The sequence below is a fragment of the Argopecten irradians genome, chromosome 12 (genome assembly GCF_041381155.1).
Source record: "Argopecten irradians isolate NY chromosome 12, Ai_NY, whole genome shotgun sequence".
NCBI lineage: Eukaryota > Metazoa > Mollusca > Bivalvia > Pectinida > Pectinidae > Argopecten > Argopecten irradians.
In genome coordinates this window covers 42,648,808-42,763,337 of record NC_091145.1, presented here as the reverse complement: position 1 = coordinate 42,763,337, position 114,530 = coordinate 42,648,808, and the positions used below count along the sequence as shown (strand labels likewise).

Below are 114,530 nucleotides of genomic sequence, written 5' to 3'. Positions count from 1 at the left end.
TTTACTTTGAATTGATTGTGGCCTTTTATTTCGGATTATTAATATGCTAGTTTTATACCATTTTTATCTCATTATGAGGAGATCTCTGTAATACAGTAGAGCATGTCATACTTGACCCCATTAAATCACAGGAATCTGAGAATTAGTTTATATGATCATGGACCCACCAAAGTGCCCAAAGACCATTTTTAGACGTTTTAGAGGTTTAGATCAAAAATCGGTAAATTCATACTCTACATACTTGTAGTTACCTAAACGTAGGCCTCCTTTGTCTAAAAAAAATCCTGTAGGTATGATCAGGGATATTTTATTTCCATTTGCTTTTTCATCTTCATTTTAAAAATGGAGGTGACAATAAAAAAACATAGAGCATAGATGTACGGGGTACATTTTTTGTGTGTTTGTCCAACATATAGTGACTTGCGAATGAATCTGCTTCTTTCAATGAGTAACTGTGATAATTTTAAAAACTGTGAGAATGATGCCAAATTTAATCTATTAATGGAAAATCCTGATATCAGTTTTTATTAGCCAACACGGTGTTTTTAATGTAACGCAGACGAAGATTACTTATTAGCTAATTTTACTGATATTGTCTTAACACTACGTAATGTATTTGTATTTTATGAAATAAATTTATGAAGTTTATAATTATAACTGTAACCTTATATCTTAAACTTACGTATGACACATAATATTACGAATATTTTTATAGTGCTTCAATTATTATTTTAATGTAATAACCAACTTTCGTATATTTTTTTTATTCCAGGACTAGGGATGGTGTGAATTGTCGGTATAGGGATCGTCCCAACCACATTTATTCTTTTCCCGCCAATCTATTACGACTATTTTATGTTAAATAATTTTTATCTTGATAAAATGTAAATATTTATATTTTTGATAGAATCAGTGTTATGCTTAATAATGTCTCGTAAGTCTTTTAAGGCTGGATGTTGATATTAGTTTTATTATGCATTTGTATATTATATGCTTGATCGTTTTATGTACATATTAACATGTGACACTTAAATAAAATATTATTGATTGATTGATTGATTGGTTTTCATAATTCAAATCACAATCCAATTAACGGATGTCCTAACCTGATTGACAGTAAGACAATAGCAAATTCCAGATATAGTCCACCGAATATAGCAAACTGCCCGCGGCCAGGTAATTACAAGTGGGTTCGATGAATGGCGTTGTGTACAGGTAAACAACATCCTGGTCCAGGTATTACATAACCATCAAATCAAAGGCATGGGTAATTATATATCTATATCGGAGTATCTATTCGTATGAAAGCGACCGCACGGTCTGATAAAATAGTTTGTTTTGCTTAATATCTCAATATTTAGATCTTTTATAATATCAAAAATAAATACTTTCTACCATATGTTGAAACGTTTTACGGTATTGTAATAAATGTATCTCAATTTATTCGGTTAGCAACACACAACACAATGTTTGTAATGATCAATTATCGGTGTGTACGTACGTCAATACTTTAATCGAGGTTTTCTTAAATTGTTACGTAAATTTTCATTTTATAGTCACAAACTTTGTAAATCACAATGTATCAAAGAGCTTATTCGTTGCTGAACTCCTCGACAAAAAATCCGAAACTTTTATTTCGGTGTGGATTAATTCTTTCATAATTACACAAAGATAATAGTATTTGAAACATCGAATTTCACTCTTTTAGTTATTTACATTCGAGCCAAAGTTATTGTACGATTAACTTCACTCAAAAGTAATCATAAAAAATCATTGATCGGCTTTTCCTGTGACCGTCGATGCAAGTGATAGCACATCAGTTATAGTACAGCTATAAGCCACGAACTATCATGACGTCACACGGTTTAGAGCTAGAAAATATGCATAATCAGGCGGTCAGAATGTTGCATGGACATCGATATCGACGGCTCACAGCTGCAGGTTATTCCGGTCGCGCGCGGCATGAAGGGGTTTCTACACGTGAACTGAAATTATCATTTTTGACTGCACAAATCCTTTACAAAATTTTGAAATTAGCTACTTGTTCTTACAAAAGTTGAAAATGTAAGATCAAATTTAAAAAATACATTTCTAAAGTTAAAATGTAAGGTGATCACTTTAATTTAAAAAAAACAAACAACTACACGTAATCGTGCATCAACAAACAGACAAAAAAAAAAAAAAAAAAAAACAAATATCGCCATATAAATTTCTAAAGAAAAAAAAATCCGACTACCAGCACGCGTCAATCAGGGATAAACTACAGGGTAAGACGCTCTTTTATAAAGCGTTTTTTTTATGGGGAACCTTTAAACTAGAGCTCTAAAATCAAGTGGTGAGGGTTGGGTCCGTGATTCATTGCGTTGCGGTGCACTTTATTGTTATTTTTGTCTCAGTTAAAAAAACAACAACTACACGAAAACAAACAAACAAACAAACTAACAACAAACAGACAAAAAAAAAAAAAAAAAAAAAAACAAATATCGGCCATATAAATTGTGAAACTACTGTATAGAAAAAAAATCAATTGTTGGATTGGTCCTGACACCAGCCGTACGCGTCACAGGGATCTGACAACTACAGGGTACTATATAATATGACATTTATCGTTTTTTTTTATCTAGAGCTCTAAAAATGGTCTTAGGACACTCTGGTGGGTCCGTGATTATATAATCTGTAACTAATTCTCAGATCATCGATTAAAATTTGTACAAGTCGTTACTGCATTAGACCAGGCCTAAAGAGACAGTTTTAAGTAATGCAGTCTACATGTAACTTAGGTCGAGAAACCTATCTTTTTTTTATCATAATCTATAATGTTATAACATGTTATCATCTACAGTACTGGTTGGCGACATATTATCGTGAAGAACATATTATCGTGATTTTGATTGGCGGGTTGCACTGAATGCGATTTTTAAACGGTTTTGTGTTTAGAAAGATGACACCTACAAAATTACCAACAATATTTTCAAATTTAGTAGAAAATTTAATTTTTTAACATAAAAATACCAAATTTCAGTAAATCTTACCTTACAAGTACAACATAAGCCCAGGGGAATGCATGATATCGGCTTTATTCTAAGATAATAGTCCCGATTTATATATCATCTGCTTCCTCTGATGACAGACAACAGCGTTCAAAAAACTAATGTTATAAGGGAGGTAATTCAATCTTAGAAAAGAAACGCTTATCTGGGTCACTCAAGCGCTTTTGACCAGACGACAAAATACAAGTAGTAAACAATGCCGATTTGATTTGCTATTTTATTGTTTAAAGAATTAATCACCATCAGAAATCATTCAAATATCTTTTATATTTATTCAGAATGCTAATAATTTATACAGACATGTGAGAAATATTTGTCATTTTGCCAGAAATAGATTGGTAAATGGCGACCTCTTCATTTCCCCTGTCAGCGTAATCTAACGATTTGACATGTTATAAACAAATACACGTTTTCTCTCGTTTGAAACGCAGTTTTTACATCAATTATTTTTTTTAAAAATAGTTCAAATGTTTATCTTTTATGTTGATACCAAATTTAATTTATTCCATCACACGTAACTATTTTTAATATTTTTTTGAAAAAAATCACGATAATATGTTCAGTAAAATGACACGAAAACCTATTTGACCGACTTTTTTCAAAGGGCTGTGTTTTATTGTAAAATATCATATAAATTCACTTAAAGCTTATTTATTTAAAGTGTTGTGGACTAAAGCTTATTCACAACTCTAAAAAATCTAAATTTAAATACAACGTTTAGAAAAAAATCGAGAAAAATCGCTATTTTTTCACGATAATATGTCGCCAGCCAGTATCTGTTTGAAAATGAAATGACGAGCGGACTGTGTCTGGCTGACAGGGAGATAACTGTGATAGTTCACCGGAAGTTTAGGCTCCTCGAGAAGAAACATAAACAGGAAGTGGGCAAATTTTAACGCAAATCTTGGATAACATTTTAAGCTTTTAAAGCTGCCATGGCGGGTTATCCAGGTGCACAGGGGAATTTCCAGGCCGGGACAGCTGCAGTACCGGCATCTCAAGTAGAAATTACTGTGTCATGCAGGTAATTATATATATAAATACTGTGTCTGTCCAGGTGACAGGTCGAACTAACTGACTAACAGACTAAACCCGTTCGCCCTGATTTGTTTGCCCAAGGCTACTATCAGCATCCCATCTAAACGAAACAAAATACACACTAACTACACACTGTTAAACCATACACTAGAACGAGTACAGTCGTAAATACTTAGGCATAACACTACAACACAACCTTTGCTGGGACAAATAATGGGACCAGGTCCGGTAGCACCGCTAAATCCACAGGGACTTGTAACGTAGGTTGTGAGAAAGTCTGCTGTGTATACATGTTTACTAGGCCTATATACTATATAAAAGGACAGGGGAACCAACGGCTCGCTTGGAAGAGGTACACCTGCCTTTACATAAGTCGCCCGTATTTCGTCAAACATGGATAAATATGTACATATTTAATAGGGAATCATAAATTCAAACACGAAATAATATATTAACATACCTTTATTTCACTATGAACTTGGAAAATGCAGTCAGATTGCCTCGCTGTCGTTTTGCTTGTCCACTGATATCTAGGTTAAAAACGTTTGAGTGGATACTGTGTACCCCATACATTGTATATATCGACATTGACAATATTTTTATGAATTTTTAAAATAAAAATAATTATATTACATATTTACCATAGAAGACACAAGTCATATACTCTGCCATTCCATCAAAATAAGTAAATGAAGAACTCTCAAAAATCCGAATACATGATATTATAAATGTAGATAAAGCTGAGGTGAAAAAATACTCGTGCAGCTGAAATCAACTAAAGCTCAAGGGCCTGACAAAGTCCATCTTAAGTTAATAAAAGAAACTGCTGGAATTATCACTGAACCCCTATATATAGATCTTCCAACAATCCACTGATGAGCACAAAGTCCTAACCATATGGAAGACAGCAAATGTCACAGTTATCCATCCAGCAATCGGTGAACAAGATGGCTGACAGGACGCCATCTCGGATTTTGATACTTGAAGTTTGTTACTGCTATTATTCAGAAATTACTGAAGGGATCTGTCTCAAATTTCATGTGCAGGTTCCCCAGGGTCCCTAGTTGTGCATATTGCATATTGGAAACGATCATTGAGCAAGATGGCCGACAGGACGCCATCTTGGATATTGATATTTGTTTGTTACTGCTATATATCTCAGAAAGTACGTACTAAAAGGGTCATTTTCAAATTTCACATGTACAATGAAGAAAAAGTTTGAAAAGTATGCAGAGGAAAGATCCCTTTTTCCATTGTCAAACATTGATCATTCTTCAGTGGGTGCCAAGATCATGGTTTATTATTGTTATTTAAAAAAAAAACCCAAATCTGTTTCATTTTACAGAATCTTGGGTAACACAATGAATTGCTTAAATGCAAAACTGTTACTCAAATACAGGAGTGTCATGCTGGAGTGTCACACTTGCTACCATATCGTTCTTGCTCTAGGCACCCTTGTAAGAAATTCAGCTCAAACTTGCCATTGTTGATTCCAGCTACAATCTAATTGCTATTTGAAATTTCTCAAAATGTGTTTATTGGAATCCTTATTACCATATTCAACCCAATAAGTGCCCAGGGCATTTAAAAAATTGAAAAAAATGGAAAGGTGCTAAATAAGACGAATTTAATGCAAAGCTTATACAGTTTTGATAGTTTTGTCTTTATTTATGGCTGGGCAATTGAAATTGAGGCCCCAAAAGGGGAAGGGCGCTTATAGGGCCTGAGACATGGGTCCTTATAATTATTGGGTTGAATACAGTATTTCTAATATCCCTTCATATGAGTTGGTTTGTGATTTACTGGATTTGATTCCTGTAGGATATGTGGTCCAGACAGTCAAATGGCTTATATATATTGAATAACATTAAATTCTCAGTGTCCGGTAAACATATAGAAATAAAAAATTGAAACACGTTGTTAGTTTAGCATTAGTGCTTTCATCATGTTCTTCAGATGCTTAACAACATTAGATGACGTCATGACAGTATAGTCATTGTGTATTGTGACGCCATTTTATAGAATGGAAATATAGTAAACCTTTTCTTTCCGCAAATGTCAAAATGTTTACCTAAATTTATTTTCCTGTACTCCGGTACATTAATATGTCGTTTGTGTATACGGACACGGGCTCTCAGTGTATTACTGGTCTCTCCAATGTAAAATTCCTTACATCCGGGGCATGTTATTACATAAATAAGGTCTTTCGAATCACAACACATAGTTGCATTCACTACGAATGTTTTTTATTTCTATATATATATAATTCAGGATATATTTTAGTACTGATGACTGAGAAATACTTTGTTCACTGTATTACTTATCGTTTCAGGGGATTGAAGGATGCTGATTTGTTTTCTAAATCAGATCCAATGTGTGTCATGTACACTAAGGATAGGAAAACAGGCTCATTCTATGAGGTGAGTTTTTAGGTCATTTGGTCATGATTACCCAAATATACTACACAAAAAATAGTGTAACAGACTTGCAATATACAGTTGTATTAAATACATATGAGTGAGTTTTGAAGTGAAATAGTAGAAGCTTCTTGTATACCAAAGATTTAGGAGAACTGGCATATGACATGTGTGAATTTACTTCTACAAAACTGTACCAGTAACAATTGTTTTTACAGTAGCATGCAAACAGTCAAATAGACAAGTGGGTTTGCTTGATTTTGCTCAGACAAAGTTATTAAAATGATACAAAAATGATGAATTTTAAGGAAATGGAAAAGTTTTTGTATGTAAATTGATGTACATGTATTTAAAAGTCTTGATACCATACATTTCAATAGCCAGTCATCTGTTTGCTGTATGTTGTTGTATATATATATATGTTGATGTTTTTATGCCCATGAATTGCACAAGTACTGTAGCTATATACTCAATGAAAATCATGCAACTTTTTAGGTCGGACGAACAGAGATGATAAAAGATACACTGGACCCAGACTTTGTGAAGAAATTTACAATGCAGTACTATTTCGAAGAATCTCAGAAATTAAGATTTGACATGTAAGTATTTTCCTTACATTTGACTTTATGTAGAATAATATATGTTTGAGGGGTGGAGGGTAAAATTTGGCCTCCTGGACAACACATCTAGTTTATTTCCACTATATTATAAGCTTGTACAGATTTATTATTATCCCCCCCGAAACACGTTTGCGGGGGATATTGTTTTGTGCTCTGTCTGTTCTATATAATAGATATGATGTAGACTCCAATGTACATGTAATGTTCTATATAACAGATATGATGTAGACTCCAATATACATGTAATGTTCTATATAACAGATATGATGTAGACTCCAATATACATGTAATGTTCTATATAACAGATATGATGTAGCCTCCAATGTACATGTAATGTTCTATATAACAGATATGATGTAGACTCCAATATACATGTATTGTTCTGATATTACAGATATGATGTAGACTCCAATACTGCCAGTCTTGATGCTCACGTAAGTTGTTTTGTTGTTTGGATATCTTAGTTTCTTTTATACCAGTACTGTAGTACTCAGTATTAAAATGAAGAACTCCACATGACTCTTTCTGATGAATTATGACTGAAGTTCTTTGATTTGTACAAGTGCTCCATAATGAAAACTGCACATCATATTTTTATTTTGTGACTTTATGAATTAATTATGTTCTCCATTATGACAGTGTACTTTACCTCTCTTTATGTTTTATTCTTTTATCGAGCTCAAGAAGCCAACATGCATGTTAAACTTTTCAATTTTAACACAGTTATATATATACAGATTGTTGTGTACAGCAGGTTTGAATGATCAGAAATTTAGAATAGTGATGATAATTTCAGGATTTTTTAGGAAGTTATGAGGGAACATTGGGAGAAATAGTTGGATCTCCAGGAGGAAAAATAGAAAAACCTTTAACGTGAGTAACATTGATTACCATTTATTAAAGCCTATTTTTGAAAACCTTGTTTAGTTCCTTGGGCATCTGAAAAACTGCTTCTCATTGCCTTTCACTCTGTACCTAAACAATATTTGTTTTTCTGTAATGGTACTGTACTGTGAGAGCCCTGGTGTATAGAACACCATGTATACTCCGTAGTGCCAATATCAGGCGTACCTAGTACTTCTTGCCAGTTAAACCTAGCTATAGTACCACCTGATTTGGGCTAAATTACATTATATAGCATACAGATAGTATAGAAAATACCCCCTTAAATTGTAATTGTGCCATTTCTCCTGAAAGACCATGAAACCCCTGTATACTCACGTAACAGTAGAGACACTATAGATATTGGTGGATCCTGAAATAGAAAGAAGTCATCTCCTAAAGCTCTCACAAATCATATTGATGATGATCCACATGTTATTGTTTGTTTTAAACAGGCTACAGAATTATCAGAAGGGGAGAATCATAGGTAAGTCGCTTATATTGTTATACTCCTATAAAATAGTCTCTATATAAATTATATCGACAAAAATTCCAATAAATGAACTGTTCCGTCCAGCGGTCCAAAGAACTGTTAAAATCCACCGTTAAAATGTGCTGTTGGACTGGAGTGACGTCACAATGGGATATAACAAAACAGTTATCGAATGAGCTTTCGGGCAACAGATGATTTGTTGGACCCGCACACAAACGGTTCCTCTCGGCCTTTGGCCTTCAGCAACAGTTGCCTTTGGCCTTCAGCAACAGTTTGTCTTCGGGTCCAACAAATCATCTGTTTCCCTCAACCCCAGTCAACAACTGTATATTGATATATACCAAGAATTATACCAATGGAATTCTTACTTTTAGGATCACTCCTTATATACAATGTCCATATGATATATACACCAACAAGTTATACCAATGGTCTAATATCAGCATTGTATCCCATATAACATGAACTTGTGAATCTTTTACATGTGAATCACAACATGATAATGTGTTTCAAAGGATAAAAGGCATGAACATGTTTACTGTAACAGATCAGTGTACCATGAGTACAAGAGTACTTTTTTCCTCCACAATTTACAGTTTGGTTCATTAATAAGCTCCCGCTTTTGTTACAATTATTTAAGCACCCTTGGCTCTTATTACCGCAAATATGTTTGTATGTATTTGAATCCATGTCAGCATTTAAATGTCATTAATTGATTTTTTTTACAGTTAGAGCTGAAGAAATGAGTAGTTGTAAGGTGAGTTGTACAGTCTATTGACAAAGAGAGAGGGAATAATATACTTGTTTGTATGGAACATACAGATGGCTTCATTCTGTGTGACCAAAGTCAATGAGGCCAAACCTAGTAATAGACAAATTAATGTAGGTGGTAAACACTAAGTAGTATTATAAAAGTCTGTACTGGGTTTAAAATCCTAGTAATAGACAAAGTAATGTAGGTGGTAAACACTAATTAATATTATAAAAGTCTGTACTGGTTATTAAATCCTAGTAATAGACAAAGTAATGTAGGTGGTAAACACTAAGTAATATTATAAAAGTCTGTATAAAATCCTAGTAATAGACAAATAATGTAGGTGGTAAACACTAAGTAGTATTATAAAAGTCTGTACTGGGTTTAAAATCCTAGTAATAGACAAAGTAATGTAGGTGGTAACACTAAGTAATATTATAAAAGTCTGTACTGGTTAAAATCCTAGTAATAGACAAAGTAATGTAGGTGGTAAACACTAAGTAATATTATAAAAGTCTGTACTGGTATTAAATCCTAGTAATAGACAAAGTAATGTAGGTGGTAAACACTAAGTAATATTATAAAAGTCTGTATTAATCCTAGTAATAGACAAAGTATGTAGGTGTAAACACTAAGTAATATTATAAAAGTCTGTATTAAAATCCTAGTAATAGACAAAGTAATGTAGGTGGTAACACTAAGTATATATAAAAGTCGTATTAAATCCTAGTAATAGACAAAGTATGATGGTAAACCTAAGTAATATTATAAAAGTCTGTATTAAATCCTAGTAATAGACAAAGTAATGTAGGTGGTAAACACTAAGTAATATTATAAAAGTCTGTATTAAATCCTAGTAATAGACAAAGTAATGTAGGTGGTAAACACTAAGTAATATTATAAAAGTCTGTATTAAATCCTAGTAATAGACAAAGTAATGTAGGTGGTAAACACTAAGTAATATTATAAAAGTCTGTACTGAGTATTAAATCCTAGTAATAGACAAAGTAATGTAGGTGGTAAACACTAAGTAATATTATAAAAGTCTGTATTAAATCCTAGTAATAGACAAAGTAATGTAGGTGGTAAACACTAAGTAATATTATAAAAGTCTGTATTAAATCCTAGTAATAGACAAAGTAATGTAGGTGGTAAACACTAAGTAATATTATAAAAGTCTGTATTAAATCCTAGTAATAGACAAAGTAATGTAGGTGGTAAACACTAAGTAATATTATAAAAGTCTGTATTAAATCCTAGTAATAGACAAAGTAATGTAGGTGGTAAACACTAAGTAATATTATAAAAGTCTGTATTAAATCCTAGTAATAGACAAAGTAATGTAGGTGGTAAACACTAAGTAATATTATAAAAGTCTGTATTAAATCCTAGTAATAGACAAAGTAATGTAGGTGGTAAACACTAAGTAATATTATAAAAGTCTGTATTAAATCCTAGTAATAGACAAAGTAATGTAGGTGGTAAACACTAAGTAATATTATAAAAGTCTGTATTAAATCCTAGTAATAGACAAAGTAATGTAGGTGGTAAACACTAAGTAATATTATAAAAGTCTGTATTAAATCCTAGTAATAGACAAAGTAATGTAGGTGGTAAACACTAAGTAATATTATAAAAGTCTGTATTAAATCCTAGTAATAGACAAAGTAATGTAGGTGGTAAACACTAAGTAATATTATAAAAGTCTGTATTAAATCCTAGTAATAGACAAAGTAATGTAGGTGGTAAACACTAAGTAATATTATAAAAGTCTGTATTAAATCCTAGTAATAGACAAAGTAATGTAGGTGGTAAACACTAATAATATTATAAAAGTCTGTATTAAATCCTAGTAATAGACAAAGTAATGTAGGTGGTAAACACTAAGTAATATTATAAAAGTCTGTATTAAATCCTAGTAATAGACAAAGTAATGTAGGTGGTAAACACTAAGTAATATTATAAAAGTCTGTATGGTAAAATCCTAGTAATAGACAAAGTAATGTAGGTGGTAAACACTAAGTAATATTATAAAAGTCTGTATTAAATCCTAGTAATAGACAAAGTAATGTAGGTGGTAAACACTAAGTAATATTATAAAAGTCTGTATTAAATCCTAAATCCTAGTAATAGACAATAGACAAAGTAATGAAGGTGGTAAACACTAAGTAATATTATAAAAGTCTGTATTAAATCCTAGTAATAGACAAAGTAATGTAGGTGGTAAACACTAAGTAATATTATAAAAGTCTGTATTAAATCCTAGTAATAGACAAAGTAATGTAGGTGGTAAACACTAAGTAATATTCATATTATAAAAGTCTGTATTAAATCCTAGTAATAGACAAAGTAATGTAGGTGGTAAACACTAAGTAATATTATAAAAGTCTGTACTGGGTATTAAATCCTAGTAATAGACAAAGTAATGTAGGTGGTAAACACTAAGTAATATTATAAAAGTCTGTATTAAATCCTAGTAATAGACAAAGTAATGTAGGTGGTAAACACTAAGTAATATTATAAAAGTCTGTATTAAATCCTAGTAATAGACAAAGTAATGTAGGTGGTAAACACTAAGTAATATTATAAAAGTCTGTATTATAAATCCTAGTAATAGACAAAGTAATGTAGGTGGTAAACACTAAGTAATATTATAAAAGTCTGTATTAAATCCTAGTAATAGACAAAGTAATGTAGGTGGTAAACACTAAGTAATATTATAAAAGTCTGTATTATTAATCCTAGTAATAGACAAAGTAATGTAGGTGGTAAACACTAAGTAATATTATAAAAGTCTGTATTAAATCCTAGTAATAGACAAAGTAATGTAGGTGGTAAACACTAAGTAATATTATAAAAGTCTGTATTAAATCCTAGTAATAGACAAAGTAATGTAGGTGGTAAACACTAAGTAATATTATAAAAGTCTGTATTAAATCCTAGTAATAGACAAAGTAATGTAGGTGGTAAACACTAAGTAATATTATAAAAGTCTGTATTAAAATCCTAGTAATAGACAAAGTAATGTAGGTGGTAAACACTAAGTAATATTATAAAAGTCTGTATTAAATCCTAGTAATAGACAAAGTAATGTAGGTGGTAAACACTAAGTAATATTATAAAAGTCTGTACTGAGTATTAAATCCTAGTAATAGACAAAGTAATGTAGGTGGTAAACACTAAGTAATATTATAAAAGTCTGTATTAAATCCTAGTAATAGACAAAGTAATGTAGGTGGTAAACACTAAGTAATATTATAAAAGTCTGTATTAAATCCTAGTAATAGACAAAGTAATGTAGGTGGTAAACACTAAGTAATATTATAAAAGTCTGTATTAAATCCTAGTAATAGACAAAGTAATGTAGGTGGTAAACACTAAGTAATATTATAAAAGTCTGTATTAAATCCTAGTAATAGACAAAGTTATGTAGGTGGTAAACACTAAGTAATATTATAAAAGTCTGTACTGAGTATTAAATCCTAGTAATAGACAAAGTAATGTAGGTGGTAAACACTAAGTAATATTATAAAAGTCTGTATTAAATCCTAGTAATAGACAAAGTAATGTAGGTGGTAAACACTAAGTAATATTATAAAAGTCTGTATTAAATCCTAGTAATAGACAAAGTAATGTAGGTGGTAAACACTAAGTAATATTATAAAAGTCTGTATTAAATCCTAGTAATAGACAAAGTAATGTAGGTGGTAAACACTAAGTAGTATTATAAAAGTCTGTACTGGGTATTAAATCCTAGTAATAGACAAAGTAATGTAGGTGGTAAACACTAAGTAATATTATAAAAGTCTGTACTGGGTATTAAATCCTAGTAATAGACAAAGTAATGTAGGTGGTAAACACTAAGTAATATTATAAAAGTCTGTACTGGGTATTAAATCCTAGTAATAGACAAAGTAATGTAGGTGGTAAACACTAAGTAATATTATAAAAGTCTGTATTAAATCCTAGTAATAGACAAAGTAATGTAGGTGGTAAACACTAAGTAATATTATAAAAGTCTGTACTCTGTATTAAATCCTAGTAATAGACAAAGTAATGTAGGTGGTAAACACTAAGTAATATTATAAAAGTCTGTATTAAATCCTAGTAATAGACAAAGTAATGTAGGTGGTAAACACTAAGTCATATTATAAAAGTCTGTATTAAATCCTAGTAATAGACAAAGTAATGTAGGTGGTAAACACTAAGTCATATTATAAAAGTCTGTATTAAATCCTAGTAATAGACAAAGTAATGTAGGTGGTAAACACTAAGTCATATTATAAAAGTCTGTATTAAATCCTAGTAATAGACAAAGTAATGTAGGTGGTAAACACTAAGTATATTATAAAAGTCTGTATTAAATCCTAGTAATAGACAAAGTAATGTAGGTGGTAAACACTAAGTAATATTATAAAAGTCTGTATTAAATCCTAGTAATAGACAAAGTAATGTAGGTGGTAAACACTAAGTAGTATTATAAAAGTCTGTACTGGGTATTAAATCCTAGTAATAGACAAAGTAATGTAGGTGGTAAACACTAATTAATATTATAAAAGTCTGTACTGGGTATTAAATCCTAGTAATAGACAAAGTAATGTAGGTGGTAAACACTAAGTAATATTATAAAAGTCTGTACTGGGTATTAAATCCTAGTAATAGACAAAGTAATGTAGGTGGTAAACACTAAGTAATATTATAAAAGTCTGTATTAAATCCTAGTAATAGACAAAGTAATGTAGGTGGTAAACACTAAGTAATATTATAAAAGTCTGTATGTTAAATCCTAGTAATAGACAAAGTAATGTAGGTGGTAAACACTAAGTAATATTATAAAAGTCTGTATTAAATCCTAGTAATAGACAAAGTAATGTAGGTGGTAAACACTAAGTAATATTATAAAAGTCTGTACTGGGTATTAAATCCTAGTAATAGACAAAGTAATGTAGGTGGTAAACACTAAGTAATATTATAAAAGTCTGTATTAAATCCTAGTAATAGACAAAGTAATGTAGGTGGTAAACACTAAGTAATATTATAAAAGTCTGTATTAAATCCTAGTAATAGACAAAGTAATGTAGGTGGTAAACACTAAGTAATATTATAAAAGTCTGTACTGGTTTTAAAATCCTAGTAATAGACAAAGTAATGTAGGTGGTAAACACTAAGTAATATTATAAAAGTCTGTATTAAATCCTAGTAATAGACAAAGTAATGTAGGTGGTAAACACTAAGTAATATTATAAAAGTCTGTATTAAATCCTAGTAATAGACAAAGTAATGTAGGTGGTAAACACTAAGTAATATTATAAAAGTCTGTACTGGGTATTAAATCCTAGTAATAGACAAAGTAATGTAGGTGGTAAACACTAAGTAATATTATAAAAGTCTGTACTGGGTATTAAATCCTAGTAATAGACAAAGTAATGTAGGTGGTAAACACTAAGTAATATTATAAAAGTCTGTATTAAATCCTAGTAATAGACAAAGTAATGTAGGTGGTAAACACTAAGTAATATTATAAAAGTCTGTATGGTTTAAATCCTAGTAATAGACAAAGTAATGTAGGTGGTAAACACTAAGTAATATTATAAAAGTCTGTATTAAATCCTAGTAATAGACAAAGTAATGTAGGTGGTAAACACTAAGTAATATTATAAAAGTCTGTATGGTAAATCCTAGTAATAGACAAAGTAATGTAGGTGGTAAACACTAAGTAATATTATAAAAGTCTGTATTAAATCCTAGTAATAGACAAAGTAATGTAGGGTGGTAAACACTAAGTAATATTATAAAAGTCTGTATTAAATCCTAGTAATAGACAAAGTAATGTAGGTGGTAAACACTAAGTAATATTATAAAAGTCTGTATTAAATCCTAGTAATAGACAAAGTAATGTAGGTGGTAAACACTAAGTAATATTATAAAAGTCTGTACTGGTATTAAATCCTAGTAATAGACAAAGTAATGTAGGTGGTAAACACTAAGTAATATTATAAAAGTCTGTATTAAATCCTAGTAATAGACAAAGTAATGTAGGTGGTAAACACTAAGTAATATTATAAAAGTCTGTATTATTAAATCCTAGTAATAGACAAAGTAATGTAGGTGGTAAACACTAAGTAATATTATAAAAGTCTGTATTAAATCCTAGTAATAGACAAAGTAATGTAGGTGGTAAACACTAAGTAATATTATAAAAGTCTGTATTAAATCCTAGTAATAGACAAAGTTATGTAGGTGGTAAACACTAAGTAATATTATAAAAGTCTGTATTAAATCCTAGTAATAGACAAAGTAATGTAGGTGGTAAACACTAAGTAATATTATAAAAGTCTGTATTAAATCCTAGTAATAGACAAAGTAATGTAGGTGGTAAACACTAAGTAATATTATAAAAGTCTGTATTAAATCCTAGTAATAGACAAAGTAATGTAGGTGGTAAACACTAAGTAATATTATAAAAGTCTGTATTAAATCCTAGTAATAGACAAAGTTATGTAGGTGGTAAACACTAAGTAATATTATAAAAGTCTGTATTAAATCCTAGTAATAGACAAAGTAATGTAGGTGGTAAACACTAAGTAATATTATAAAAGTCTGTATTAAATCCTAGTAATAGACAAAGTAATGTAGGTGGTAAACACTAAGTAATATTATAAAAGTCTGTATTAAATCCTAGTAATAGACAAAGTAATGAAGGTGGTAAACACTAAGTAATATTATAAAAGTCTGTATTAAATCCTAGTAATAGACAAAGTAATGTAGGTGGTAAACACTAATAATATTATAAAAGTCTGTATTAAATCCTAGTAATAGACAAAGTTATGTAGGTGGTAAACACTAAGTAATATTATAAAAGTCTGTACTGGTTATTAAATCCTAGTAATAGACAAAGTTATGAAGGTGGTAAAAACACTAAGTAATATTATAAAAGTCTGTATTAAATCCTAGTAATAGACAAAGTAATGTAGGTGGTAAACACTAAGTAATATTATAAAAGTCTGTACTGGTTATTAAATCCTAGTAATAGACAAAGTAATGAAGGTGGTAAACACTAAGTCATATTATAAAAGTCTGTATTAAATCCTAGTAATAGACAAAGTTATGTAGGTGGTAAACACACTAATAATATTATAAAAGTCTGTATTAAATCCTAGTAATAGACAAAGTAATGTAGGTGGTAAACACTAAGTAATATTATAAAAGTCTGTATTAAATCCTAGTAATAGACAAAGTAATGTAGGTGGTAAACACTAAGTAATATTATAAAAGTCTGTATTAAATCCCTAGACAAAGTAATGTAGGTGGTAAACAAAGTAATATTATAAAAGTCTGTATTAAAATCCTAGTAATAGACAAAGTGGTAAAACACTAAGTAATATTATAAAAGTCTGTATTAAAAATAGACAAAGTCCTAGTAATAGACAAAGTAATGTTGGTGGTAAACACTATAATGTTACTACTAAATTTTGGTTCTTTCCAGGAAGTTGTTATCTTCAGTTTAAAGCTTCAAATTGGAGTAAAACACTATGCTGTAATATTAAGAGTTTTTGGTCGGTAGTAAAGGTCAAGAGTAAAGTCTGTCTAACTCCATGCTGTAAACACAAAGTTAACTTAAAATTCTGTATTTTTGGTAAATATGAGAGAGTGAGTGTTAAGTGGTAAACACTGTAAATTATAGTTTTTGGTAAAGGTAAGTCTGTTTAAATTGTAAGGTAAATATCAGTTTCAAGTAAGCTGAGTCAAACTCCATTAGTTTTTCAAAGGTAAAATAATGAAAGTAAGATGCTGTAACAAGTAAGTTTTGTAAATATGAATAACAGATGTCATTGTGGTCTAACTTATGCTGGGTAAATAAATGTTGTTTAAAGGTTTATTAATGTAAATTTTATTGGCTGAGTCTAACTCCATGCTGTGTGTAACTTATTAGTTTTTTTTTAAATCAAGTTTTCTGGTAGGTAAAAATACATAGCTGTTTATGACATGGGTAGCTGAAGTAAGATTTTTTGGTCCATAACGGTCAAGTGTTATGACTGGGATAGTGGGTTGGAAGGTTTAAAACATTTCAGTTCGCTCAGCGTCATAACGTGTTATGACTTGGAGAGAGCTGAGTCTTACTCCACATGCTGGTAACTAGGAGTTTTTGGTAAATATGAGAGAGCTGAGTCTAACTCCATGCTGTAAACTAGGTTTTTGGTAAATATGAGAGAGCTGAGTCTAACTCCAGTTGCTGTAACTAGGTCGAGTTTTTTGGTAAATATGAGATAAGCTGAGTCTAAACTTCATGCTGTAACTAATAGTTTTTGGTAAATATGAGAGAGCTGAGTCTAAACTCCATGCTGTAACTAATAGGTTTTTGGTAAATATGAGAGAGCTGAGTCTAACTCCATGCTGTAATCTAATAGAAGTTTTGGTAAATATGAGAGAAACTGCGTTTAGCTGAGGTCTAACACCATGCCATGTAGGACGTATTGAGTATAGTTTTTGGTTTTGGGTAATATGAGAGAGAGCTGAGTCTAAATCCATGCTGTAACTATAGTTTTTGGTATATGAGGAAGAGCTGAGTCAACGGGTCTCATGCTGTAACTTATAGTAAAAAATTAGGTAAATATGAGAGAGCTGAGTCTTATGCTGTAACTATTGCGATGGTAAATTTAGATTAAGTCAGTTTTTGGTAAAGTATTATGGTAATGGGATTAGTGAGAGTCTAACTCCATGCTGTAACATTAGTTTTTTGGTAAGTATGAAGTAGAGCTGAGGTCAGAGGCCATGGTCTAATAACCAGTTTTTTCTTCGTAAATACATAAGAGCTAAGCTCTCTATACTGTAACTTATATAGTTTTGGTAAATATGAGAGAGATGAGTCTAACTCCATGCTGTAACTAATAGTTTTTGGTAAATATGAGAGAGCTGAGTCTAACTCCATGCTGTAACTTATAGTTTTTGGTAAATATGAGAGAGCTGAGTCTAACTCCATGCCTGTAAACTTATAGTTTTGGTAAATATGGAGAGGCCCAGCTACTTAACCAGTCAAACTCCAGTGCTGTAACTGTAAACTATAGTTTTTGGTAAATATGAGAGAGCTGAGTCTAACTCCATGCTCTTGGCTAACTAAGTTTTTGAGTAAATTATGAGACGTGCTGGTCTAACTCCATGCTGTAACTTATTAGTTTTTGGTCTAGGTGAGGAGAGCTGAGTCAAATAACTATATAGAATTATGAGAGTGCTGTGTCTTTCTGGTAAATTATTTCAGGAGCTGAGTCTAAAAAAACACGATGAGCTCTATAACTGCTGTAACTAATAGTTTTTGGTAAATATGAGAGAGCTGAGTCTAACTCCATGCTGTAACTTATTAGTTTTTGGTAAATATGAGAGAGCTGAGTCTAACTCCATGCTGTAACTAGGAGTTTTTGGCTACAATGAGAGAGCTCTGAGTCTAACTCCATGCTGTAACTTCTAAGTTTTTGGTAAATACTGAGTCTAACTCCATGCTGTAACTTATTAGTTTTTTTGTAAATATGAGGAGAGCTGAGTCTAACTCCATGCTGTAACTAATTAATAGTTTTTGGTAGAGAGAGCTGAGTCTAACTCCATGCTGTAAATAGATTTTTGGTAAATATGAGAGAGCTAGTCCTAACTCCATGAGAGGCTTGAGTGTACCATTGTAAAGTTTTTTAACTGGGCGTTTGTAATGGAGAGAGCTTGAGTCTAACTCCATGCTGTAATGTAGGAGTTTTTGTAAATAATGAGAGAGCAGAGTCTGTCCTTTGGTTAACTCTCATGCTGTAACTAATAGTTTTTGGTAAATATGAGAGAGCTGAGTCTAACTCCATGCTGTAACTAATAGTTTTTGGTAAATATGAGAGAGCTGAGTCTAACTCCATGCTGTAACTAGCAGTTTTTGGTAAATATGAGAGAGCTGAGTCTAACTCCATGCTGTAACTTATAGTTTTTGGTAAATATGAGAGAGCTGAGTCTAACTCCATGCTGTAACTAATAGTTTTTGGTAAATATGAGAGAGCTGAGTCTAACTCCATGCTGTAACTAATAGTTTTTGGTAAATATGAGAGAGCTGAGTCTAACTCCATGCTGTAACTTATAGTTTTTGGTAAATATGAGAGAGCTGAGTCTAACTCCATGCTGTAACTTATAGTTTTTGGTAAATATGAGAGAAGCTGAGTCAAATTCCATGCTGTAACTAATAGTTTTTGGTAAATATGAGAGAACTGAGTCCTAACCCCACTGTAACTAATAGTTTTGGTAAATATGAGAGAATGAGTATTCTCCATGCTGTAACTAATAGTTTTTGGTAAATATGAGAGAGCTGAGTCTAAATCCATGCTGTAACTTATAGTTTTTGGTAAATATGAGAGAGCTGAGTCTAACTCCATTGCTGTAACTTAAAGTTTTTAGTAAATATGAGAGAGCTGAGTCTAACTCCATGCTGTACCTTATAGTTTTTGGTAAATATGAGAGAGCTGAGTCTAACTCCATGCTGTAACTAATAGTTTTTGGTAAATATGAGAGAGCTGAGTCTAACTCCATGCTGTAACTTATAGTTTTGGTAAATATGAGAGAGCTGAGTCTTCATAACTCCATGCTGTAACTTATAGTTTTTGGTAATATGAGAGAGCTGAGTCTAAATGCTGTAACTTATAGTTTTTGGTAACTCCATTTGCTGTCTAACATAGGAGTTTTTGCTAGTAACTGGATTTTGTAAATATGAGAGAGCTGAGTCTAACTCCATGCTTAACTTATAGTTTTTGGTAAATATGAGAGAGTTGAGTCTAATTCCATGCTGTAACTAATAGTTTTTGGTAAATATGAGAGAGCTGAGTCTAAACTCCATGCTGTAACTAATAGTGTTTGGTAAATATGAGAGAGCTGAGTCTAACTCCATGCTGTAACTTATATAGTTTTTGGTAAATATGAGAGAGCTGAGTCTATCTCCATGCTCATTCTGTTAAAAACACACTGCATCCTGTAATGCTGCAAATTGCTGTAAGGTCAGCAGTCTAACACAGAGAATGGGAATATGGAGTTTTTACTTCATTTAGACTTTCCATAGATGTGGCTATGTAATTTTCACAATATATTCGTCATTCAGATTCTTGTCCTTTTGAAAGGAAAAAGTCACCAGATAGATGACAATAGAGTTAGATTGTGTGATCGTAATGCTGTATTTATTCTACAGCGGTAGTAGACTGTGAGATGTTTGGTGTTTAACATAATAACCATGGTGGTGTACCACGGCCGTAGTAGACTGTGAGATGTTTGGTGTTAACATAATAACCATGGTGGTGTACCACAGCCGTAGTAGACTGTGAAATGTTTGGTGTTAACATAATAACCATGGTGGTGTACCACAGCGGTAGTAGACTGTGAGATGTTTGGTGTTAACATAATAACCATGGTGGTGTACCACAGCGGTAGTAGACTGTGAGATGTTTGGTGTTAACATAATAACCATGGTGGTGTACCACACGCCGGTAGTAGACTGTGAGATGTTTGGTGTTAACATAATAACCATGGTGGTGTACCACAGCCGTAGTAGACTGTGAAATGTTTGGTGTTAACATAATAACCATGGTGGTGTACCACGGCGGTAGTAGACTGTGAGATGTTTGGTGTTAACATAATAACCATGGTGGTGTACCACAGCCGTAGTAGACTGTGAGATGTTTGGTGTTAACATAATAACCATGGTGGTGTACCACAGCCGTAGTAGACTGTGAGATGTTTGGTGTTAACATAATAACCATGGTGGTGTAGCACGGCCGTAGTAGACTGTGAGATGTTTGGTGTTAACATAATAACCATGGTGGTGTACCACGGCCGTAGTAGACTGTGAGATGTTTGGTGTTAACATAATAACCATGGTGGTGTACCACGGCGGTAGTAGACTGTGAGATGTTTGGTGTTAACATAATAACCATGGTGGTGTACCACAGCGGTAGTAGACTGTGAGATGTTTGGTGTTAACATAATAACCATGGTGGTGTACCACGGCCGTAGTAGACTGTGAGATGTTTGGTGTTAACATAATAACCATGGTGGTGTACCACGGCGGTAGTAGACTGTGAGATGTTTGGTGTTAACATAATAACCATGGTGGTGTACCACAGCGGTAGTAGACTGTGAGATGTTTGGTGTTAACATAATAACCATGGTGGTGTACCACAGCGGTAGTAGACTGTGAGATGTTTGGTGTTAACATAATAACCATGGTGGTGTACCACGGCCGTAGTAGACTGTGAGATGTTTGGTGTTAACATAATAACCATGGTGGTGTACCACAGCCGTAGTAGACTGTGAGATGTTTGGTGTTAACATAATAACCATGGTGGTGTACCACAGCCGTAGTAGACTGTGAGATGTTTGGTGTTAACATAATAACCATGGTGGTGTACCACAGCCGTAGTAGACTGTGAGATGTTTGGTGTTAACATAATAACCATGGTGGTGTACCACGGCCGTAGTAGACTGTGAGATGTTTGGTGTTAACATAATAACCATGGTGGTGTACCACAGCGGTAGTAGACTGTGAGATGTTTGGTGTTAACATAATAACCATGGTGGTGTACCACAGCCGTAGTAGACTGTGAGATGTTTGGTGTTAACATAATAACCATGGTGGTGTACCACAGCCGTAGTAGACTGTGAGATGTTTGGTGTTAACATAATAACCATGGTGGTGTACCACAGCCGTAGTAGACTGTGAGATGTTTGGTGTTAACATAATAACCATGGTGGTGTACCACAGCCGTAGTAGGACTGTGAGATGTTTGGTGTTAACATAATAACCATGGTGGTGTACCACAGCCGTAGTAGACTGTGAGATGTTTGGTGTTAACATAATAACCATGGTGGTGTACCACAGCGGTAGTAGACTGTGAGATGTTTGGTGTTAACATAATAACCATGGTGGTGTACCACGGCGGTAGTAGACTGTGAGATGTTTGGTGTTAACATAATAACCATGGTGGTGTACCACAGCGGTAGTAGACTGTGAGATGTTTGGTGTTAACATAATAACCATGGTGGTGTACCACAGCGGTAGTAGACTGTGAGATGTTTGGTGTTAACATAATAACCATGGTGGTGTACCACAGCCGTAGTAGACTGTGAGATGTTTGGTGTTAACATAATAACCATGGTGGTGTACCACAGCCGTAGTAGACTGTGAGATGTTTGGTGTTAACATAATAACATGGTGGTGTAACAGCCGTAGTAGACTGTGAGATGTTTGGTGTTAACATAATAACCATGGTGGTGTACCACAGCGGTAGTAGACTGTGAGATGTTTGGTGTTAACATAATAACCATGGTGGTGTACCACAGCCGTAGTAGACTGTGAGATGTTTGGTGTTAACATAATAACCATGGTGGTGTACCACAGCGGTAGTAGACTGTGAGATGTTTGGTGTTAACATAATAACCATGGTGGTGTACCACGGCCGTAGTACCACAGCGGTAGTAGACTGTGAGATGTTTGGTGTTAACATAATAACCATGGTGGTGTACCACAGCCGTAGTAGACTGTGAGAATGTTTGGTGTTAACATAATAACCATGGTGGTGTACCACGGCCGTAGTAGACTGTGAGATGTTTGGTGTTAACATAATAACCATGGTGGTGTACCACAGCGGTAGTAGACTGTGAGATGTTTGGTGTTAACATAATAACCATGGTGGTGTACCACGGCCGTAGTAGACTGTGAGATGTTTGGTGTTAACATAATAACCATGGTGGTGTACCACGGCCGTAGTAGACTGTGAGATGTTTGGTGTTAACATAATAACCATGGTGGTGTACCACAGCCGTAGTAGACTGACTGTGAGATGTTTGGTAATAACCATAATAACCATGGTGGTGTACCACAGCGGTAGTAGACTGTGAGATGTTTGGTGTTAACATAATAACCATGGTGGTGTACCACGGCCGTAGTAGACTGTGAGATGTTTGGTGTTAACATAATAACCATGGTGGTGTACCACAGCCGTAGTAGACTGTGAGATGTTTGGTGTTAACATAATAACCATGGTGGTGTACCACGGCGGTAGTAGACTGTGAGATGTTTGGTGTTAACATAATAACCATGGTGGTGTACCACAGCCGTAGTAGACTGTGAGATGTTTGGTGTTAACATAATAACCATGGTGGTGTACCACAGCCGTAGTAGACTGTGAGATGTTTGGTGTTAACATAATAACCATGGTGGTGTACCACAGCCGTAGTAGACTGTGAGATGTTTGGTGTTAACATAATAACCATGGTGGTGTACCACGGCGGTAGTAGACTGTGAGATGTTTGGTGTTAACATAATAACCATGGTGGTGTACCACAGCCGTAGTAGACTGTGAGATGTTTGGTGTTAACATAATAACCATGGTGGTGTAGCAATGGAGTACTGACACATTGGTTATCATTACCACGGCCGTAGTACCACAGCAGCGGTAGTAGACTGTGAGATGTTTGGTGTTAACATAATAACCATGGTGGTGTACCACAGCCGTAGTAGACTGTGAGATGTTTGGTGTTAACATAATAACCATGGTGGTGTACCACAGCCGTAGTAGACTGTGAGATGTTTGGTGTTAACATAATAACCATGGTGGTGTACCACAGCCGTAGTAGACTGTGAGATGTTTGGTGTTAACATAATAACCATGGTGGTGTACCACAGCCGTAGTAGACTGTGAGATGTTTGGTGTTAACATAATAACCATGGTGGTGTACCACAGCCGGTAGTAGACTGTGAGATGTTTGGTGTTAACATAATAACCATGGTGGTGTACCACGGCGGTAGTAGACTGTGAGATGTTTGGTGTTAACATAATAACCATGGTGGTGTACCACAGCCGTAGTAGACTGTGAGATGTTTGGTGTTAACATAATAACCATGGTGGTGTACCACGGCGGTAGTAGACTGTGAGATGTTTGGTGTTAACATAATAACCATGGTGGTGTACCACAGCCGTAGTAGACTGTGAGATGTTTGGTGTTAACATAATAACCATGGTGGTGTACCACAGCGGTAGTAGACTGTGAGATGTTTGGTGTTAACATAATAACCATGGTGGTGTACCACAGCCGTAGTAGACTGTGAGATGTTTGGTGTTAACATAATAACCATGGTGGTGTACCACAGCCGTAGTAGACTGTGAGATGTTTGGTGTTAACATAATAACCATGGTGGTGTAGCACGGCCGTAGTAGACTGTGAGATGTTTGGTGTTAACATAATAACCATGGTGGTGTACCACAGCCGTAGTAGACTGTGAGATGTTTGGTGTTAACATAATAACCATGGTGGTGTACCACGGCCGTAGTAGACTGTGAGATGTTTGGTGTTAACATAATAACCATGGTGGTGTACCACAGCCGTAGTAGACTGTGAGATGTTTGGTGTTAACATAATAACCATGGTGGTGTACCACGGCGGTAGTAGACTGTGAGATGTTTGGTGTTAACATAATAACCATGGTGGTGTACCACGGCCGTAGTAGACTGTGAGATGTTTGGTGTTAACATAATAACCATGGTGGTGTACCACGGCCGTAGTAGACTGTGAGATGTTTGGTGTTAACATAATAACCATGGTGGTGTACCACAGCGGTAGTAGACTGTGAGATGTTTGGTGTTAACATAATAACCATGGTGGTGTACCACAGCCGTAGTAGACTGTGAGATGTTTGGTGTTAACATAATAACCATGGTGGTGTACCAATGGAGTAGACTGACACATTGTTAACATAATAACCATGGTGGTGTACCACGGCCGTAGTAGACTGTGAGATGTTTGGTGTTAACATAATAACCATGGTGGTGTACCACGGCCGTAGTAGACTGTGAGATGTTTGGTGTTAACATAATAACCATGGTGGTGTACCACAGCCGTAGTAGACTGTGAGATGTTTGGTGTTAACATAATAACCATGGTGGTGTACCACAGCCGTAGTAGACTGTGAGATGTTTGGTGTTAACATAATAACCATGGTGGTGTACCACAGCCGTAGTAGACTGTGAGATGTTTGGTGTTAACATAATAACCATGGTGGTGTACCACAGCAGAGACTGTGTGATCGTAATGCTGTATTTATTCTACAGTGGTAGTAGACTGTGAGATGTTTGGTGTTAACATAATAACCATGGTGGTGTACCACAGCCGTAGTAGACTGTGAGATGTTTGGTGTTAACATAATAACCATGGTGGTGTACCACAGCCGTAGTAGACTGTGAGATGTTTGGTGTTAACATAATAACCATGGTGGTGTACCACAGCCGTGTACTAGTACTGTGAGATGTTTGGTGTTAACATAATAACCATGGTGGTGTACCACAGCCGTAGTAGACTGTGAGATGTTTGGTGTTAACATAATAACCATGGTGGTGTACCACAGCCGTAGTAGACTGTGAAATGTTTGGTGTTAACATAATAACCATGGTGGTGTGTACACAGCCGTAGTAGACTGTGAGATGTTTGGTGTTAACATAATAACCATGGTGGTGTACCACAGCCGTAGTAGACTGTGAAATGTTTGGTGTTAACATAATAACCATGGTGGTGTACCACAGCCGTAGTAGACTGTGAGATGTTTGGTGTTAACATAATAACCATGGTGGTGTACCACAGCCGTAGTAGACTGTGAGATGTTTGGTGTTAACATAATAACCATGGTGGTGTACCACAGCCGTAGTAGACTGTGAGATGTTTGGTGTTAACATAATAACCATGGTGGTGTACCACAGCCGTAGTAGACTGTGAGATGTTTGGTGTTAACATAATAACCATGGTGGTGTACCACAGCCGTAGTAGACTGTGAGATGTTTGGTGTTAACATAATAACCATGGTGGTGTACCACAGCCGTAGTAGACTGTGAGATGTTTGGTGTTAACATAATAACCATGGTGGTGTACCACAGCCGTAGTAGACTGTGAGATGTTTTGGTGTTAACATAATAACCATGGTGGTGTACCACAGCCGTAGTAGACTGTGAGATGTTTGGTGTTAACATAATAACCATGGTGGTGTACCACAGCCGTAAGTAGACTGTGAGATGTTTGGTGTTAACATAATAACCATGGTGGTGTACCACAGCCGTAGTAGACTGTGAGATGTTTGGTGTTAACATAATAACCATGGTGGTGTACCACAGCCGTAGTAGACTGTGAGATGTTTGGTGTTAACATAATAACCATGGTGGTGTACCACAGCCGTAGTAGACTGTGAGATGTTTGGTGTTAACATAATAACCATGGTGGTGTACCACAGCCGTAGTAGACTGTGAGATGTTTGGTGTTAACATAATAACCATGGTGGTGTACCACAGCCGTAGTAGACTGTGAGATGTTTGGTGTTAACATAATAACCATGGTGGTGTACCACAGCCGTAGTAGTAGACTGTGAGATGTTTGGTGTTAACATAATAACCATGGTGGTTTGTACCACGGCCGTAGTAGACTGTGAGATGTTTGGTGTTAACATAATAACCATGGTGGTGTACCACAGCCGTAGTAGACTGTGACGTAAGTAAACATATACTGACACCATTGTAGTATAGGGAATGTAGATATCAAAGTTACCATTAATATAAGGTATATTGCATGTAAATATAGGCTTCATAGGATAATGACCATCGTAATATAAGGTATATTGCATGTAAATATAGGCTTCATAGGATAATGACCATCGTAATATAAGGTATACTGCATGTAAATATAGGCTTCATAGGATAATGACCATCATAATATAAGGTATATGGCATGTAAATATAGGCTTCATAGGATAATGACCATCGTAATATAAGGTATATGGCATGTAAATATAGGCTTCATAGGATAATGACCATCATAATATAAGGTAATATGGCATGTAAATATATAGGCTTCAATAGGATAATGACCATCGTAATATAAGGTATATGGCATGTAAATATAGGCTTCATAGGATAATGCCCATCGTAATATAAGGTATAAATGGCATGTAAATATAGGCTTTATAGGATAATGACCATCATAAAATAAGGTATATGGCATGTAAATATAGGCTTTCATAGGATAATGACCATCGTAATATAGGGTATATGGCATGTAAATATAGGCTTCATAGGATAATGACCATCGTAATATAAGGTATATGGCATGTAAATATAGGCTTCATAGGATAATGACCATCATAATATAAGGTATATGGCATGTAAATATAGGCTTCATAGGATAATGACCATCGTAATATAAGGTACAAATGTATATGGCATGTAAATATAGGCTTCATAGGATAATGACCATCATAATATAAGGTACAAATGTATATGGCATGTAAATATAGGCTTCATAGGATAATGACCATCATAATATAAGGTATATGGCATGTAAATATAGGCTTCATAGGATAATGACCATCATAATATAAGGTATATGGCATGTAAATATAGGCTTCATAGGATAATGACCATCATATCGTAATATAAGGTATATGGCATGTAAATATAGGCTTCATAGGATAATGACCATCATAATATAAGGTATATATGGCATGTAAATATAGGCTTCATAGGATAATGACCATCGTAATATAAGGTATATGGCATGTAAATATAGGCTTCATAGGATAATGACCATCGTAATATAAGGTATATGGCATGTAAATATAGGCTTCATAGGATAATGACCATCGTAATATAATATAAGGTATATGGCATGTAAATATAGGCTTCATAGGATAATGACCATCATAATATAAGGTATATGGCATGTAAATATAGGCTTCATAGGATAATGACCATCGTAATATAAGGTATATGGCATGTAAATATAGGCTTCATAGGATAATGACCATCGTAATATAAGGTATATGGCATGTAAATATAGGCTTCATAGGATAATGACCATCGTAATATAAGGTATATGGCATGTAAATATAGGCTTCATAGGATAATGACCATCATAATATAAGGTATATGGCATGTAAATATAGGCTTCATAGGATAATGACCATCGTAATATAAGGTATATGGCATGTAAATATAGGCTTCATAGGATAATGACCATCGTAATATAAGGTATATGGCATGTAAATATAGGCTTCAGTTAGGATATAGGATCATGACCATCGTAATAATAAAGGTATATGGCATGTAAATATAGGCTTCATAGGATAATGACCATCGTTAATATAAGGTATATGGCATGTAAATATAGGCTTCATAGGATAATGACCATCGTAATATAAGGTATATGGCATGTAAATATAGGCTTCATAGGATAATGACCATCGTAATATAAGGTATAAGGTATATGGCATGTAAATATAGGCTTCATAGGATAATGACCATCGTAATATAAGGTATATGGCATGTAAATATAGGCTTCATAGGATAATGACCATCGTAATATAAGGTATATGGCATGTAAATATAGGCTTCATAGGATAATGACCATCGTAATATAAGGTATATGGCATGTAAATATAGGCTTCATAGGATAATGACCATCGTAATATAAGGTATATATGGCATGTAAATATAGGCTTCATAGGATAATGACCATCGTAATATAAGGTATATGGCATGTAAATATAGGCTTCATAGGATAATGACCATCATAATATAAGGTATATGGCATGTAAATATAGGCTTCATAGGATAATGACCATCGTAATATAAGGTATATGGCATGTAAATATAGGCTTCATAGGATAATGACCATGATCGTAATATAAGGTATATGGCATGTAAATATAGGCTTCATAGGATAATGACCATCGTAATATAAGGTATATGGCATGTAAATATAGGCTTCATAGGATAATGACCATCGTAATATAAGGTATATGGCATGTAAATATAGGCTTCATAGGATAATGACCATCGTAATATAAGGTATATGGCATGTAAATATAGGCTTCATAGGATAATGACCATCGTAATATAAGGTATATGGCATGTAAATATAGGCTTCATAGGATAATGACCATCGTAATATAAGGTATATGGCATGTAAATATAGGCTTCATAGGATAATGACCATCGTAATATAAGGTATATGGCATGTAAATATAGGCTTCATAGGATAATGACCATCGTAATATAAGGTATATGGCATGTAAATATAGGCTTCATAGGATAATGACCATCGTAATATAAGGTATATGGCATGTAAATATAGGCTTCATAGGATAATGACCATCGTAATATAAGGTATATGGCATGTAAATATAGGCTTCATAGGATAATGACCATCGTAATATAAGGTATATGGCATGTAAATATAGGCTTCATAGGATAATGACCATCGTAATATAAGGTATATGGCATGTAAATATAGGCTTCATAGGATAATGACCATCATAATATAAGGTATATGGCATGTAAATATAGGCTTCATAGGATAATGACCATCGTAATATAAGGTATATGGCATGTAAATATAGGCTTCATAGGATAATGACCATCGTAATATAAGGTATATGGCATGTAAATATAGGCTTCATAGGATAATGACCATCGTAATATAAGGTATATGGCATGTAAATATAGGCTTCATAGGATAATGACCATCGTAATATAAGGTATATGGCATGTAAATATAGGCTTCATAGGATAATGACCATCGTAATATAAGGTATATGGCATGTAAATATAGGCTTCATAGGATAATGACCATCGTAATATAAGGTATATGGCATGTAAATATAGGCTTCATAGGATAATGACCATCGTAATATAAGGTATATGGCATGTAAATATAGGCTTCATAGGATAATGACCATCGTAATATAAGGTATATGGCATGTAAATATAGGCTTCATAGGATAATGACCATCGTAATATAAGGTATATGGCATGTAAATATAGGCTTCATAGGATAATGACCATCGTAATATAAGGTATATGGCATGTAAATATAGGCTTCATAGGATAATGACCATAGTAATATAAGGTATATGGCATGTAAATATAGGCTTCATAGGATTCATAGGATAATGACCATCGTAATATAAGGTATATGGCATGTAAATATAGGCTTCATAGGATAATGACCATCGTAATATAAGGTATATGGCATGTAAATATAGGCTTCATAGGATAATGACCATCGTAATATAAGGTATATGGCATGTAAATATAGGCTTCATAGGATAATGACCATCGTAATATAAGGTATATGGCATGTAAATATAGAATATATATTTGATATATATATAAATATATATCCAAGTTCACATTACAATACCATTTATCCTAGTATGCACTGAAAGTTGTAAGCTTCCCCTGGCCTGAAGGAGCTTATGTCATGGTGCAGCGACTGTCAACTGTCAACTTTTCACAAAAATCCTTACTAGTCATGAATGGCTTAATGGATTTGACCAAATTTGGTGAGAGCTACCGTGGGTGAAGGGGAACCAAATTTGTGTTAATGGTGGGTCTGTCCTCCCAAGGCTTGAGGGGCAGGGCCAAATGTAGCAAATTCTTTAGATTTAAATTAGTCTTCTGTAGGAATGAAGTGATTAAATTCAAATCAAAAATCTTGCTAGCTTGTGTTCTTGGCTTGTACGCAACAGATGAGCAATACAGGCCCAATAAACCTCTTGTTTTTTAACCCACCATCATCAGATGGTGAGCTATAAAAATCGCCTTTCGTCCGTGGTCCGTCGTCCGTCCGTCCTTCCCTCCGTTTGTTAACAATTCTTGTTACCGCTATTTCTCAGAAAGTCCTGAAGGGTTCTTTCTCAAATTTCATATGTAGGTTCCCATAGTACCCTTGTTGTGCATATTGCATTTTGGGACCGATCGGTCAACAAGATGGCCGAAAGGCAGCCATCTTAGATTTTGATAGTTTAAGTTTGTTACCGCTATTTCTCAGAGAGTACTGAAGGGATCTTTCTCAAACTTCATATGTAGGTTCCCCTAGGGCCCTAGTTTTGCATATTGCATTTTGGGACTGATCTGTCAACAAGATGGCCACCAGGCGGCCATTTTGGATTTTGATAAATAAAGATTCTTACCGATATTTCTCAGAAAGTACTGAAGGGATCTTTTCCAAGTTCCTCTAGAAACCTAGTTGTACATGTTACATTTTGGGACTGATCGGTCAACAAGATGGCCTCCAGGAAGCCATCTTGGATTTTGATAGTTAAAGTTTGTTACCACTATTTCTCAGAAAGTACTCAAGGGATCTTTCTCAAATTTCATATATAGGTTCCCCGAGGGCCCTTGTTGTGCATGTTGCATTTTGGGACCGATTGGTCAACAAGATAGCCGACCGGCGGCCATCTTGGATTTTGATAGTTAAAGTTTGTTACCGCTATTTCTCAGGAAGTACCAAGGGGATCTGTCTCAAATTTCATATGTAGGTTCCCCTAGGGCCCTAGTTGTTCATGTTGCATTTTGTAACTGATCAGTTAACAAGATGGCTGAATGGCCGCCATCTTGAATTTTGATAGTAACTGCTATTTATCAGAAATTATTGAAGGGATCTCTCTCAAATTCCATACGTAGGTTCCCCTTGTGCCATAGTTGTACATAATGCCTTTTGGGACTGATCGGTCAACAAGATGGCCAAACCGCCGCCATCTTGGATTTCATTATTGAAGTTTGTTACCACTATTTCTCAGAAAGCACTATAGAGATCTGTCTCAAATTTTATATGTAGTGTATTTGAAAAAGTTTGAAAAGCAGGGAAAAGATCCCTCTTTCCATTGTCAGACATAGATCATTCTTTGGTGGGCGCCAAGATCCCTCTGGGATATCTTGTATATAGATCCAAACTTACACCTAGCTGCTAAATGCTATATACACCCCCTCCCCTGGAATGAAAGAGAGACATACTGTAATCAGCTAGTCTGTCTGCCTATAGAAAAATGATTTCTGAAATACGCCTCCTAATATACTGGGACAATTTCAATGACATTATACAGCAATGTTAGGGACCATGTGTAGATGTGCATACATGTTTACAGCAATGTTACGGACCATGTGTAGATGTGCATACATGTTTACAGCAATGTTACGGACCATGTGTAGATGTGCATACATGTTTACAGCAATGTTACGGACCATGTGTAGATGTGCATACATGTTTACAGCAATGTTACGGACCATGTGTAGATGTGCATACATGTTTACAGCAATGTTACGGACCATGTGTAGATGTGCATACATGTTTACAGTAATGTTATGGACCATGTGTAGATGTGCATACATGTTTACAGCAATGTTACGGACCATGTGTAGATGTGCATACATGTTTACAGCAATGTTAGGGACTATGTGTAGATGTGCATACATGTTTACAGCAATGTTACGGACCATGTGTAGATGTACATACATGTTTACAGCAATGTTACGGACCATGTGTAGATGTACATACATGTTTACAGTAATGTTAGGGACCATGTGTAGATGTGCATACATGTTTACAGCAATGTTAGGGACCATGTGTAGATGTGCATACATGTTTACAGTAATGTTACGGACCATGTGTAGATGTACATACATGTTTACAGTAATGTTAGGGACCATGTGTAGATGTGCATACATGTTTACAGTAATGTTACGGACCATGTGTAGATGTACATACATGTTTACAGTAATGTTAGGGACCATGTGTACATGTACATACATGTTTACAGTAATGTTACGGACCATGTGTAGATGTGCATACATGTTTACAGCAAAGTTACGGACCATGTGTAGATGTACATACATGTTTACAGCAATGTTACGGACCATGTGTAGATGTGCATACATGTTTACAGTAATGTTAGGGACCATGTGTACATGTACATACATGTTTACAGTAATGTTACGGACCATGTGTAGATGTGCATACATGTTTACAGCAATGTTAGGGACCATGTGTAGATGTGCATACATGTTTACAGCAATGTTAGGGACCATGTGTAGATGTGCATACATGTTTACAGCAATGTTAGGGACCATGTGTAGATGTACATACATGTTTACAGTAATGTTACGGACCATGTGTAGATGTGCATACATGTTTACAGCAATGTTAGGGACCATGTGTAGATGTGCATACATGTTTACAGCAATGTTAGGGACCATGTGTAGATGTGCATACATGTTTACAGCAATGTTACGGACCATGTGTAGATGTACATACATGTTTACAGCAATGTTACGGACCATGTGTAGATGTGCATACATGTTTACAGCAATGTTAGGGACCATGTGTAGATGTGCATACATGTTTACAGCAATGTTAGGGACCATGTGTAGATGTGCATACATGTTTACAGCAATGTTACGGACCATGTGTAGATGTGCATACATGTTTACAGCAATGTTAGGGACCATGTGTAGATGTAGATGTACATACATGTTTACAGCAATGTTACGGACCATGTGTAGATGTACATACATGTTTACAGTAATGTTACGGACCATGTGTAGATGTGCATACATGTTTACAGTAATGTTACGGACCATGTGTAGATGTACATACATGTTTAGGGACCATGTGTAGATGTACATACATGTTTACAGCAATGTTACGGACCATGTGTAGATGTACATACATGTTTACAGTAATGTTACGGACCATGTGTAGATGTGCATGCAGGTTTTCTTTTGCCCATGTCATGTTCCGTGTTCAAGCTTTGTCCTCTTTTGAAGTCCCTATTTATTAGACCCTACTGCTGTGACTAAGAAAGCAAATAAGAAATCATTAAAGGTCTTTATGCATGCTGCTGAAACTTGTGGTTTATTATTGCATGCATGTTATAGTTCTAGATTGAATTGAAGTATATTTTTGTTTAATTTGAGCATTATGATATAATTCTGATGTGTTACCATTGTACTTATCTAAAGAAAAACAAAATTTTAGTTTAGAAAGACACACAACTGTGATAAACAGGATCACTTATTATTATAAATCAGATGTAGATTCAGTGCTGTCACAATTACTTTTTAATCCTAACAATTACTAATGCTAGGTTTACACTATGTCCCCGGCGACCACGGTAGTCCTGTTTGCCCGAAACGAGGTGCACCGTGGAATTTTGGCTATTTTTGTATCTGCATTCAAGTTGAGCTAGGTCTTGTGAAGTGTTGCCACGGTCCTTTACGGATTACGTGGTGGACCGTGGATAAAGGGGAAAGGGCTGTTCACGGAGGTTAAAGGAACACTACGGCTTTAGCACGGTCTATCAAGGATACTACTACGTTCTCTCCTGGCTTGTTACGATCTGATGAGATCTGCTACGTTTTACACGTTTTGATCGAACTGCAATACGTTTTTCACGGTCCGCCAAGGCTTACTAGGATGAAAGTCTGATGCCAGGCTTTTTGGAACAACTGAAACAATATTTATTGCCGCAAATATCATTTCAAACAAGTTTTAATTACAAAATTTGTTAAAAGCATATTTGGTATAAATATATAATTATTATAGCCAAGTATTTCTACGCAAATATTTTTTTCTGTACTCATTTAATCTGCCTTTTGTAATGATAGCTTTGGTATAATTTGAGGGTTTAAATGTGTTTGATAATGACTATTTCTATTTAAAATATTACAAATAATTCAATGAAGTATCAAATATGTACCAGGCCAGGCAATGATACTCCATCATATTTTGCTTGCAGCGTAAGACCGTCATAAGATGTAACAAGCCGTATCACGTCGGATTTTCAACCGCTACAAGCTGTGAGATGCCTTGACAGAACGCACCAAAACGGTTTTCATTCACTTCGGCTTGCTGTAAAAACCTTGACAAAACGGCACAAAACGTGAAGCCAATCTGCATCAACCGTGATAAAACGTGAAAAAACGCAACAGAAGGTCACAAAACTTGAAATCACCGTGAGATTCCGGGGAACGTGCTTGCTGCCCATTCCAAAAACTGACCGTCTTGAAGTTCTGTTACGGCCTCGTACGCACTGTTACGTTTTGTTACGTCAATCACGTTTTATAACGTCCTGTGGCGTTCACCATCTGTACCGTGACTGCCGTGGCAAATTTTTTGACAGTTTAAAAATCTGGCACGGCATCCACGGTAATCACGGCCGCTCACGTTTGTCTATCACGTCCTTCTGCGTTGTCTCACGTTGTCTCGCGGTCACCACGTTTTGTCCACGGTGGCCTGAAACGGGGCTGCCGTGGCCGCCGGGAACATAGTGTAAACCTAGCATAAGTTGTACATTTGAGTCTGGTGTAGAGAATCTTATGATCCTGTATTGATGATAAACTGAACTTGATAACTCTTCGTATCTTGATTGTGAGTACTACTTCATTAAAATCTTGATTGTGAGGACTGCCTCATTAAAATCTTGATTGTGAGTACTGCCTCATTAAAATCTTGATTGTGAGGACTGCCTCATTAAAATCTTGATTGTGAGGACTGCCTCATTAAAATCTTGATTGTGAGGACTGCCTCATTAAAATCTTGATTGTGAGACTGCCTCATTAAAAATCTTGATTGTGAGTGATTGTGAATGCCCATTAAAATCTTGATTGTGAGACTGCCTCATTAAAATCTTGATTGTGAGGACTGCCTCATTAAAATCTTGACTGTGAGGACTGTCTCATTAAAATCTTGACTGTGAGGACTGCCTCATTAAAATCTTGATTGTGAGGACTGTCTCATTAAAATCTTGACTGTGAGGACTGCCTCATTAAAATCTTGACTGTGAGGACTGCCTCATTAAAATCTTGACTGTGAGGACTGTCTCATTAAAATCTTGACTGTGAGGACTGCCTTAAAATCTTGACGTACTGTGAGGACTGCTCATTAAAATCTTGATTGTGAGAGGACTGTCTCATTAAAATCTGATTGTGAGACTGCCCATTAAAATCTTGATTGTGAGTACTGCCTCATTAAAATCTTGATTGTGAGTACTGCCTCATTAAAATCTTGATTGTGAGGACTGCCTCATTAAAATCTTGATTGTGAGGACTGCCTCATTAAAATCTTGATTGTGAGGACTGCCTCATTAAAATCTTGATTGTGAGGACTGCCTCATTAAAATCTTGATTGTGAGGACTGCCTCATTAAAATCTTGATTGTGAGTACTGCCTCATTAAAATCTTGATTGTGAGGACTGCCTCATTAAAATCTTGATTGTGAGTACTGTCTCATTAAAATCTTGACTGTGAGGACTGTCTCATTAAAATCTTGATTTTCTGCCAATACTGCTATGGTGGTCAGAAGAAAAATATCATTCTTAAACCAAATGGATATGTTTGGATCAGTGTCACCATTAATTCTTCTCTAATTCAACCATTATTATTGATCAATACTGAAGAATCCTGATATGAAGACATTTTAATTTTGATTTTACAGGTGATCAATCCAAAGAAAAAGGCAAAGAAGAAGAAATATACCAATTCAGGGGAGGTAAATCAATATATTAAGTGATAATTGTGACAAGATACAAAAAACTTTATTTATCGTCAAATGTGTTAAAAATAAACATAAGCTCAGAGAAGCTTGTATTTCAACATAACCTGGATAAATCAGGGTGCAGAATGGACGCTAGGAAGTATTCGTTTACCCAGCGAATTGTTGACAACTAGAACTCTTTACCTGAGAGTGAAATACAGTCACCTAATCTAAAATCTTTTGAAAAACGTTAGGACAAATTTTGGGATAGCGAAGAAATGAAATTCAAAACAACACTGGTGTAACGTCACAAGAAAAACTTTATTACGTCATTTGTATAAATGAGTATAGACTACGATCTGAATATAGAGGCAAGCCATAGTGCATGCATTCAGAATAAACTAAGTTAAACTAAGTTAAATAACATAAGGAAAGTGGTCATATATGTAGCTTCTATGGAGTAGATTTAACATAGATTTAACAGATCAGTTTCTTATAGCAAAAATTATACGATTAGTCTAATACACCACAGGACAGTAAGTTAAGAACAAATATTGCAGTCACAGTTTGTGTTATCCTCCAGGCAAACAGTACTGGTGTTTGTAAGATGGAGATTCAGTAATTGGATGTTACTATTTCTCTAACATGACATTCTATATTCCACATCCAGGCGGTACTGATGTTATCTAAGATGGAGATTCAGTAATTGGATGTTACTATTTCTCTAACATGACATTCTATATTCCACATCCAGGCAGTACTGATGTTATATAAGATGAAAATTCAGTAATTGGATGTTACTATTTCTCTAACATGACATTCTATATTCCACATCCAGGCGGTACTGATGTTATCTAAGATGGAGATTCAGTAATTGGATGTTACTATTTCTCTAACATGACATTCTATATTCCACATCCAGGCGGTACTGATGTTATCTAAGATGGAGATTCAGTAATTGGATGTTACTATTTCTCTAACATGACATTCTATATTCCACATCCAGGCAGTACTGATGTTATATAAGATGAAAATTCAGTAATTGGATGTTACTATTTCTCTAACATGACATTCTATATTCCACATCCAGGCGGTACTGATGTTATCTAAGATGGAGATTCAGTAATTGGATGTTACTATTTCTCTAACATGACATTCTATATTCCACATCCAGGCGGTACTGATGTTATCTAAGATGGAGATTCAGTAATTGGATGTTACTATTTCTCTAACATGACATTCTATATTCCACATCCAGGCGGTACTGATGTTATCTAAGATGGAGATTCAGTAATTTTAAGTTAATATTTCTCTAACATGACATTCTATATTCCACATCCAGGCGGTACTGATGTTATCTAAGATGGAGATTCAGTAATTGGATGTTACTATTTCTCTAACATGACATTCTATATTCCACATCCAGGCGGTACTGATGTTATCTAAGATGGAGATTCAGTAATTGGATGTTACTATTTCTCTAACATGACATTCTATATTCCACATCCAGGCGGTACTGATGTTATCTAAGATGGAGATTCAGTAATTGGATGTTACTATTTCTCTAACATGACATTCTATATTCCACATCCAGGCAGTACTGATGTTATATAAGATGGAGATTCAGTAATTGGATGTTACTATTTCTCTAACATGACATTCTATATTCCACATCCAGGCAGTACTGATGTTATCTAAGATGGAGATTCAGTAATTGGATGTTACTATTTCTCTAACATGACATTCTATATTCCACATCCAGGCAGTACTGATGTTATATAAGATGAAAATTCAGTAATTGGATGTTACTATTTCTCTAACATGACATTCTATATTCCACATCCAGGCGGTACTGATGTTATCTAAGATGGAGATTCAGTAATTGGATGTTACTATTTCTCTAACATGACATTCTATATTCCACATCCAGGCGGTACTGATGTTATCTAAGATGGAGATTCAGTAATTGGATGTTACTATTTCTCTAACATGACATTCTATATTCCACATCCAGGCAGTACTGATGTTATATAAGATGGAGATTCAGTAATTGGATGTTACTATTTCTTTAACATGACATTCTATATTCCACATCCAGGCGGTACTGATGTTATCTAAGATGGAGATTCAGTAATTGGATGTTACTATTTCTCTAACATGACATTCTATATTCCACATCCAGGCGGTACTGATGTTATATAAGATGGAGATTCAGTAATTTTAAGTTAATATTTCTCTAACATGACATTCTATATTCCACATCCAGGCGGTACTGATGTTATCTAAGATGGAGATTCAGTAATTTTAAGTTAATATTTCTCTAACATGACATTCTATATTCCACATCCAGGCAGTACTGATGTTATCTAAGATGGAGATTCAGTAATTGGATGTTACTATTTCTCTAACATGACATTCTATATTCCACATCCAGGCGGTACTGATGTTATCTAAGATGGAGATTCAGTAATTGGATGTTACTATTTCTCTAACATGACATTCTATATTCCACATCCAGGCAGTACTGATGTTATATAAGATGGAGATTCAGTAATTGGATGTTACTATTTCTCTAACATGACATTCTATATTCCACATCCAGGCGGTACTGATGTTATATAAGATGGAGATTCAGCATTCGTTCCTGGACTTTATACAGAACGGGTGAGTATTTTACCAACTTCACATTTTATTGTGATACTCAAAATTACTTAGTTACCGATAATATTACACACGAACATTTTAAGAGCCATTGTGATATAATGTTAGGCAGTTTTATGCATATGATGAAAATCTGACAATGTTAGGATTTTAGTGGGGGACATTAATTTGTTTTAGAAAAGTTGATTGATTGGCAGTGGAATAATGATCAAAGTTTGCTTCAGAACCATATCGGACATATTGTATGTCCATCACAGACAACAATAACCCATTGTCTAGCAATCCTTTGTATCAGTGTACTGTAGATACAAATTCTCAGCACTGCCCTAACCTAGTATGGACACACATATTAACACACTTATCATTAATGTCCTATTTTCTGGCCACTGTAGCCTAGGACAACCAATACTGGTATACCTGTGGAGTTGTTCCATTACTTAATTAATTTTCTTTGGAAAATATTTATTAATGTTGACCAAATCTTTTCTTAAATCATGACACCAGTCTTTGAATGTTGTACTCTCCAGTTATTTTATGCTATACTTTGTTTGTTCTAAATAAATGAATTGAAATCATTGTATGATTACAAACATCTAAATGAAAAAGAAGTCCAAATTGTATGAGACGGGTGTAAATCTGGTAATGGTCTCCCACTCTATCACTTAAGTTGAAATATTTAATAGCCAGGTTTTTGGTTGCTTTGATAATAATTCTCTCTTTTTTTTTCTTTCACATTTTTGTGGACTCATTCCATGGACATACAGTGGGTATGTATTATTTACCTGTGTAACCCTTATAACATGTAAAGAAGCTTAAACAAACACAAGGAAATGTGGTGGAGCAAACTTTGATACTTATTCCAGTGGATAATTTGATATAATGTAACCCTTATCAATAGAATTAACATATGGAAAGTCTTATTAGCCCACCATCATCAGATGGTGGGCTATTCAAATCGCCTTTCGTCCGTGGTCCGTCCGTCCTTCCGTCCGTCCGTTAACAATTCTTGTTCCGTCCTTCCGTCCGTCCGTTAACAATTCTTGTTACCGCTACTTCTCAGAAAGTACTAAAGGGATCTTTTTCAAATTTGATATGTAGGTTCCCCTAGGGCCCTAGTTGTGCATATTGCATTTTTGGACCAATCGGTCAACAAGATGGCCGCCAGGCAGCCATCTTGAATTTTGATAGTTAAAGTTTGTTACCGCTATTTCTCAAAAAGTAATGAAGGGATCTTTCTCAAATTTCATATGTAGGTGGCCCTGGAGCCCTAGTTGTGCATATTGCATTTTTGGACCGATCGGTCAACAAGATGGCCGCCAGGCAGCCATCTTGGATTTTGATAGTTAAAGTTTGTTACCGCTATTTCTCAGAAAGTAATGAAGGGATATGTCTCAAATTTCATGTGCAGGTTCCCCTAGGGCCCTAGTTGTGCATATTGCATTTTGGGACTGATCGGTTAACAAAATGGCTGCCAGGCAGCCATCTTGGATTTTGACAATTGAAGTTTGTTACCACTATTTCTCCGAAAGTTATGAAGGGATCTGTCTCAAATTTCGTGTGCAGGTTCTCCTAGGTCCCTAGTTGTGCACATTGCATTTTGGGACCGATCGGCCAACAAGATGGCCGCCAGGCAGCCATCTTGGATTTTGATAGTTAAAGTTTGTTACCGCTATTTCTCAGAAAGTAATGAAGGGATATGTCTCAAATTTCATGTGCATGTTCCCCTAGAGGTTTTGTTGTGCATACAGCATTTTGGGACTGATCGGTGAACAAGATGGCTGACAGGCTGCCATCTTGGATTTTGATAGTTGAAATTTGTTACCGCTATTTCTTAGAAAGTACAGAAAGGATCTGTCTCAAATTGTATTTGTAGGTTGCTCTAGGTCCCTAGTTGTGCATATTGCATATTGGGACCGATCAGTGGACAAGATGGCCGACAGGAAGCCATCTTAGATTTTGGTAATTGAAGTTTTATTACCACCATTTCTCACAAAGTACTGAAATAATCTGTCTCAAATTTTATGTGCAGGTTCCCCTAGGTCCCTAGTTGTGCATATTGCATTTTCAGACCATTCGGTGAAAAAGATGGCCGATAGGCCGCCATCTTGGAATTTGATTATTGAAGTTTGTTACTGCTATTTCTCTGAAAGAACTGAAACGATCTGACTCAAATTTCCCCTAGGACCTTAGTTGTGCATATATAATGCATTTTGGGGCCAATTGCTGAACAAGATGGCCAACAGGTAGCCATCTTGGATTTTGATAATTGAAGTTTGTTACTGCCATATATCTCATTAAGTAATGAAAGGATCTTTCTCAAATTTTATATGAAGTTTGTAGTAAAAGTTTGAAAAGCAGAGAAAAGATCCATCTTTCCATTGTCAGACGTAGATCATTCTTTGGTGGGCGCCAAGATCCCGCTGGGATCTCTTGTATTTTAGTGATATGATCAACATGTTTCATGGTATAATCATAATGCTTAATTGTTGTAAAGTTCCATTATTTTGAATTTCCTTTTAAGTGAAATGTTTTTTTTCCTAACACTACTGATTTCAGTGTATCTTATGGAACATCACACAAATACTTTATTGTAAAGTAAAGATAGTAAGTCAAACCTCAAAACAAAAATACACACATGTGAACATGTTTTGTATTTGTAACTTTACCATTCACTTTAAGCAGTGAAGTGTTATTTTTTTGTTTGTGGTATAACCCATTTCCATTCATTTCTTCAGTCATATTTTTTCAGTGAAATAAAGACAGTATTGAATACAAAGTTTTTAGGTCACCTGAGACGAAGTCTCAAGTGACCTATTCTAATCGCTTTTTGTCCGTCGTCGTGCGTCGTGCGTCGTCCGTCGTGCGTCGTATGGTGATAAACAATTTACTTTTTTGACTTCTTCTCCAAAACTACTGAACCAAATTTGTTGAAATTTTGCAGAAACCTTCCATAGCCAAAGGTCAAAATTGTGAATTATATGGTCCCAGCCCTACAGGGGCCTGAGGGGTGGGGCCAAAAGGGGTTAAATAGGCTAAAACTTCAAAAATCTTCTTCTGAAATTCCAGAAATGGTAGAATCAAATACTCTTCATAGATTAAAAGGTCTTGAGGTCCTTTACAAAAATTGTGAATTATATGACCCTGGGGTCTCACGTTCCCCCCTAGGGAGGGGATCAAGTTTGCTATAGTTTATATAGGGAAAACACATTTTTGAGCATTATTTGGTCATTTGTAATAGGAAATGAGTCAAATGTTGTCAGAATTATCAGTATGAGAAGGCCATTGAATCCTATTAACAATTTTTCCACGACTGACCCCCAGGGGCCTGAGGGGTGGGGCCAAAAGGGGTCAAATAGGCTAAAACTTCAAAAATCTTCTTCTGAAATTCCAGAAATGGTAGAATCAAATACTCTTCATAGATTATAAGGTCTTGAGGTCCTTTACAAAATTGTGAATTATATGACCCTGGGGTCTCACGTTCACCCCTGGGGAGGGGGTCAAGTTCACTATAGTTTATACAGGGAAAAGACATTTTTGAGCATTATTTGGTCATTTGTAATAGGAAATAAGTCAAATGTTGTCATAATTATCAGTATGAGAAGGCCATTGAATCCTATTAACAATTTTTCCACGACTGACTCCCAAGGGCCTGAGAGGTGGGGTCAAAAGGGGTCAAATAGGCTAAAACTTCAAAAATCTTCTTCTGAAATTCCAGAAATGGTAGAATCAAATACTCTTCATAGATCAAAAGGTCTTGAGGTCCTTTACAAAATTTGTGAATTATATGACCCTAGGGTCTCACCTTTCCCCGTGGGGAGGGGGGTCAAATTTACTATAGTTTATACAGGGAAAAGACATTTTTGAGCATTATTTGGTCATTTGTAATAGGAAATAAGTCAAATGTTGTCATAATTATCAGTATGAGAAGGCCATTGAATCCTATTAACAATTTTTCCACGACTGACCCCCAGGGGCCTGAGAGGTGGGGCCAAAAGGGGTAAATAGGCTAAAACTTCAAAAATCTTCTTCTGAAATTCCAGAAATGGCAGAATCAAATACCCTTCATAGATTGAAAGGTCTTGAGGTCCTTTACAAAAATTGTGAATTATATGACCCTTGGGTCTCACGTTCCCCCGTGGGGAGGGGGGTCAAATTTACTATAGTTTATACAGGGAAAAGACATTTTTGAGCATTATTTGGTCATTTGTAATAGGAAATAAGTCAAATGTTGTCATAATTATCAGTATGAGAAGGCCATTGAATCCTATTAACAATTTTTCCACGACTGACTCCCAGGGGCCTGAGGGGTGGGGCCAAAAGAGGTCAAATAGGCTAAAACTTCAAAAATCTTCTTCTGAAATTCCAGAAATGGTAGAATCAAATACTCTTCATAGATTATAAGGTCTTGAGGTCCTTTACAAAATTGTGAATTATATGACCCTGGGGTCTCACATTCCCCCCTGGGGAGGGGGTCAAGTTTACTATAGTTTATACAGGGAAAAGACATTTTTGAGCATTATTTGGTCATGTGTAATAGGAAATGAGTCAAACTTTGTTAGAATTATTAGCCTGAGATAGTATTTTAACATCATATCCATATTGGTCCTGGCCGACCCCCAGGGATCAGAGGGTGGGGCCAAAATCAGTCAAAATGGCTAAAAATTCAAAAGTCTCCTTCTGAATTTGGAAATTTGATGGAACCAAATACATACTCCTAATAGATTGGAAAGTCTTTTTAAGGCCCTTTACAAAAATTGTGAATTTCATGGCCCTGGCATCTCAGACTCACCCCTGATTAGGGGTCAAATCTATTAATTGATATTGGAAAAACACATTTATGAGCATTATTTTCTTAATTTTCAATAGGTCAAACTTGGTTAGAATTATTACCCTGTGATAGCATCATCATATCCATATTGGTCCTGGTCAACCTCCAGGGGTAGATGGGCGGGGCCAAAAGGGGTCAAAATGACTAAAATAAGAAAAATAAATCTTCTGAATTCACAGATTTGATGGAACCAGATACTCCTCATAGATTGAAAAGTCAGTTATAAAATCACTGACTGGTTTCAAGGGCCTGATGGGCCAATATATAGTGTTTTTGTGTCTTTGTTTCATTCTGTATCCGAATTCAGGTGACCGCTAAGGCCCATGGGCCTCTTGTTTATTTTCTTATCAGTACTGAGATGAGCTTCACTGTTGCTGTGGATTTTACTGCTTCTAATGGAAATCCATCATCTCCAACTTCATTACATTATCTCAACCCATATGGGGCACCAAACCAGTATGCTGCTGCCATACAGGCTGTAGGGGAGATAATCCAGGACTACGACAGGTAAGGGACATAATCCAGGACAATTACTGGTAGGGGAGATAATCCAGGACTACGACAGGTAAGGGACATAATCCAGGACAATTACTGGTAGGGGAGATAATCCAGGACTACGACAGGTAAGGGACATAATCCAGGACAATTACTGGTAGGGGAGATAATCCAGGACTACGACAGGTAAGGGACATAATCCAGGACAATTACTGGTAGGGGAGATAATCCAGAACTATGACAGGTAAGGGAAATTACTGATAGGGGAGATAATCCAGGACTACGACAGGTAAGGGACATAATCCAGGACTATTACTGGTAGGGGAGATAATCCAGGACTACGACAGGTAAGGGACATAATCCAGGACAATTACTGGAAGGGGAGATAATCCAGAACTATGACAGGTAAGGGACATAATCCAGGACTACTACTGGTAGGGGAGATAATCCAGTACTATGGCAGGTAAAGGACATAATCCAGCACTATTAATGGTAGGGGAGATAATCGAGCACTACGACAGGTAAGGGACATAATCCAGGACAATTACTGGTAGGGGAGATAATCCAGGACTATGACAGGTAAGGGACATAATCCAGGACTATTACTGGTAGGGGAGATAATCCAGGACTACCACAGGTAAGGGACATTACTGGTAGGGAAGATAATCAAGGACTATGACAGGTAAGAGACATTACTGGTAGGGGAGAAAATAAAGGACTACGACAGGTAAGATACGTTTACTGGTAGGGGAGATAATACAGGACTATGACGGATAAGGGACATTACTGGAAGGGGAGATAATCAAGGACTATGACGGGTAAGGGACATAATCCAGGACTATTACTGGTAGGGGAGATAATCCAGGACTACGACAGGTAAGGGACATAATCCAGGACAATAACTGGAAGGGGAGATAATCCAGAACTATGACGGGTAAGGGACATAATCGAGGACTACTACTGGTAGGGAAGATAATCCAGTACTATGGCAGGTAAAGGACATAATCCAGGACTATTACTGGTAGGGGAGATAATCCAGCACTACGACAGGTAAGGGACATAATCCAGGACAATTACTGGTAGGGGAGATAATCCAGGACTATGACAGGTTAGGGACATAATCCAGGACTATTACTGGTAGGGGAGATAATCCAGGACTACCACAGGTAAGGGACATTACTGGTAGGGGAGAAAATAAAGGACTACGACAGGTAAGATACGTTTACTGGTAGGGGAGATAATACAGGACTATGACGGATAAGGGACATTACTGGAAGGGGAGATAATCAAGGACTATGACAGGTAAGGGACATTACTGGTAGGGAGATAATCAAGGACTATGACGGGTAAGGGACATTGCTGGTAGGGGAGATAATCAAGGACTATGATGGGTAAGGGACATTGCTGGTAGGGGAGATAATCAAGGACTTTGACAGGTAAGGGAGATTATCCAGAAATATGACAGGTAGGGGAGATAACCCAGGACTATGACAGGGAAGGGACATAGTCCAGGACTATTACTGGTAGGGAAAATAATCTAGTACTATTACAGTTAGGGGAGATAATCCAGGACTCTTACAACAGGTAAGGGAAATAATCCAGGACTATGACTGGTAAGGGACATAATCCAGGACTATTACTGGTAGGGGAGATAATTCAGAAATCTGACAGATAGGGTAGATAATCCAGTACTATGACAGGTAGGGGAGATAATCCAAAAATATGACAGGTAGGGGAGAGAATCCAGGACTATGGCTGGTAAGGGACATAATCCAGGACTATTATGACTGATAGGGGAGATAATTCAGGACTAGACAGGTAAGGGAGATAATCCAGAAATATGACAGGTAGGAGAGATAACCGTAGACTATTGCTGGTAAGGGGCATTATCCAGAACTATGACTTGTAAAGGACATACTCCAGAACTATTACTGGTAGAGGAGATAATCAACACTTGCAATGTTATCTTTTATTTAGCCGAGTTCATATTTCAAGAGTTCATTCATGTAAGATATTATCAATATTGAGGAAATAAAGAATCAATATGTCTGTGTATAATTGCTTGTTATGTAAAGTTTGTAATTCTATATTGCCTTTGTATATTTTATAATTCTTGAGGTATAATTCAATGTATGTTTATAATTGTGATATTTACCTGACGCCATTGTGTATCGACCAGAAATATTTATTACCTTTTTTTTGTTATAAATATAATAAATGGTATTTAAAAACTACATTGTATTTCTACTCCATAGTGACAAACTGTTCCCTGCCCTTGGTTTTGGTGCTAGAATGAGTGATGGAAGTGTACACCATGAATTTGCCCTGGTAAGTGTACACCATGAATTTGCCCTGGTAAGTGTACACCATGAATTTGCCCTGGTAAGTGTACACCATGAATTTGCCCTGGTAAGTGTACACCATGAATTTGCCCTGGTAAGTGTACACCATGAATTTGCCCTGGTAAGTGTACACCATGAATTTGCCCTGGTAAGCGTACACCATGAATTTGCCCTGGTAAGTGTACACCATGAATTTGCCCTGGTAAGTGTACACCATGAATTTGCCCTGGTAAGTGTACACCATGAATTTGCCCTGGTAGTGTACACCATGAATTTGCTCTGGTAGGTGTACACCATGAATTTGCCCTGGTAAGCGTACACCATGAATTTGCCCTGGTAAGTGTACACCATGAATTTGCCCTGGTAAGTGTACACCATGAATTTGCCCTGGTAAGTGTACACCATGAATTTGCCCTGGTAAGTGTACACCATGAATTTGCCCTGGTAAGTGTACACCATGAATTTGCCCTGGTAAGTGTACACCATGAATTTGCCCTGGTAAGTGTACACCATGAATTTGCCCTGGTAAGTGTACACCATGAATTTGCCCTGGTAAGTGTACACCATGAATTTGCCCTGGTAAGTGTACACCATGAATTTGCCCTGGTAAGTGTACACCATGAATTTGCCCTGGTAAGTGTACACCATGAATTTGCCCTGGTAAGCGTACACCATGAATTTGTCCTGGTAAGTGTACACCATGAATTTGCCCTGGTAAGGTTTACACCATGAATTTGTCCTGGTAAGTGTACACCATGAATTTGCCCTGGTAAGCGTACACCCATGAATTTGCTCTGGTAGGTGTACACCATGAATTTGCCCTGAAAATACATGTACAACATGAATTCGCCGTGTTAAGTGTGCATGAATTTGCCCTGGTAATAAGTGTACATCATGATTTTTTCCATATAATTGTACATAATTCATTAAGTGCCATCTTTGTTGAGAAAATGAACTGTTTTCAATGGCATGTTGTATGTTTAGTTCACCCGGCCTGAAGGGCTGGTGAGCTGGTATGTCATGGTACGGCACCTGCCATCTGTCAGTCAGTGTTTCCTTTAAATTGCTACTAGTCATAATGTTCTGCACGGATTATAAACAAATTTGGCCAGAAATATCTAACAGGATTTGTATAAATCTTGTCTCTGATCCCCCTAGGACAGGAGGCATGGCCCAATAGTGCTAAACAGTGTGATCCTTCTAGGGCAGGAGGCATGGCCCAATAGTGCTAAACAGTGTGATCCCCCTAGGGCAGGAGGCATGGCCCAATAGTGGTAAACAGTGGTAAATTCTTTAATCACTACTAGTCATAGAGTTCTGCATGATTGTAACGAAGGTCAGAAACATCCTTTGGGAAAGGGTAACAGATTTTAAACATTATATGTATAAATCTTGGCTCTGTTCCCTTGGGATAGGATGGGCCTAACAGGGAAATTAGAAAAATAGTCAGAACATTTTCAGCTATTCCAAAAAAATGGTCCTGCTTTAGTTTAAAAACAATGAAAAAATAAAGTCGTTCAAAATATCAATGGTATAGATTTTTTTTCGAGGAAGAACATGTAAAGAAAAATCTCTGAAATTTTCACACACACATCTCTATCAAAATTTGAATACCAATATGTGATTCTTTGGTATCTCTTATTTTCGTTACGGATGTTAGGAAATATATTCGCTATAAGCATAAGAAAAATCCCTTTACGTAAATTTATTTATACATGTTATGGAGGTCTAATCATCTGATGATGCATTGGGTTATTTGATAGAAACTGGAATTTCACTTTGGTAGCAGCTACAAGTGTTATATATCATGTGATATTACAAATTTTTCATATTTTATAAGTATCAAGCAAAACAACGGCAACAAAACTCTATCAAGCATATCAATTTGAATTGAAAAGTAGCCTTGACTATATCTAGAAAGTATCTTCAAACTTAAAAACGATTTGATGATTAAGTTTGGATTTGATGCATCACTCAAACCAGCTTATGCTTTATTATATTTTTTTTATAAATCACTAATTACACATTCAAAATTTAGAGAAAATAACATCATTGTCGGGGGATTTATTCATATTTTGCAATTAGAGTATTTGGACAAACAAAGAGATGGTCTGGCATATTATCCGAGTTATAGAAAGATCAATGGGAACAATGAATTGAACGACGTGTGATCCTATTTACAAAGAACAGTAAGCTTCTGTGTTTAAAACGTTGGAAATGTGAAATCAATGGTCAATAGAAGAACATATACATTCCAAATCTTTGCAAGAAAATGTTTTTTGAAAGAATTTCTGATGAAAACTCATTCAAGCTATTTTTACCGCAATTGCAATGTTTCTAACATCCGTAACACTATTCATAAATAACCTACATAATGACTAAACTAATCGAACTACGTTATATTGTATAGAGATTGATGGTGTCACTATAACATACTCGTATTATTCAATAAAAATACAATTTAGTGATGGCTTGTCTAAATTTTGATCGTTGTGAAGTATTATTTCAAAATATTTACACCAAATTATTTCTCTCTAACATCCGTAACTAAGCTGATAGTGAGAAATAACATCAATCACAGTTAAATTATTTTTATTATGGAAGCTATCATTACAGGTACTTTTTAATTTTGAAGAGACATTATGCGTACAAAAAATAAGTCGTTATAGAATATACTGTACTAACATCCGTAACATTTGGGACGACTATTTCTAACGTGTATAATTCCTCTGAGCTCTGTAATATTGAAGTTAATGATGTTTCAATTCGTTTTTATGGACTGTATAGATTATGTATATTTGTTCACAAATATAGATATGCAGCGAAGCATTTGTGTATATTCACATAGTCAAATCTAGAATTATATATTCACATAGTCAAATCTAGAATTATATGTCAATACCTAAAACACCTAGTTTTCCTTTCCATCCATCATATTTTACTAACTCGCTACTTCATTCTAACAAAAATCATCTACTAAATTTATTGGTGTTGTTCAAAACCAATGATTGGACAGGAAAAACGATTCTGTAGGTTGTTCATCTTTGCCAATAATACTTTGTTACGGATGTAAGACGTTATGGAGGTTAGAAAACACATGCTCCTTTGAGAATCATTCGAGATAATTCTGATCAAGAGTCATGTTTTTGTTATGATTTTGTTCCTTTACCATAACATGATTCGAAAATGTGAGCAACTGATACATACCCGTTTTAATTTTATCAAAAAACATGTTATGGAGGTTAGCGTCTTAAATACGACCCTCAACATTGAAAAGATTTGGACAAATATTTTTTAAATATAGTCATTCTGACTCTAAATTTGGGATTGGGTCATATTATTTAACTACTAGTTAAAGAGAAAAGTACATATAACCATAATATTTTTGCGGTTATGTTTTATATTTTGTTATCCTTAATTTTAGTTACGGATGTTATGTGGAGTTCGGCGACATTTTGAAATATGCAATACAAAAAAAGTGTATCTGACAATCCTTTTTAAACAAAAAGTATCAGATTCTATACACATGTCAAAGTCTTGCTACCACCAAAAATCAATATTTTACCAAAAAGAATATTGAAAGGTACTAACTCTTAACTTATATAATAAGACCATTTTCAAGCTTATTCTAAGCAACAGAGACAAGAGATGGGTGGTGGAAATAACCCCATTCCTATTTTGTCATATACCCTAAGACTGTCGTCTTACATTTGCAACAACAAATTACATACAATTGACAACATAATTGTGAAATCCGTAAGCGACAACTACTAAAATTTCTGAAAAAAAGTGGGACCATTTTTCTGGAATGGCTGTTTTATGGTATAACAAACCAGGTGAGCAATGCAGGTCCTCTCTGCCTCTTTGTTTTGTCTAAACATTATTAATACACACTTAAAAAGTTATCTGATCTGATAATCATCCAGACTGTTATTATCTCCATTGTTTCATAACACTCTGTGTTTCAGAACTTCAACCCAAGTAATCCATTCTGTCAGGGTGTACAGGGGATACTACAGGCATATTATAACTCGCTCAAGAACGTACAACTTTATGGACCAACAAACTTTGCACCTGTAATCAACCATGTCGCCAGGTAAGTCATAATTGTCATGTGAAACTTAATGCCTTAACAAAATCCTTATCTGTGATGCAGCCACCATGTTGTTAAGCAGGTCATATTTTAATGTAAAACTTGATGGACCAGGCGGATCATATTTTAAGTGTAAAACTTTATGGACGAGGCAGGTCATATTTTAAAGTTAAAGTTTATGAACTCCTTATCACTTGTCAATTATGTTGCTAGGCATAAAGATATTACCCATATTGGAAGGTAAATATTTCTGGAGAAAATTCAGAGGTTATTTTTTCAATCAAGAGATTTCGATGTTTATCACGGTAGTGACCAAATGATTTTACTATGTTGATACATGTTACAGGTTCGCAACAGCAGTAACAGATGGATCTAATTATTTTGTGTTACTTATCATTACCGATGGAGTTATCACGGACATGCCACAGACCATGCAAGCCATAGTCAATGTAAGTAACAACTGTTGATGAAGGTACAATGTGTTTAGATATTAGCTCCCCTACCTGAAGGTCATGTGAGGATATGTACTAGAGCATTTTGTTTTTAAAGAAAAACTGATATGATCTTAGACCTGATATATTGGACATAGTTTGAATTTTATCTAAGATCACAGGAGTCAAGATTTCTTAACTCCTGTAAAGGCTTCTATTGAATAGAGATGCTTACTGGCCTTTGCAGCTTTCTTATAATGGCGGTTATTTTAACCCTAACCTTGACTATAGTTAAGCTATTCCATCTGATGTATTTTTAATATGCAGTAAAACAACTACCAGTTACTGCCATACTGTGATGCATGCACTTCTAGCGATGGACCAGTGGTTGTGTCAGCTGGACATGTGTATTATTACAGCTTCTTTCTCTACAGAGCAAAATATCAGTCAATATTAATCTCTGTAGCTAGTACCCAAAGTTGGTCAATATTAGTCTTTGTAACTAGTACCCGAAGTCGTTCAATATTAGTCTTTGTAACTAGTACCCGAAGTCGTTCAATATTAGTCTTTGTAACTAGTACCCAAAGTCGGCCAATATAAGTATCTGTAACTAGTACCCAAAGTGGGTCAATATTAGTCTCTGTAACTAGTACCAAAAGTTGTTCAATATTAGTCTTTGTAACTAGTACCCAAAGTCGGCCAATACAAGTATCTGTAACTAGTACCCAAAGTCGGCCAATATTAGTCTCTGTAGCTAGTACCCAAAGTCGTTCAATATTAGTCTCTGTAACTAGTACCCAAAGTCGTTCAATATAAGTATCTGTAACTAGTACCCAAAGTCGGCCAATATTAGTCTCTGTAACTAGTACCCAAAGTCGGCCAATATAAGTATCTGTAACTAGTACCCAAAGTGGGTCAATATTAGTCTCTGTAACTAGTACCCAAAGTCGGTCAATATTAGTCTCTGTAACTAGTACCCAAAGTCGTTCAATATAAGTATCTGTAACTAGTACCCAAAGTGGGTCAATATTAGTCTCTGTAACTAGTACCCAAAGTCGTTCAATATAAGTATCTGTAACTAGTACCCAAAGTGGGTCAATATTAGTCTCTGTAACTAGTACCCAAAGTGGGCCAATATTAGTCTCTGTAACTAGTACCCAAAGTCGGCCAATACAAGTATCTGTAACTAGTACCCAAAGTGGGCCAATATAAGTATATGTAACTAGTACCCAAAGTGGGTCAATATTAGTCTCTGTAACTAGTACCCAAAGTCGGCCAATACAAGTATCTGTAACTAGTACCGAAAGTGGGTCAATATTAGTCTCTGTAACTAGTACCAAAAGTTGTTCAATATTAGTCTTTGTAACTAGTACCCAAAGTCAGCCAATATAAGTCTCTGTAACTAGTACCCAAAGTGGGTCAATATTAGTCTCTGTAACTAGTACCAAAAGTTGTTCAATATTAGTCTTTGTAACTAGTACCCAAAGTCGGCCAATACAAGTATCTGTAACTAGTACCCAAAGTCGGCCAATATTAGTCTCTGTAGCTAGTACCCAAAGTCGTTCAATATTAGTCTCTGTAACTAGTACCCAAAGTCGTTCAATATAAGTATCTGTAACTAGTACCCAAAGTCGGCCAATATAAGTTCTGTAATAGTACCCAAAGTCAGCCAATCTGTAACTAGTACCCAAAGTGGGTCAATATAAGTCTCTGTAACTAGTACCCAAAGTCGGTCAATATTAGTCTCTGTAACTAGTACCCAAAGTCGTTCAATATAAGTATCTGTAACTAGTACCCAAAGTGGGTCAATATTAGTCTCTGTAACTAGTACCCAAAGTCGTTCAATATAAGTATCTGTAACTAGTACCCAAAGTGGGTCAATATTAGTCTCTGTAAATAGTACCCAAAGTGGGCCAATATTAGTCTCTGTAACTAGTACCCAAAGTCGGCCAATACAAGTATCTGTAACTAGTACCCAAAGTGGGCCAATATAAGTATATGTAACTAGTACCCAAAGTGGGTCAATATTAGTCTCTGTAACTAGTACCCAAAGTAGGTCAATATTAGTCTCTATAATAGTACCCAAAGTGGGCCAATATTAGTCTCTGTAACTAGTACCCAAAGTCGTTCAATATTAGTCGTTGTAACTATTACCCAAAGTCGGCCAATATAAGTCTCTGTAACTAGTACCCAAAGTCGGCCAATATAAGTCTCTGTAACTAGTACCCAAAGTGGGTTAATATAAGTATCTGTAACTAGTACCCAAAGTGGGTCAATATTAGTCTCTGTAACTAGTACCCAAAGTCGTTCAATATAAGTATCTGTAACTAGTACCCAAAGTGGGTCAATATTAGTCTCTGTAACTAGTACCCAAAGTGGGTCAATATTAGTCTCTGTAACTAGTAACCAAAGTGGATCAATATTAGTCTCTGTAACTAGTACCCAAAGTCGTTCAATGTAAGTATCTGTAACTAGTACCCAAAGTCGGCCAATATAAGTCTGTGTAACTAGTACCAAAGTGGATCAATATAAGTATCTGTAACTAGTACCCAAAGTGGGTCGATATTAGTCTCTGTAACTAGTACCCAAAGTGGATCAATATTAGTCTCTGTAACTAGTACCCAAAGTCGTTCAATGTAAGTATTTGTAACTAGTACCCAAAGTCGGCCAATATAAGTCTCTGTAACTAGTACCCAAAGTGGGTCAATATTAGTCTTTGTAGCTAGTACCCAAAGTGGATCATTATTAGTCTCTGTAACTAGTACCCAAAGTCGGCCAATATAAGTCTCTGTAACTAGTACCCAAAGTGGGTCAATATTAATCTTTGTAGCTAGTACCCAAAATGGGTCAATATTAGTCTCTGTAACTAGTACCCAAAGTGGGTCAATATTAGTCTCTGTAACTAGTACCCAAAGTGGATCAATATTAGTCTCTGTTACTAGTACCCAAAGTCGGTCAATATTAGTCTCTGTAGTTTTACCCAAAGTGGATCATTATTAGTCTCTGTAACTAGTACCCAAAGTCGGTCAACATTAGTCTGTGTAGGTTTACCGAAAGTGGATCATTATTAGTCTCTGTAACTAGTACCCAAAGTCGGTCAACATTAGTCTTTGTAGGTTTACCCAAAGTGGGTCAATATTAGTCTCTGTAACTAGTACCCAAAGTGAGTCAATATTAGTCAGTGTAACTAGTACCCAAAGTCGCTCAACATTAGTCTTTGTAGTTCGTACCCAAAGTCGGCCAATATTAATCTCTGTAACAAGTACCAAAAGTGGGTCAATATTAGTCTCTGTAACTAGTACCCAAAGTCGTTCAATATTAGTCTCTGTAACTAGTACCTAAAGTCGGCCAATATAAGTATCTGTAACTAGTACCCAAAGTGGGTCAATATTAGTCTCTGTAACTAGTACCCAAAGTCGGCCAATACAAGTATCTGTAACTAGTACCCAAAGTGGGTCAATATTAGTCTGTGTAACTAGTACCCAAAGTGGATCAATATTAGTCTCTGTAACTAGTACCCAAAGTAGGTCAATATTAGTCTCTGTTACTAGTACTCAAAGTCGTTCAATATAAGTATCTGTAACTAGTACCCAAAGTCGGCCAATATAAGTCTCTGTAACTAGTACCAAAAGTGGGTCAATATTAGTCTTTGTAGCTAGTACCCAAAGTGGATCATTATTAGTCTCTGTAACTAGTACCCAAAGTCGGCCAATATTAGTCTCTGTAACTAGTACCCAAAGTGGGTCAATATTAGTCTCTGTAACTAGTACCCAAAGTGGGTCAATATTAGTCTCTGTAACTAGTACCCAAAGTGGATCAATATAAGTCTCTGTAACTAGTACCCAAAGTCGGTCAATATTAGTCTCTGTAGCTAGTACCCAAAGTGGATCATTATATTAGTCTCTGTAACTAGTACCCGAAGTCGGTCAACATCAGTCTTTGTAGGTTTAACCCAAAGTGGATCATTATTAGTCTCTGTAACTAGTACCCAAAGTCGGTCAACATTAGTCTTTGTAGGTTTACCCAAAGTGGGTCAATATTAGTCTCTGTAACTAGTACCCAAAGTGGGTCAATATTAGTCTCTGTAACTAGTACCCAAAGTCGGTCAATATTAGTCTCTGTAACTAGTACCCAAAGTCGGCCAATATTAGTCTCTGTAACTAGTACCCAAAGTGGGTCAATATTAGTCTCTGTAACTAGTACCCAAAGTGGGTCAATATTAGTCTCTGTAACTAGTACCCAAAGTCGGCCAATATAAGTATCTGTAACTAGTACCCAAAGTGGGTCAATATTAGTCTCTGTAACTAGTACCCAAAGTCGGCCAATATAAGTATCTGTAACTAGTACCCAAAGTGGGTCAATATTAGTCTGTGTAACTAGTACCCAAAGTGGATCAATATTAGTCTCTGTAACTAGTACCCAAAGTAGGTCAATATTAGTCTCTGTTACTAGTACTCAAAGTCGTTCAATATAAGTATCTGTAACTAGTACCCAAAGTCGGCCAATATAAGTCTCTGTAACTAGTACCCAAAGTCGGGTCAATATTAGTCTCTGTAGCTAGTACCCAAAGTCGGATCAATATTAGTCTCTGTAACTAGTACCCAAAGTCGGTCAATATTAGTCTCTGTAACTAGTACCCAAAGTCGGCCAATATAAGTCTCTGTAACTAGTACCCAAAGTGGGTCAATATTAGTCTCTGTAACTAGTACCCAAAGTGGATCAATATAAGTCTCTGTAACTAGTACCCAAACTCGTTCAATATAAGTATCTGTGACTAGTACCCAAAGTGGGTCAATATTAGTCTCTGTAACTAGTACCCAAAGTGGGTCAATATTAGTCTCTGTAACTAGTACCCAAAGTCGTTCAATATAAGTATTTGTAACTAGTACCCAAAGTGGGTCAATATTAGTCTCTGTAACTAGTACCCAAAGTCGTTCAATATAAGTATCTGTAACTAGTACCCAAAGTGGGTCAATATTAGTCTCTGTAAATAGTACCCAAAGTGGGCCAATATTAGTCTCTGTAACTAGTACCCAAAGTCGGCCAATACAAGTATCTGTAACTAGTACCCAAAGTGGGCCAATATAAGTATATGTAACTAGTACCCAAAGTGGTCAATATTAGTCTCTGTAACTAGTACCCAAAGTAGGTCAATATTAGTCTCTATAATAGTACCCAAAGTGGGCCAATATTAGTCTCTGTAACTAGTACCCAAAGTCGTTCAATATTAGTCGTTGTAACTAGTACCCAAAGTCTGTCAATATTAGTCTCTGTAACTAGTACCCAAAGTCGGTCAATATTAGTCTCTGTAACTAGTACCCAAAGTGGGTCAATATAAGTATCTGTAACTAGTACCCAAAGTGGGTCAATATTAGTCTCTGTAACTAGTACCCAAAGTCGTTCAATATAAGTATCTGTAACTAGTACCCAAAGTGGGTCAATATTAGTCTCTGTAACTAGTACCCAAAGTGGGTCAATATTAGTCTCTGTAACTAGTAACCAAAGTGGATCAATATTAGTCTCTGTAACTAGTACCCAAAGTCGTTCAATGTAAGTATCTGTAACTAGTACCCAAAGTCGGCCAATATAAGTCTGTGTAACTAGTACCAAAGTGGATCAATATAAGTATCTGTAACTAGTACCCAAAGTGGGTCGATATTAGTCTCTGTAACTAGTACCCAAAGTGGATCAATATTAGTCTCTGTAACTAGTACCCAAAGTCGTTCAATATAAGTATCTGTAACTAGTACCCAAAGTCGGCCAATATAAGTCTCTGTAACTAGTACCCAAAGTGGGTCAATATTAGTCTTTGTAGCTAGTACCCAAAGTGGATCATTATTAGTCTCTGTAACTAGTACCCAAAGTCGGCCAATATAAGTCTCTGTAACTAGTACCCAAAGTGGGTCAATATTAGTCTCTGTAACTAGTACCCAAAGTCGGTCAATATAAGTCTCTGTAACTAGTACCCAAAGTGGGTCAATATTAGTCTCTGTAACTAGTACCCAAAGTGGATCAATATAAGTCTCTGTAACTAGTACCCAAACTCGTTCAATATAAGTATCTGTAACTAGTACCCAAAGTGGGTCAATATTAGTCTCTGTAACTAGTACCCAAAGTCGGTCAATATTAGTCTCTGTAGGTTTACCGAAAGTGGATCATTATTAGTCTCTGTAACTAGTACCCAAAGTCGGTCCAACATTAGTCTTTGTAGGTTTACCCAAAGTGGGTCAATATTAGTCTCTGTAACTAGTACCCAAAGTGGGTCAATATTAGTCTCTGTAACTAGTACCCAAAGTGGGTCAATATTAGTCTCTGTAACTAGTACCCAAAGTAGGTCAATATTAGTCTCTGTAACTAGTACCCAAAGTCGGCCAATATTAGTCTCTGTAACTAGTACCCAAAGTCGTTCAATATTAGTCGTTGTAACTATTACCCAAAGTCGGCCAATATAAGTCTCTGTAACTAGTACCCAAAGTCGGCCAATATAAGTCTCTGTAACTAGTACCCAAAGTCGGCCAATATAAGTCTCTGTAACTAGTACCCAAAGTGGGTTAATATTAGTATCTGTAACTAGTACCCAAAGTGGGACAATATTAGTCTCTGTAACTAGTACCCAAAGTCGTTCAATATAAGTATCTGTAACTAGTACCCAAAGTGGGTCAATATTAGTCTCTGTAACTAGTAACCAAAGTGGATCAATATTAGTCTCTGTAACTAGTACCCAAAAGTCGTTCAATGTAAGTATCTGTAACTAGTAACCAAAGTGGATCAATATTAGTCTCTGTAACTAGTACCCAAAGTCGTTCAATGTAAGTATCTGTAACTAGTACCCAAAGTCGGCCAATATAAGTCTGTGTAACTAGTACCCAAAGTGGATCAATATAAGTATCTGTAACTAGTACCCAAAGTGGGTCGATATTAGTCTCTGTAACTAGTACCCAAAGTGGATCAATATTAGTCTCTGTAACTAGTACCCAAAGTCGTTCAATGTAAGTATTTGTAACTAGTACCCAAAGTCGGCCAATATAAGTCTCTGTAACTAGTACCCAAAGTGGGTCAATATTAGTCTTTGTAGCTAGTACCCAAAGTGGATCATTATTAGTCTCTGTAACTAGTACCCAAAGTCGGCCAATATAAGTCTCTGTAACTAGTACCCAAAGTGGGTCAATATTAATCTTTGTAGCTAGTACCCAAAATGGGTCAATATTAGTCTCTGTAACTAGTACCCAAAGTGGGTCAATATTAGTCTCTGTAACTAGTACCCAAAGTGGATCAATATTAGTCTCTGTTACTAGTACCCAAAGTCGGTCAATATTAGTCTCTGTAGTTTTACCCAAAGTGGATAATTATTAGTCTCTGTAACTAGTACCCGAAGTCGGTCAACATCAGTCTTTGTAGGTTTACCCAAAGTGGATCATTATTAGTCTCTGTAACTAGTACCCAAAGTCGGTCAACATTAGTCTTTGTAGGTTTACCCAAAGTGGGTCAATATTAGTCTCTGTAACTAGTACCCAAAGTGAGTCAATATTAGTCAGTGTAACTAGTACTCAAAGTCGGTCAACATTAGTCTTTGTAGTTCGTACCCAAAGTCGGCCAATATTAATCTCTGTAACAAGTACCAAAAGTGGGTCAATATTAGTCTCTGTAACTAGTACCCAAAGTCGTTCAATATTAGTCTCTGTAACTAGTACCTAAAGTCGGCCAATATAAGTATCTGTAACTAGTACCCAAAGTGGGTCAATATTAGTCTCTGTAACTAGTACCCAAAGTCGGCCAATACAAGTATCTGTAACTAGTACCCAAAGTGGGTCAATATTAGTCTGTGTAACTAGTACCCAAAGTGGATCAATATTAGTCTCTGTAACTAGTACCCAAAGTAGGTCAATATTAGTCTCTGTTACTAGTACTCAAAGTCGTTCAATATAAGTATCTGTAACTAGTACCCAAAGTCGGCCAATATAAGTCTCTGTAACTAGTACCAAAAGTGGGTCAATATTAGTCTTTGTAGCTAGTACCCAAAGTGGATCATTATTAGTCTCTGTAACTAGTACCCAAAGTCGGCCAATATAAGTCTCTGTAACTAAGTACCCAAAGTCGGCCAATATAAGTCTCTGTAACTAGTACCCAAAGTGGATCAATATAAGTCTCTGTAACTAGTACCCAAACTCGTTCAATATAAGTATCTGTGACTAGTACCCAAAGTGGGTTAATATTAGTCTCTGTAACTAGTACCCAAAGTGGGTCAATATTAGTCTCTGTAACTAGTACCCAAAGTCGGTTCAATATAAGTATTTGTAACTAGTACCCAAAGTGGGTCAATATTAGTCTCTGTAACTAGTACCCAAAGTGTCGTTCAATATAAGTATCTGTAAACTAGTACCCAAAGTGGGTCAATATTAGTCTCTGTAAATAGTACCAAAGTGGGCCAATATTAGTCTCTGTAACTAGTACCCAAAGTCGGCCAATACAAGTATCTGTAACTAGTACCCAAAGTGGGCCAATATAAGTATATGTAACTAGTACCCAAAGTGGGTCAATATTAGTCTCTGTAACTAGTACCCAAAGTAGGTCAATATTAGTCTCTATAACTAGTACCCAAAGTGGGCCAATATTAGTCTCTGTAACTAGTACCCAAAGTCGTTCAATATTAGTCGTTGTAACTATTACCCAAAGTCGGCCAATATAAGTCTCTGTAACTAGTACCCAAAGTCGGCCAATATAAAGTCTCTGTAACTACTACCAAAGTCGGTTAATATAAGTCTCTGTAACTAGTACCCAAAAGTGGGCCAATATTAGTCTCTGTAACTAGTACCCAAAGTCGTTCAATATAAGTATCTGTAACTAGTACCCAAAGTGGTCAATATTAAGTCTCTGTAACTAGTACCCAAAGTGGGTCAATATTAGTCTCTGTAACTAGTACCCAAAGTGAATCAATATTAGTCTCTGTTAAAGTACCCAAAAGTCGTCTGTTAGTTCTGTAACTAGTACCCAAAGTCGGCCAATATAAGTCTCTGTAACTAGTACCCAAAGTGGATCAATATAAGTATCTGTAACTAGTACCCAAAGTGGTTCAATATAAGTATCTGTAACTAGTACCCAAAGTGGGTCAATAATTAGTCTCTGTAACTAGTACCCAAAGTGGTCAATATAAGTCTCTGTAACTCTATAGGTACAGGTATGTCATTTATAGGTACAGGTATGTCATTTATAGGTACAGGTATGTCATTTATAGGTACAGGTATGTCATTTATAGGTACAGGTATGTCATTTATAGGTACAGGTATGTCATTTATAGGTACAGGTATGTCATTTATAGGTACAGGTATGTCATTTATAGGTACAGGTATGTCATTTATAGGTACAGGTATGTCATTTATAGGTACAGGTATGTCATTTATAGGTACAGGTATGTCATTTATAGGTACAGGTATGTCATTTATAGGTACAGGTATGTCATTTATAGGTACAGGTATGTCATGTCATATAGGTACAGGTATGTCATTTATATAGGTACAGGTATGTCATATATAGGTACAGGTATGTCATTTATAGGTACAGGTATGTCATTTATAGGTACAGGTATACAGGTATAGGTACATTTATAGGTACAGGTATGTCATTTATAGGTACAGGTATGTCATTTATAGGTACAGGTATGTCATTTATAGGTACAGGTATGTCATTTATAGGTACAGGTATGTCATTTATAGGTACAGGTATGTCATTTATAGGTACAGGTATGTCATTTATAGGTACAGGTATGTCATTTATAGGTACAGGTATGTCATTTATAGGTACAGGTATGTCATTTATAGGTACAGGTATGTCATTTATAGGTACAGGTATGTCATTTATAGGTACAGGTATGTCATTTATAGGTACAGGTATGTCATTTATAGGTACAGGTATGTCATTTATAGGTACAGGTATGTCATTTATAGGTACAGGTATGTCATTTATAGGTACAGGTATGTCATTTATAGGTACAGGTATGTCATTTATAGGTACAGGTATGTCATTTATAGGTACAGGTATGTATTTAGGTACAGGTATGTCATTTATAGGTACAGGTATGTCATTTATAGGTACAGGTATGTCATTTATAGGTACAGGTATGTCATTTATAGGTACAGGTATGTCATTTATAGGTACAGGTATGTCATTTATAGGTACAGGTATGTCATTTATAGGTACAGGTATGTCATTTATAGGTACAGGTATGTCATTTATAGGTACAGGTATGTCATTTATAGGTACAGGTATGTCATTTATAGGTACAGGTATGTCATTTATAGGTACAGGTATGTCATTTATAGGTACAGGTATGTCATTTATAGGTACAGGTATGTCATTTATAGGTACAGGTATGTCATTTATAGGTACAGGTATGTCATTTATAGGTACAGGTATGTCATTTATAGGTACAGGTATGTCATTTATAGGTACAGGTATGTCATTTATAGGTACAGGTATGTCATTTATAGGTACAGGTATGTCATTTATAGGTACAGGTATGTCATTTTATACAGGTACATTAGGTACGGTATGTCATTTATAGGTACAGGTATGTCATTTATAGGTACAGGTATGTCATTTATAGGTACAGGTATGTCATTTATAGGTACAGGTATGTCATTTATAGGTACAGGTATGTCATTTATAGGTACAGGTATGTCATTTATAGGTACAGGTATGTCATTTATAGGTACAGGTATGTCATTTATAGGTACAGGTATGTCATTTATAGGTACAGGTATGTCATTTATAGTACAGTATTATTATAGGTACAGGTATGTCATTTATAGGTACAGGTATGTCATTTATAGGTACAGGTATGTCATTTATAGGTACAGGTATGTCATTTATAGGTACAGGTATGTCATTTATAGGTACAGGTATGTCATTTATAGGTACAGGTATGTCATTTATAGGTACAGGTATGTCATTTATAGGTACAGGTATGTCATTTTATAGGTACAGGTATGTCATTTTATAGGTACAGGTATGTCATTTATAGGTACAGGTATGTCATTTATAGGTACAGGTATGTCATTTATAGGTACAGGTATGTCATTTATAGGTACAGGTATGTCATTTATAGGTACAGGTATGTCATTTATAGGTACAGGTATGTCATTTATAGGTACAGGTATGTCATTTATATGGTACAGTATGTCATTATAGGTACAGGTATGTCATTTATAGGTACAGGTATGTCATTTATAGGTACAGGTATGTCATTTATAGGTACAGGTATGTCATTTATAGGTACAGGTATGTCATTTATAGGTACAGGTATGTCATTTATAGGTACAGGTATGTCATTTATAGGTACAGGTATGTCATTTATAGGTACAGGTATGTCATTTATAGGTACAGGTATGTCATTTATAGGTACAGGTATGTCATTTATAGGTACAGGTATGTCATTTATAGGTACAGGTATGTCATTTATAGGTACAGGTATGTCATTTATAGGTACAGGTATGTCATTTATAGGTACAGGTATGTCATTTATAGGTACAGGTATGTCATTTATAGGTACAGGTATGTCATTTATAGGTACAGGTATGTCATTTATAGGTACAGGTATGTCATTTATAGGTACAGGTATGTCATTTATAGGTACAGGTATGTCATTTATAGGTACAGGTATGTCATTTATAGGTACAGGTATGTCATTTTATAGGTACAGGTATGTCATTTATAGGTACAGGTATGTCATTTATAGGTACAGGTATGTCATTTATAGGTACAGGTATGTCATTTATAGGTACAGGTATGTCATTTATAGGTACAGGTATGTCATTTATAGGTACAGGTATGTCATTTATAGGTACAGGTATGTCATTTATAGGTACAGGTATGTCATTTATATAGGTACAGGTATGTCATTTATAGGTACAGGTATGTCATTTATAGGTACAGGTATGTCATTTATAGGTACAGGTATGTCATTTATAGGTACAGGTATGTCATTTATAGGTACAGGTATGTCATTTATAGGTACAGGTATGTCATTTATAGGTACAGGTATGTCATTTATAGGTACAGGTATGTCATTTATAGGTACAGGTATGTCATTTATAGGTACAGGTATGTCATTTATAGGTACAGGTATGTCATTTATAGGTACAGGTATGTCATTTATAGGTACAGGTATGTCATTTATAGGTACAGGTATGTCATTTATAGGTACAGGTATGTCATTTATAGGTACAGGTATGTCATTTATAGGTACAGGTATGTCATTTATAGGTACAGGTATGTCATTTATAGGTACAGGTATGTCATTTATAGGTACAGGTATGTCATTTATAGGTACAGGTATGTCATTTATAGGTACAGGTATGTCATTTATAGGTACAGGTATGTCATTTATAGGTACAGGTATGTCATTTATAGGTACAGGTATGTCATTTATAGGTACAGGTATGTCATTTATAGGTACAGGTATGTCATTTATAGGTACAGGTATGTCATTTATAGGTACAGGTATGTCATTTATAGGTACAGGTATGTCATTTATAGGTACAGGTATGTCATTTATAGGTACAGGTATGTCATTTATAGGTACAGGTATGTCATTTATAGGTACAGGTATGTCATTTATAGGTACAGGTATGTCATTTATAGGTACAGGTATGTCATTTATAGGTACAGGTATGTCATTTATAGGTACAGGTATGTCATTTATAGGTACAGGTATGTCATTTATAGGTACAGGTATGTCATTTATAGGTACAGGTATGTCATTTATAGGTACAGGTATGTCATTTATAGGTACAGGTATGTCATTTATAGGTACAGGTATGTCATTTATAGGTACAGGTATGTCATTTATAGGTACAGGTATGTCATTTTATAGGTACAGGTATGTCATTTATAGGTACAGGTATGTCATTTATAGGTACAGGTATGTCATTTATAGGTACAGGTATGTCATTTATAGGTACAGGTATGTCATTTATAGGTACAGGTATGTCATTTATAGGTACAGGTATGTCATTTATAGGTACAGGTATGTCATTTATAGGTACAGGTATGTCATTTTTATAGGTACAGGTATGTCATTTATAGGTACAGGTATGTCATTTATAGGTACAGGTATGTCATTTATAGGTACAGGTATGTCATTTATAGGTACAGGTATGTCATTTATAGGTACAGGTATGTCATTTATAGGTACAGGTATGTCATTTATAGGTACAGGTATGTCATTTATAGGTACAGGTATGTCATTTATAGGTACAGGTATGTCATTTATAGGTACAGGTATGTCATTTATAGGTACAGGTATGTCATTTATAGGTACAGGTATGTCATTTATAGGTACAGGTATGTCATTTATAGGTACAGGTATGTCATTTATAGGTACAGGTATGTCATTTATAGGTACAGGTATGTCATTTATAGGTACAGGTATGTCATTTATAGGTACAGGTATGTCATTTATAGGTACAGGTATGTCATTTATAGGTACAGGTATGTCATTTATAGGTACAGGTATGTCATTTATAGGTACAGGTATGTCATTTATAGGTACAGGTATGTCATTTATAGGTACAGGTATGTCATTTATAGGTACAGGTATGTCATTTATAGGTACAGGTATGTCATTTATAGGTACAGGTATGTCATTTATAGGTACAGGTATGTCATTTATAGGTACAGGTATGTCATTTATAGGTACAGGTATGTCATTTATAGGTACAGGTATGTCATTTATAGGTACAGGTATGTCATTTATAGGTACAGGTATGTCATTTATAGGTACAGGTATGTCATTTATAGGTACAGGTATGTCATTTATAGGTACAGGTATGTCATTTATAGGTACAGGTATGTCATTTATAGGTACAGGTATGTCATTTATAGGTACAGGTATGTCATTTATAGGTACAGGTATGTCATTTATAGGTACAGGTATGTCATTTTATAGGTACAGGTATGTCATTTATAGGTACAGGTATGTCATTTATAGGTACAGGTATGTCATTTATAGGTACAGGTATGTCATTTATAGGTACAGGTATGTCATTTATAGGTACAGGTATGTCATTTATAGGTACAGGTATGTCATTTATAGGTACAGGTATGTATTTATAGGTACAGGTATGTCATTTATAGGTACAGGTATGTCATTTATAGGTACAGGTATGTCATTTATAGGTACAGGTATGTCATTTATAGGTACAGGTATGTCATTTATAGGTACAGGTATGTCATTTATAGGTACAGGTATGTCATTTATAGGTACAGGTATGTCATTTATAGGTACAGGTATGTCATTTATAGGTACAGGTATGTCATTTATAGGTACAGGTATGTCATTTATAGGTACAGGTATGTCATTTATAGGTACAGGTATGTCATTTATAGGTACAGGTATGTCATTTATAGGTACAGGTATGTCATTTATAGGTACAGGTATGTCATTTATAGGTACAGGTATGTCATTTATAGGTACAGGTATGTCATTTATAGGTACAGGTATGTCATTTATAGGTACAGGTATGTCATTTATAGGTACAGGTATGTCATTTATAGGTACAGGTATGTCATTTATAGGTACAGGTATGTCATTTATAGGTACAGGTATGTCATTTATAGGTACAGGTATGTCATTTATAGGTACAGGTATGTCATTTATAGGTACAGGTATGTCATTTATAGGTACAGGTATGTCATTTATAGGTACAGGTATGTCATTTATAGGTACAGGTATGTCATTTATAGGTACAGGTATGTCATTTATAGGTACAGGTATGTCATTTATAGGTACAGGTATGTCATTTATAGGTACAGGTATGTCATTTATAGGTACAGGTATGTCATTTATAGGTACAGGTATGTCATATATAGGTACAGGTATGTCATTTATAGGTACAGGTATGTCATTGCTAGGTACAGGTATGTCATTTATAAGTAAAGGTATGCCATAGGTACAGGTATGTCATTTATAGGTACAGGTATGTCATTTATAGGTACAGGTATGTCATTTATAGGTACAGGTATGTCATTTATAGGTACAGGTATGTCATTTATAGGTACAGGTATGTCATTTATAGGTACAGGTATGTCATTTATAAGTAAAGGTATGCCATAGGTACAGGTATGTCATTTATAGGTACAGGTATGTCATTTATAGGTACAGGTATGTCATTTATAGGTACAGGTATGTCATTTATAGGTACAGGTATGTCATTTATAGGTACAGGTATGTCATTTATAGGTACAGGTATGTCATTTATAGGTACAGGTATGTCATTTATAGGTACAGGTATGTCATTTATAGGTACAGGTATGTCATTTATAGGTACAGGTATGTCATTTATAGGTACAGGTATGTCATTTATAGGTACAGGTATGTCATTTATAGGTACAGGTATGTCATTTATAGGTACAGGTATGTCATTTATAGGTACAGGTATGTCATTTATAGGTACAGGTATGTCATTTATAGGTACAGGTATGTCATTTATAGGTACAGGTATGTCATTTATAGGTACAGGTATGTCATTTATAGGTACAGGTATGTCATTTATAGGTACAGGTATGTCATTTATAGGTACAGGTATGTCATTTATAGGTACAGGTATGTCATTTATAGGTACAGGTATGTCATTTATAGGTACAGGTATGTCATTTATAGGTACAGGTATGTCATTTATAGGTACAGGTATGTCATTTATAGGTACAGGTATGTCATTTATAGGTACAGGTATGTCATTTATAGGTACAGGTATGTCATTTATAGGTACAGGTATGTCATTTATAGGTACAGGTATGTCATTTATAGGTACAGGTATGTCATTTATAGGTACAGGTATGTCATTTATAGGTACAGGTATGTCATTTATAGGTACAGGTATGTCATTTATAGGTACAGGTATGTCATTTATAGGTACAGGTATGTCATTTATAGGTACAGGTATGTCATTTATAGGTACAGGTATGTCATTTATAGGTACAGGTATGTCATTTATAGGTACAGGTATGTCATTTATAGGTACAGGTATGTCATTTATAGGTACAGGTATGTCATTTATAGGTACAGGTATGTCATTTATAGGTACAGGTATGTCATTTATAGGTACAGGTATGTCATTTATAGGTACAGGTATGTCATTTATAGGTACAGGTATGTCATTTATAGGTACAGGTATGTCATTTATAGGTACAGGTATGTCATTTATAGGTACAGGTATGTCATTTATAGGTACAGGTATATCATTTATAGGTACAGGTATGTCATTTATAGGTACAGGTATGTCATTTATAGGTACAGGTATGTCATTTATAGGTACAGGTATGTCATTTATAGGTACAGGTATGTCATTTATAGGTACAGGTATGTCATTTATAGGTACAGGTATGTCATTTATAGGTACAGGTATGTCATTTATAGGTACAGGTATGTCATTTATAGGTACAGGTATATCATTTATAGGTACAGGTATGTCATTTATAGGTACAGGTATGTCATTTATAGGTACAGGTATGTCATTTATAGGTACAGGTATGTCATTTATAGGTACAGGTATGTCATTTATAGGTACAGGTATGTCATTTATAGGTACAGGTATGTCATTTATAGGTACAGGTATGTCATTTATAGGTACAGGTATGTCATTTATAGGTACAGGTATGTCATTTATAGGTACAGGTATGTCATTTATAGGTACAGGTATGTCATTTATAGCTACAGGTATGTCATTTATAGGTACAGGTATGTCATTTATAGGTACAGGTATGTCATTTATAGGTACAGGTATGTCATTTATAGGTACAGGTATGTCATTTATAGGTACAGGTATGTCATTTATAGGTACAGGTATGTCATTTATAGGTACAGGTATGTCATTTATAGGTACAGGTATGTCATTTATAGGTACAGGTATGTCATTTATAGGTACAGGTATGTCATTTATAGGTACAGGTATGTCATTTATAGGTACAGGTATGTCATTTATAGGTACAGGTATGTCATTTATAGGTACAGGTATGTCATTTATAGGTACAGGTATGTCATTTATAGGTACAGGTATGTCATTTATAGGTACAGGTATGTCATTTATAGGTACAGGTATGTCATTTATAGGTACAGGTATGTCATTTATAGGTACAGGTATGTCATTTATAGGTACAGGTATGTCATTTATAGGTACAGGTATGTCATTTATAGGTACAGGTATGTCATTTATAGGTACAGGTATGTCATTTATAGGTACAGGTATGTCATTTATAGGTACAGGTATGTCATTTATAGGTACAGGTATGTCATTTATAGGTACAGGTATGTCATTTATAGGTACAGGTATGTCATTTATAGGTACAGGTATATCATTTATAGGTACAGGTATGTCATGTACGTATATATAGGTACAGGTATGTCATTTATAGGTACAGGTATGTCATTTATAGGTACAGGTATGTCATTTATAGGTACAGGTATGTCATTTATAGGTACAGGTATGTCATTTATAGGTACAGGTATGTCATTTATAGGTACAGGTATGTCATTTATAGGTACAGGTATGTCATTTATAGGTACAGGTATGTCATTTATAGGTACAGGTATGTCATTTATAGGTACAGGTATGTCATTTATAGGTACAGGTATGTCATTTATAGGTACAGGTATGTCATTTATTATAGGTACAGGTATGTCATTTATAGGTACAGGTATGTCATTTATAGGTACAGGTATGTCATTTATAGGTACAGGTATGTCATTTATAGGTACAGGTATGTCATTTATAGGTACAGGTATGTCATTTATAGGTACAGGTATGTCATTTATAGGTACAGGTATGTCATTTATAGGTACAGGTATGTCATTTATAGGTACAGGTATGTCATTTATAGGTACAGGTATGTCATTTATAGGTACAGGTATGTCATATATAGGTACAGGTATGTCATTTATAGGTACAGGTATGTCATTTATAGGTACAGGTATGTCATTTATAGGTACAGGTATGTCATTTATAGGTACAGGTATGTCATTTATAGGTACAGGTATGTCATTTATAGGTACAGGTATGTCATTTATAGGTACAGGTATGTCATTTTAGGTACAGGTATGTCATTTATAGGTACAGGTATGTCATTTATAGGTACAGGTATGTCATTTATAGGTACAGGTATGTCATTTATAGGTACAGGTATGTCATTTATAGGTACAGGTATGTCATTTATAGGTACAGGTATGTCATTTATAGGTACAGGTATGTCATTTATAGGTACAGGTATGTCATTTATAGGTACAGGTATGTCATTTATAGGTACAGGTATGTCATTTATAGGTACAGGTATGTCATTTATAGGTACAGGTATGTCATTTATAGGTACAGGTATGTCATTTATAGGTACAGGTATGTCATTTATAGGTACAGGTATGTCATTTATAGGTACAGGTATGTCATTTATAGGTACAGGTATGTCATTTATAGGTACAGGTATGTCATTTATAGGTACAGGTATGTCATTTATAGGTACAGGTATGTCATTTATAGGTACAGGTATGTCATTTATAGGTACAGGTATGTCATTTATAGGTACAGGTATGTCATTTATAGGTACAGGTATGTCATTTATAGGTACAGGTATGTCATTTATAGGTACAGGTATGTCATTTATAGGTACAGGTATGTCATTTATAGGTACAGGTATGTCATTTATAGGTACAGGTATGTCATTTATAGGTACAGGTATGTCATTTTATTAGGTACAGGTATGTCATTTATAGGTACAGGTATGTCATTTATAGGTACAGGTATGTCATTTATAGGTACAGGTATGTCATTTATAGGTACAGGTATGTCATTTATAGGTACAGGTATGTCATTTATAGGTACAGGTATGTCATTTATAGGTACAGGTATGTCATTTATAGGTACAGGTATGTCATTTATAGGTACAGGTATGTCATTTATAGGTACAGGTATGTCATTTATAGGTACAGGTATGTCATTTATAGGTACAGGTATGTCATTTATAGGTACAGGTATGTCATATATAGGTACAGGTATGTCATTTATAGGTACAGGTATGTCATATATAGGTACAGGTATGTCATTTATAGGTACAGGTATGTCATTTATAGGTACAGGTATGTCATTTATAGGTACAGGTATGTCATTTATAGGTACAGGTATGTCATTTATAGGTACAGGTATGTCATTTATAGGTACAGGTATGTCATTTATAGGTACAGGTATGTCATTTATAGGTACAGGTATGTCATTTATAGGTACAGGTATGTCATTTATAGGTACAGGTATGTCATTTATAGGTACAGGTATGTCATTTATAGGTACAGGTATGTCATATATAGGTACAGGTATGTCATTTATAGGTACAGGTATGTCATTTATAGGTACAGGTATGTCATTTATAGGTACAGGTATGTCATTTATAGGTACAGGTATGTCATTTATAGGTACAGGTATGTCATTTATAGGTACAGGTATGTCATTTATAGGTACAGGTATGTCATTTATAGGTACAGGTATGTCATTTATAGGTACAGGTATGTCATTTATAGGTACAGGTATGTCATATATAGGTACAGGTATGTCATTTATAGGTACAGGTATGTCATATATAGGTACAGGTATGTCATTTATAGGTACAGGTATGTCATTTATAGGTACAGGTATGTCATTTATAGGTTCAGGTATGTCGTTTATAGGTACAGGTATGTCATTTGTGTTACTATCATTATAGATAGGTATGTCATTTATAGGTACAGGTATGTCATTTATAGGTACAGGTATGTCATTTATAGGTACAGGTATGTCATTTATAGGTACAGGTATGTCATTTATAGGTACAGGTATGTCATTTATAGGTACAGGTATGTCATTATAGTACAGGTATGTCATTTATAGGTACAGGTATGTCATTTATAGGTACAGGTATGTCATTTATAGGTACAGGTATGTCATTTATAGGTACAGGTATGTCATTTATAGGTACAGGTATGTCATTTATAGGTACAGGTATGTCATTTATAGGTACAGGTATGTCATTTATAGGTACAGGTATGTCATTTATAGGTACAGGTATGTCATTTATAGGTACAGGTATTCATTTATAGGTACAGGTATGTCATTTATAGGTACAGGTATGTCATTTATAGGTACAGGTATGTCATTTATAGGTACAGGTATGTCATTTATAGGTACAGGTATGTCATTTATACAGGTATGTCTATATATTAGGTTGTCATTGTTTTATATTTATAGGTACAGGTATGTCATTTATAGGTACATCATTATAGGTATGTCTTTATAGGTACAGGTATATCATTTATAGGTACAGGTATATCATTTATATGTACATATATCATTATATAGGTTGGTGCCTCTGATTGGAGTTTGTGTTACTATCATTATAGAGTACAGTGTATGTCATTTATGTCATTACTCTATCATTATAGAGTTGTGCCTCTGATTGGAGTTTGTGTTACTATCATTATAGAGTTGTGTCTCTGATTGTAGTTTGTGTTACTATCATTATAGAGTTGTGTCTCTGATTGTAGTTTGTGTTACTATCATTATAGAGTTGTGTCTCTGATTGTAGTTTGTATTACTATCATTATAGAGTTGTGCCTCTGATTGGAGTTTGTGTTACTATCATTATAGATTTGTGTCTGCTGATTGTAGTTTGTGTTACTATCATTATAGAGTTGTGTCTCTGATTGTAGTTTGTGTTACTATCATTATAGAGTTGTGTCTCTGATTGTAGTTTGTGTTACTATCATTATAGAGTTGTGTCTCTGATTGTAGTTTGTGTTACTATCATTATAGAGTTGTGTCTCTGATTGTAGTTTGTGTTACTATCATTATAGAGTTGTGTCTCTGATTGTAGTTTGTGTTACTATCATTATAGAGTTGTGTCTCTGATTGTAGTTTGTGTTACTATCATTATAGAGTTGTGTCTCTGATTGTAGTTTGTGTTACTATCATTATAGAGTTGTGTCTCTGATTGTAGTTTGTTACTATCATTATAGAGTTGTGCCTCTGATTGTAGTTTGTGTTGTTGCATTACTATCATTATAGAGTTGTGTCTCTGATTGTAGTTTGTGTTACTATCATTATAGAGTTGTGTCTCTGATTGTAGTTTGTGTTACTATCATTATAGAGTTGTGTCTCTGATTGTAGTTTGTGTTACTATCATTATAGAGTTGTGTCTCTGATTGTAGTTTGTGTTACTATCATTATAGAGTTGTGTCTCTGATTGTAGTTTGTGTTACTATCATTATAGAGTTGTGTCTCTGATTGTAGTTTGTGTTACTATCATTATAGAGTTGTGTCTCTGATTGTAGTTTGTGTTACTATCATTATAGAGTTGTGTCTCTGATTGTAGTTTGTGTTACTATCATTATAGAGTTGTGTCTCTGATTGTAGTTTGTGTTACTATCATTATAGAGTTGTGTCTCTGATTGTAGTTTGTGTTACTATCATTATAGAGTTGTGTCTCTGATTGTAGTTTGTGTTACTATCATTATAGAGTTGTGTCTCTGATTGTAGTTTGTGTTACTATCATTATAGAGTTGTGTCTCTGATTGTAGTTTGTGTTACTATCATTATAGAGTTGTGTCTCTGATTGTAGTTTGTGTTACTATCATTATAGAGTTGTGTCTCTGATTGTAGTTTGTGTTACTATCATTATAGAGTTGTGTCTCTGATTGTAGTTTGTGTTACTATCATTATAGAGTTGTGTCTCTGATTGTAGTTTGTGTTACTATCATTATAGAGTTGTGTCTCTGATGTTGTAGTTTGTTGTTACTATCATTATAGAGTTGTGTCTCTGATTATCCCCCGCCCAACGAAGTTGGCGGGGGATATACAAATGGGTTCCGTCCATCCGTCCGTCCGTCCGCCTGTCCGTCCGTCTGTACGAATGGTTTCCGGAGCATAACTCTAAAACCAGTAGAGATATTTCACGAAACTTCATACACACATTGGTCTTATGGTCTAGTAGTGCCTTTTGCTATTTTTAGGTTTTCATATTTTGCATTTTTTCCGTAACCATGGAAACATTGCTGAAGATATCATATTTTTGTACCAGGTTCGTTTCCGGAGCATAACTCAAAAACCAGAAGAGATATTTCCATGAAACTTCATAGACACATTGGTCTTATGGTCTAGTAGTGCCTTTTGCTATTTTAAGGTTTTCACTTTTTGTGCTTTATTCTGTAACCATGGAAACATTGCTGAAAATGGCAGATTTTTGTGTAAGAATCGTTTCAAGAGCACAACTCTAAAACCAGCAGAGATATTTCCATGAAACCTCATACACACATTGTTCTATGGTCTAGTAGTGCCTTTTGCTATTTTTAGGTTTTCATTTTTTGCTCTTTTTCCGTAACCGTGGAAACATTGCTGAAAATATCATATTTTTGCACCAGGTTCGTTTCCGCCGCATAACTGGAAAACCGGTTGATATATATGCACAAAACTCCATAGACACATTAGTCTTATGGTCTAGTAGTGCCTTTTGCTATTTTAAGGTTTTCACTTTTTGTACTTTTTTCTGTAAACATGGGAACATAGCTGTAAATGGCAGATTTTTGTGTAAGAATCGTTTCCGGAGCACAACTCTAAAACCAGCAGAGATATTTCCATGAAACTTTATAGACACATTGTTCTTTTGGTCTAGTAGTGCCTTTTGCTACTTTTAGGTTTTCACTTTTTGTGCTTTTTCTGTAACCATAGAAACATTGCTGAAAATATCATATTTTTGTAGCAGGTTCATTTCCGGAGCATAACTCTAAAACCAGCAGAGATATTTCCACGAAACTTCATAGACACATTCTTTTTAGGCCCTTTATGACACTGTCATTGTACTAGTTATAAACAGGTTAATAGTTTTTCACCTATATGCTTCACATTCATAAAACTATTCACCTTGCTGTATCTGCCCTTACCAGAAAAGAAAGAAAAACATTTGGATTATATTCGTGGCAGTGTTATTTGGTGGATGAAAGAAAATACAAATTTAAAACTGTGGTCAAATTTGAATGATATATGTATCTTAAGACATTAGACAACACAGACCTTGAATTTAATACTGCGTGGAGTAAAATATTAAAAAAAAAAAAAACGGGAAAATTATCGCCAACAAATGTCAAGGCTGTATACCTGATTCAACAATTGCAGCCCCGCTCTACTTGATTTATACTCCATGTTTCTTTAGCTCAACTTCCTCTTTCCTTTTTTTTTTCATACACTTAAGTCTCCACAATCAAACTTACTTCAGCTTTGATATCTCCATTGGCGGGGGATCTGAATGACTATGTCCTTGTTGTAGTTTGTGTTATTATCAATATAGAGTTGTGTCTCTGATTGTGTTACTATCATTATAGAGTTTTGCCTCTGATTGGTGTTCTGTTTGTGTTACTATCATTATAGAGTTGTGTCTCTGATTGTAGTTTGTGTTACTATCATTATAGAGTTGTGTCTCTGATTGTAGTTTGTGTTACTATCATTATAGAGTTGTGTCTCTGATTGTAGTTTGTGTTACTATCATTATAGAGTTGTGTCTCTGATTGTAGTTTGTGTTACTATCATTATAGAGTTGTGTCTCTGATTGTAGTTTGTGTTACTATCATTATAGAGTTGTGTCTCTGATTGTAGTTTGTGTTACTATCATTATAGATTGTGATTGTAGTTTGTGTTACTATCATTATAGAGTTGTGTCTCTGATTGTAGTTTGTGTTACTATCATTATAGAGTTGTGTCTCTGATTGTAGTTTGTGTTACTATCATTATAGAGTTGTGTCTCTGATTGTAGTTTGTGTTACTATCATTATAGAGTTGTGTCTCTGATTGTAGTTTGTGTTACTATCATTATAGAGTTGTGTCTCTGATTGTAGTTTGTGTTACTATCATTATAGAGTTGTGTCTCTGATTGTAGTTTGTGTTACTATCATTATAGAGTTGTGTCTCTGATTTTAGTTTGTGTTACTATCATTATAGAGTTGTGTCTCTGATTGTAGTTAGTTTTTATATCATTATATAATTGTGCCTCTGATTGCAGTTTGTGCCATTCAGAGATTTTCTCCGTGGTGCTAATGGCAGTAACATGCAGATGTGTCAGGCCGCTCTAGCTAAGGAGGTGTTGGCAGAAATACCAGAGCAATTCCTGTCTTACATGAAGGCCCACAACTTCAAACCTCGACCACCAGCAAACCCTTCTCAGTGATACAATTCATCTGTTGCTTTATTTGTGGACTTTTATGGTGTTGTGACCATTGATCTTGATCATTTTAGAGCTCTATGAATATTTCCTACATATACTGCTATAACTTGTATTGGGACTTGAGACACCTTTTTTTAATTGCTCAATGATATATTTGAATATATTTGTATATGACTATAATGAGTTACTCATACTCTAAACTCAATATAACCGGGTCCTTAAGAAGCTTGAAACATTTCCATTCTAGTCTAGTTGGCCAGAATGGCTGTCAATAGTCAGGGTATTGAAATATGTAGCTACTAGAATTGTAATATTACAAGCAGATTTTTTAATGAACTACAACAATTGTGCTTTATTTCATAAAGAAGCCATTTACTCTTCATTGATTAACACATCTTTACATATGTCTTACTAAGAGGGGAATGACCTATTAATCAGTTTTAGACTTACAAGTTTTTTATCCAAATAAGAAGCTGACCCAAGGTCTTATATTTGACCAACCTCTGATGTGGGAGTCCTTTTGTCTACATCAACCTCTGATGTGGGAGTCCTTTTGTCTACATCAACCCCTGATGTGGGAGTCCTTATATCTACATCAACCTCTGATGTGGGAGTCCTTTTGTCTACATCAACCTCTGATGTGGGAGTCCTTTTGTCTACATCAACCTCTGATGTGGGAGTCCTTATGTCTACATCAACCCCTGATGTGGGAGTCCTTATGTCTACATCAACCTCTGATGTGGGAGTCCTTATGTCTACATCAACCTCTGATGTGGGAGTCCTTATGTCTACATCAACCTCTGATGTGGGAGTCCTTTTGTCTACATCAACCTCTGATGTGGGAGTCCTTTTGTCTACATCAACCTCTGATGTGGGACTCCTTATGTCTACATCAACCTCTGATGTGGAACTCCTTATATCTACATCAACCTCTGTCCTTATTATCTACATCAACCTCTGATGTGGGACTCCTTATGTCTACATCAACCTCTGATGTGGGAGTCCTTATGTCTACATCAACCTCTGATGTGGGAGTCCTTATGTCTACATCAACCTCTGATGTGGGAGTCCTTATGTCTACATCAACCACTGATGTGGGAGTCCTTATGTCTACATCAACCCCTGATGTGGGAGTCCTTATGTCTACATCAACCTCTGATGTGGGAGTCCTTATGTCTACATCAACCTCTGATGTGGGAGTCCTTTTGTCTACATCAACCTCTGATGTGGGAGTCCTTATGTCTACATCAACCTCTGATGTGGGAGTCCTTTTGTCTACATCAACTCCTCCTTATGTCTACATCAACCCTGATGTGGGAGTCCTTATGTCTACATCAACCACTGATGTGGGAGTCCTTATATCTACATCAACCACTGATGTGGGAGTCCTTATATCTACATCAACCACTGATGTGGGAGTCCTTATGTCTACATCAACCTCTGATGTGGGAGTCCTTATGTCTACATCAACCTCTGATGTGGGAGTCCTTATGTCTACATCAACCTCTGATGTGGGAGTCCTTATATCTACATCAACCACTGATGTGGGAGTCCTTATATCTACATCAACCTCTGATGTGGGAGTCCTTATGTCTACATCAACCTCTGATGTGGGAGTCCTTATGTCTACATCAACCTCTGATGTGGGAGTCCTTTTGTCTACATCAACCTCTGATGTGGGAGTCCTTATGTCTACATCAACCCCTGATGTGGGAGTCCTTATGTCTACATCAACCCCTGATGTGGGAGTCCTTATGTCTACATCAACCTCTGATGTGGGAGTCCTTATGTCTACATCAACCCCTGATGTGGGAGTCCTTATGTCTACATCAACCCCCTGATGTGGGAGTCCTTATGTCTACATCAACCCCTGATGTGGGAGTCCTTATGTCTACATCAACCTCTGATGTGGGAGTCCTTTTGTCTACATCAACCTCTGATGTGGGAGTCCTTATGTCTACATCAACCTCTGATGTGGGAGTCCTTATGTCTACATCAACCCTGATGTGGGATCCTTATGTCTACATCAACCTCTGATGTGGGACTCCTTATGTCTACATCAACCTCTGATGTGGGAGTCCTTATGTCTACATCAACCCCTGATGTGGGACTCCTTATGTCTACATCAACCCCTGATGTGGGAGTCCTTATGTCTACATCAACCCCTGATGTGGGACTCCTTATGTTATGTCTACATCAACACCTCTGATGTGGGATCCTTATGTCTACATCAACCTCTGATGTGGGATTCCTTATGTCTACATCAACCTCTGATGTGGGAGTCCTTATGTCTACATCAACCCCTGATGTGGGAGTCCTTTTGTCTACATCAACCTCTGATGTGGGACTCCTTATGTCTACATCAACCTCTGATGTGGGACTCCTTATGTCTACATCAACCTATGATGTGGGATTCCTTATGTCTACATCAACCTCTGATGTGGGAGTCCTTATATCTACATCAACCTATGATGTGGGATTCCTTATGTCTACATCAACCCCTGATGTGGGAGTCCTTATGTCTACATCAACCTCTGATGTGGGAGTCCTTATGTCTACATCAACCCCTGATGTGGGAGTCCTTATGTCTACATCAACCACTGATGTGGGAGTCCTTATATCTATATCAACCACTGATGTGGGAGTCCCCTTATATCTACATCAACCACTGAGTCCTTTATTACATCAACCTCTGATGTGGGAGTCCTTATGTCTACATCAACCTCTGATGTGGGAGTCCTTATGTCTACATCAACCTCTGATGTGGGAGTCCTTATATCTACATCAACCTCTGATGTGGGAGTCCTTATATCTACATCAACCTCTGATGTGGGAGTCCTTATATCTACATCAACCTCTGATGTGGGAGTCCTTATATCTACATCAACCACTGATGTGGGAGTCCTTATGTCTACATCAACCTCTGATGTGGGAGTCCTTATATCTACATCAACCTCTGATGTGGGAGTCCTTATATCTACATCAACCACTGATGTGGGAGTCCTTATATCTACATATCTACATCAACCCCTGATGTGGGAGTCCTTATATCTACATCAACCTCTGAGTCCTTATATCTACTAGCATTATTGTAGGTTGTTAGATTCTGTATGGAGCAATTATGGTTTCTAATGATCGATTATAGGGCTCTATTTTCGATGGAATTATTTCAAACTTTACCAAATTCCCCACACAACAAGGCCCCCTCATATAGAGAAAGATTGCATGTAGCTTGTTTATGTTAGAAATTGACATTTGCAAATAGTTCTCCCTGCGAATTAAAATCAAAGAGGAGATTGTAAATTGTTCTCCAAAAGGAACTATACAGTATTATTATTGACTTTACACAAAGTACTTGAATTAACCAAAGGTGTTAAATTTATTCACAGAAGAATAACGAAATTAATTTATTATAATATTTACGCCTTGTTATGTAACATTGTTTTGTATTATTGATGTACATATGTATATACCATTGTGAACAATGTACAATTATTTGTGTTTTAGTAACAAATCCCAACTCTGGTTAGTGGTTCTATCATTGTCATAATATTCCACACGATCAGCATGCTATTTTAATCCCATATCTCTATGTGATACAACATGTAATCTTGTTTTCATATTGAAATGTCTTTTATCCTATGTCCAATTTCCTTTATCACTATACTTGATTTTGGGGCATTCCTTATTTATGAACACTGTTTTTATGATTTTATTTTTCACCAGACAATTAAAGTTCAATGAATATTCCTTATAATGGAAACCTGTTTTTACAATTTCTAGACCTTGCCTACTTAAAATGAGGTATCATTCATGACCATTGTTTGAGTACAGGCATACGGTATAGCAGTTAGACCATTTATTGTCTTGATCACTGACTGTTTAAGTGTTTGTAAGGAAGTATGGCCATTTATTTACTTGACCACTGACTGTTTTAATGTTTGTAAGGAAGTATGACCATTTATTGTCTTGATCACTGACTGTTTAAGTGTTTGTAAGGAAGTATGGCCATTTATTTACTTGACCATTGACTGTTTAAATGTTTGTAAGGAAGTATGGCCATTTATTTACTTGACCACTGACTGTTTAAATGTTTGTAAGGAAGTATGGCCATTTATTTACTTGACCACTGACTGTTTAAATGTTTGTAAGGAAGTATGGCTATTTATTTACTTGACCACTGACTGTTGAAATGTTTGTAAGGAAGTATGGCCATTTATTTACTTGACCACTAACTGTTTAAATGTTTGTAAGGAAGTATTGCCATTTATTTACTTGACCCCTGACTGTTGAAATGTTTATTAGGAAATATGACCATTTATTTACTTGACCACTGACTGTTTAAATGTTTGTAAGGAAGTATGGCCATTTACAATGTATTTACTTGATCACTGACTGTTTAAATGTTTGTAAGGAAGTATGACCATTTATTTACTTGATCACTGACTGTTTAAATGTTTGTAAGGAAGTATGGCCATTTATTTACTTGACCACTGACTGTTTAAATGTTTGTTAGGAAGTATGACCATTTATTTACTTGACCACTAATTGTTTAAATGTTTGTAAGGAAGTATGACCATTTATTTACTTGACCACTGACTGTTTAAATGTTTGTTAGGAAGTATGACCATTTATTTACTTGACCACTAATTGTTTAAATGTTTGTAAGGAAGTATGACCATTTATTTACTTGACCACTGACTGTTTAAATGTTTGTAAGGAAGTATGACCATTTATTTACTTGACCACTGACTGTTTAAATGTTTGTAAGGAAGTATGGCCATTTATTTACTTGACCACTGACTGTTTAAATGTTTGTTAGGAAGTATGACCATTTATTTACTTGACCACTAATTGTTTAAATGTTTGTAAGGAAGTATGGCCATTTATTTACTTGACCACTGACTGTTTTAAATGTTTGTAAGGAAGTATGGCCATTTATTTACTTGACCACTGACTGTTTAAATGTTTGTAAGGAAGTATGGCCATTTATTTACTTGACCACTGACTGTTTAAATGTTTGTAAGGAAGTATGGCCATTTATTTACTTGACCACTGACTGTTTAAATGTTTGTAAGGAAGTATGGCCATTTATTTACTTGACCACTGACTGTTTAAATGTTTGTAAGGAAGTATGGCCATTTACAATGTATTTACTTGACCACTGACTGTTTAAATGTTTGTAAGGAAGTATGACCATTTATTTACTTGACCACTGACTGTTTAAATGTTTGTAAGGAAGTATGGCCATTTATTTACTTGACCACTGACTGTTTAAATGTTTGTAAGGAAGTATGGCCATTTATTTACTTGACCACTGACTGTTAAATGTTTGTAAGGAAGTATGACCATTTATTTACTTGACCACTTGACTGTTTAAATGTTTTTTGTAAGGAAGTATGGCCATTTATTTACTTGACCACTGACTTGTTTAAATGTTTGTAAGGAAGTATGGCCATTTATTTACTTGACCACTGACTGTTTAAATGTTTGTAAGGAAGTATGACCATTTATTTACAGTTGACCACTGACTGTTTAAAATGTTTGTTAGGAAGTATGACCATTTATTTAGTACTTGACCACTAATTGTTTAAATGTTTTGTAAGGAAGTATGGCCATTTATTTACTTGACCACTGACTGTTTTAATGTTTGTAAGGAAGTATGGCCGTTTATTTACTTGACCACTGACTGTTTTAAATGTTTATAAGGAAGTATGGCCATTTATTTACTTGACCACTGACTGTTTAAATGTTTGTAAGGAAGTATGGCCGTTTATTTACTTGACCACTGACTGTTTAAATGTTTGTAAGGAAGTATGACCATTTATTTACTTGACCACTGACTGTTTAAATGTTTGTAAGGAAGAATGGCCGTTTATTTACTTGACCACTGACTGTTTAAATGTTTGTAAGGAAGTATGGCCATTTATTTACTTGACCACTGACTTTAAAAGTGTTTGTAAGGAAGTATGGACCATTTTATTTACTTGACCACTGACTGTTTAAATGTTTGTAAGGAAGTATGGCCGTTTATTTACTTGACCACTGACTGTTTAAATGTTTGTAAGGAAGTATGGCCATTTATTTACTTGACCACTGACTTTTAAATGTTTGTAAGGAAGTATGACCATTTATTTACTTGACCACTGACTGTTTAAATGTTTGTAAGGAAGTATGGCCATTTATTTACTTGATCACTGACTGTTTAAATGTTTGTAAGGAAGTATGGCCATTTATTTACTTGACCACTGACTTTTAAATGTTTGTAAGGAAGTATGACCATTTATTTACTTGACCACTGACTGTTTAAATGTTTGTAAGGAAGTATGGCCGTTTATTTACTTGACCACTGACTGTTTAAATGTTTGTAAGGAAGTATGGCCATTTATTTACTTGACCACTGACTTTTAAATGTTTGTAAGGAAGTATGACCATTTATTTACTTGACCACTGACTGTTTAAATGTTTGTAAGGAAGTATGGCCATTTATTTACTTGACCACTGACTGTTTAAATGTTTGTAAGGAAGTATGACCATTTATTTACTAAATCACCAAGCAACTTCGATATTGGACTGTTTAGTGTTTGAATCAAACGCATTCCTTCGTTTACTTTATACTGGACTTCAGTTTAACTTCCATTGTCTATTGCCTTTTAAATTAAGCAGAGTTTTAACATATCAGCACATCTCTTACTATTCTCTTTTGTCATGGACATAAGTCATATGTGATAAGTAAAATGGATGTTGTTTTCACCATGTAAGCCTCACTCACCTACATGTATACCCAGAGCACCTACTATAGAAAGATGTGTAATGTAGGTACTTAGTAAAACATATTTTCCATTGGACACCAGATTTTCTACAAAAGTTTCACTTCATCGCCAAAATGGAATGTGCTGCAGTTATGTTTATCTCAGAATTGGGTTTCCATAGATTACCACCTGTAGTGTTGAGTATTAGTTATTTAACACAAAACATATAATGTCTTTCTTTGATATATCATTACACGACATAATTATTCAAATAAAAGGTGATGATTTCATCATCTTTAAAAATAATTTTTATCCATGCAAACGTATTTTGTGATAAATTCTTTGAATTAATATTATCTTACTGTTTTTATGTGTTTTATACTAAATGTCATAAATACTTATCTGAAAGTAATTATAATTAGGTCATCTGATCAGTAGTGTCGTACAAAGCTCATCTCAGTAGTAGTGTCGTACAGACCTTATCTCAGTAGTAGGGTAGTCCATACCTCATCTCAGTAGTAGGGTCGTTACAGACCTCATCTCAGTAGTAGGGTCGCACATGACCACATTTCAGTAGTAGGGTCGCATATGATCTCATCTCAGTAGTAGGGTATACAGACCTCATCTCAGTAGTAGGTTCATACAGACCCTCATCTCAGTAGTAGGGTCGTACAGACCTTATCTCAGTAGTAGGGTCGCACAGACCACATTTCAGTAGTAGGGTCGCACTAGACCACATTTCAGTAGTAGGGTCGCACAGACCACATTTCAGTAGTAGGGTCGCAGACTCACATAGATCTACGCCCAGACTCATCTCAGTAGTAGGGTCATACAGACCTCATCTCAGTAGTAGGGTCATACAGACCTCATCTCAGTAGTTCGGGTCGTATAGACCTCATTTCAGTAGTAGGTTCGTACAGACCTCATCTCAGTAGTAAGGGTCGTACAAACCTCATCTCAGTTGTAGGGTCGTACAGACCTTATCTCAGTAGTAGGGTCGTACAGACCTCATTTCAGTAGTAGGGTCGTACAGATCTCATCTCAGTAGTAGGGGTCGTACAGACCTCATCTCAGTTGTAGGGTTGTGTACAGACCTTATCTCAGTAGTAGGGTCGTACAGACCTCGTCTCAGTCGTAGGGTCGTACAGACCTCATCTCAGTAGTAGGGTCGTATAGACCTTATCTCAGTAGTAGGGTCGTAACAGACCTCATCTCACTAGTAGGGTTCGTACGAACCTCTCTCAGTCTGTAGGGTCGTACAGACCTCATCTCAGTAGTAGGGGTCGTACAGCGACCTCATCATTCAGTTGTAGGGTTGTACAGACCTTATCTCAGTAGTAGGGTCGTACAGACCCTCGTCTCAGTCGGTAGGGTCGTACAGACCTTCATCTCAGTAGTAAAGTCGTATAGACCTTATCTCAGTAGTAGGGTCGTACAGACCTCATCTCAGTAGTAGGGTTGCACAGACCCTCATCTCAGTAGTAGGGTCATCTCAGGGGGTTCGTACAGACCTCATCTCAGTAGTAGGGTCGTACAGACCTCATCTCAGTAGTAGGGTAGAACAGACCTCATCTCAGTAGTAGGGCCGTACAGTAGGACCTCATCTCAGTAGTAGGGCCGTACAGACCTCATCTCAGTAGTAGGGCCGTACAGACCTCATCTCAGTAGTAGGGTCGTACAGACCTCATCTCAGTAGTAGGGTCGTACAGACCTCATCTCAGTAGTAGGGCTTCGTACAGACCTCATATCAGTAGTAGAGTCGTACAGACCTTATATCTCAAGTAGTAGGGTCGTACAGACCTCATCTCAGTAGTAGGGGTCGTACAGACCTCATCTCAGTAGTAGTGTCCTTACAGACCTCATATCTCAGTAGTAGGGTAGTACCCCTCATCTCAGTAGTAGGGCCGTACAGACTTCATCTCAGTAGTAGGGTAGAACAGACTCATCTCAGTAGTAGGGCCTCGTACAGACCTCATCTCAGTAGTAGGTCGTAGGGTACGTCGGACCTACAGAACCTCATCTCTCAGTAGTAGGGCCGTACAGACCTCATCTCAGTAGTTAGGGTCGTACAGACCTCATCTCAGTAGTAGGGCCGTCGTACAGACCTCATCTCAGTAGTAGGTCGTACAGACCTCATCTCAGTAGTAGGGCCGTACAGACCTCATCTCAGTAGTAGGGTCGTACAGACCTCATCTCAGTTGTAGGGCCGTACAGACCACATCTCAGTAGTAGGGTCGAAACAGACCTCATTCTCAGTAGTAGGGCACGTTACAGACCTCATCTCAGTAGTAGGGTCCGATCAGAATTTTTCTCAGTATGTACTCGGACCAGACCTCATCTCAGTAGTAGGGTCGTACATACCTCATCTCAGTAGTAGGATGTACAGACCTCATCTCAGTAGTAGGGTCGTACAGACCTCATCTCAGTAGTAGGGTCGTAGATAGACATTATCTCAGTAGTAGGGTCGTACAGACCTCATCTCAGTGTAGTAGGGTCGTATAGACCTCATCTCAGTAGTAGGGTCGTACAGACCTCATCTCAGTAGTAGGGTCGTACAGACCTTATCTCAGTAGTAAGGGTCGTACAGACCTCATCTCAGTAGTAGGGTCGTACAGACCTTATATCTCAGTAGTAGGGTCCCCGTACAAGAACCACATCTCAGTAGTAGGGGTCGTACAGACCTTTCTCAGTAAGTAGGGTCGTACAGACCAAACATCTCAGTAGTAAGGGTCGTATAGACCTCATCTCAGTAGTAGGGTCGTACAGACCACATCTCAGTAGTAGGGTCGTACAGACCTTATCTCAATAGTAGGTTCGTACAGACCTCATCTCAAGTAGTAGGGTCGTACAGACCTCCATCTCATCAGTCAGTAGTAGGGTCGTACAGACCTCATCTCAGTAGTAGGGGTCGTATAGACAACTTCATCTCAGTAGTAGGGTCGTACAGACCTTCATCTCAGTAGTAGGGTCGTATAGACTTCATCTCAGTAGTAGGGGTCGTACAGACCTCATCTCAGTAGTAGGGGTCGTATAGACTTCATCTCAGTAGTAGGGTCGTACAGACACTCATCTCAGTAGTAGGGTCGTATAGACGTACAGACCCTCATCTCAGTAGTAGGGTCGTTCAGACCTCATCAGTAGTAGGGGTCGTATAGACCTTATCTCAGTAGTAGGGTCTACAGACCTCATCTCGGTAGTAGGGTCGTATAGACCTCATCTCCGTATAGGGAGTCGTACAGACCTCTCATCTCAGTAGTAGGGTCGTACATTTCAGTAGTCAGGGTAGTACCCTTATCTCAGTAGCAGGTCGTACAGACCTCATCTCAGTAGTAGGGTCGTATAGTACCATACAGACCTTATCTCAGTAGTAGGGTCGTACAGACCTCATCTACAGTAGTAGGGTCGTACCAGTCACCACTCAGTCTCAGTAGTCTTGGGGTCGTACAGACCTCATCTCAGTAGTAGTGTCATACAGACTTCATCTCAGTAGTAGAGTCCGTACAGACCTTATCTCAGTAGTAGGGTCGTACAGACCCCATCTCAGTAGTAGAGTCGTACAGACCTTATCTCAGTAGTAGGGTCGTACAGACCTCATCTCAGTTAGTAGGGTCGGTACAGACCTCATCTCAGTAGTAGTAGGTCGTACAGACCTCATCATCAGTAGTAGGGTCGTACAGACCTCATCTCAGTAGTAGGCGGGCATCTACAGACCTCATATCTCAGTAGTAGGGTCGTACAGACCTATCTCCAGTAGTAGGGTCGCATAGTATCTCATCTCAGTAGTAGGGTCGTACAGACCTCATCTCAGTAGTAGGTTCATACAGACCTCATCTCAGTAGTAGGGTCGTACAGACCTCAATCTCAGTAGGTAGGTTCATACAGACCTCATCTCAGTAGTAGGGTCGTACCAGTCCATCATTCAGTCAGTCGTACAGACCCTATTATCATTAGTAGGGTCGTACAGAACTCATCTCAGTAGTAGGGTCGTACAGACCTCATCTCAGTTAGTAGGGTCGTACAGACCTCATCTCAGTAGTAGGGTCGATAGACCTCATCTCAGTAGTAGGTTCGTACAGACCTCATTCTCAGTAGTAAGGGTCGTACAAACCTCATCTCAGTTGTAGGGTCGTACAGACCTTATCTCAGTTAAGTAGGTCGTTTACAGACCTCATTTCAGTAGTAGGGTCGTACAGACCCTCATCTCAGTAGTAGGGTCGTACAGACCTCATCTCAGTTGTAGGGTTGTACAGACCTTATCTCAGTAGTAGGGTCGTACAGACCTCGTCTCAGTAGTAGGGTCGTTACAGACCTCATCTCAGTCTAGTAGGGTCGTTCAGACCTTATCTCAGTAGTAGGGTCGTACAGACCTTATCATTATCTCAGTAGTAGGGTCGTACAGACCTCATCTCAGTAGTAGGGTCGTACAGACCTCATCTCAGTTGTAGGGTCGTACAGACCTCATCTCGTACAGTAGTAGGGGTCGTACAGACATCATCTCAGTAGTTAGGGTCGTACAGACCTCATCTCAGTAGTAGGGGTCAGACCTCTCCAGTCCTACAGACCTCATCTCAGTAGTAGGGTCGTACAGACCTCATCTCCAGTAGTAGGGTCGTACAGACCTCATCTCAGTAGTAGGGTCGTACAGACCTCATCTCAGTAGTAGGGTCGTACAGACCCTCATCTCAGTAGTAGGGTCGTACAGACCTTATCTCAGTAGTAGGGTCCGTACAGACCTCTCATCTCAGTAGTCAGGGGTCGTACAGACCTCATCTCAGTAGTAGGGTCGTACAGACCTCATCTCAGTAGTAGGGTTGAACAGACCTCATCTCAGTAGTAGGGTCGTACAGACCTCATCTCAGTAGTAGGGTCGTACAGACCTCATCTCAGTAGTAGGGTCGTACAGACCTCATCTCAGTAGTAGGGTCGTACAGACCTCATCTCAGTAGTAGGGTCGTACAGACCTCATCTCAGTAGTAGGGTCGTACAGACCTCATCTCAGTAGTAGGGTCGTACAGACCTCATCTCAGTAGTAGGGTCGTACAGACCTCATCTCAGTAGTAGGGTCGTACAGACCTCATCTCAGTAGTAGGGTTCGTACAGACCTCATCTCAGTAGTAGGGTCGTACAGACCTCATCTCAGTAGTAGGGTCGTACAGACCTCATCTCAGTAGTAGGGTCGTACAGACCTCATCTCAGTAGTAGGGGTCGTACAGACCTCATCTCAGTAGTAGGGTCGTACAGACCTCATCTCAGTAGTAGGGTATCCGTACAGACCTCATCTCAGTAGTAGGGTCCGTCACAGACCTCATCTCAGTAGTAGGGTCGCACAGACCTCATCTCAGTAGTAGGGTCGTACAGACCTCATCTCAGTAGTAGGGTCGTACAGACCTCATCTCAGTAGTAGGGTCGTACAGACCTCATCTCAGTAGTAGGGTCGCACAAGACCTCATCTCAGTAGTAGGGTCGTACAGACCTCATCTCAGTAGTAGGGTCGTACAGACCTCATCTCAGTAGTAGGGTCGTACAGACCTCATCTCAGTAGTAGGTCGTATAGACCTCATCTCAGTAGTAGGGTCCGTACAGACCTCATCTCAGTAGTAGGGTCGTACAGACCTCTCTCAGTAGTAGGGTCGTACAGACCTCATCTCAGTAGTAGGGTCGTACAGACCTCATCTCAGTAGTAGGGTCGTACAGACCTCATCTCAGTAGTAGGGTCGTACAGATCTCATCTCAGTAGTAGGGTCGTACAGACCTCATCTCAGTAGTAGGGTCGTACAGACCATCTCATGTCAGTAGTAGGGTCGTACAGACCTCATCTCAGTAGTAGGGTCGTACAGACCTCATCTCAGTAGTAGGGTCGTACAGACCTCATCTCAGTAGTAGGGTCGTACAGACCTCATCTCAGTAGTAGGGTCGTACAGACCTCATCTCAGTAGTAGGGTCGTACAGACCTCATCTCAGTAGTAGGGTCGTACAGACCTTATCTCATCTCAGTAGTAGGGTCGTACAGACCTCATCTCAGTAGTAGGGTCGTACAGACCTCATCTCAGTAGTAGGGTCGTACAGACCTCATCTCAGTAGTAGGGTCGTACAGACCTCATTCAGTAGTAGGGTCGTACAGACCTCATCTCAGTAGTAGGGTCGTACAGACCTCATCTCAGTAGTAGGGTCGTACAGACCTCATCTCAGTAGTAGGGTCGTACAGACCTCATCTCAGTAGTAGGGTCGTACAGACCTCATCTCAGTAGTAGGGTCGTACAGACCTCATCTCAGTAGTAGGGTCGTACAGACCTTATCTCAGTAGTAGGGTCGTACAGACCTCATTTCAGTAGTAGGGTCGTACAGACCTCATCTCAGTAGTAGGGGTCGTACAGACCTCATCTCAGTTGTAGGGTTGTACAGACCTTATCTCAGTAGTAGGGTCGTACAGACCTCATCTCAGTAGTAGGGTCGTACAGACCTCATCTCAGTAGTAGGGTCGTATAGACCTTATCTCAGTAGTAGGGTCGTACAGACCTCATCTCAGTAGTAGGGTTGTACAGACCTCATCTCAGTAGTAGGGTCGTACAGACCTCATCTCAGTAGTAGGGTCGTACAGACCTCATCTCAGTAGTAGGGTAGTACAGACCTCATCTCAGTAGTAGGGTCGTACAGACCTCATCTCAGTAGTAGGGCCGTACAGACCTCATCTCAGTAGTAGGGTTGTACAGACCTCATCTCAGTAGTAGGGTCGTACAGACCTCATCTCAGTAGTAGGGTCGTACAGACCTCATCTCAGTAGTAGGGTCGTACAGTAGTAGGAGTCGTACAGACCTCATCTCAGTAGTAGGGTCGTACAGACCTTATCTCAGTAGTAGGGTAGTACAGACCTCATCTCAGTAGTAGGGTCGTACAGACCTCATCTCAGTAGTAGGGTGAACAGACCTCATCTCAGTAGTAGGGTCCGTACAGACCTCATCTCAGTAGTAGGGTCGTACAGACCTCATCTCAGTAGTAGGGCCGTACAGACCTCATCTCAGTAGTAGGGTCGTACAGACCTCATCTCAGTAGTAGGGTCGTACAGACCTCATCTCAGTAGTAGGGTCGTACAGACCTCATCTCAGTAGTAGGGCCGTACAGACCTCATCTCAGTAGTAGGGTCGTACAGACCTCATCTCAGTAGTAGGGTCGTACAGACCTCATCTCAGTAGTAGGGTCGTACAGACCTCATCTCAGTAGTAGGGTCGTACAGACCTCATCTCAGTAGTAGGGTCGTACAGACCTCATCTCAGTAGTAGGGTCGTACAGACCTCATCTCAGTAGTAGGGTCGTACAGACCTCATCTCAGTAGTAGGGTCGTATAGACCTTATCTCAGTAGTAGGGTCGTACAGACCTCATCTCAGTAGTAGGGTCGTACAGACCTTATCTCAGTAGTAGGGTCGTACAGACCTCATCTCAGTAGTAGGGTCGTACAGACCTCATCTCAGTAGTAGGGTCGTACAGACCTCATCTCAGTAGTAGGGTCGTACAGACCTCATCTCAGTAGTAGGGTCGTACAGACCTCATCTCAGTAGTAGGGTCGTACAGACCTCATCTCAGTAGTAGGGTCGTACAGACCTCATCTCAGTAGTAGGGTCGCATAGACCACATCTCAGTAGTAGGGTCGTACAGACCTCATCTCAGTAGTAGGGTCGTACAGACCTCATCTCAGTAGTAGGGTCGTACAGACCTCATCTCAGTAGTAGGGTCGTACAGACCTCATCTCAGTAGTAGGGGTCGTACAGACCTCATCTCACAGTAGTAGGGTCGTACAGACCTCATTTCAGTAGTAGGGTCGTATAGACTTCATCTCAGTCGTAGGGTCGTACAGACCTCATCTCAGTAGTAGGGTCGTATAGACTTCATCTCAGTAGTAGGGTCGTATAGACTTCATCTCAGTAGTAGGGTCGTACAGACCTCATCTCAGTAGTAGGGTCGTACAGACCTCATCTCAGTAGTAGGGTCGTATAGACCTTATCTCAGTAGTAGGGTCGTACAGACCTCATCTCAGTAGTAGGGTCGTATAGACCTCATCTCCGTAGTAGGGTCGTACAGACCTCATCTCAGTAGTAGAGTCGTACAGACCTTATCTCAGTAGTAGGGTCGTACAGACCTCATCTCAGTAGTAGGGTCGTATAGACCTTATCTCAGTAGTAGGGTCGTACAGACCTCATCTCAGTAGTAGGGTCGTATAGACCTCATCTCAGTAGTAGGGTCGTACAGACCTCATCTCAGTAGTAGAGTCATACAGACCTTATCTCAGTAGTAGGGTCGTACAGACCCCATCTCAGTAGTAGGTCGTACAGACCTTATCTCAGTAGTAGGGTCGTACAGACCTCATCTCAGTAGTGGTCGTACAGACCTCATCTCAGTAGTAGGGTCGTACAGACCTCATCTCAGTAGTAGGGTCGTACAGACCTCATCTCAGTAGTAGGGTCGTACAGACCTCATCTCAGTAGTAGGGTCGTGTAGACCTTATCTCAGTAGTAGGGTCGTACAGACCTTATCTCAGTAGTAGGGTCGTACAGACCTTATCTCAATAGTAGGGTCGTACAGACCACATCTCAGTAGTAGGGTTGTACAGACCCACTTTATATATTTCTGCTATAACACTATAACCCCAATTTGTGTAGAACAGCAATGGGGAGTGCAATCATTGTAAATTTTAGGACCTACTCCTGACCCCCTTTACACTTGCAGTAAATCCTGAAGAAAAAGTAATTATTGCATATCTGATCCAACCTCTCAGGACATGAAAGAGAACTTTTAACAGTAAATTTGTAATGTCATTGAGTAGATTGTAAACAAATTAACAACAAGAAGAAAAGTTGTCTTCATGCTTCAGTTTATCTTCTAGTATTACTAATGCCTATCTACACTATACGTTTCTTGTCTATGGGTGGTGTGAGATGTGGGTCAAATATATACATTACAATATACTATTGTTTAATTATTTTAATCAATTATTATTACAATGTATTACAATATTACAAAATGTCGATTCTTATAATAAAAAACCCTTATAGCACACTACAAAAAACATGGTTTTTGAATATTAAAAGATGTTGAAACGTAATTGAATGCTACCAGTTATTTCATGATAAAAGTATAATCTGAGTAAAATTAATTTTGTTTACCTTGTGTCTGCTGAATTACATGGTCCTATCCTAAATGTAGTCTCTATAAACACTGCTTACATGTAATCTTGAGATGAAAACTGAGTGGTTCTCTTTGTCAAATGTTCAGGACTGATTGAAACATTTTAAATGGAAAAGTTTTACGATTTTCTAGCTATCTATTATATGTCTATGTTAACAGTGAATATTTTTGTATATTGAAAACTTGTAATATTTTTGTATATTGAAAACTTGTAATATTTTATGTTTAACAGTAATAAATGATAAACCTTGCTATATTTGTTTTGTTTATTTTACTTCATTAGCCCACCATCATCAGATGGTGGACAATGCAAATCGCCTTTCGTCCGTGGTCCGTGGTCCGTCCAATAACAAAACTTGTTACCGCTATTTCTCAGAAAGTGCTGAAGGGATCCTTCTTAAATTTCATATGTATGTTCTCCTAGGGTCCTAGTTGTGCATATTGTATTTTGGGACTGATCGGTCTACAAAATGGCCGCCAGGCAGCCATCTTGGATTTTGATTGTGAAAGTTTATTACTGCTATTTCTTAGAAAGTACTGAAGAGATCTGTCTCCAATTTTACATTTAGGTTTCCCTATGGCCCTAGTTGTGCAAATTGCATTTTGGGACCGATCGGTTAACAAGATGGCCGACTAGCCTCCATCTTGGATTTTGGCAGTTCAAGTTTGTTACCGCTATTTCTCAGAAAGTAGTGAAGGGATCTCTCCTAAATTTTATATGTAGGTTCCCAAAGGGTCTTGGTTTTGTATTTTGAATTTTGGGACCGATCGGTGAATAAGATGGCCTCCGGGTAGCCATTTATGATTTTGATTGTGAAAGTTTATTACCGCTATTTCTTAGAAAGAACTGAAGAGATCTGTCTCCAATTTTACATGTAAGTTTCCCTAGGGCCGTAGTTGTGCAAATTGCAGTTTGGGACCGATCGGTTAACAAGATGGCCGACTAGCCACCATCTTGGATTTTGGCAGTTCAAGTTTGTTACCGCTATTTTCTCAGAAAGTACTGAAGGGATCTCTCTAAAATTTATTTTGTAGGTTCCCCTGGGTTAATAAGATGGCCGACTAGCCACAATCTTGGATTTTGGTAGTTCAAGTTTGTTACCGCTATTTCTCAGAAAGTAATGAAAGGATCTCTCTCAAATTTAATATGTAGGTTCGCAAAGGGTCCTGGTTGTGCATATTGCGTTTTGGGACCGATCGGTGAACAAGATGGCCTCCGGGCAGCCATCTTCGATTTTGACAATTGAAGTTTGTTACCACTATTTCTCAGAAAGTACTGAAGGGATCTCTCTCAAATTTCACATGTAGGTTCCCTAGGGCCCTAGTTTTGCATATTGCATTTTTGGACCGAAGGGTCAACGAAATGGCCGACAGACCGCCATCTTGGATTTTGACAATTGAAGTCTGTTACCGCTATTTCTCATAAAGTACCGAAGGGATCTGTCTGAAATTCCATGTGCAGGTTCCTCTAGCTCCATAGTTATGCATACTGCATTTTGGTACCGATCGGTGAACAAAATGGCTGACAGGACACCATCTTGGTTTTTTGACAATTGAAGTTTGTTACCGCTATTTCTCAGAACGTACTGAAGGGAGCAGTCTGAAATTTTTAGTGTTTTATATATAGAAAATCTTAAGTTTAACTCTTTTTATTAAAAGTTATGTGATAAATAGAATCTTACACTTGTGACCACGTGGTATGAAATTTAACAAACTCGTTTAATAATCTGATATGCCACTCGCCTAAAGGTTCGTGGCATATCAAATTATGGAACTCGTTTGAAAAACAGGAGTGTCAATTTGTGCCCTCTGGTGGCCATAACCGATAAGCATTGCTTTTTGTTTACAGATACTCGCGGTTTAGGACATCATGATATGGCATACGATTAAGGTCTGGTCGGAACCAAATTATATTTTTGAATGATCTTTTATGAATTATAAAGCATTTATATGTTAAAAATAAAACATTTTGGAAAATATAACTTAGTGTCAAAAAATAGGTCACAGTGAATCAATGTTTTTGCTTATGTTCAGAGGGTCATATACTTGCTCAAATATTTTGTTATAAAATTTTGAAATGCAATAATGCTTTTTGTAAATGTTTTAAATATGCATTGTGTTATATAAAATCAAATTCTCTAAAATGCGATTTATTACAGAAAAATATGATATACAACATTTTTAGGTCATCTGACCCGAAGGGTCAGGATGACCTATTGTCATCATGCACCGTCCACCGTCCGTCGTCGTGCGCCGTGCGCCGTGCGCCGTGCGTAAACTTTTCATTCAAACGACTTCTTCCCAGTAAGCAAAAGGCCCAGGGTACTTATATTTGGCATGTAGCATGCTAGGATAAAGGGCTACCAAGTTTGTTCAAGTGAATAACCTTGACCTTCATTTAAGGTCACAGGGGTCAAACAGGCTAAAAATCCTTTAAACAACTTCTTGTGAATAACTAAGAGGCCTAGAGACCTGATATTGGGCTCGTAACATACTTGGATGATGGGCTATCAAGTTTGTTCAAATTAATGACCTACTTTCAAGGTCACAGGGGTCAAAAAGGCTAAAACCTTTTAACAACTTCTTCTCAAGAACCGAATTGCCCGGGATACTCATATTGGGCCTGCAGCATGCTGAGATGAAGGGCTACCAAGTTTGTTCAAATAAATGACCTTGATCTTCACTCAAGGTCACAGAGGTCAAATAGGTTAAAATCTTTAAAACGACTACGTTGTATCGTGCTAATAGTCAGATGACCGTTAAGGCCCATGGGCCTCTTATTTTCTGGTATATTATGGCACCAGATAAACATTTTTTCTTTTGTTTTTTTTTATAATTGTTTTATTTTTCAAAAGTTTTTTTACATGTATATTAAGTGAACACACATACACACACTCAGCCTGCACACTCATACACCTTAAGAAACAGCCAGTTCAATTTAGTTTTCTTCTTAATTATCATTAACACACGAAATGTTTGCGTCTGGGTCATAATCACACCCGCCATTATTGACTTACATGGAATTACACACCAACACATGCTATTCTTGTCAAAAGATAAATACATGTGCATGTTCCCATTTGTTATAATCAGTACACATATATGCACATACATCGGTTTATAAACACACTATTTTTAGACGGTAGACAAGTATGCACACCTTAATACTAAAATACATTTTGGATCATATATACATGAAGGATAAATTAAGACATAGATTAATGGTAGGTAACAATACAAACAAAAACAAAACAAAAAGAAAAAAATTGAAGACCAAAGACAGATAAACAAAACAAAACTATACAACATGTAATGACAGCATCACAATGAGATGAACAGGAAGAGTAAACAAAACAGAAAACATGGACAGACAGACATTGAAACTTGTAGACAGACAGGTTTGACAGACTTACATTGTACGTGTAGTATCAGAATGACAACTGATAACTTTGATGGATATAATGACAAAACATGGACTGACAAAAGAAAGGGGGGAGACTACATACTGTGATATATAAACACCTCATTTCACAACGATTAGCCATAGCAAAGCTATACAATTTTAAGAAAAAAGAAATCTCACAAGTAATGGGAAAACATAAATTAATAAATAACATGTGATCAGGGACCTCCCAAAATATTTGGTGCTTTGCCAGAGTATGGACAGACATATTAAAAAAAACCTTGTATGATATAATAATATGGACATGAAGGACATATGAACAATTATAAATAAAGTCATATTCCTAACAATGGCAACCATTTGTTTTATCATTTTCAAATTCCATTTTAAAGGAATCGCTTTTATTAAAAACTCTTTATTTCTGGATACTGTAGTGATCTTTCATAACATTTACAAGTGCATTGATGTTAAGTATTTTATGGAGACATTTTGTTTTTTAAAAATAGTGCTTAATGATTAATAAGATTTCATTATCAGCCACATTAGCATGTGGTGAAATTACTCCAAAGAGCAGAGTGTCTTTATTAATTAAGAATGGGATAAACAGGATTTCAAGTAAATAGTCAAAATTCTCAAAAAGTGCTTGGACTTCAGTACATTCCCAAAGACAATGTACTATTGTTTCTCTTTCCCTGTTACAAAATGTACAAATTGGACTAGGGTGCAAATTAATCTTATATAGAAAGGTATTTGTCACTAGAATATTATGTATAATTCTTACTTGCAACCACTGAAGTTTCGAACTTTTTGTCACGGTGAAAGGGAGTTTATATATATTTTCCCGTTTGTGTTTATCATAGGCAAATTCAAGGTTCCACTTCCATGTACCTGTTGGTGTAACAGCAGGAGTAATCAAACAGTTATAAAAATCTTAAGACACCTTTTGACTCCTAAAGAAAATCTGAAATTCAAGTAGTATAATGGGTAGAGGGAGTATCTCCAAATACAATTGTACATCAATTTTTCGAAGGAAATTCTTGGCTGCAGAAACAAGACCTTGAATCTGTAGAAAATTAGTATGAATGTTAAAAATATTTGAAAACTCATTGAAATTGAAAAAAGTTAAGTTGTCAGGATTCTTAATAAGGTCATTGAGGGTAATTACACTAGCATTGAACAAGTTTTGATAAAATATGCATTTATTTCCAACTTTAATATCTGCATTAAACCATATTTTTTTCTTCTTACATATTTGACATTTTACAAAATTAGGTCACTGCGACCTATTCTTAGACAATACGTTATATTTAAAAAAAAATTCATTTTTAACATATAAATGCTTATAATTCATAAAAAATCATTCAAAATTATAATTTGGTTCCAACAAAATTTGACAAAACAGAAAATTGCCCCTCCTGTTTAACCACCCATAACTCACAAGGGACTCTGACCTGACCTTAATAATATGTCATATCGTAATGTCCTAATCCCAGGGTATCTGTAAAAAAAATGCTTATCGGTCATGGTCACCAGAGGGTCCAAATTGACACTCCTCCTTTCATATCACAAAGCCACTTATGTGTGATAATTTCTCCGTCGAAAGTGAAATCTCTCGGGCACCTGTTACAGTTGATGTTAGCAGAATTCTTCGTCAAAAGTGACATGTCTCAAACACCCAGTCATACAGGTAACCTCTGTGAAACATATGGGTCTGTATAAGCATTTCTTAAACACTGTTAGGCGATCACTTCTGTAGTTTCAAACTCTAAAAACTGAAATAAAAAAATGTATGTTCTGGGGATAAGCCGAAAACTGTACAATACTTGGGAGAAAAAACTGTATCGAGGTACGTCAGGACCGAGATCTGCTCTCTCCCACAAATTGTACAGTTTGAGGCTTATCTCAAACTTAAAACATAGCAAGTCTTTGTGTTAATAAAGTTCATTTTTATTTCTAATTTAAGCTATCTAATAATAGCATTCATGGACGGAATGCGTGAAGCATGCTTTTGGGATGAACAACTATCTTTAAATTCATTTTCTCCATGTCCGCCAACAGTGATGGAGGGATATTACTTACTCAATCTATGCGATATAAAAAGGTGGTTTTAGTGACGTTTATAACTAAATGGACATTTCTTTCCAATGTCTGATGTGGTAAAGAAATGACATATGAAACTAGACTTTCAATTTTTAGGCGTTTGTTTGAAAGCGTCTAGCTAAAATGAGCGTATATATATAAGAGTGATTTCCAGGCCAGTTCAAAACAGTCTGTGCCCCAAGAACTTTCATTGAATTCAGAGGATTTAAAATTTCGACATCTGTAGGGACAATCTTGGATTTATTTGTACCATGTGCAATTTCATTCAACAAGCCAATGGGATGTAGGTGAAATTCTGAAATATTGTTTAAACAATATTAAAACAAAAAAGGCAAAACTACAGTGTAGATGATTTGAAAATTTAAAATCCAAAAGTGGTGTACAAAAACAGTAAGGTTTCATAAAGCGGGAATTGGAGTTAATGCTGTAGATAAGTGTTAAATGGTGAACTCATAATAAGGAGGAAAACTCGATCTGGGATCTATACAGAAATTCTGTGGATGTGTTTAATTCCGCATCAATACAGGATTAAATTCTTTTCATATTCATTGTGTGGGATGTTTTCGTAATTTTTAAAACACAGTTGTGATGTCATCTATTGTTGTTTCTGTCCTTTGACTGCCGAATTATCGGACCATTACCTGTAACTGTCATATACATATGTTACTTTTTACTGTCTTATAAGTGACTAATATAAGACAGTCATTTATATGACAGTGAAAGGTAGCATATGAGAGAGTTACACAATACGGATGAGTATATGTCTCCGGGCATAATCCCATAATTTTGTTAACACACAACCTGCTGGACTATTCCATTATTTTTTAAATCCAAATTATAAAAAAATTTAAATTATCAAATCATCTACCCTGTAGTTGTAGTTTTACACTTATTTTGATATCGTTTCAACAATATTTCAGAATTTTACCTAAATACCATTGGCTTGTTGAATGAAATTGCGCATGGTATAAAGAAATCCAATAAACCCTCTGAATTCAATGAAAGCTGTGTGGCACCGACTGTTTTGAACTGGCCGGTAAATCACTGTTATATGCGATCATTTTAGATAGACACTTTCAAACAAACGCCTTATTTGCAAGTCTAGTTTAATTTGTCATTTCTTTACCACATCAGACATTGGAAAGAAATGTCCTTTTAGTAAATAAAAGTCACTAAAGCCACCTCATTATATCGCTTAAATTCATCACATATAACACATGCAAAGGTAATTCTATGATGCCATTGTCTATATTGGATTTGTCTTGGTTGAATGCACATTGGTAGAGTTACCCGAGCTCATAGAACTGGCTTATATTAGAAATAAAAGTGTATTTTATTAACATAAAGACTTGCTATGTTTTAAGTTAGAGATAAGCCTCAAGCTTTACAATATGTGGGAGACAGAACAGATCTCGGATCTGACGGGCCTCGATACAGTTTTTTCTCCCACATATTGTACAGTTTGAGGCTTACTCCATAACGGATTAAACAGTTATGGAATAAACTATGGGATTGTGCCCGGAGACATATACTCACCCGTATTGTGTAACTCTACCATATGTAGTAAGGCACACAAACATTAGGGATGATCGAATATGTGGAACTGTAACATAAACAATAAAGTCGTCCGTAAGGATCTGGTAGAATGTCAAATCTTTCTGATGACTAACTTCTTTTCTAATATAGAGTTTTGGAAATAGTTCATGCTTAAGTTTAAAATTGAATGAAAATAACATGGTGGTGTGCTTGTAATCTCAATATTGAGGAAATAAAGAATCTGTCTGTCTGTCTGTCAACTCATTTTATTGGCTTAAAATAAAGCCCTACCCTTAAATTTCCAAGATGAAAATTTTGTTTTAATTATTTATTTATTTTTTTGTTCTTGCAGAATGTCTGACAGATTCAACGCTTTACAGAAAAAATTCTGATGGCAAAGTTTTTGTAAAAGAAATAGGGCTGTTTTTTATGCAAAATTGGGGGTAAGTAAATTACGAAAAAAGTTAATATTTCACGATTAAATGCTTAATTTTTCATCACAGTGAAAAGATTTACAGCAAACATGAACTTGTTATAGCTAAAAATGTTGTACCAGCGAGCTAAGTGAAAAAGGTGACTATCTACAAAATGTAAAAAATGGGCGCCAAATTGGTCCTTTCTTAAAGTTTGTATATAAAAATTCTATATGCAATATAAATCTATTTTTGGACATGTTTTGTATGTGTCAACTTGCTACAAATAAAGACAATTATTTTCTTTAAATCACAACAAAACACTCTTTGATTAATGTTGAAACTTGACTGAAACCTTACTAGAGCAGATACTTAATTAATTAATAGAAAGCTTATTGACTTCTCTAAAGAACAAAACAGAATGAAATTGAACGTTACAGAATTATGACATCAGGATATAAAAAAACTTCGTTAAAAATATCAGAAAAAGAAAAATTAATATTTGGGATGAACTAATTAAAGCCAAAAATAGTAAGATATTATTTTGAAATAGGTTTCGGTGACTACTTTTCTAGCAAAAAAAAAAAAAATATGTAATCGGATAATAGCAATCATACAAGTAACAACAACAGCTGAATTCGAATTTTACATAATCAGGTCATTGTGACCTACTTTTCTGAAAATTAAGGATGTACCTTGATAGGCTTTCCTCTCTCTCGATATCCTTAACATAGCGCGACCCTATAGTCCTAGTTTAACATATCCTAGTCCTCTCACGGTGATAAGTTTTACCATTTTATAAGTATCATCTATCTTGATCCTATAGTCCTAGTTTAAGATATCCTAGTCCTCTCACGGTGATAAGCTCTATCATTTTTTATGTATCATCTATCTTGATCCTATGGTCCTAGTTTAACATATTCTAGTCCTCTCACGGTGATAAGCCCTTCCATTTTTTATGTATCATCTATCTTGCTCCTATAGTCCTAGTTTAACATATTCTAGTCCTCTCACGGTAATAAGCTTTACCATTTTTATGTATCATCTATCTTGATCCTATAGTCCTAGTTTAACATATTCTAGTCCTCTCACGGTGATAAGCGATACATTTTTTATGTATCATCTATCTTGATCCTATAGTCCTAGTTTAACATATCTAGTCCTCTCACGGTGATAAGCTTTACCATTTTTATGTATCATCTATCTTGATCCTATAGTCCTAGTTTAACATATTCTAGTCCTCTCACGGTGATAAGCGTTACCATTTTTTATGTATCAGCTATCTCAACCCCATAGTCCTAGTTTAACATATTCTAGTCCTCTCACGGTGATAAGCTTTACCATTTTTTATGTATCATCTATCTTGATCCTATAGTCCTAGTTTAACATATTCTAGTCCTCTCACGGTGATAAGCTTTACCATTTTTTATGTATCATCTATCTTGATCCTATAGTCCTAGTTTAACATATTCTAGTCCTCTCACGGTGATAAGCTTTACCATTTTTTATGTATCATCTATCTTGATCCTATAGTCCTAGTTTAACATATTCTAGTCCTCTCACGGTGATAAGCTTTACCATTTTTTATGTATCATCTATCTTGATCCTATAGTCCTAGTTTAACATATTCTAGTCCTCTCACGGTGATAAGCTTTACCATTTTTTATGTATCATCTATCTTGATCCTATAGTCCTAGTTTAACATATTCTAGTCCTCTCACGGTGATAAGCTTTACCATTTTTATGTATCATCTATCTTGATCCTATAGTCCTAGTTTTAACATATTCTAGTCCTCTCACGGTGATAAGCTTTACCATTTTTTATGTATCATCTATCTGACCTATAGTCCTAGTTTAACAATATTCTAGTCCTCTCACGGTGATAAGCTTTACCATTTTTTATGTATCATCTATCTTGATCCTATAGTCCTAGTTTAACATATTCTAGTCCTCTCACGGTGATAAGCGTTACCATTTTTTATGTATCATCTATCTTGATCCTATAGTCCTAGTTTAACATATTCTAGTCCTCTCACGGTGATAAGCTTTACCATTTTTATGTATCATCTATCTTGATCCTATAGTCCTAGTTTAACATATTCTAGTCCTCTCACGGTGATAAGCTTTACCATTTTTTATGTATCATCTATCTTGATCCTATAGTCCTAGTTTAACATATTCTAGTCCTCTCACGGTGATAAGCTTTACCATTTTTTATGTATCATCTATCTTGATCCTATAGTCCTAGTTTAACATATTCTAGTCCTCTCACGGTGATAAGCTTTTACCATTTTTTATGTATCATCTATCTTGACCCCATAGTCCTAGTTTAACATATTCTAGTCCTCTCACGGTGATAAGCTTTACCATTTTTATGTATCATCTATCTTGATCCTATAGTCCTAGTTTAACATATTCTAGTCCTCTCACGGTGATAAGCTTTACCATTTTTATGTATCATCTATCTTGATCCTATAGTCCTAGTTTAACATATTCTAGTCCTCTCACGGTGATAAGCTTTACCATTTTTTATGTATCATCTATCTTGATCCTATAGTCCTAGTTTAACATATTCTAGTCCTCTCACGGTGATAAGCTTTACCATTTTTTATGTATCATCTATCTTGATCCTATAGTCCTAGTTTAACATATTCTAGTCCTCTCACGGTATAAGCTTTACCATTTTTATGTATTATCATCTATCTTGATCCTATAGTCCTAGTTTAACATATTCTAGTCCTCTCACGGTGATAAGCTTTACCATTTTTTATGTATCAGCTATCTTGATCCTATAGTCCTAGTTTAACATATTCTAGTCCTCTCACGGTGATAAGCTTTACCATTTTTTATGTATCATCTATCTTGATCCTATAGTCCTAGTTTAACATATTCTAGTCCTCTCACGGTGATAAGCTTTACCATTTTTTATGTATCATCTATCTTGATCCTATAGTCCTAGTTTAACATATTCTAGTCCTCTCACGGTGATAAGCTTTACCATTTTTTATGTATCATCTATCTTGATCCTATAGTCCTAGTTTTAACATATTCTAGTCCTCTCACGGTGATAAGCTTTACCATTTTTTATGTATCATCTATCTTGACCCTATAGTCCTAGTTTAACATATTCTAGTCCTCTCACGGTGATAAGCTTTACCATTTTTATGTATCATCTATCTTGATCCTATAGTCCTAGTTTAACATATTCTAGTCCTCTCACGGTGATAAGCTTTACCATTTTTATGTATCATCTATCTTGACCCCATAGTCCTAGTTTAACATATTCTAGTCCTCTCACGGTGATAAGCTTTACCATTTTTATGTATCATCTATCTTGATCCTATAGTCCTAGTTTAACATATTCTAGTCCTCTCACGGTGATAAGCTTTACCATTTTTTATGTATCATCTATCTTGATCCTATAGTCCTAGTTTAACATATTCTAGTCCTCTCACGGTGATAAGCTTTACCATTTTTTATGTATCATCTATCTTGATCCTATAGTCCTAGTTTAACATATTCTAGTCCTCTCACGGTGATAAGCTTTACCATTTTTTATGTATCAGCTATCTTGACCCCATAGTCCTAGTTTAACATATTCTAGTCCTCTCACGGTGATAAGCTTTACCATTTTTATGTATCAGCTATCTTGATCCTATAGTCCTAGTTTAACATATTCTAGTCCTCTCACGGTGATAAGCGTTACCATTTTTTTATGTATCATCTATCTTGATCCTATAGTCCTAGTTTAACATATTCTAGTCCTCTCACGGTGATAAGCTTTACCATTTTTTATGTATCATCTATCTTGATCCTATAGTCCTAGTTTAACATATTCTAGTCCTCTCACGGTGATAAGCTTTACCATTTTTATGTATCATCTATCTCGACCCCATAGTCCTAGTTTAACATATTCTAGTCCTCTCACGGTGATAAGCTTTACCATTTTTATGTATCATCTATCTCGACCCCATAGTCCTAGTTTAACATATTCTAGTCCTCTCACGGTGATAAGCTTTACCATTTTTTATGTATCATCTATCTTGATCCTATAGTCCTAGTTTAACATATTCTAGTCCTCTCACGGTGATAAGCTTTACCATTTTTTATGTATCATCTATCTTGATCCTATAGTCCTAGTTTAACATATTCTAGTCCTCTCACGGTAATAAGCTTTACCATTTTTTATGTATCATCTATCTTGACCCCATAGTCCTAGTTTAACATATTCTAGTCCTCTCACGGTGATAAGCTTTACCATTTTTTATGTATCATCTATCTTGATCCTATAGTCCTAGTTTAACATATTCTAGTCCTCTCACGGTGATAAGCTTTACCATTTTTATGTATCAGCTATCTTGATCCTATAGTCCTAGTTTAACATATTCTAGTCCTCTCACGGTAATAAGCTTTTCCATTTTTATTGTATCATCTATCTTGATCCTATAGTCCTAGTTTAACATATTCTAGTCCTCTCACGGTGATAAGCTTTACCATTTTTTATGTATCATCTATCTTGATCCTATAGTCCTAGTTTAACATATTCTAGTCCTCTCACGGTGATAAGCTTTACCATTTTTTATGTATCATCTATCTTGATCCTATAGTCCTAGTTTAACATATTCTAGTCCTCTCACGGTGATAAGCGTTACCATTTTTTATGTATCATCTATCTTGATCCTATAGTCCTAGTTTAACATATTCTAGTCCTCTCACGGTGATAAGCTTTACCATTTTTTATGTATCATCTATCTTGACCCCATAGTCCTAGTTTAACATATTCTAGTCCTCTCACGGTGATAAGCTTTACCATTTTTTATGTATCATCTATCTTGATCCTATAGTCCTAGTTTAACATATTCTAGTCCTCTCACGGTGATAAGCTTTACCATTTTTATGTATCATCTATCTTGATCCTATAGTCCTAGTTAAACATATTCTAGTCCTCTCACGGTAATAAGCTTTACCATTTTTATGTATCATCTATCTTGACCCTATAGTCCTAGTTTAACATATTCTAGTCCTCTCACGGTAATAAGCTTTACCATTTTTATGTATCATCTATCTTGATCCTATAGTCCTAGTTTAACATATTCTAGTCCTCTCACGGTGATAAGCTTTACCATTTTTATGTATCATCTATCTTGATCCTATAGTCCTAGTTTAACATATTCTAGTCCTCTCACGGTGATAAGCTTTACCATTTTTATGTATCATCTATCTTGATCCTATAGTCCTAGTTTAACATATTCTAGTCCTCTCACGGTGATAAGCGCTACCATTTTTTATGTATCATCTATCTTGATCCTATAGTCCTAGTTTAACATATTCTAGTCCTCTCACGGTGATAAGCTTTACCATTTTTTATGTATCATCTATCTTGATCCTATAGTCCTAGTTTAACATATTCTAGTCCTCTCACGGTGATAAGCTTTACCATTTTTATGTATCATCTATCTTGATCCTATAGTCCTAGTTTAACATATTCTAGTCCTCTCACGGTGATAAGCGTTACCATTTTTTATGTATCATCTATCTTGACCCCATAGTCCTAGTTTAACATATTCTAGTCCTCTCACGGTGATAAGCTTTACCATTTTTTATGTATCATCTATCTTGATCCTATAGTCCTAGTTTAACATATTCTAGTCCTCTCACGGTGATAAGCTTTACCATTTTTATGTATCATCTATCTTGATCCTATAGTCCTAGTTTAACATATTCTAGTCCTCTCACGGTGATAAGCGTTACCATTTTTTATGTATCATCTATCTTGATCCTATAGTCCTAGTTTAACATATTCTAGTCCTCTCACGGTGATAAGCTTTACCATTTTTATGTATCATCTATCTTGATCCTATAGTCCTAGTTTAACATATTCTAGTCCTCTCACGGTGATAAGCTTTACCATTTTTTATGTATCATCTATCTTGATCCTATAGTCCTAGTTTAACATATTCTAGTCCTCTCACGGTGATAAGCTTTACCATTTTTATGTATCATCTATCTTGATCCTATAGTCAAAGTTTAACATATTCTAGTCCTCTCACGGTGATAAGGGCTTCCATTTTTTTATGTATCAGCTATCTCGACCCCATAGTCCTAGTTTAACATATTCTAGTCCTCTCACGGTGATAAGCTTTACCATTTTTTATGTATCAGCTATCTCAACCCTATAGTCCTAGTTTAACATATTCTAGTCCTCTCACGGTGATAAGCGTTTATAATCATCATCTTATATATGTCGTGACCGTTTATACATTACAGTCACATCGACGGTCAGAAGCTTTAACGACTATAGTAAACATGTATTTTTCATTTTTATGTATCATCTATCTTACTTTATATACAAACAACAGTATTTTATATATAAACATAAGCACTTTATATATAAATATCAGTACTATATATACAAACATCAGTATTCATATTTATATATACAAAAACCAGTATATATGAACATCAGTACTTTATATACAAAATCAGTATCTTATATTTTTATATACAAACAACAGTATTTTATATACAAACATCGGTATTTTATATACAAATATCAGTATTTTATGTATATATACAAAGTATTCAATACTGAACATCAGAACTTTATATATAAACATCAGTACTTTATATACAAAATCAGTATCTTATATTTTTATATACAAACAACAGTATTTTATATACAAACATCGGTATTTTATATACAAATATCAGTATTTTATGTATATATACAAAGTATTCAATACTGAACATCAGAACTTTATATATAAACATCAGTACTTTATATACAAAATCAGTATCTTATACTTTTATATAAAAACAACAGAATTTGATATACAAACATCGGTATTTTATATACAAACATCAGTATTTTATGTATATATACAAAGTATTCAATACTGAACATCAGAACTTTATATATAAACATCAGTACTTTATATACAAACAACACTAATTTATATATGAACATCAGTACCTTATATACAAAAATCAGTATCTTTTATGTATATATACAAAAAACAATGACGTCATGTATAGCATCCCCTAGTACATGTGCTGATATTACAAACATAAATTGTTTTCAGCAAATGTCATCGGCGGCCATCTTGGAAAAGGACACCCAATGACGACTAACTTTTTAAAAATTTCTTTAAATTCCATTATTTCTTTTTTTTTTTAAATTAGTATCGCAAACATTTTATTTTTCAGTGATACATCAATTAGGAATGAATAAAGTAAAAAAATATCAAAAATATTGCTTACTACTGAGCTTAAATGAAGTTTTTGAAAAAAAAAAATGGCTGCCATCTTGGAAAATGACAACTATTGACGTCAAATTGATATAAAATTATACTAATTAGTGTCGTAAATGTTTTATTTTCAATTTATACATGAAATTGGAATTAATAAAATGAAAATATCAGAAGAATTGCTAACCATTGATCTATAATGAGGTTTTTGAAAAGTTTTGGCGGCCATCTTGGAAAATGACACCTATTGACGTCAAATTGATATAAAATTTCTTAATATTATATAAATTTTAAAAAATGAGTGTCGCAAATGCATATTGCTTACTACTGAGCTTAAATGAAGTTTTTAAAAAAAAGGCTGCCATCTTGGAAAATGACAACTATTGACGTCAAATTGATATAAAATTTCTTTAGATTATACTAATTAGTGTCGTAAATATTTAATTTTCTTTCATACATGAAATTTGAATTAATAAAATGAAAAAATCAGAAATATTGCTTACTATTGATCTATAATGAGGTTTTGAAAAGTTTTGGCGGCCATCTTGGAAAATGACACCTATTGACGTCAAATTGATATAAAATTTCTTTAAATCTATTAATTTTCGAAAAATTAGTGTCGCAAATGTTTTATCTTTCATTCATACATGAAATTGGAATAAATAAAATGAAAATATCAGAAAAAATGCTTGCAATTGATCTATAATGAAGTTTTTGAAAAAAATTAGCGTCCATCTTGGAAAATGACACCTTATGACGTCAAATAGAAATAACATTTTTTTTAACTCCTATTTCTTTTTTTAATTAGTGTCGCAAATATTTCATTTTTCATTCATACTTCAATTAGGGATGTCATTGCCATTGATCTATAATGAGGGTTTTGAAAAAACTTGGCGGCCATCTTGGAAAATGGCGCCCAATGACGTCAGATTGATATAGAATTTCTTTAACTTCTATCAATTTAAAAAAATTAATGTCGCAAATGTTTTATTTTTCATTCATACATCATTTAGGAATGAATAAAGGGGAAAAACAGAAACATTGCTTATTATTGATCTAAATTGAGGTTTTTGAAAAAAGTTGGCCGCCATCTTGGAAAATGGCCGCCAGTGACGTCATAAGGCTAATTCGCGATGGCCCAGAGGCCAAAAATTTTTCTTTTGTGCCAAGTTTCATGCTTTTATCATAATGTGCACAATTTGGCCATATTTCTGCACTTATCTGCTCCACTAATATAAATATCAGTACTTTATATACAAACATCAGTATCTTATATACAAACATCAGTATCTTATATACAAACATCAGTATCTTATATACAAACATCAGTATTATATAAATACATTTTCTATTAAGAAATAAAGTTGGAGTTATTCCCCTTTCACTTCTGGTCATATGCATGAGGTCATAAAGAAGGCGTACATCTCGACTTAGGCGAAAAATTGAAATATAAGATATATTTGATGCCCCTCGTGCCATAACGAAGAAGTACACTGACGATAGGAAAAATACCTCCAAATGGTCACACAAAATTCTATGGCAAACGAAACCATGGAAACTTTGGTCAAAGTTATAAACATATTGTTCCCTAAAGCTGAACCTCGCCGTACAGTGTTTTGATGGAGGACAATATTATAGTTTTCAAATCATCGTAGTTCATTTAGTTCTAGTGACTTCAGAGTGAAACGTCATATTGTAGTCAATGGAAATGGCTGTATGGATCATTAGTGCTGTTTTGGGTTTAGTTCTTGCAATTGTTAATGACAGAAATGTTTCCTTATCCTAACATTTAGTATAGCAGGTATTACCATAAAAAAAACACCGCTTCACTTTCCTTTGGTTCAAACAATGCCCATTTTGTATAGCTGGTATCACCAAAAAACGCTTCACTTTCCCTTGGTTCAAACAGTGCACATTTTGTATAACAGGTATTACCAAAAACGCTTCACTTTCCCTTGGTTCAAACAATGCCCATTTTCTATAGCAGGTATTACCAAAAAACGCTTCACTTTTCCTTGGTTCAAACAATGTCCATTTTGTATAGCAGGTATTACCAAAAAACACTTCACTTTCCCTTGGTTCAAACAATGCCCATTTTGTATAGCAGGTATTACCAAAAACGCTTCACTTTCCCTTGGTTCAAACAATGCCCATTTTGTATAGCAGGTATCACCAAAAAACGCTTCACTTTCTCTTGGTTCAAACAATGCCCATTTTGTATAGCAGGTATCACCAAATAAACGCTTCACTTTCCCTTGGTTCAGACAATGTCCATTTTGTATAGCAGGTATCACCATAAATCGCTTTACTTTCCCTTGGTTCAAACAATGCCCATTTTGTATAGCAGGTATCACCAAATAAACGCTTTACTTTCCCTTGGTTCAGACAATGTCCATTTTGTATAGCAGGTATCACCATAAATCGCTTTACTTTCCCTTGGTTCAAACAATGCCCATTTTGTATAGCAGGTATCACCAAATAAACGCTTTACTTTCCCTTGGTTCAAACAATGCCCATTTTGTATAACAGGTATTACCAAAAAACGTTTCACTTTCCTTGGTTGAAATAATACCCATTTTGTATAACAGGTATCACCAAATAAACGCTTCACTTTCCCTTGGTTCAAACAATGCCCATTTTGTATAGCAGGTATTACCAAAAAACGTTTCACTTTCCCTTGGTTCAAACAATGCCCATTTTGTATAGCAGGTATCACCAAAAAACACTTCACTTTCCCTTGGTTCAGACAATGTCCATTTTGTATAGCAGGTATTACCAAAAAACACTTCACTTTCCCTTGTTTCAGACAATGTCCATTTTGTATAGCAGGTATTACCAAAAAACGTTTCACTTTCCTTGGTTGAAATAATACCCATTTTGTATAACAGGTATCACCAAATAAACGCTTCACTTTCCCTTGGTTCAAACAATGCCCATTTTGTATGGCAGGTATTACCAAAAAACGTTTCACTTTCCTTGGTTGAAATAATACCCATTTTGTATAACAGGTATCACCAAATAAACGCTTCACTTTCCCTTGGTTCAAACAATGCCAATTTTGTATAGCAGGTATTACCAAAAAACGTTTCACTTTCCTTGGTTGAAATAATACCCGTTTTGTATAACAGGTATCACCAAATAAACGCCTCACTTTCCCTTGGTTCAAACAATGCCCATTTTGTATGGCAGGTATTACCAAAAAACGTTTCACTTTCCTTGGTTGAAATAATACCCATTTTGTATAACAGGTATCACCAAATAAACGCTTCACTTTCCCTTGGTTCAAACCTTGCCCATTTTGTATAGCAGGTATTACCAAAAAAACGTTTCACTTTCCCTTGGTTCAGACAATGTCCATTTTGTATAGCAGGTATTACCAAAAAACGTTTCACTTTCCTTGGTTGAAATAATACCCATTTTGTATAACAGGTATCACCAAATAAACGCTTCACTTTCCCTTGGTTCAAACAATGCCCATTTTGTATGGCAGGTATTACCAAAAAACGTTTCACTTTCCCTTGGTTCAAACAATGCCCATTTTGTATATAGCAGGTATCACCAAAAATCGCTTCACTTTCCCTTGGTTCAAACAATGCCCATTTTGTATGGCAGGTATTACCAAATAAACGCTTCACTTTTCCTTGGTTCAAACAATGCCCATTTTGTATAGCAGGTATTACCAAAAAACACTTCACTTTCCCTTGGTTCAGACAATGTCCATTTTGTATAGCAGGTATTACCAAAAAAAAACTTTCACTTTCCCTTGGTTCAAACAATGCCCATTTTGTATAGCAGGTATTACCAAAAAACGTTTCACTTTCCTTGGTTGAAATAATACCCATTTTGTATAACAGGTATCACCAAATAAACGCTTCACTTTCCCTTGGTTCAAACAATGCCCATTTTGTATGGCAGGTATTACCAAAAAACGTGTCACTTTCCTTGGTTGAAATATAATACCCATTTTGTATAACAGGTACCACCAAATAAACGCTTCACTTTCCCTTGGTTCAAACAATGCCCATTTTGTATAGCAGGTATTACCAAAAAACGTTTCACTTTCCTTGGTTGAAATAATACCCATTTTGTATAACAGGTATCACCAAATAAACGCTTCACTTTCCCTTGGTTCAAACAATGCCCATTTTGTATGGCAGGTATTACCAAAAAACGTTTCACTTTCCTTGGTTGAAATAATACCCATTTTGTATAACAGGTATCACCAAATAAACGCTTCACTTTCCCTTGGTTCAAACAATGCCCATTTTGTATAGCAGGTATTACCAAAAAACGCTTTACTTTCCCTTGGTTCAGACAATGTCCATTTTGTATAGCAGGTATTACCAAAAAAACGTTTCACTTTCCTTGGTTGAAATAATACCCATTTTGTATAACAGATATCACCAAATAAACGCTTCACTTTCCCTTGGTTCAAACAATGCCCATTTTGTATGGCAGGTATTACCAAAAAACGTTTCACTTTCCCTTGGTTCAAACAATGCCCATTTTGTATAGCAGGTATCACCAAAAAATGCTTCACTTTCCCTTGGTTCAAACAATGCCCATTTTGTATAGCAGGTATTACCAAATAAACGCTTCACTTTCCCTTGGTTCAAACAATGCCCATTTTGTATAGCAGGTATTACCAAAAAACACTTCACTTTCCCTTGGTTCAGACAATGTCCATTTTGTATAGCAGGTATTACCAAAAAACACTTCACTTTCCCTTGTTTCAGACAATGTCCATTTTGTATAGCAGGTATTACCAAAAAACGTTTCACTTTCCTTGGTTGAAATAATACCCATTTTGTATAACAGGTATCACCAAATAAACGCTTCACTTTCCCTTGGTTCAAACAATGCCCATTTTGTATGGCAGGTATTACCAAAAAACGTTTCACTTTCCTTGGTTGAAATAATACCCATTTTGTATAACAGGTACCACCAAATAAACGCTTCACTTTCCCTTGGTTCAAACAATGCCCATTTTGTATAGCAGGTATTACCAAAAAACGTTTCACTTTCCTTGGTTGAAATAATACCCGTTTTGTATAACAGGTATCACCAAATAAACGCTTCACTTTCCCTTGGTTCAAACAATGCCCATTTTGTATGGCAGGTATTACCAAAAAACGTTTCACTTTCCTTGGTTGAAATAATACCCATTTTGTATAACAGGTATCACCAAATAAACGCTTCACTTTCCCTTGGTTCAAACAATGCCCATTTTGTATAGCAGGTATCACCAAATAAACGCTTTACTTTCCCTTGGTTCAGACAATGTCCATTTTGTATAACAGGTATTACCAAAAAACGTTTCACTTTCCTTGGTTGAAATAATACCCATTTTGTATAACAGGTATCACCAAATAAACGCTTCACTTTCCCTTGGTTCAAACAATGCCCATTTTGTATGGCAGGTATTACCAAAAAACGTTTCACTTTCCCTTGGTTCAAACAATGCCCATTTTGTATAGCAGGTATCACCAAAAAACGCTTCACTTTCCCTTGGTTCAAACAATGCCCATTTTGTATAGCAGGTATTACCAAAAAACGTTTCACTTTCCTTGGTTGAAATAATACCCATTTTGTATAACAGGTATCACCAAATAAACGCTTCACTTTCCCTTGGTTCAAACAATGCCCATTTTGTATAGCAGGTATTACCAAAAAACGTTTCACTTTCCCTTGGTTCAGACAATGTCCATTTTGTATAGCAGGTATTACCAAAAAACGTTTCACTTTCCTTGGTTGAAATAATACCCATTTTGTATAACAGGTATCACCAAAAAACGCTTCACTTTCCCTTGGTTCAAACAATGCCCATTTTGTATGGCAGGTATTACCAAATAAACGCTTCACTTTTCCTTGGTTCAAACAATGCCCATTTTGTATGGCAGGTATTACCAATCAAAGTACTGTAAGTACTAAACTGAAAAAGCATTGATGTAACAAAATTTTAGTTCAAAGAAGGCAAATATGTCATTAGTAACATTTTAGGGTGTGTATTTTCTTGCAAGTCCCATGTCATTATCAAGTTGGGTTATTTATCTTCCAAGTATTCATTTAATTAATTTTGGATAAATTATAGAGATTGCAGACAACCATCCCTCCTCATATCAAAAGATGAATCTAAAAATTATGAGAAGATTTTAAGAAAATGCTAGAAAATTTCTTTTAGATTTGAACTTTGAACCTATCTTGAATTCAACAGTTTCAACAAATATTTACAATCAGTGTCATGTGACCTTTTCTCTAATGTTTGAATATAATTGTCTGAATAACAAAATAAAGAAAATTTTTGTAGTTATGATTATTTGATGGTAATTGATCTTGTGGACAAGGCCATGGAGACCTACAGCTAATAACAATCTGCAGTAAAATGACAACAAGGGAAACATTAAGACTCCATTAAGAAGAAAGTATAATCTGACACATGGATGTCCCTTGATGGCATTTTTACAAAGTTCATGGCTTATGCTGCAAATGTTGTTTACAGACCTCATTTATAAGGAACTATGTGCAATGCATATAATATACAAGTATTTTTTTCCGATGAACTATGTGGTACAGATCTATTACAGGAGGAAAGGGCAAAAGGCAATTAATTAGATAATTTTCAAGAGAAGAAATGAAATGACAAAAACTAAGGGTCAAATGTTCATTTAAAGAATTGGTTACTGCATCAAAATCAAAACTGAATTGTTTTGAATTATGTTTATTCAAAAATACTTTAATACAAACATGAAATAACATCACAATACATTATTTTTTCTAGTTCTCTTCTGTGATACACACAATGTATTCAGGTATATTAGTAAGTAAAGAGCAGTTCTTGATACTTTGCTGCAATATTGAAGAAAAGTCATATCAAAGTCAGATTCAGTATGATACTGTCTCTATATAATGCATAAAATGGACACTGAGAATTCTTAACAGCATATTAAAACAACCATTCTCAAAATCAGTGTGTTATTTGTATACACTGACATGTACATTGGACCCTCGATAATCTGGACACCTTCGTTCCCAGCCTAAACCGCCCAGATTACAAATTTTCCGGACTGCCGAATTTCGTGTACCCTAGTCAATTTTGAAATTGTCATGTACAAGTTACTCCCCTTGACCTTGTAAATCAATGATCGGTTTTTATGTTTATGTACTAAAATAAATACTTTTTTGTTATGTTTTAAAGGTTTTTTCCCATTTAATTATGTTAAGAATATGAAATTAACGTACATGTAATCACACATTATTGGCAACTTGTTGTTAATGTCACATTACTTACAAATGTTTATACATATATTGGTAACAAGATCAGAAACAGTTGTAAAAACATTTGATAGAGGCATCAACTAATGGGAACAACCAATGGGCTATGTCACCAGAAGCGTTAAAATTTGTGTCATTTTGGTGAACACACTGCACAAAGTCAACAAGTAAAACTATTTAATATGTTTCTGTTGTAGCAAATAAATGAATGTCATTCCATATACAATGTACTTTAATATATGGCCGTGTCACAGATGTGAATCATTGAAATATACATTGTAGCAATGATAATTCAGGCGTGATGATGGGTAAATAAATTATCAGTTTATATTATAAATGTAGGATATTTCTATATATATCTAAATGCAAAGTTACTCGACACTCACTAATTGTCATCACTTGATGTTTTGCAACATTACAGTCAATGGGACAGAATTGTAGTTCTGATAATGACCGTCTGTCAGAACATATATAGTGTGTTTCATTCAAGCCAAGAAAACTCTTTTTGTTTGTATGAATTTTACAACAAAACAGAAAGACTAACATGTGAGTCAGTCTGTGAAGTTAAAAGTTTAAACACCTTCTATCTCTCCACAGATTGATAACAATCGGCAGCATGTCAAATGGTGACAACTCTTTGCAAAAGTTGCAAATTTGTGTTTTAATTGGCATTATGAAACAATGCGAATGAGAAGCACCAATCCATATGCTTGTTGTCCAGAGCTACATGTATGTTGTCGCAGCTAGTTTAATATATGCCTGGTAGTCATCCTTAGAATCATTTCACAGCTTCCAATGTAATCCTGATAATCTCCAGTCTTCAACAATTATGAATCTGCTTCAGATGACTAGCCAATGAGTCCTGTAATTATAAGATTTAACATATATATCAATATTCTTAATTTGTTATAAAAAAGTTACAGAAATCATCTAACAATGACAAAAGGAAGAAATTGGA

At 35.8% G+C, this 114,530-nt stretch overlaps 3 protein-coding genes and 2 long non-coding RNA genes across 5 annotated transcripts; 3 read left to right on the top strand and 2 right to left on the bottom strand.

Annotated features, from left to right (window-relative positions):
- The first annotated feature begins 3,885 nt into the window (after window positions 1-3,885).
- Window positions 3,886-37,227, top strand: LOC138305127 (copine-5-like). Its single transcript, XM_069245527.1, has 9 exons — window positions 3,886-4,074; window positions 6,421-6,508; window positions 7,001-7,104; window positions 7,520-7,559; window positions 7,922-7,998; window positions 8,463-8,494; window positions 9,229-9,257; window positions 36,567-36,620; window positions 37,189-37,227. Exons 1-9 carry the CDS (start codon window positions 3,986-3,988, stop codon window positions 37,225-37,227), a joined length of 552 nt encoding a protein of 183 aa, XP_069101628.1. The 5' UTR covers window positions 3,886-3,985.
- On the top strand, window positions 36,281-75,674 carry LOC138305126 (copine-8-like). The gene is made up of 7 exons (XM_069245526.1): window positions 36,281-36,620; window positions 39,208-39,269; window positions 44,446-44,601; window positions 46,845-46,917; window positions 50,900-51,027; window positions 51,371-51,473; window positions 75,510-75,674. Exons 2-7 carry the CDS (start codon window positions 39,217-39,219, stop codon window positions 75,672-75,674), a joined length of 678 nt encoding a protein of 225 aa, XP_069101627.1. The 5' UTR covers window positions 36,281-36,620; window positions 39,208-39,216.
- A 971-nt stretch (window positions 75,675-76,645) lies between these two features.
- LOC138305125 (nuclear pore complex protein DDB_G0274915-like) lies at window positions 76,646-77,512 on the top strand. Its single transcript, XM_069245525.1, has one exon. The coding sequence runs from the start codon at window positions 76,646-76,648 to the stop codon at window positions 77,510-77,512; it is 867 nt and encodes a 288-aa protein (XP_069101626.1).
- Window positions 77,513-81,515: 4,003 nt separating this feature from the next.
- Window positions 81,516-81,838, bottom strand: LOC138335904 (uncharacterized). Its single transcript, XR_011210350.1, has 2 exons — window positions 81,773-81,838; window positions 81,516-81,616 (listed from the first exon to the last, which is right to left on the bottom strand). It is a non-coding gene; the product is annotated as an uncharacterized lncRNA (long non-coding RNA).
- A 2,086-nt stretch (window positions 81,839-83,924) lies between these two features.
- On the bottom strand, window positions 83,925-84,654 carry LOC138335903 (uncharacterized). The gene is made up of 3 exons (XR_011210349.1): window positions 84,556-84,654; window positions 84,023-84,134; window positions 83,925-83,990 (listed from the first exon to the last, which is right to left on the bottom strand). It is a non-coding gene; the product is annotated as an uncharacterized lncRNA (long non-coding RNA).
- Between the last annotated feature and the right edge of the window lie 29,876 nt (window positions 84,655-114,530).

Excerpts from the sequence above, each read along its gene's own strand:
- LOC138305127 (XM_069245527.1), top strand. The coding sequence starts at position 3,986 with ATGGCGGGTTATCCAGGTGCACAGGGGAATTTCCAGGCCGGGACAGCT. Across the intron at positions 8,495-9,228 it reads TCAGAAGGGGAGAATCATAG|TTAGAGCTGAAGAAATGAGT; the intron begins GTAAGTCGCTTA and ends TTTTTTTTACAG. Across the intron at positions 9,258-36,566 it reads AAGAAATGAGTAGTTGTAAG|GTGATCAATCCAAAGAAAAA; the intron begins GTGAGTTGTACA and ends TTGATTTTACAG.
- LOC138305125 (XM_069245525.1), top strand. The coding sequence starts at position 76,646 with ATGTCTACATCAACCTCTGATGTGGGAGTCCTTATGTCTACATCAACC.
- LOC138305126 (XM_069245526.1), top strand. The coding sequence starts at position 39,217 with ATGTTATATAAGATGGAGATTCAGCATTCGTTCCTGGACTTTATACAG. Across the intron at positions 39,270-44,445 it reads CTGGACTTTATACAGAACGG|TACTGAGATGAGCTTCACTG; the intron begins GTGAGTATTTTA and ends TTTTCTTATCAG. Across the intron at positions 51,474-75,509 it reads CCATGCAAGCCATAGTCAAT|TTTGTGCCATTCAGAGATTT; the intron begins GTAAGTAACAAC and ends CTCTGATTGCAG.